Source organism: Aptenodytes patagonicus, chromosome 14 (genome assembly GCF_965638725.1).
Source record: "Aptenodytes patagonicus chromosome 14, bAptPat1.pri.cur, whole genome shotgun sequence".
NCBI lineage: Eukaryota > Metazoa > Chordata > Aves > Sphenisciformes > Spheniscidae > Aptenodytes > Aptenodytes patagonicus.
The window spans coordinates 604,872-747,023 of record NC_134962.1 but is presented as its reverse complement, the minus strand read 5'-3'; the positions used below and the strand labels follow the sequence as shown (position 1 = coordinate 747,023).

The 142,152-nt window shown below is 48.6% G+C and overlaps 5 protein-coding genes across 8 annotated transcripts in view; 2 read left to right on the top strand and 3 right to left on the bottom strand.

Annotated features, from left to right (window-relative positions):
• TGM2 (transglutaminase 2) overlaps positions 1 to 636 on the top strand; it is a 15,497-nt gene extending 14,861 nt beyond the window's left edge. The window contains exon 13 of the mRNA XM_076351888.1: positions 1 to 636. This exon is cut by the window's left edge and continues 284 nt beyond it. The gene's annotated coding sequence lies outside the window, so the exon portion shown is untranslated.
• Positions 637 to 7,342: 6,706 nt separating this feature from the next.
• RPRD1B (regulation of nuclear pre-mRNA domain containing 1B) lies at positions 7,343 to 36,535 on the bottom strand. Of its 4 annotated transcripts, XM_076352254.1 has the most exons (8): positions 36,190 to 36,535; positions 34,295 to 34,424; positions 33,050 to 33,183; positions 25,240 to 25,352; positions 23,341 to 23,467; positions 22,113 to 22,288; positions 11,299 to 11,354; positions 10,734 to 10,811 (listed from the first exon to the last, which is right to left on the bottom strand). In XM_076352254.1, exons 1-7 carry the CDS (start codon positions 36,338 to 36,340, stop codon positions 11,322 to 11,324), a joined length of 864 nt encoding a protein of 287 aa, XP_076208369.1. In that variant the 5' UTR covers positions 36,341 to 36,535; the 3' UTR covers positions 10,734 to 10,811; positions 11,299 to 11,321. The 4 variants fall into 4 exon arrangements, with proteins under 4 accessions (XP_076208367.1, XP_076208370.1, XP_076208368.1 ...); XM_076352252.1 differs by lacking the exons at positions 10,734 to 10,811; positions 11,299 to 11,354 and adding an exon at positions 7,343 to 9,858; XM_076352255.1 differs by lacking the exons at positions 10,734 to 10,811; positions 11,299 to 11,354; positions 36,190 to 36,535 and adding exons at positions 7,343 to 9,858; positions 35,113 to 35,338.
• A 402-nt stretch (positions 36,536 to 36,937) lies between these two features.
• On the top strand, positions 36,938 to 52,064 carry TTI1 (TELO2 interacting protein 1). The gene is made up of 7 exons (XM_076352251.1): positions 36,938 to 39,253; positions 39,740 to 39,928; positions 40,713 to 40,861; positions 41,709 to 41,849; positions 43,279 to 43,483; positions 44,226 to 44,313; positions 50,481 to 52,064. Exons 1-7 carry the CDS (start codon positions 36,958 to 36,960, stop codon positions 50,713 to 50,715), a joined length of 3,303 nt encoding a protein of 1,100 aa, XP_076208366.1. The 5' UTR covers positions 36,938 to 36,957; the 3' UTR covers positions 50,716 to 52,064.
• Positions 52,065 to 56,318: 4,254 nt separating this feature from the next.
• VSTM2L (V-set and transmembrane domain containing 2 like) lies at positions 56,319 to 73,583 on the bottom strand. The gene is made up of 4 exons (XM_076351759.1): positions 73,421 to 73,583; positions 62,503 to 62,672; positions 61,165 to 61,215; positions 56,319 to 57,751 (listed from the first exon to the last, which is right to left on the bottom strand). The coding sequence occupies exons 1-4, from the start codon at positions 73,527 to 73,529 to the stop codon at positions 57,440 to 57,442; spliced, it is 642 nt and encodes a 213-aa protein (XP_076207874.1). The 5' UTR covers positions 73,530 to 73,583; the 3' UTR covers positions 56,319 to 57,439.
• Positions 73,584 to 84,478: 10,895 nt separating this feature from the next.
• Positions 84,479 to 141,655, bottom strand: CTNNBL1 (catenin beta like 1). The gene is made up of 16 exons (XM_076351934.1): positions 141,524 to 141,655; positions 133,191 to 133,379; positions 130,647 to 130,753; positions 129,127 to 129,266; positions 124,912 to 125,009; positions 122,517 to 122,610; positions 121,535 to 121,626; positions 118,198 to 118,270; positions 117,877 to 117,935; positions 116,981 to 117,129; positions 108,986 to 109,167; positions 98,720 to 98,817; positions 97,520 to 97,600; positions 90,919 to 91,056; positions 90,224 to 90,296; positions 84,479 to 84,734 (listed from the first exon to the last, which is right to left on the bottom strand). The coding sequence occupies exons 1-16, from the start codon at positions 141,551 to 141,553 to the stop codon at positions 84,646 to 84,648; spliced, it is 1,692 nt and encodes a 563-aa protein (XP_076208049.1). The 5' UTR covers positions 141,554 to 141,655; the 3' UTR covers positions 84,479 to 84,645.
• Between the last annotated feature and the right edge of the window lie 497 nt (positions 141,656 to 142,152).

Genomic DNA, 142,152 nt, shown 5'->3' with positions numbered 1-142,152 from the left:
CCAGCCTGACCCCCATGCAGTGGCTGCGGTGCCACGCTCCCCCCCGGGAGCACTCAGTGCTGTGGGGAGAGAAGCAACGGGAGCAGGGACAGGAGGGGGGCGTTCAGGGGCTCCCTGTGGCAGCTGCTCGCTTTACCACCTTTCCCTCACCCTGCAGGGTGGAAACGTCCCCGTCCTGCCTGTCCCCCAGCCTGGGTGCAGCAGGAACCCCCAGAGCCCCCCGAGCCCAGCACAGCTGGGCAGCGGCCAGCCCCCTCCTCTTTCTGCAGCACTGACAGCCCTGGGCCGCAGAGCGGATTTCATAAACCAAACAGCAGAACAACCTTCTCCAGCGCTGACTGCACCTCAGCCACGCTCACGCGTGCCGTTACAATTCTCTGAATGCAATTCCGTAGAGGAAAGATTGTATACTGTGAGCGCAAAGCTGTTTATATGCTATATACATATATAACAAATCTACTTGTATCTATATAAATACATACCGCATATAACCCTACTGCATAGGTAAAGCAGGGTATTCGCTTTAATAACTGTTCCTGTCACCGCAAACACTGTGCAATGAGGGATGGAACATTACCTTGACATGAATTAACTATGCAAGCACTGAATAAAAACCTCTTATTTTTCACTTTTAAAGCCATCCCGGCTCTTCTTGAGCATCGTTTCTGAGCAGAGGCACCCAGCAGCTCTTTGACCAGCACCTGAGTGGTTGGGGGGCGAGTTCACCCCCAGCCCAGCACTGAAGCTGTGGGTTTATTGCTGTGGATGGTGTCTGCTGCACTAAAGCCACACTGTCTGTTCCGCTTCAGCCACCTCCCTCCGCCCCAAGCTGCAGAGCAAGCACAGCCTGGCATTCTCAGGGTGCTCTGCAGCTCAGGGGTTGTACCCAGAAAAAGCCGGCCCAGGGCCCCGCAGTGACCCCCGCGGCACCCACAGCATAGGGTAAACCTGCGTCAGCCTCCAAGGCAGCACGGCCCCAGAGGCTAATGCAGATACCACGCATTCCCAGTGCATTTCTCCCATAGCAGGAATGGCATGGTGCTGCGACTGTGCACAAAGAACAGGAGAGAAAACCCGTGCAGGAAATTAAACGAACAGATTTTGCATGCCCAGGCCCTCGCTGGGGCTGCCCGCAGGCAGCTGCCAGCGTGGCCGGAGAAAGCACAAGCCAGCAGCTGAAGCACAAGAAACCCAACTTGGGAGCGAAGGAAAAGGGGTGGCTGAGCGCAGGGATGCAGGAGGAGGATGAGGATTTGTCTCAAGCCTGGAACAGGGGTCAAGGCACCGCTGAAGATAAGCACTTCCCACGCCAGAACACAACCCTCCCACTTTCGCCCCACAAACATTGTGAGAGCCTCCCCGCCCCTGTTAAACAAACACCAGAAAAAACATTACAGAACTGGCCATCTCCTGCTGCAGCCAAGGGTTCCCACACGCACGGCAGCCCCAGGCAGAGGGGACGCACCCGGCTGACACTGCCCACCCAAACTGGGGACAGTCTGTAGCACAAGGGGACCCCGCTCGGTGAGCTCGCACCCAGCCGGTCCCAGTCACCCCGACACTGCCGGCGGCTGTCAGGGTCTCCCATCCCGGCCGTGGTCCGGGGTGGATGGGGAGCCGGGAACATTTCCTACCCAGGACAACCCATCCTCCAGCTTCACTTTCTGTTTATCTTTAAGATCAGATAAAATCTCCATGTGCAGCGTTCTAGACACAGCTGCTCGCCTCTCCTGAGCCTGGTAGGGGGTCCGCGGCCAGATGTCCCAGCGCCCTGGCTCTGCTCACCCCAAGGGAGGACTGGCAGGAGCTGCCCATGCACCATCCCGGCCCGGGGGCAGGCGGCAGCATCGGCTTCTGCTCCAGGCAAGGGGCTGGGGCGGGCACTGCCGGGCTTAGGCTTCGTGCATGGCAGCAGGTTATTTGGCCAACAAAATCTTTCAAGACAACCCTCCAGGATGGCCACACGATCCTTCTCCCCTTACATTGTGGAGGTTTAACCACCATATCTCTCAGTCCTCCTTTTCTCGAATGCAACCAGAAAATGCAGCTGGGACCACTGCAGGGCTGCAGTGGGGATGCCAGAGAGGAGGAAGGGTCCGGCCCACACGGGAGAGCTGAGCAGCTGCCACGAGCAGCTCTCCAGAGGGACAGAAACTGAAAGTGCCCACCCCACGGCGTGCAAACAGGACAGGAGCCCCAGGAGAGATGGGGATGGGGATTCTCTCCTCCTCCTGCAGCCGGGAGGGCAAGCAGTGGGGACCACGCTGGCCCCCAGCTCTGGCAGCATCAACGCCCGAGACACAAGCCCAAGGAGCACAGACAGCCGCAAAGGAGCAGCGGTGCCCGAAGGAGTTAACAGCATGAACCCAGCACTACCTTCCCTCATCAGGAACATTCCTCAGAGCCAGCGATGATGCACAGCCTTACTTTAAAGAGCATTTGTTACACACAGCTCTGCTGAGCCAGGCTTCAAGTTGCTCAATGCCTGGTTTAAAAATAACCAGCAGCTCCTCTGGTTCGAAGCTGGGTCCTGATAAAATAAACATTAGCACAGCTATTTCTGAAGGTCACTCCCATCCATCTGAGGCCTGGCAGACCGAGGCTGCTTTGACAAGAAACGAGCTCGTAAGAGACTCCAAATGCTGCGTTTACGGCTTGGCTCTGGGGTTTGGCTCTCTTTAGGGCTGGATTCTCCCCCACTATCCAGCAACGCCTTCCAGACTGTTTGCAGAGCCGAAGGAGTTACTTAAGGCACCTCTGTCAAGCCCACGGGTTTTTGCCCCTCACCTTCTTAGTCATCCTTCAAGGACTGCGAGAACAGCGCGACTGGTCCTGCAGCTGCTGTGGGGCCTTTCCCTGGGCAGAACGGGCACCGTCAGCTGCTACAGCTTGGGGACAGCTTCCCTGCGCACATCCCCGGATCACCGAACGCTGTACTGTGCTACATCCATGAGATTCTTTGGCACTCTTACCATGCAAGTAATAAATTATAAATTAAATATTTACAGCATCCATTGCACAGGAGAATTTCTAGTTCAGCATTAGCCCAAGTGCCAAAGCAATGCGAGACTGTTTACGTGTAGAGGAGAGGTTATTAATACATCTCAGCTTGCCGGAGATGCTGACTTGCCAAGAAGTGACTGTAAACTCATTTTAGACTTTAGGACCTTTAAATTACCTTCATTGATGGATCGAAACTAGAACAAACTACCATAAATCAGAGTGCACACAAGTACAGTTCTGTGGGATTTTCAAATCCCACCACCCCTCCAAAGCTCTCCCTCCTCCTCCGCAAACACGGATGCGTTTTTACACTCGCTGAACCAAGGGGACACCTGAGGCACTGGCAAGCAGCGAGAGAAAAACACACAATAAAACCCGGATGGCAAGAGCTCCCGCTACACTCCCGCGGGAAGCCATCCCCCTTTTCCACGGCCACAGGAGGGGCAGGAGACACCACAGAGGGACGCTTCTTTCAGCGTGGCCATCAAGTAGAATTACAACTCAAAGAGCCTTTCTGTGCCTGCCTGAACCCTTCATGCAGCCCCCAGGAGGGAAGAGCCCACCAGCCCAGCCCCGCCGTTTCGGTCCCGGCTCTCCTCTGCTCCGCGGGGCAGATCCCCGTCCTGTCCCTAGCACCGCTCCTGCCTGGGCTGGACTTACACAGACAAACCAGTAAGGAGACTGGTGAGAGCCAGCCAGGCGCTTGCAGCAGACGGGCATGCTTTCAGTCAGCTGCTTCTCTCTTCCCAGAAAGAAGAGACAAGACCCTAAATCTGCTTATGATTTATTATCAGCTCTGACACCGATTCATTTCAGCAGCAGCATGACACTTGACCACAGTGACCCAGCCAGGCTGCAATACTACATCAAATCCCTGAGTGGAGGAAAACTCTGACACACATGTACTTGCAACCACTTTCAAGGGTCCAGGCTCGATGGGGTTTGCAAAACGCCTGCCCCTCAGGCGGGTATTTCTGTGCACCAAGCACTCGTTTACCTTAAACATCTCCCTCCCCGGGCTGCACTGCTGGAACCCGCGCTGGCTGGTCCCACGGAGCCTCCCTGCCCGCTCGCCGGCTGGCGTCCTGCCTGCTCGGGGGTGGAAGAGAAGCGGCCCCAGCTGCTTGCTGCCACCGCAGGTGCCACGTCTGGGCAGGGGTATCTGCAGCGCTTCGCCGCCAGGTTCCTCCACAAACCTCAGAACAGCCACAGCCACACAGCCAAAGGGAAACCAAGAGGAGATTTTGGGTTTTCCCCACAGCTGCTGGCAGTGTGGCTGATCAAAACAAAACAGAAGACCTATCTGAAGCTACTCAATCTCCCAAGACAAACATTAAGCTTCCCTCGCCCCAGAGCATCAGAAGAACCGTGAAAAGGCACTTACACAGTTTTAGGTGAAGAAAAATGTTTCATAGTTAACTCTGCCAAAAAAATACATGAGGCAGATGCAGGGAGAACACAACTGGGTATCCTATATTAATACACACTTTAGCCTCCGTTCCCTGGACAGCACACAAAATATCTCACAAACCATATTTGACAAACGGCAGCAGAGTAGATGATTGTCATCTGCCGTGGCAATTAGAGTGGCAGATGTCCCATCATCTCACTGGAACGGCTGCTTCACTGATTCACGTGGCAGAAGCCGGCAGTTTAGTAACAAGAACAAGGGGATGCCAAGCACGGGATTCGGGGCATATTCCCAGTGCTGCCACTCTCTCCCTGGGTGACGCCCGCCTCCACGCCTCGTCTCCCACCCTTCGCGTGGCTGCACTGCCTACCTGCCCAGGGCATTTTACAGCCAAGAGCACCGATTCCCTCTGTAAGGGCCTCGGACGCTCCTGCATTAAAAGCCTCCTGCATTCTGGACCAGCGTAACCATGAAGTTTCATCTGCTCCAGCATATATGGAGGCTTGGCAGGGTATTAGCCCTTACTGAACTTCTTGCTAAATGCTGCCATGTGAAGGCCCTACTGAAAACACAAATAAAAAAACAATTTTCTACCTACTGTTGCCTTCCAGCAGACTTTTCACACAATTGCTGCCAGTGGAAAAAGAGGGGAAGGAAGGAGAAGGGAAAGGCTGCAGCAGCTCTCTAGAAGACACAAAGGCATTTACGTTGTAATTCACACCTATTTCCTTTCAATCCTCTTTCCACAAGACCTTGCTTTTCACAATATAATCCCTTAAAGAAGCTTATTTGCTTCTTGGACTTTCTAGAGAAGCCCTGAGCTGGGCACCTCACCAAGCCTCTCCACGGGCTCAGCGTGCTGACTGGCACGGAGGCCCTCCCCTGCACATCCTAGATCCTCTTGCAGCAAGCGTAAAACCGTGAAATCCAAGCCTGCAGGTACGTAAAACCTCAAACTTTGATTCTTCCTTTCCAAATCAGGTGCCGCTCAACCAAGCCAGCTTCCTCCACCCCCAACCCTCCCCATCGTCCATCAAACAGCCTCCTGCGCTGTGAAACCACCCCTGGTATGTCCTGTACCACGAAGCTTTCAATCTGAGACTCTTTATTTGCCATATTTTAACAGGAATATTTTTATCCTTCTGCTTTATAAACCACCGATTCAAACTTCACTTTCATTTTATTTGGCTATGGAGACAAGAATTTACTTTCTAAGATGGTACAAAAATAATACTTTTAGCGCTAATGCAAAATCCTTTCTTTGTATTGCAGTAATACCGAACCTCCAGGCCTTCCAAAGCTTCCCAGTTTTTCTGGCTCAATTTCCTTGCTTGTTTATCCAAAAATCTCCAAAATACGACTAGCCCTAGGAAACTTGGTGGACCCCAACCTTACAAACCACAGCAAAGTTCACACGTGAAAAAGGCAGCCGATGCCTGCGGCACTTCCCTAACAGCAAGTGAAATCACTGGCAAACGCGTGTCCCAGCCTCACCCCGCAAACAGACCGTCTAGTGTCTGTGGCGACGCTCCATTCAAATGTTTTATACGGTGGGTTTTTTTCAGATGGCATGAGGCGCGTTTTACACTCTTTTAAGACTAGATAGAAAAATAAACATGCATATAGTTTAGAACTGACCAGGGAACGTATCAACGCTTGGCCCGAGTAAATAACTGGACTAAGCCCGTAGCGATCTCGCCCTGGGGCGAGACGTTGGGTGCCAGGCAGCACAACTGCTCACCACCTCCACAGAAAGCCTCCGCCGCTCTGAAGCTATGCCAGCCTTGCTTCCTTATCACCATCATAACCTGTGATCTTACAGACTTACGCGTTAGTTCACTAGGATCGAGTTCTCACCTTCTACAGAGGCGTCAGCCAACGTTAGTTGGTTATACAGCAATACCTGGCGAGTACGCAGGGCGAAGGGAACACACACCAGTGCACTGAAGTAGTTAACTGCATACAGAGCTGCGTAACAGTCAAATATTCTTGGAGGCAGTTGTTTCAGTTCTTAAAAAACGAACAAACAAAAAAAAAAAAAACCCCAACCACAACAAAAAACCCAGGTTCTCAAAGGCACGAAAGGACATCCAGTACGTCACGCTTTATGCCTTTGAAAACCTCACTCTAGTTCCTACAAACACGACACAAAGGTGGCTTTTCACTGGAAGGAAGCACATCGGACTCCCTCCTACTCCCAGAAAGCTGTATATCAAACTTCTGCAAGCCCTTTATGAAAGTAGTACTAAATATAGTCTCTTTAATGGAAGATTTGTAAATTGGTATAAAAATGTAAGCAGCTTTACAGATACTCTCCAAGGCATATGAAACAATTACTGAGTTTGCCCAAAGAGACCATTGCAGAGTAGTTAATTGGAGTGAAGAACCCCTAACCCGCCCCCAAAACCTCCAAGAGAATTAACGCCCAACAAGATGTGAAGACCCCCCTCCTCTAAAGCAGAAATGCTTCGATTACGCAGTATCGCAGATCCTGCTGTAACAGCAGCTCTTGATCCTTGTACAGGAAAGTCAGTTTCCTGGCTTCCAGGTTTGGCTTTTGTTTCTTTGTATTTTTTAAGAGTTATTATTTACACGTCCTCCATATAACCTAAATTAATTTACAAATTAAGAAGCTAGTCTTCTGTATCTTGTGCCCCTCAAATCAGAGGTTAGTGCAGGGGAGCATCTTTTATTTTTGTTCATTGCAGTAATCACCTGAGAAAGTTGCATATTGATTTGGCTTATAAGCTGTCAGAAAGCGTGACTGTAATTTGAAAAACTCAAATGATACTCTACATCTACAAACTCTAATGTAAGGACCATTCAGCTCTCACTGCCTCTGATTTTAGAGGGCAAAAACCCCAAAACAAAACCCATGGTGTGCCAGAGCAACACCTACATTGTGGGAAAAAAGTAAAACCACTACTATTCAATGACACCCTCTTTATTCAAAAATAGATATCTATGAGACATTTCAGAATATACTGCTGTCACAAATGGCAGCCTATATGTCTAAATTAATTCCTAAATCAATTCATATACAGATTTAAGCTTTTGTTAAAAAAAGACACACCTTGGGGAAATCTGTTTAACCTTGAGAGAATGTCACCCAGTTCACCAAATGCCCTTTGCCCAAAAAGTAAAACAAATAAAATTAAAAACCACAAGACTTCATTTAAATTAAGCAAAATAAAACACACACATATATTTGGAAAAAAAAATCAAAACATTTCAATTAAAAAAAAAAAAAAAAAGGACATACAACTCTCTCACAGAAGATCTGCCCAAAACAACAGCGTGAGATGGCAACACATTTGTCTACATAATTTTTTTTGACAGCTTTTTTGTCCTATAATGGATACACATTCAATCAATGGTCAAAATAATTATTGGTTAAAACAGCCTCAGGGTAACTCCATGAGCTGAGACAGGATAGAAATTAGTCTTTCGGTTTGGTGGGGTTTTTTGTTTTGCATTTTTGGTGAAAGCAGAGAGAATGTACAGTGCTTTATCTAAATAATGTTTGGACCATAAAAGGCTGTACAATCAAACCAATTCGTGGAAAGAATAGTTCTGCCACTGGACAATTTCCTGTAAACTAAAGAGAAAAACACATTTCTTGGCTGGGCAGTAAGGGTGCAAGGAGTTTTCAAAAAAGGACAAAATGAAGTGTCAGTAAGAAAAGGACATGAGCTTCTTAAAAACTTAATGACCAAAAAATGCTGTATTATTTGTTTTAACTGAATGCTGAATAGACTACTCAATACCCTGTAAAATAAATTAATGAGGACGCAGAACAAGCTTTGCATTTCTGTAGGTTTCCTCTCATGTCTTTGACAACAGCAGCTTAAGACTATAGGGAGGCACAAACACAGCACATCACTTCAACTAATTTCAGCCTCTGTGTTACAAAACCTGTATTATCAGATCAAGTGTTTCCAGAAACTTAAAATGTTTTATAGTGAGAGGTGCTAAATTTAAACAGAATTGTTACCCAAATCGGAATGGTTTTCAGTGATCAGAGTCCAGCTTGTTAGACCTAACACACAAACTGAAATGTAACTACATCCATGGCAGCTAAAACATTAGCTAGCAACATAATGGAGTTAAGAGTATTTTAAATTTGCCGCCTTCCCCCCCCCCGACTTTTCCCAATTATAAAAATCAACTCACAATAATCTGTGACACAAAATTAAGTACATCCTTCTAATATCTACATGCATGGACATGGTACATGTGCACACAGGACATCTGCATATATATGGGTCTATTTTCTATATAAATAAATATTTATACCACATTTAACTTCTGTTTATCAAATAACTTCACTAAAGCTATGGAGAGAATTTATAGAGTAGCATTTTCAATGTAACCATCCTCAGAGTAGATCAGACAGTGCCTGTCACTGGGGTATCACCAGTTGCAATACACCATTGCAACCTCTCAGTTCACTGAGCCAAAGCTTCTGTGACCATCTAATTTTGTATAATGAAGAGGAAAAATGTGGTATAAATCTAAGGTAGCTAGAACAAAATTTACTTCCATTCTCATTTAGGTAATATCCAGTTCTGCATTGCTCAGCAGAGTGTAAATTATGAAGCTATCTCTAATTCACAAAGAAAAGCTGCTTATTTTCATTGCCTGTGGTGAGTGTCAATTTACGTACATGCCAAATAGGAACTATCTTCATGTCAGTCCCACAACAGAATGAGGAACTGTAGATGTAAGAAAAATACTTCTCTGTACCATTGCTCAGTAGATGCCGCCTTCTTACGCTGACGTAGAAGACGTACGTGACCTGCATACACATACACACACATCCCTACAAAGCCCACTAGCCACTCTACTGCTCTCAGAGATGAGGTTCAGAAACCCAGCTAAAACAGACAAGACTTATTCAGAAATAATACAATACTTTTACAGAGAAAAATGTTGTATGGCCAACCTTTCTTTGAAAACTTTCCAGGTATGTATGTACATGATTCTCATGACTTTTGTGGGGGTAACAAGTGCTAAGAGCAAACAGCAACTAAAGAGTATGGAAAAATATGAGAAAAGTTTGCCTATATGGACTATCCCCACTCCCTTCAGAGCTCACAAAAACTCGCTCTTTTTCCTCCCCTCAACGTGAGCCAGTGTACACAGAGAGAGGGTGAGCATGAGCAGCCAAGAGGTTGAAAGCAGGGTCTGCAAGTTCCTTCCTACTGTAGATCTTGGAAGACTGGATTTCCAGTCAACACCAGAGTCTTCTTACTTCTGCTGGTAATAATGGAAACTGGGGGACACCATTTGTTCTAGTCTGTTGAAAACAGGTCACCAGCAGACGGCAGAGGTGCCAGACCTCCTGTGACATTGGGCAGCAGTGACAGATCTGGAAGGCTCTGGATGTGGGATTTCAGCTCCTTGCGGACCTGGGTTACCCGAGCAAGCTTCTGTTTATATTCCTGAGGGAAAGAGACAAGAGAACGAAGATTAAGCACAGGTTAATTAACAGTGCTTTTAGTTAAGCTAGGAGTATTTTCCAGGTGAGGATTCTGGGAAAAGGTGGCAAGGCACTGGCTCTGAGCAACTGCTGGCATGACTGCAGACCCTGTCATCTGCACCCAAATTCACAGCCTGGTATCAACAGAAAGTCCACAAGCTTCGGCATCCCAAAACCACTAATCCTGGCCTGTGTTACTTTAACAGAAGCTATGTAAAATGCCCCCAAACCTGCACCCACCGGGGCCTGGTAGAGCATTTGAGAGATGTGTCGTTACATAGCTGCTCTGTTCTTGTATTCTTCCCCAGGCTACTGACTCCCACCCGCTGCCGGAGGAGGAACACTGACAGAGCCTTCCTCAGACACACCTCTGCTGACAAAGGCAGCAGGCTGAGGTACACCAGAGGTATTAGTATTACTATGCTGCTAAAACGCTCGGGTTTTTTTTCAAGCTTGATCAATTTTGAATATTTAGATAACCTGGTTTTCCCTTTCAAGTCATTAAATCAAAACCAAGTTTTGGTTGTGAAATAGGGTCTCCTCTGAGTTGTTAGACGACTCAGGATAGCAACCACAGCAGCTGTACCATGAGACTGGCATGTTAGCAAACAACACAGAAATACGTGTACGATCACTAAATGTAAACCAGAGAAAGACACATCCACACTGGATTGAAACCAAGCAAAATACAGACACTAAAATTTTCAGAATTTTATTACAAAGGGAGAAAAAACAGTAAGAGAAAAATCCCTGAAGAGAAAACTTGCAAGCAGTTTTTCCACAAATGAGGTCTGGATTGAACATTAAAACTCCAGTAAGAAATATCTATCCATCTTCAGAAATCTCCACAACCTAAGAGACACCAGATAACAGTGACCAGTATTTCATAATGAGAAGACAGAGGAAGAGCGGACCCTGAAAATGAAAGAAAGAACCATACCTTGTTAAATTATGTTTAGAGGCCATTTAAGAGCAGACCAACACATATCCAAGTTATCTAATACAGAAGCTCAATTAAAGATTGATGTTTATATAATTTTCAGAGTTTTGTGATTCTAAAGATTTGTTTGACAGTCACAGAAGACAGCTATTTAAGTAATAAAAAAACAGTATCACATCATTTCCTTTGGAATGCACCAGTCTTTACCCAACTATGCATGGCATATTTTTCATGGCATCTCCAGAATGCAGGAAACGACGAGCTTAAGAAAAATAGCACACAGAACAGGCTTCCATACAGTCAGCTGTAATATTAACTCATTTTTCATTTCTTAATTACTTAGCAAAGAGAACAGTTTACCAGAGAACAGAAGTTTATCTTTGAAGATCAAATAAAACTAGGCACACATTTAATCAAAATATCTTTCTGAAGAGTTTACAACTTTAATCCAGTTTTTCTAACCTTCTCAATGATGGAAATTCTCTTCACCTTCTCCAAATATCAAAGCAGAGCAGTTCCTGCGGGGTTACAAGCAATGAGTTTACACTCTCTGTGTTTCATTACTTTGAATTAGAATAGTGAGAGCAACAGTCGATTGCAACAACTCAGAACACCCCTACGCCTGGAATGGCTGTATAAATATACTCCATAAATTTCCTGCCAGGACCAAATAAGAATGTCCTTTAACAGCCTGTTTCAAACTTAAATCCTTTTATGAGGCTCAGTGAGTTAACATACCATCATAACCAAACACTTCTGTTAATGTACATAGGATATATACTGAAATAATCAAGTTCAAACAAAGCTCTGCCAGCTTCATAAACTAAAGTGTACTCTTCTCAAGCCTAGAGAACAACAACAACAAAAAAAACCCTCAGGAGAAGGTGTGCCCATTAATTTAGGATTGCGAAGATTTGTTTTGTTTTAATGGAAGACAAAGAATCAGGATCAAAGTAAGAATGCACCCCACATCCCTAGTCATACCATTTTGAGAAATACTTTAATAGGGAAACAAGTCAAGGAAGTCACATTATGAAGACAGAGAACAAAAACAGGAAAACACCCCAGATTTTTAAGCATGAATACAGAACAAAAGCAGATAAAGAGGAAAGTCATGGAAGTACCGCATTCCAACGCTTAGCGTACTTCTCCAAGAGAACGTGGAAGCCAACACTGGGGAAAGAGAGAGATGGTAAAGAGTGCTCTGCTCAAGGCTGGCCCATCACAAATAACACGAGGCAGGGAGGCAGCAGAACACCAGCTCCTGCACTTATGGGATATAGACAGCAAAAGTATTTCTTGTATTACTGTATTCCAAATGCTTACAGATAGAAGGTGGAAGAGGCTGGATTCAGAGACTGCTTTTTGCCGCCCCCAGAAGACTGTCTTTAAATAAATAAACAAACAAACCATAATTCAGGACATTGTCAGGCAGTGATGGATATCAAGCCAGGAAAGAAAGGGCAGCACTTTCCCAAGAATGCTAAACTCTGTCAAGAGTGAGTATCGACAGATGGTTTTTTTGCTGTAGCAATCCTTATTAAGATAGGAAAGAAATCAAGAAGGGCAAGGCAGCTGGCAAGTCCTCCAAGTCTGATAAATGGGTAGAAGGTGCAAATTCCAAGCATAAGCCACGAAGATACCTCAAATACTGCTTGAATTGCCAAGATCCACGCATGAGAATTCTGTAAAAACAGGTACAATGCAATGTCTACCTCCACTGGAAGACTAATGTCTTGCCACTTTCAGGGCAAAACTGACAAGAGGACCAGGATTACTTCTAGTGGACAATTAGGACTAGGACACTACGGTTTTTTAGCTGAAGACAATTTGTGTGACTATTACAATTGTATTAGATCCAAACAATATTTCTTTCCTGATAGAACTATTTAGGGGAGTGAGAATCTTTCCAATGCCTTGCTTGATAGCCCAGCTCTAAGAAAACACGCCAACAAATGAAGAACCACTAAGACGTATGGAAACTGTACTCCTGTTCTGGTTTTTATGCTACAGCAAATATACAGACTTAGGAGCAATTCCTCCACACATTAACAACAGCAATCTGTTCTCAGATTTACAGTTAACAGCTTCAAATGTTTAGGAAAATATTGCTCTTAACATATCCCCATTTTTAGGGATACTCTGCATTGAGAGCTACATGGAATACTGAGCTATCAGAAATACCTTCTCAATTTGAACAGAGACTTTTGTACGTATATGATGACAAAGAAAAAAAAAATCAAATCACCTTGAGAACCACATCCGTTCAATTCTAAGTAATTCTGCCTTACTAGTACGTTTATGCAGGCATTAACTAGTCCACACACAAGTTTTTGTTAAAGCAGTGAGGCCTAAATCCTGTCTGTTAAAAAACAGAGACACAGACAGACAGACTCACAAGGAAAAGGCAGCAACAGCCCCCAAACCATTAAAACCTCTGGTTCAGAAAAATGTCACTACATTCAGGAATGGAAACGATGTTCTAAGGGAGTAATCCAGGAACCAAGATTTCCTAGAAGAGATGAATACTTGCCGGACAGATTTGATACACAACACAGACTACGTTAGAGAACTGTCTCCTGCATGCTTAACACTTTCCATCTGTTCTGGTACCGAAACGTTGTGCTGATTCGTGGCAGAGCTGTAAGGGACTTTGGATGTCAAAGCCGGGTCAAGGAGTGCTGACTGCACTGAAGCACGTGGCAGGCACACCACACCAAGAACAAGGCGATGATCTAAAGACGAGGTATCAAAGACACAGCCTGGAGGTAGCCTGTCACTTTTGGGCAGCTGCTCCTAGAAGTGGAGAATTCTGAAGTCCTGCTGCAACATGGAAGAAGCGCCTACCAGGGAGATGTAATCCTTCATATGAAATGCAAGGCACGTTTATTTGTATTTGCCATTTGTACTATTCAGGAATACACCTCAGCTCCACTCAGGAATATGCATAAGCAGAGACGTGTAACCCTGTTCCAGGCTCAGGGGCTTTTCTTTTTCCACAAACCGCGTTGTGGCCATATTCTGCAACAGAGGACTCTGAAAGCAGATTTTATGGGAAACCACGTTTTTCATGTAGCCCATGACATGCTTTGAAACTGCATCTTGCAGATTTTTGCATAATGTCCCTCCATTCTATAAAACTGAAAAAAATATGAAGTGCACTTAAAAGAAACTGCTGCATTCCGAGGTCTTAGTTTGTACTCCATGTGTCTCGCTAATTGCCTCGCTGCATAGTAGGCTTTCATTAAGATTAATAGTATTTGGATGCTATTTGCTTTTTTTAGACAAAATAATGAGATCTTTGCTGTAAGCAGGAGTTTCAGGATGATACAGAAAAACCTCGCGCTGTGCCACACGAATGCTTTTGCTAATCAACATTCCCTTTCAGTATGCGGCATTCTACATCCACAGTGGCCAAGTGAATTAGATACTTAGTCCTTGAAACAAATGCAAAATCAGAATTAAACACCACTGAACGACTCTGACGGAAGTGTTTCATTCAAAAGAAGCCTTGCTTGAACATTATAAAGCTGACTGTAATCGATATGACAGGAAATTCATTCTGAGGACTGCTGCATGGCTTGGTTCACCTTGTCAAGTTACACAGCACGAACTTCATTTTATTTTAGCTTAGAATTTGCACTGGACACTTCCATTCCTGTGCTGGGTCAAGCAGTAAAACATCCAGTTAAGCATTAATGAGAATTTAGAAAGTGAATAGGAAGAGCAGCCTGTCAGTCTCAGTTTTGATATGCTGTAGCTCGAGCCAGACGTATGAAAGCAAAAGACAACAGAAGTCAGGGAAAAAAATGCACTAGAGGCTCGACCGAAAATTTGAAAAGAGTACACAGCGAAGCGAGAGGTTTGACAGTAATATGTTTATATGGTCATGTAAAATCTCTATTTAAAAACATTAAATATACAACACTAATACAGCAGGTTGATTAGGTATTCCTTAGCTTTTGCCACTTGCCACTTAACCTATGTAAAGTACTTTTAAAAACATACTCATTAAAACATGTTAGAATAAGACTGTCACAATGGCAGCGTATTTATAAGAAGTGACCAATATGAAGGGTGTTGGGAGAAAATTACCAAAAATTAAAAGCTTTCTAAAGTAAGGAGAGTCAAGTTCCTGCTCAGCGAGTATGTGAACAGCACAAGTAAGCTCTCATCTTACATCCTGACAGAACATTTAGACACAGCACATCAAAATTAGAACAGTAAGGGGGTTTTTTGTTTGTTGGTTTTGGGGTCCCCCCTCAGGTTGTTCTTTATTATCTAAGAAATCATGGAATATTATTAATCAGTACTTCCAGTATAGCTATAACTAGAGGACAACCCAACTTTTTTTTTTTTTTAGCATAGATAATTTGTTAGATAACTTTTAAAAAAGCCTACCGTTCGATTTCAGCTTCGTGCTCAAGAACAGCTCTGTACAGAAGATGCCCAGTTTGCATGCTACATATACATACATACGTTCACTCCACCTCCCGCCAGACTATTCCTTTTGGCCTTTTCAAAAACAGTTCAAAATCCCCCTTCTCCAACATAAAGCGTGCCAAGTGTATCAGCACTTTTCTCCTGCCTTCAAACCCATCTCCTTCCACATTCTCTCAAGTGTCACGTTTGAATAAGCCCAGTTTTAAAACCTTATTCTATCCTGTATTTCATACTGTATAAGCATAAATCAATCTTCCCCACATGACGGTGGAAGGCATTGGTCAGCGTGCAAGCAGAATTACTAGCAGTTCAGTTGGCGGAGGGGGGGAAACAGCTTTCTCCACACCAGTTATAACCACCCAAACCTCATCGAAAGCAAATTTTGGAGTCTGTCTGCAAAACAGACACGAATTTGCCTTGCAAAGAAACCCTACAGTCCTAGAAATAAAAGTAGTCTTGGCCAAAAGAAGGCAGCTGACAAACATTCACACAAAAAATCAAGAGAGAAAAGAACCGGAAACAAAACATGAATTATCCATAAACTTGAGTATTTCCATGCAAATTCAACCGAACACAAGTAAGAGATTAGGCACATTTAAGGCCTGATCCAGAACCCAAAGTCCTCTGAAATAGTTTGTCTGGACACTTGCTGGACTAGGACACACATGCCACCTTGAAAAAGGCCAGCATCTGCGCTGGTGCAGTTAGGCAGCTGCACAAGCCTGGCAGCAAGGCCGCCCTGCCCCTCCTCCTTTGCAGGGCTAACCAGCGCAAGCCCAGCGCTGTGCTGAAACGGCCTCTTGGCAAAGCAGCCACAAACCTGCAGAGAAGAGTGTAGAAATGCCTACAGCTGCACAGCACATCGTCTGTGTCCTGACATCCTGACTGCAGGAGCGTGTGTTTTAGTGCCAAGGGGACAGAATATTCTCCAGTACCTGGCAGAACTCAAAAGCAGCGCTGCAGTCAGCATGGCAAATGCCTTGAGGGGTTCTTAACGGCGGCACAGTCAATTTGCCCCTGCAAGAAGTCAGGTAACAGAGAGGGAAACGTCTTCCATTTCACAAGTTCAGTGCAGCAGAACCCGCCTCAAAAGCAAAGTGAAAACAAATGCTAGTGGTGAAGCCAGTTTTCCTTATTTTGCAGCAGCACTAAACCAACAAACCTGAAGTTTTTATGCAACACATCTGAAAGATGCAGTCCAGGAATTAGAGCTTGAATGATATATTTCCTTACAGAGCTACAATTCATTTTTGTACCTTAAATTTGCTCACAGTCTTGCTCTTTTAAATTTGACAAGGCTTCTTTCTTTTGCGGCATCATTCATTACACTTCACCAGAGATGGTGTTTCTGCTCTTGGCACAATTACATGCCCTGAAACCATAACTTGTCTCCTTGCTCTCCTCTTTAATGAGGACAACTTTAAGTTGTCCAATGGAAGTGTCAGCAACAGAAGCCTTTGCAGAGCATTTCTCCAGCTGCTGGAGATGCCTCCTCCTCATTTACTGGCCTTTGCAATGTTTAAAAGCTCTCTTAGAATTAGCCCAGGCTGTCACTATACAATGGCAACGAAACCTGGCTTCATTTGCAACATATCCTTCCCACAATAAACATTGGGAAGGCGCAAATGATGTTCATGACAAAAATCAACATTTAGGGCACAAGCACACAGCTACATATTCACCTCTCTTCAAGCATCTTCATGCTTTTGATTGCTAAGCAAAAGAGTAGTTATATACTGGTTCACTTCAGTAAAATGCATAAAAACATTCTACATTAACATTGGATGATTTTTATTTGCTTTTATTTTTATCATCGTATGATTTCATTTGCAGTACTACTGTAATTATGAATGCCTACAAGTACCTACAAAGTGAAGAAATTCTATCTTTGCATTGTGCAAAGAAACACAGCTGTTGCCTCGAGCCATACACCACACAACAGAACCAGATTCTCCGCAATGTTAGTTTACTGTATCGCTATGAAACAGTCTTCCTTCTTGTCCCACACCCAAAGGCACGACTGGCTCACAGCTGGAAATACTGATGTACAGTTAGTCACTTTTTGCCATGTCAATCAGCAGTTCAGTTTTATAGACCTGAGCATGACACTCTTTGCCTGGGTGCTCCTGTTCAGGAACTTCTTGCCTGCCCACGGTGCAGAGCAGCAGACCTCCCTGCGCTGCCCTAGTTCCCGTAGCTACCTCCTGCTACTTGCATGAGTGTAAAATACTGACATTTTTGTTTCCTGGCTGAAAAACTAAAACTTCATCTCTTGTGCCCTGCCTAAACCACTGAAATGAATATAGCACAACCCAAGAATTCTTGTCTGTGAGGAAAGCAGCAGCCACAAAGGCATGCCAACAGTGACATGCAACAAAAACCTAGGCAGTGGAAGCAACACAGCAATAAATTGCATATTAACCCACTGAACTAAATCATATTTCAAAAAAAATGTGTAGTGCCGGGCAGTCCAGGAAACGTCAAGTGAGATTGTACTTCATCCTCAGAGATGCATTATCGAAGAGGGTTTGCAAATTCATATGAGCACAGCTTTAACACCTTACTAAAGGTGCCTTGAAGCCGTGAATGTTAAAAACCACCAACACCTAAAAACCCCTACAGCTCTCAGCAGGATTCTAAGTCACAATTTTTCAGGTGCAGTCCACAATCAGAAAAATTCCCCTAAACTGGCTCTTAAATACAGTATGTTGTTTATATTTACAAATATATGCACACATACAAACACACACATATTTGTATGTATACACACATACCCCCACATACACACTGTACTTACTGTAGTATATACAGTATGTATATATAGTATGTTCCTCATGTCACCTTTCACAAACGCAGGTACAGAACATATTTGGAGGGCGTGGGGAAGAACTCAGCATCACTGACTGCAAATCAGAACAAAAATTCTGAATGCACATTCTCCTATCTTTTTTTCCTCTCCTCCCCATTAGATTAAAATACACCTCCCCTTCCACTTACTCCAAATTTTCTATTGTCAGTAGTTATTTTAGATACCCATAAAGCTTCCACACAATTTGCCATTTTCTATCACTACTTTCACTTGGTTCTTCTAGTCCCATCTATTTAGTTGACTTCATTTTACAGTCACCTGGTACACCCACATGGAAACGTTCTCCCGGATATCTCCCCCCTACATTTCAGTTTTACGCAAATTGATTCCCTGGATTTTTTCTGCTTGCCTGCCATGCATTCACAAAGAGTACACTGACTTCGAAAGACAATCCTTCCCCTTGAAGTTCTGCAGACTCAGGTGCTGAAGGACAAAAAACCTCCCCAGCTGATTGTACTCTGTAATTGTAACAGAGGCAGTGGTGGCCAAAAATAACACAAATCAGAGAACTTTCATTGGAAGTACTCATGTGAGATATAAAGACACCTTATCTCATTCTTATAGAAATACCAGTTCTTGTTTCTATGCCTGTCTGAAAATAGATTTTATTTCCTGACACCTATTCTGAAAGTCTAGGCTGATTCTGATCCAGTCAGGCCATGGAAAATCATACAGCAGCTGCAGTATCAAGCCCACAACTTCTTACTGAGATGAAACACCATTTAAAAAGAAATTCAGTGTTCAGATGCTGAACAACAAAATCCACCATACCTTTCAGTAAGTTAACCCAAGGAATATTCACCTTTAAAAATATATGCCTTGTTATAGGCTGTTTAGCATCAGCTTTGGTTCGGCTGATTTTGCTCTGCAGCTGATTGCCAGAATTAAAGGAATTCTACCTTATCCTCCTTCTAAGCGCTTTTAGACTACAATAAAATTGTCACAATCTCCTCCTCCCCCCGGATAAAGTAATCCTAATTATTACACTTTCAATTTTTTCAATTGCTACCCTAAAAGCAGAGTTTGTCCATATGTTATGATCTTCAGGCTCTGTGCCAGCTTTCTCCCTTCAAATTACCAGTGCTTCTTAGCACTGTGTTGTTTCAATCCCTGCTCACGCCAGTCTTTATCAATGCTGAAGTGTAATTCACTGTCCAAGACCACCTTTCTCAGCATACTGTCCCTTAATTAAACAGCTTTTCTGCAACTGATGACAAGAGCTCTGCGTCACAGGGTTTTGACATTGGAAAGTATTTTGAGCATTAGCCCACTAGACATAAATACACTGAGTTTATGTGTATGTTTTGAGAATTTGCTGTGTTTCATGAGGGATAGTGTTAATAGGATTAGTAAACAACTGTAGCTCTTTAGACCACAAAAGCTGCTTTTCAAACGATGTAGATTAGCTACTTTCATTACTATCATACTGAAAGACTTTGCTTTGTGAGTAAATAAAAATACAAGAAGTATCCAGAGTGATTTCCAAATCAGACATTTCCATATCTTAAAATAAAGCCCTGAGTCATATTACTACCAGAAGCCCCTTTCCCCAAACTAGCAGCCTTGGCTAGATTAGGATAGTGAAGTAAACAATCCATCTTCTATTTAAAAATGCCATCTCATCTGAGAGTCAGGAAATTTACTGCACAAGAGAAAAAACTTACAGCCAATAGTACCAAAGATTCTGGAAAAGATATCTCGAGACAGCAAAGCATACAATGAGAAGATATGTAAAATTAGGTTGGTTTAGGTTATTTTCTTATTTCAGTCTTTGCTTGAGTAAATGTTTTGGTTTTTAATACATTCTTAATTGCTACAAGAACTTCAGATACTTCTATTAAAATGCTTATTAGCACTACAAAGAGAAATCCAGGCTTATCAATAACGTTACTGTGAGAACATCAAAGACTCAAACAAAACTGATGAGCAGATATGGCCTGCCATATCTGTAACCAACATCTTACACTATTTATTAACCCTCTACAACTCAAGAACAATGGAATGCTTTAATCAGGCAATATCCCTCAGCTAAGATTTGAGATTTGACATGAGTATGAATTGTGCCTTCATGTTAAGTAACTATTAAAGAGTGGCATTTCCTGCAACTCATTTTAGACTTCTACAGTACTAAGGCCACCTTGTTTTGGCAGAATGACAAAGGTGCTAACCTAAACAGGTATTTAATAAGATCATTCTTTAGTTTCCAACGTATTAAAGAATGTGTTTACACTTAACAGTGGGCAAGCAACCTGTCCTGTTGCCATCAACAGGATTATTCCTATTAACAAAGTAGCTGAGCCAGTGAACTGCTTAATTTTCAGGATTACCTTTCTGCTGCTGCCAGAGTTACAATTTTCAAATAACATTCCTTACCAAAAGGATATTTTCCAAAACCAAAACCAACACAATTGTCACAACATTTCAGCTAGTGCATTAGAAATTTTAATTTAAATTGTCATTGTGAATTTCTTAATTTCAGTGTCTCAAACTGACTTGAATTTATGGATTGTTCTGGGCTTTTTAAAAACATTGCTGCGCAGCATTTTGCTACCTATTTTTCGCCTTCTTAAAAAAGTAAACAGCAATGTGTCTATCATTTATATATTTTTATGTATATATACACACACACATATGTTTCTACTAGACAGGTGTCCTTTCTTTCAGCAAGGAAAAAAAATTGACCCAAGACTTCCACTAGTATTCAGCAAATAAATCAGGTGCTAAACAGGATTTGATTTTATGGCATCTTTCATATCCATGTCTGAAAGTGCCTTTTAATGACTCAGTTATAAGACAGACGCTATGCTTGAAGAAATTCAAGCTAAACAAGCTAACAGAATTATTAACTATCCGCTCTAACTCTGAATGCAGCATCAGCACTTGTCTGGCTGATTTGGAAAAAATGTTGCTCTGGAAAAGCAACATGTTCACAGTCACAAGACATTGAGAAACTCTAGTATAAACACACATGACAAAGAAAACATTCAAAATGAAGTTTATCTCAGAACAATGTTGCCTAGCTGTCAGAGGATTAGGTTTGTCATGACAGTAAACAGAGCCCACCATTGCTACAGCAGTGTCTCCTTCCAGAAGGTTTTGTCCTCTACAGCAACTCATGTCCCACCCAGCAACAGCTGTTCGTAATAACCAGCAGCCAACAGTGTAGAGGCAGCCCTTAATGTGCCGCCAAGGGGCAGTTTAACAGATGGCAGAGTGACATACAACCACAATCATTAATTAAACTTCCACACTAGTCCCAAGATGCAGTGCCAAAAGAACTTCCTCCAAGAAAGAACATTTCAGATAAGCGGCTGGCTGCCGCAGCCCCTGCACTCGCTCTAGGACATGCAGCTGGTGCTCAGGTCCAGTCAGCGTAGTCTCATTTTACAGTGTCCTGCCCTCCTTGTTCCAGGGAGCTACGGCAGGAAATGCAAGTCATCATCTTTCCGTGTCAGCCCAATTTACACTCCATCACAGAGGCTGTAGGTAAGAGTGGCTGTTAAAGGATGGATACCAGAAGATCTTGTTTAAACCGCATCCCCTTATCAAGTAGGGGCTGGGAAGGCAGATGAGAGGCACCCAACCATAAGGAAAAGAACAAAAAAACCAACTAATTAAAAAACCCAGCTAATTATGGCAAAGGGAGGTTGACTTTTTGGAAATGGGAATTTCACAAAAAAATAGAGTAAATCTGAAGAAACTTTGTTAGGTGAGCCTATTCTTCTTTAAAAAGTATTGAGTTCTGGGCCTTTCATGTTGCGTGTATTAAAACATACTAGACTGAACATCAGAACAGATTTGTCTTCTCCAGATTTTTTACACCACCTTCTTACCCCTGTTTTATTCCAAATGTAAAGATAACACCTAGAATCATCTCCCTCGAGAGAAACACACAGATTAGGAGTCAAGAGGGAGCATTTGGTGAGACAATCGGCTTGCCGGCACCGGTGTAATCAGTACTCACTTCTAGCTTCTTCTCTTTCTCTGTCAATACATCCTTCTGATTCTGGGTGTACTCGATCAGCATGCGTGCCAGCTGGCGCCGGTCCTCCAGCTCTGCTGCCAGCCGGCCATTGTACTCTGCTAGTAACAGGCATGCTTCGTCCACGGTCTTCGAAAGACGTTCGGCTGCCTCTTTGTCTACATGCAAAAGCGTTGGGCAGTTTAGAGGACAAAGTTTAAAACTTTCTATCTTTGACAGAAGGACTACAATTCACCAGGCACATGTACAGTAACATCTCATTCATAAATACACTTCCAGCTTGACAGAAAAAATAAAGAGTTCTTATCACATGGGATATAAAGGAAATAGGCAGGACTAACAACCCAAGAATGGTGGTTTTTAGACACTGACAGGATTGACTGCATTTTGTCCTTGCAGAGATGTCAATGACTGGGGGGGGGGGGGTTGGTGGAGATATAAATCTATGAAGCTAGACGCTATAAACAGGTTAATTGAACCAAAACTTTAGGCTGTACTTTCAGAATTCAGTTAAACAAATCAGGTGGTTTTCACATTTAAACATGGTGTGCACTTTTAAATTCCTCTTTTCTCTGAGTAACTCCTAATGTATCAATACAAGCAAATACACGAATTGCACGCTAGTCTTCACAGTTGGACGCTGTAAGAGTATATTATAAAGGACTGAATAAGTGACAGTTCATAATGAGTTCTAAATAAAAACTACTTTCAGGAACGAAGAGTCAAACCAGTTCAACCTTTAAACGCTTCTGTTAAGATTACTTTTCAAATATAATTGCAGAAGTCCATTTAAACAAAGACTGACAGACTAATGGGTGTAGCGAACTTCCTTTTCCGTAGCAATCAAGGAGTATGTGTGTACTCAGCACAGTCTGATAAAACTCAAAAATATCTAACAGTCAAGGTGTTCAAAATCAAATACATCCATTTGAGAACTCTGGCCCTATTTCCTTTACATTCGTGCAAAATGCTGTTGATTCTCTCCAAGTACAAAAGCCTTGGTCCAAGCCAAAAAAATGGAAGAAGCTATGTAAGTTTCATCTTCAATTTTACTTCATAGTATTGCTATCTATCAATTACCCAAGAGCTACAAAACAAGGACGCAAAAGCAGGAATTCACTCCACCATACCTGTGATTATTTAAAGAACGAGACCTTTGATTTCTAAGTTATTCTTTGGACCCATGTTCATTCATCTTCCAGTTTCGTACCTGTAATTTTCTCCAGTAATGAAACATCTTGAACTTCCTGAGGCAGGGAGGCAATTTTTTGCCGCACTGTTGCATCTCCTGATGCTGCATTTTCCAGGTCTTGTAGGGCTTTGATCAAATCCTCGGTCTACAAGACAAGGTAGCTAACATTAAAACCAGGTAACTTTTATGCCATTTCCTGCCGATGTGGTCACTGCATCTGAGGTCACCTACCTTTGAAAGCAACCATCTTTGGAGTATTTTCTCCATGTAATTTTTAAACTGTTGTTTCCTAACACAGGGAGTATTCACTAAGTTTACAATATCTCCGTGTTTAGGAACTTATGCATAATTACAGTAGGATCATCTTTTTCAAGACTCTGCAGTGGAAAACTTATTCCAATTAAGAGAAGTGATCATTTAAGACAAAGCTGAAAAGTACATGACCACACCAGTTTGAGAAACAGCCATCAGCCATTTGTGTTCAAATTGGGACCGTATCTTTTAGTGGAGCATCCCTGACACTTTCTCTTAGACTAGCACAAGTGTACGTGCACCTTTGGTCTATTCCAAAGGTGTGTTCTGACACAGGAAAAAAAAAAAAAACAAAACCAAAAGCAAACTTGTATCAGTCCAAACAAAACTGTGTCAGATTTCCATGGATATAAGATTTAGAATTTTGTAACTGGTTACCTACCATAAACTTTGATGACAATGAAAGCTATCCCTGTTAAAGCAAACTTCATATTGTCCTGATTTTGGAAAGCCATTGCCACTTAGCTCAGCTGGCTCTTTGGAAGCACACTGCAATCTGCAATTAAACTGGACTCCACTGTACTCCCTCAACTTCATTTCTCAGATGGTTTTAGTGCATTGGGGAAAAATGTGTCAGTTTAAATGAATACACTCAAAATGTACCCTAGCTTAAAAAGGATGTGGATGAGGACAGCCTTAAGAGGACCTCCTCTGACACACCGTATTTCCTCTCTGATCAAAAAAAATAAAAAAAGGAGAAAGACAGACTCCCTGAACAGGAAGAAAAAAGTGTTGCTGCTTTGTTTTAAAAAAATACTGCAGTTTTAATGGGAGGTTTTTGAAACTGGAACACTAGCCCTGTAAACACCACCACTGATGTCTAAACTACATTTCAATAGTTTGAAAACTAATAAAAACATTGAAAAATTTTAAATAAGTATTTTTTTAAGCTGAAAAACAAAGAAGTCCATTACCTAATATTTACTACTACTTTGCAAACTGCTAATGATTTCCAACAGTAACAAACACAATGTTTATCATCAAAAGAAACCATAAGCTGCAAGGCATCTGGAGGTAAAAACAACAAAAAAATCTCACTTATTTCCTTGACAACTGTTATTTATTTTTATTTGTCAATGTTTACGCTCTACCAGATGGATGGTGTATTTTTTTTTAATCCTTTTCAAATAGGCAATGGTTTAGCATATGTTCATTTTGTAGCCTTAAATGGTCAGAATGATCCTCTATTTCATTCCTACTATTTCCACACCACTAACATGTCAGCCTCAAAATAAAGTATTCAGAACTGGTTTTCCTAACGAACTCCATACAAATCTATCAAAGGTTGAGCTTTTTAATAGCTCATGGAGAGAGATGTCCTATGGAAAAAAAAAAAAAGTTTTAACTGTGTTACAACTTCAGGTTTGAGAGATTACATGCTGATCTTAGAAAGAATTTAAAATATGGTCTGTTCTTCTGAAATCACTCAGAAGTGGCAGTGTTTCAATATGAAAAAAGAATCTGTTCCATTTCACATGGATTTCTCAACCCCCAACGGAATTTCTCCATTAAAAGCATTTTACTTGTTGGCAGCTCCACCTTGTGGCTGTACCACACAGGAGGTAGCTTTCGGAACAACTCCCACTCTCAACCCATCCCACATACCAGCAATGGCCCAGCACTAGGGTCTTGGGGTGAGTAGCTCCCAGGGTAATCATCATCTTCCTCCTCTTGTATTTGCTGAAAAGTCCGCTTTAAAGACTTCTTCTCCTCTGCAACTAAAGACATATATAAGCAACTCATCTGGATGCCAGATCTGCCCACCTTAACTATCTCTACTTCAAAAAAACTGTACGAGATGCTCTGATGATTAAGCCCTCTAAAGAGAAGGATGACCACAGCCAGACTCTAACGTTGGCATCATATTCCAAACACTGAAATGCAAAACAGCAATAAAAGTTTGATTTTGCCCACACATGTATCTCTGTACACGCAAGTACAAGGATACAGTCTTCATATCAGCAGTGTGCACTGTATACTTATTTGTGCCTCCTACACTGAAAGTAGGAAAGGCAAATAAACATCCTATTTGTCAATAAATGGCAGGTCTTCAACCCTGCTCAGATTCTCTGGATAATACCATATATGCAGGTAAGGTTTTCTACCAGTAGAAATGAAGCACTGATGCTAAGATACATACGGACAGAAGAATTTCAAGTTATCTTTTCGCACCAAGTATATGCTCACTGTGGTCCCACAATCAACTAAATGACTGCTAATTATTCAACCTTCCACTCTTCCATCAAAATAAAGACTTCAGGACAGCTCTGTGAAACTAAAACTCTAAGATGTGACAGCAACAAGAACAATGGGCAAAGCATGAACCGATCTCCAAGCAGGTAACCTGTAACACTTCAGAAATAAGGATTTCATAAATCAACAGAGTGTTGGTTAAATGAACCTTAGCATAGCATACCTTATCTTGAAAGGGAAGAGACAGTTTATTTAATGAGTCAGAAGTCTTAATGCAGCCTTTGATCCAGTTACAGAGCCTTCAGAAGAAGACAGATCATTCTTCAGACTTGCCACCAAAATTCGTAAGAGCCAGGGTAATTTGTAAGAAAGCATTGGACAGAGTCCTGAGAACATCTCTTCAATGGAATCAAGTCTTGCCGAGATAATCATGGAGTTCAAGGGGAACATTTTGTATATACTTTGATTCACAGGAAAATCCAAGATGACTCTTGATTTAAAATTGAATCAGTCTGCCCAACTATAATGAGGAAGCAAACAGAAAGGTCTGTCTTTAAATGCAGAAATTTGCCTGCCTTGTCAGGTGGGACATATGTCTGAAAAACTTTATTTTAATGGAGACAAAGTCAGAGGTGCTGTACGTCCTGCTCGTGTGGGAAAAAGCTGAACGACTCTCGTGAGGTAGACACAAACGCATCTCTGTTAGAGAACAGATTTACTCAATGGAAGGCAAAGAAGCACAGAAAACAGTTACACTAAACCAAATGAATTTTTGATGCATGCTAGAGCAAAGCTATTTAGGCTAGAAAAAGGTGCAGTCTAAGTATTGTATGTATACAACTGATGTAATAGAGTGCTTGATAATCTGACTGACAAGCAAGATACCAGATCAACAAGAAAAACGGCTGCTGTCCACTGAAGTCTGCAAAAGAGACCAGCTGAGTTCAACAGGAGATGTGCAGATGACAAAATGGCCAAAGAAAGCATTTAAAATTATAGCCCAATACAATGCGCCATCAATATTTATCACCTGTGTGTACTTATCATAAAGTAATTAACCAACAAAGGATAAACACAAGATAATCAATAGAAGAATGCATGACTGTAGTGCGCACGGAAGTGAAAATGAAAATGAGAATTGGGATTCAAATTGCTGAAGAGCTATCCCTGCTGTGTTGCCAACTGGTCTACCTCAAGACACAGTATTATGCTTGCTTACTACGCTAACACAGAGGATTCAGAATTCGTTGAATTTTCCATCTGAACAAGACCAAGTGAGTCTGACTGGAAACAGTCCGAAGGAGGTAGGTGCGTGAACATCTGCAGTCCTAAGCACCCGTCGCTAGCTGACATACCTGAAGAGAGGCCACTTCCTGACCATATGAACGGCAGCTGATGGGACAAAGTGGCCAGTAGACAAAGGAGCACAGACAAAACAGTCAGGTTTGAATTGGCATTTTGGGCATGAGTAGCATGACATAAATGTGGACTGTTGCACTTTTTTCCTTGGCGTTGGTAAACAGGGGCAGCAGAAGACCTCATTGAAGAATCCTAGAAACACCATCTCCATTTCATCAAAACGGAAGAAAACCTTCACACTTGCTTTCAAACTCAAGAGTATATGGTGGAAAAGGACCGCTGAAAGGGAACAGGAAGCCAGGCATAAATTGTAACACACCCTGCCCGGGTAGCTTTCAAAACCTGCTAGCCAGAAGTAATTTAATCATTGCAGTCTACACTTCTGAAAAAGCCTGTCAAATGCAACAAGAGGAAGAGGAAAGCAAGCATTGAGAGTGTCTAAAACTGATCAGAATTCAACAATGGTATGTAACACACATCATCTGAAACAATCAAGATATCCTTGTAGAATATGGACAGCTTCTTCCAGAAAAATCAAAAGCCCATTCTTGACATGGACATAAAGAAGATAGAGAAGCCACTACTAGAGATGAAGTCAGCCTTCCTGCTTCGTTGGGGTCTTCTTCACAGCTCAGAAATTGAACTACTCCCTAAAAGCCTCTAAAGAGCAAAGCACTTCGTTTCTCCAAAATGACAGACAATTGCTGTCATAACAGCTTTGTAGTGAAACTCCAGGTTGTTATCTTGCTGTCGCAGTGTCCAGAGAGACTTGTAAAGGTACCTCTCCACCAACTTTTCAGTCCTCAAACTATCTCCAGTGGCTTGAGGAAGCTTACAGTGTCAAAGACCTTAGTGGTGAAGTATGAGTTTTTCCTGTAAGCTGGCAACACGGGAGATCTTTCCATCTAGGGTGTTCACCTTTTTGTTCTCATCTCTTGACCACTGGTTTTAGAGGTAAACAGGCTTCTTTGATTTGACTCCAGGCTCATATGCACAGTAAAGAGAAACCAACTGAGGAATCTGTATACACACATTCAAAAGGATAACTGGGAGTTTAAAACTTTGCTCTGTTAAAAAACAGTGGGTTTATGTGGTTTTTTTAATCTCAAGGCAATATAAAATTATTATCTTCTCTCATGAGGACTTGGTTACATTCATCTCCTCATTCAAGAAGCAGCCACACCACATAGTAAGGAACTCCCCATGTAGATAATGCCTTTCACTGGAGAGAACTATGAAAAGGGTTCAGATTTAAAAAAAAAAAAAAACAAAAAAAACCCCAAATAGTCCTTAATTCACATGAGGATTTATCAGTCTCAGCACAGCTACATCATGTGCCTTTTCTGACAGTTAAGCATGCAGTTATATGACAAGTTGCATGAGCAGAAACTTCTGTCTACAGGGAAACATGCAAGGAAACCCCATTTAACAGCTACTGTAGTTCTAGAATAACAGGCAAACCTGTTTCTACTTCCGAAGTTCTATAGGAAACTGTTTACTTGAAAGGTAGACCAGCTGAATTTAAGTGTTTTTTTAATGTGTTGGCAGGGCTATCATCCTCAACCAGCATAACAAAAAATAAGCCTCACAAAACTAAAACTAAATTTCTGCAGGCTTTTGGTTCCAAGCACCAGGGGTTTAGCAACTTATGCAAGATCGAAGTAAACTTATATGAAAGACACTTTTGGAAAGTGATTTAGGACAAAACATTGAATACAACAGAAAATGGACAGCTTTCCTAAAGAAAACAGAAGACCGTCACAGAACACCAGAAGACACAGAAGAACAAAAGAAGAGAAACCCAGTGGTCCAGTCCAACTGTTCTAACCCTTTGTTTCTTTGGGGGTGGATTACTCATGATTGTTTAAGTTCTCATTACAACATACATTTGTTGGTAGCCTCTCCTAGGTCAGGCATAACTGGAGTTGATCTGCTCCAAAAGTATACCTAGTCGTGTCCTCAGGTGCCTTTATTTCAGTTACTCTTGGAAGCACCCCTGCCTGCTCTCCTCTCTGATGTTTTTCTCCATATTTTAATGTGTACTGGCACTCCTGTGCCAGAATTTGCAATACAGACACAATCAGAGCAGACGGGTAGCAGTTCAGTTCTGTGTTACAGTGTGACACTCCTACATCAGACCACATTCAAGGACTTCCTTCAACTGCTTATTACAAAGACAACGAAAAGAAAACATGTCAGCTATATAGGTTATATTACCTAAAGGATTTTACATCAAACCTCTACAGACCTAGTTTTCCCAGGCTTTAAGATAAATGGGTGGTTCTTCTCTTCCCTACTGCTTGTAAAAAGAGACATTCTAATAAAAATGAGATTAAATGTATTCATTAAGCTTACATTTGCTTTCTCATTAGAGTTAAAACAATGTAAGATTATCAATATTCAAAAGCCCGTTTCCATGTATATGCACATTTCCTTAAGGAACCTGAAAGACTAAAATATGGTAATAAGCTGCACCACCGAGGAAGTCAAAACCAGGGAATATAACGCTTAGAAAGGGCCGGTACTCTTTCCCCTCCACCCCTCTGAAGGGAAAGCTTCATTATTTGTGCAATCAATTCTGTTCCACGGCAGGAACTTGGCACATGCTGCCAGCTGAATTGCTATACATTTACCCAAAGCCTTGCTACTAATGAAACAAGAAATGAGCTGCACCATTGAAACAGGCACCGATAAGCTTTAAAGATGTCTTTCCTCCCTGATGCAGGACTCTGCTTTATTTTGGCAAGTTTCACAACTCTAAGTGTAACTGGTGCTCTGCAACACAAGCAGAGCCGTCCTGTTCAGAAAGCAGCACCTACCAGCCCGGGAATTTAAGGCACTGCAATATGAAAAAGCCGTAGAGAACTACCTGCATCGACTCGTTGCCATACCTTGGGCTGAAGAAAAGAATACTCATTGTCACAGCACCAGATACCCTGTCCTGGTTTCGGCAGGGATAGAGTTAATTTCCTTCCTAGTAGCTGGTACAGTGCTGTGGTTTGGATTTAGGGTGAGAACAATGTTGATAACGCACCGATGTTTTAGTTGTTGCTAGGTAGTGTTTACACTAGTCAAGGACTTTTCAGCTTCCCATGCTCTACTGACTGAGAGGGCTGGAGGTGCACAAGAAGCTGGGAGGGGGCACAGCCAGGACAGCTGACCCCAACTGACCCAAGGGATATCCTACACCATATGGCGTCATGCTCAGCATATAAAGCTGGGGGAAGAAGAAGGAGAAAGGGGGGGACGTTTGGAGTGATGGCGTTTGTCTTCCCAAGTCACCGTTAGGCGTGATGGAGCCCTGCTTTCCTGGAGATGGCTGAACACCTGCCTGCCCATGGGAAGCAGTGAATGAATTCCTTGTTTTGCTTTGCTTGCATGCGCGGCTTTTGCTTTACCTGTTAAACTGTCTTTTATCTCAACCCACGAGTTTTCTCACTTTTACCCTTCCAATTCTCTCCCCCATCCCACCGGGGGGGAGTGAGCGAGCGGCTGCGTGGTGCTCAGTTGCCGACTGAGGTTAAACCACGACATACCCGTAAGGAGCTTTAAAATTTTGTTTTAACGGCACAACCTTGTACCAATCTAAAGATACTAATACTACCTATTTCTCAGCTGTGTCTACCTTTGGTGTACACAAAACCAGGAAGTCAGAATGGTTTTGGAGGAGCAATGTACTATGGTTTTCCACTTTTATGATAAACGTTATATCTGTAAAACACGATACATTATTGTCCATCTCATTTATGTTCACCTGTTTGAAAACGGAATAGCGTAACTACAACAAAGCCTTCTGCAACATAGACAGTCGCCCACCAGAAACTGGACAAACACCAATTTATCTTAGAAAGCCATAAAAATCCCTTGTGAAACTAGCTCTTACCATTAAGAAGCTCATTTGAAAACAAGCCAGTCAAAACAAGGAGAAAAACTCAGGACAACTTTGCTGAGTTTTTCAAATTTCTTTTTCTCTTAGTTTAAAAATCTCAATTTCTTTTTTACAATTAATTGATAAGAAGGCAGCAATGTTCACACTCATGAAAAGGCCTGAACTGTTCTCTCAAATAAAAGATACTATTTTAATATCTCCAATTACCCAGACAAAAACTTAGTTTCTCACCAAGTGAAGACGGGCACACAGCAGTTCTTAAAACATTTGTATTTCTTCATTCTGTTTCCCACAGATAAAGGTCTGTTACACTTAGGAAGGGTTTTATTTTGTATAAACATTTTTAAGTTGAGGAAATAACAGTAGCAGGACTGATTGATACCACCAGCCAAAGAGAGGATGACACTGAGCAACAGTTGGTTGCCAATTCCCCAGGAAACCACACCTGTGTTTCTTGGACACACAGTATCATTTTGTTTAGATTAAAAATTAAACACTTGTGAAACACTTATCTAGGTACCTTAATTTAACAGTTTCAAACCCTCAGTTAATCAGTTCAAAAGGAATTCAGGCACCTAAATTCTTTCATGACAAACAGGTGTCTCATGCATTGCACCCAGACAACAGAAAAACCCCAATTTGAGCTATTTCGTGTAGAGACTGTACACCTTCCACCCTTCCCCTCTCCCACCACTCAGAGCAGAGACTCCCTCTGTCCTGATACAGAGGAGACAACCCCTTCGGTCAGGTCAGTTGGTCTCCCAGCATTTGGGGAAAAAATGGCAGTACCTTCTGAATGTCATACTTAAATTACGGCAAGTTGGAAGGCCTCTGTTGTAAGCCGCTAAAGCACCCATCCAGTAATTTCGCCTGAAGAAGCGTGTTAGAACACACAAAACTACAGCCATAGATGTATGTCTTCACATGCGTGTCTCATATTAATGCTCATGTCTTCATATTAATTCTGTATTAACTAACAACTCCAGTAGACATATCTTGCTTGTTTTCACAACCCAAGAATGGCATAAGAGCACTTTACTAATGATGAAGCCAACGCTCTCAAAGTATCGCACCTCTGTGGGGAACAGGGCAAAATCTGGTCAACGCAGCAATGTGATTTTAACTAATTTGAAGACACCGACACTTCCTTTAGCTGCAAAGTGGACAAATATTCCCCTGACCAGAACACTCTGCATTTTTAATGACCCTCACCTTCCATAGGTTACGCATCCTACTGCTCCCCTCTTCTCATTACAGTACTACCAGTTAAATATTTTCAGATGCTACTGAAGAAGAGGCATATCTGCCAAAGCAGTATAAAAGCACAGTAAATGCAAGAAGCTTATACTCAGTTTCTCACATTTGTCTCGTGATAATAAGGTTATAACCATGATGTCCTAACGATGTTAAATGACACAAAGTTATTGTTTTCCCCAAATGACATCAGCTGGTATAAGAAAAAAAGAGACTAGACAAGCTTCTGGGCATATATTCCAGCCCTCAATTATTAAAAATCATAATAAAATATAGTAACTATGCAAAATGGAAAAAAAATTAATATGAGAATAAAAGCACTAACAATATTGAATAACCCAGCTGACCACTCTCAGAGATGTAGACTGGGACAATTTTAACTCTCAAGGTGGACGCAACAGTTCCCTGCACCCTACCTACTTGTCTTCACATCAAAAGGCAGCCCTGGAGTATTCTGTCTGCGTGAGCAGAAGCAGAAGTTACCTCAAGTTTAGCTTACTGCCAGCCGCAAGTCACAAGGCAACACGCTTTCAAACTGGAACCACGAGTTTAACGAAAATCAGACTTCTCGCAAGACAATCCTGAAGAATCTCCATGACCAGCTCTGGCAAAAACTCAACTACAGGAGCCCAGAGCTCAACTCCTCACAGTGCTTTCAGTGAAACGTGTACCAATTTAAAGAACAAAGTAAAGCACACAACAAAAGCAATAAGCATTTACCTTTAGTTTGGGGGCTATTGGAGTCTTCCATAGAAAGTTTCAGTTGCTGTATGAACTCACTGCCATACACACTCCTTTCTTGCCAGATGTTAAGCAATCGTTCCAAGGGCTTTTTGCAGCCCTCATCTGCTTCTCTGTTCAAAGATTAGAAAATAATTATATTTCAACTGAAAAATATTCTTTATGTTTTAAGAGAGCATCTTCCAAACTAGCAGCTGCATCCATTGTAATATTTGCACATTTGGAGAGAATCTTTCTCATATCGTCTGAGACAAACTGTGCAAAATACATTTGTGGCCAATATCCTCTTTTTATTGGGACCAAAGATTGCCTGAAAGTGCCCCACATTCCTGCCCCAAAGTAAAAGCAGGAAAAGTTTTGAAGGAAGAAACTTGCTATCACTCAGAATTTGCAAGAAGAGTTATAAAATACCCCCAAGTTGACATGTTTACAATTCAGAGTATTAACTTTAAACAGTTGTTTCAGTCAATAACATCCCAATTAAAAAACAGGTTGTTTGGATCATTAGGCACTTAAATGTACTCATATAGCGCACTGAAAGTTAGACAGCCATCCAGAACAGCATACCACTAAACACACAGAACACTGAAGTTGTTTAGCTGAGATAATAGGAATTATTACGCTATTTAGAGAAAATCTTAACTAAATGATAGTCCATTTTTGATAGGATGGTAGCTGCATCACTTCTTCCCTTTTATGTATAAAATTCTTTCTTCCCCTAGGAAGGAGACTAATGATCAGATAACCGTTAAAACAAGCAACGCAAAAAGAAACCGTGCTCAAACCAGAAGACTGACAAGAATCCAGTGACCCAAAATATCAGCTCTTTTAAAGTCTTCTGACAATGGGGAAGAGCCATTCATTATGTGGCTTTAATAAACACATGCAACTATTCAATTTCACTACCCATGAACAGATCCACAAGATCTTTTGGTAACGGTTAAAATGAAGTACACAGGAGTTGCATGCAGAGAACAAATGCGTAAAGCTGTGAGGGGCTGATTCATATACAAGCAAGTTTCCCCAAAGAGAAGTATTAACACTAAATGGTTCCTAGCCACAAAGTAGTCAGAATCCAATCTTCACTAGAGAGAGGGTACAAGCACCCCTGAGACAAAAAAAACCCCAAACCACAACAAAATCCAATTGAATTCAACTTTGTATAACAAGAATGTAAATCTCTAGAGAGAAAAGTTGAAGAAATACATTAACGCAGCAACATACCTGGCAACATGAGAAAAAGCATCCACAAGAACAGATTCAAATTCCCTAGTAAATTCAGGACCTTTCCTCTTACTGTTCTGGATGACATCGTTTGCTAAATATAGGAAAGTAAGTTTCCTACTTGATTTTGCTGGGAAAGGGAAAAAAAAGAAGAAAAAAAAAAAGAGTTTGCATTTATTTTTCACTTCTTTTACCTGGAATCATTAACATGGTTTTCAAAGTTGCTTCTAGCTTTTTAGCCTAAAAACAAAGTTCAAAATACTTCCATGTTACCAAGGGAAATCAGAGGCCTTCAAGTCAAGTAGTTCTTGATCTCCTTACTTCTGCTCAGGTTTTTTTTCTAACTAATTTATAAAACAAACATGAGCTTAATACTTTTTGCCCACAGTGACACATCAACTCTGAGGAAAGCTGCATAAGAAATAAACTTTAAACACATGATTAAAACTAGCTGTTCTAACCTACCAGCAAATTAATGTAACAACAGACTTATTTTTCATTAATTAACTTCAGGAAAAAAAACTTGGTATAGAACCACTTAATTCAGAACAGAGTGAAATTGCAGGAGAAAGCCGTTGTGGAGACTCAAATTTTTCCAGACAACGCTGTGCCAAAGCAACATTAAATTTCCTCCGTATACCATAACTTTGCCCATCTTGACACCATCGGTTCCTATTTTACTACATCCAGAATCGGTGGAAGACGCTGTTCTCCAGAGTGCACTGGCCGCAAATAGGCACACACGAGACAGAAAGCAAAAGCGCTTATTTCCACAGCAGGCCAAACCCAGATCTTTCAAATATTCATACTTAACGCACTATAAATGGCAACAACTAGCAATCGCATGAAAGACTCCAGGCTAGGACTTCATCAGCGTCATCCGCTCCAAGGGGCTAACACTGCTGGCTGCCCAGGATGAGGAAGGTGACATTGGCTGAGTTCACAGCTGCCCCTGGGGACAGGGCATCGACACTGACACTGGCAGTCTCCCTGACTTCATTATGAAGCAATCTGAGAAGTTATCAGAGTTTAACTTAAGTTAATCTGCAAGGAAAAAAAGCACAAAGTGTTTCCGGATGATACTACCAAACAGTTTTTATAGATCTCTACACCCACTTTTACTTTGTTTATCTCCTAATCCCTTAGTGCAATTCTATAATGGATAGGCAGTATGAATCCAAAACCGAAGTTTAAAAGCAAAATCTAAAAGCCAAACAGCCAGCAAAGCACTTCACGGTTAACTCGAGCACACCCAGGGGAAAACGCGTAGTACGTCTTTGTTTTACAACCAAGCTGCCTGGCCTAGCAAAGCAGCCTGGCTGAGCATCCTCCCCCCTCCCAACTAATTCTTCACTATTTTAACCAACGTTTCTATCCTCCGTCCTCCTGAACACCGCCTTGAACAACAGCACGCACGGAGCACACACGCCCCACGTACTCGCGCGCGATGTTCCCTACGAGGTTTAATAAATAACCGCAACGGCAGGGGGACGGCGCCCGGCGCCCCCGTTAAGCCGTAACTCCCCGCCTCTCACGCGTTGCAGAGTTTTCGCCGCGCCGACCCGCAGAGTTCGGAGACCGCCGTGAGGAAGAACCGGCCCCCGCCACGGTCCCGCTCACCAGCGGCTCCCCGCCACCCGCTGGAGAACGGGCGGCTGGAGCGGGCTCCCCGCGCAGCCGCTGCGCCCCTCGCCCCCCCCCCCCCCAACCCCCCCGCCGGGGCGCGGCTGCCCGAGGCGGGTCCCCGCCGGCCGGAGCGGCGGGCAGAGCCGGCGACCCCGCGTTCCGCCGGGACGCCGCCCGAGCCCGCGGCGTCGGAGGCCCGGGGAGCGGAAAGGCGGCGGCCGACGGACAAGTCCGCCGGGCCCGCGTCCCGCGCCGGGCGCCCCGCGTACCTTTGCGGAGCTCCCGGTGCCAGACGGAGACGATGGGCCCTGCGTGCTTGCGGTGGTGGATGAGCCACAGCGAGAGCGTCTGCACGCTCTGCTGGGAGTTGCTCAGCTCCGACAGCTTCTTCTCCAGCGCCGACTCCGAGAAGGAGGACATGGCGGCGGGCCGGCCCGCGCCGGGCCTGCTCCGCCCGCGGGGGAGGGCGCGACGCAGCCTCACCGACAACAAGCCGCCGCCGTCGCCGCCGCCACAAGATGGCCGCCCAACCTCTCACCCCGCCGCGGCGGGTCGAAGGGCAGCATCGTACGGATCGCCGGAGGGAGAAGGGGAGAGCCGCTAGGCCCGGCACAGGCGGCGCACGCAGGCTGGATTGGGGCGGGGGGAGGGAGGGAGTACGGCGCATGCGCGGCCGCGTCGCCGGAGCCCGCCGAGGCGCCGCAGGAGACGCATGAGCATTGCGCGCGCTCGGGACTTTTCTCGCAGCGCTGCCCCGCGGCTGCGCTCCGGTGGAGTCTCTTTGTCGCGCTGACAGTCCCGGTTAGCTCAACGTCACTTCCGGCACGTGGCCGCCCCGCTACGGGAGCAGGTAGGCGCGCCGGCCCTGAGGGGCCGCCCCGGGCCCGGCCCCGAGCACGGCGGGCGCAGCCCCGGCTGGGAGCCCGTGAGGCCGCCCCGGGGCGCAGGCCGCGGGCCGCTGCCGCCCGGCCTAGCGCTGTGACAGCCCCCGGCGGCCCGTCCCCCCGCGGCCCCTCAGCTGCTGCCGGCGCCCGAGCATGGCCGTCTTCGACACACCCCAGGAGGCCTTCGGGGCCCTGCGCCCCGTCTGCGTGCAGCTGACGAGGGCACAGACCATGGAGAACGTGGCGCGCCTGCAGGCCCACCTGGCAGCGGTCAGCGCCTCGGCCCTGCAGGAGCTGCAGGAGTACGTCCTCTTCCCCCTGCGCTTCGCCCTGAAGGTGCCGGGGCCCAAGCGGGAGCGCCTGGTGCAGAGCGTGGTGCAGTGCATTTCCTCCGTCCTCGCGGCAACGTGCGTGAAGAAGCAGGAGCTCCTGCAGGAGCTTTTTTCTGAGCTCTGTACGTGCCTCTCTCCCCCTTCCGGCTCGGGCAGACCAGCCTCGCTGTCAGAGGAGCTAAAGCTGGCTGTAATCCAGGCGCTCCACACCCTGATGCATTCAGCGTACGGGGATGTTATCTTGTCCTTGTATCAACCTTCCACCCTTCCTCTCTTAGGATTTGCTGTATCTTTGCTTCTGGGCCTAGCAGAGCACGAAAAAGCAAAGCAAATCAAGATCTCTGCTTTGAAGTGCTTACAGGTCCTAGTTCTGCAGTGTGACTGCCAGGAGCATCGACACCTAGATGAAGACGAGGCACAGCAATGTGGGGATTTGTTTGCTTCTTTTCTGCCTGGGATTTCCATTACGCTGTCTCGGGTTATTACTGGAGACATCAAACAAGGTCACAAAACCACCGTTTCTGCCATCAGACTCTTTTATCTGATTGTTGGCTTGGTAATGGCTGATGCACAGCTAGCCAGAATCCCAAAGAACAAAGAAAAGCTGCCAGCGGAACAAAGCAGAATATCCGAACTAATGGTCCACAGAGGACCTGACTGGAGTAAAAGCACTGCCGAAAAACTCTCTCTCCTCCTGCATAAAATGGTTGAATTTTCTTCAGTTCACCCCCACTGGAAAGTGAGACTGGAGCTGGTGGAACTGGTCCACCACTTACTGAGGAACTGCAGTCAGTCGCTGGTGGACTCGTTCAGTCATCTTTTAAAAGCCTTGGTTGGGCTGGTGAACGATGAAAACAGCGAAGTCCAAAGCAGGTGTAACGAGGTTCTGCAAGGCATTGCAGAGCAGAGGATCGTAGCACAGAACAGGGCTCTTGCTGACGTCCTCTCCGAGAACCTCCATTCCCTTGCCACAGCTCTTCCTCGCCTGATGAACTCTCAGGATGACACGGGTAAGGTTTCCACTTTGAGCTTGTTGCTCGGCTATTTGAAGCTGCTGGGCCCCAAGATTAACATTGTCCTTAACTCCATATCCCACCTCCACCGTCTGTCCAAAGCGCTGATGCAAGTTCTGGAGTTGGACGTGACAGATGTAAAGATAGTGGAAGACAGACGCTGGGGCTGCGAGAGCGCGTGCAGACCTTCGGGCTCCTTGCAGCACGGTGTGCAGAAAGGCAGGTGTCAGAAGAAATACTTCCGCTTCTTCACGGAGGAGAAAGTTTTCCAGCTGCTTCAGCAAGTTTGTCGTGTTCTTGGCTACTACGGGAACCTCTATTTGCTTGTGGATCACTTCATGGGGCTGTACGGTGAATCTGGCATGTACCGAAAGCAGGCAGCGATGGTCCTCAATGAGCTGATTGCAGGAGCTGCTGGAGTGGGAGTGGATGTCCTTCAGGAAAGGGAAGTTTCGCTGAACATGGATGATCTCAAAGGGTCCGTAACGTCCATTCTCGACGAGTACACAGACCAGGCGAACTGGTATTTGATCACTAGCATTGATGCAGAAGAAATCAGCCATGAGCACTCTGTGCAACGTTCAGGACTTACTGCCCGTCCAGGTGCATGCAGCAGCATTCTCCTTCCGTCCCCAGAGCTGCACGTAACGACCCGCACCATGAACAGCAACATCTGGCAGATCTGCATCCAGCTGGAAGGTGTCGGCTGCTTCGCTGCTGTCCTCGGGAAGGAGTTCCGGTTGCTTCTGCTGTCGGCTCTCTACCCTGTGTTGGAGAAGGCTGGTGACAAGACTCTGCTCATCAGCGAGACGGCACTGGGGACACTGGTAGACATATGCGAGGCCTGCAGTTATGACTCCTTGCAGCGTTTGATTAATGAGAATTCTGACTATCTGGTGAATGGGATTTCCCTGAATTTGCGCCAGCTGGCACATCAGCCACATGCTTCCCAGGTCCTGGACACTATGCTGAGGCATTCAGACGCCAGCTTGCTGCCACTGGTAGAAGACGTTATCCAAGATGTCCTGTCTACACTAGATCAGTCTTACAATAACCAGGCTTCCACTTTCCTCGGGGTCCTCCACTCAGTAATGGCAGCTTTAGGTATCTAAATGATGTTTACTTTGCGTAATTCAGTCTTACTGTAACTAGGGGTACTTGTCCTTGACCTTTCGACTTGCCATGGGAGATTTCAAGTAGCTGAGGTACTGCAGCGTGATGGCAACTTTGCTTTGCTTGGTGAGCCAGCTCTCAAGCAAAGATCACCAATAGCTTCCACACTCCACAACCAGTTTCTGTTTGGCCTGTAGACTTGCAGGAACGTGGCCTGTAGTGGTTGAGAAAGGATGGATTTGCCACTTTTATAAATGTTCTGTAGAAGCACATGGAGTATATTCCTTTTTATATCGGGGGTTTTAACATTCTCCTACCATCAGGGAGGTCACGGTGATGTGACAGCAGGTGCCTGATTCTGCAGTCCAGTCCCATGAGACTCGAGAGTCATGTTCGTCTCTCACGGAGTCTGGTACCTTGCTGACTTGCAGGAGGGGATCGTGATTGCTTAGTGACATATCAGTTCCTCTTTTGCAGTCCAGTGGTTTGGATCGTCCTGCGGTGAGAAACACCGACAAAGGCAGACTGCCGAGTGGCAGAGCAGGACTTTGTCCCAGGGGCAGCAGATGGTGACAAGGCAAGAAGTGGAGCGATTCTTCCTCGACTATGTCAGACAGAAGCAGATCGCAGAGGGCAATCTTCCTGACGCAGGGGATGAGGAGGCAGGTCAGTACTGTGCGTGACTGGAGAAGAGTATGTTCAACTTGGAGAAAGACGGCGACCTCTGAGGTTTCCTTTTGTCAGATGGGGGACTCGGGACCAGGCTGAAAGCCTAGCACATTCCTGACAGTCTGCTTTGAGCTGACCTTAGCTCCTGTAAGGTGCTGATGGGTGTTCTTGCTTTGTTCTAGGCATGGGGCGAGGGGGCAGTGAAATGTTTGCAGATCAAGGCTTGTCTAGCTCTAAGACACAAGCACACTATGTTTTTCCTTACCTCATAACCAGCCATTTGGGTTCAGGACCCGAAGTTTCCTCTTTCCAGGATCCTACTGCATTTTCCTCACCCTCCCTTGGGAATCCCTGTACCATTTTCTCCTGGCTAATGATGCCATCACTCCCTTCTCACTTGGCCTTGGCAGGGCCTGCAGACATTCACGTAGGGAACTTTTTAGTCTTTACTGGGCTATGCTGCAATCCTGACCTTTAAATACTCAGGCTTTTCATTTTTAATAAAAATCAATGGGAAATAAGTCCATGGTGAGGAGAGACTGCAAATGTCAGACCAACTGCATTGTCCAGTAAAGAAAGCAAACCTTCCCTAGTCCCACACTCTTAACTGAATCTGACGCTTAACTCGCACAACTCAAGCGCAGACTTGACTATATCTAGATATGTTTAAAAATGCCAAAGGCCTCACTTGGGAATTTGCAGAGTAGTTGTGGGTGGGTATTGTGACCTCCCAGAACTTCCAAGTCATTTTCATGGCTTCAGTAACGGTTTTGTCTTCCAGATGAGATTCCCCCCCTTGCTAAGCTGGAGCCAAACGACTCTGCCACAGAAGGAGAAACTTCACTGCCAAGCCATGCTCAGCTGGCCAAAGATGTGATGGAGAGGTGCATCCACTTGCTGTCCGACAGGAACCTCCGAGTGCGGCTGAAGGTCAGTAAACTCCGGCTTTGAGGGGACAGGGGGTGCCCATGAAGGGGGCTGGTAGCTCATCAACACATGCACGATGCACGTTGGGCTTCCTGCCGTGATGAGGTTAGGGCTGCCATACGCTTATTCAGGACAGACCCTCCAACTCTGGCAAGAGAAAGGGAGACAATTTTCTGGGAGGAGTATGTTTTAGGAATGGCGGCCAGGCTGAAGAGAATCTTAAGGGTGGCTTCATATCAGGCACCTTCCCTTGATGCTCACGATAGTCAAGTCTTGTGCCTCAGCCTTTGGTGGAGGAGGCAGAAGCATCTTTCTCCCATCTAGGCCTCCCATCCCCCTTCCTCAGACTGTAGTGCACCGACTGATGAACACTTCTGGAGTTGCTGGGGTGATGATAAGCAGGGCTAAAAGCCTGGGTTTTTTTTAATTATGAAAATCCTTTGAAGGTGGCCTCCTTTTAAACTGCAAAGCGAGACAGAAAATGCAGCAGTGAGGCATAACCCAGATTCTTACCACGGAGGCCCCAGCCCTACCGGGTGATCCTGCTGCCGTGCCACAGGAGCAGTAGGGTCCTAGTGCACAGCTCAGCCTGCAGGATCAGGCCAGAAGTCACACCCTGCTTCCAGCCCGGCTCTGTTATGTCACTGTGCTACTTGTCCCTTTCTGAACAGGCCTGTGTTCTGTGGACTGTTCTGTTATCCCAGTTCATGCTGAGGTAAAACTGTACCCTTTTGTATTAAAGCCCTTCTTTCTCCTGGCTCCTTGGTGTGACACTGGGGATCCACCTGAATGCCTGGTGCTGCTGGCACTGCAGCACTCTGAAAGTCTGTTACCTACCCCTCCTGCCCAGGTCCTGGACGTGCTGGAGCTCTGTGTAACTGTGCTGCATCCTCACGGAAACCATCTGCTTCCCATGGCTCATCGTGTCTGGCCAGCTCTCGTCACCCGGCTGATTAGTGATGACCCTCTGGCAGTGCTCAGAGCCTTCAAGGTACAACAGCGAATCTCTGCCAACAGCCTTCAAGCTGGTGCTTAGAAGGCAAGTGGCTCAGGCACTGCTGTGGCCCGTGAGAGAAGCACTGAGCTTGTGGAGTGATTTTTAAATGTGGTTCGGAACACAGGGTCACCACCCTGCAGTGGGTAGGCTTGTACCACTCCCACTGCAGCTTGTCCACAGATAAAACCTTGACACTCTTCCTGGGGGAAACGGCAGTATTAGTGGTTATTGCAGGGAAGAGGAAAACAGTTCTTTTACAGCCTAAGCAGCTGTCAGAGGCACTGTGCATAGTGCAACTTGCCCTTGCTGGAGCCACAGTCTCAGCACCCCCTTTTGGAAGTCTTAGACTGAAGAGAAGGGATTGTTTCGCGATTGAGGCATTGGCAGGGGAGAAGAGAGGTTAAGCAAAGACTTAGCCTCATAACAACACTATTAAAGAGCTCCTGACCATGTCCACTGACTGCATTCTCTTCCTGACTCACAAGTTGGACAATAAAGCATGTTTCCAGAGGTTGCCAGTCCCAGGGTTTCACAGAGCTTCCTCTGCTGTGCAGAATGAGATTCATTTTAGAATTCTTCAGTGTGAATAAAAGAAGAGTTTTGATTCCCCAAATTCAAGAAGCCGTACACTGGAATTTCAGAGTAGCCATACCTCACATGTGCCTGCCCTAAAAGAAGGGAGAGATCGCTACATGAAAACTAATTAACTCTTGAAAAGTTCAAGGGATCATTACAATTAGTACTGAGTTTGGATTTTGTTGTAAGACATCCCCTGTGAGCGTCTTCCTTCCTAAATCTCGGGACAGGAAGCGTAGTATCGGTGTAAGCCAAACACAACGTAACCAGCATCTCAGTCCTGCACACTAAGACCACGAGCTCAGTGAAGTTCCAAGAGAGAACCGTGTTCTGGCCACATGGGTTGGCCCCATGGATTCCCCCCTTCATTTTTACATTCTCTAGGCCAGTTTGGTTTTTATCCTGGGCACGCACCAATAGTGCTGGGTGCCCTATGCTGTAGCCAGTTGGCCTTTCTGTTTGCTGGCATGCTTGTAGAGATGGACTGTTTCCACCACAAAGGGGATTTATATTTTAATGGCATTTTCCATTAGAGGCTCCTCCAGCAATTCTGAATAAGACCTCACAAGCTAATCTTACCTTTACTGTGCTAATGAGAGAAGGGCAGTCCCAGGGGGTTAGCCATGTGAAACCGAAGAGCAAGGTGCAGGTCACTCGGCCTCTCCATTGAGCATTCGCCTTCTGCTTATTATGGGAAACTGGCAGGTGTGCTCACATGGCTCTCAACTGCAAAAAAAATTATCAAGGGAGAACAAATGGCTTATCCCCCGAGCTGGTGAGGACTGCTGAGCTCCTCCCAGACCTGTATTGTGCACTTATCCTCCAGTAACTGATGTTTCTCCACTAGGTGCTGTGTACCCTGGCTCAAAAGTGTGGGGACTTTCTGAGGCAGAGATTCTCCAAAGATGTCCTGCCTAAGCTGACCAGTTCCCTCCTCAGCCAGGCCCCTGCAAGTGCCAGAGCCGGGCCCGTGTACAACCACACGCTTGCCTTCAAGTTGCAGCTGGCTGTGTTGCAGGGATTGGGTTCTCTGTGCGAGAAGTTGGACATGGGTGAGTACCAGGGAAAGTACAGGTTGTATGAGATCTCTGCCGGACTTACCTCTTCTCCTTTCATCTCAACTGACCAGGCCTGCACGTGCTTCTTATCCTTCTGCTGCCCCATGGGACTGATCTCCTGATCTTCTCTAGCCTCATCCCATTCAGGTCCTGCTGGGCCTTAATCTGTCCTCTTTGAGAGCTCTCTATGGAGGGGCTGGTCGTGCTTTACTCCCCAAGAGACAAATGGGAGAGAAGATTCCCAGCACCTTGCAGAATCTGACTGCTCATCTTACTCGTGCATGAGAAGTGGGTATAAAGCGGAGTGCCTGGGTTGCTGCAGCTAGGCCTGTTGGGCCATGCTTTGTTCTTAATTGACTGAAGAACTGGAGCCCAGATAAGACTTCTGGCTAACTCGACTGGTTCCATTTTGGGGCAGCTCTCTGGGTGACCCTTTAAATGCAGCACATCACATTCCTCTACTGAATGAAACTCCCTGAAATTCTCTTAGGTTAAATTTCTGGAGCTGACTTTGATGAGGGAGGTTTGCTGGCTAGTTGCTCTTTTCCTCTCTCAATGCCCCTGATTGCTTTCCTAGCTTTGCAGCAAGATGCTTAAGAGGCGAGGTCAGAATAGCTCTGGGTCAGACAGTTCAAAGGCTCGGAAGCCTCTTGCTGCCAATTTAGAGCTGATACTGTTAGGCAGCAGCCACTGAGTAAGTTACCTCCTACCCTTCTCTTCTGTTCCATTTCTGCAGGTGAGAGTGACCTGAATAAAGTGGCAGATGCCTGCCTGATTTACCTCAGTGCCAAGCAACCCATGAAATTGCAAGAAGCTGCCCAGAGGTAATGTCTCTTAAATGCAGGTGTATCAGGTGTACAAATAACCTGGGACAGAGGGAGCAGGGTAACCCCTTTCCTTTTGCACCTTTCCCATTCCTCCCTCTGGCACATTTGAGTCCTGTACAACAGGGTCTCTCGTGGAAGTTAACCCCTTTCTCTGGTGAAGTATCATCTACTACCCAAAATGAGCTAGAGAGGTCAGCTTACCCACAAGTTACAGTTGACTTTCAGATGACCTTGCAATGCATTTGAGGACAGAGCAGGAGGATGTGCTACTTGTTTTATTCTAACCGCCTCCTATGCTAGAATACTTGGGGCTCTTGGCCCACTGGTGGCATAAAACTGCAGAGGGGATGACAGCTATGCAAGAGGATGTGCCAGACATTCCCATGTATTTTATCACTTAATACCTTCTGCAGGCTGGGGGATTTACTTCTGTTATCCGTCATTTTTCCCTGGGCTCCTGTGATCACGTCAACCCAGGCTCTGCCAGGTGGACTGGGGTTTGTTTGGGAAGCTGTCAGTCTTGGCACCAGTCTTGCTCTGAGAAGGCTGGGAGAAGTTAAAAGAGCACAAACAGTTTAGGTGAACACACATCAGCTCTATGAAGTGTTGACAGACATACTTTGCTGCTTGGTGTACAAAATCCTGCTCAGCATGTTCCTGCTGTCAGGATAAGAAATCACTATTGTCATATGTTGTCACGTGGAAACAAGGCCAGAGATCTCAGCAGACAAAATGAGTCCAGTTACAGAACATGGAAAGTGAACAAGAAAGCCGTGCACCTCTGTCTCCGCTGAAGGACAGGGGTAAAAGCCCCCCTCTTTCTGTGTGGCCAACCCTCACCTCCCCTGAGGGGAGAGGAAGCCAGCGGTGAGCCGGTTCAGCAGGCATTGCAGATTTCAGAGGGCAGGCTGTTGAAAAGGGAAAAGCGGCCCATTCCCTTTCACCTGAGTGCAGGCCTCCCAGGGGGTGCAGGGTGTGAAAGGCTTTTGTGTGGCTGGGCAGCAGCTTGGACAGAGAGTGCTCTGTAGCCGTACCTTTGTTTGTATTCCTGCGCTGGTGAGAGCAGGTTTATTTTTACCTTAGTGGCTTTTATTGCATCGCAGCAGGCTTCAGCAGCATTTGTTCTGCAAAGGGGTTCTTTGCTGTAGGCTTGCATACACTTAATACAATAAAGCGTTCATCTGTGTAAGCAATGCTGGAATGGAAAGCAGAATACCAGGATTTATCTAGATACTTGGAATCTTAAGCTTTTAAATCATTAACAAAGCAGTCTGAAAAGCTGTGCAATTTCCCCCCACAGCAGGGGTGGGGGGAAATACTGAATTAGCCCTATGATGTGATAGGGTCATTAGAAGCTATATTGTGAAGCAAGCTCACTGTTATTGGAGAAAAAGGGCAGCAAAGTTCAGGGCAAGTAACGTTCTTCTCCTGTATATTATTTTTAATTCTATTTTAAGGGAAAAATGCCACATATTACACTGCTTGATGCACCATACATTACATATTTCACTGAACAAAGCAAGGTCTTCTGTGAACAGCTATCTCATGTGTAGCTCTGTTGGCTGGACACATATGCACGGAGGCATGGATCGTGTCTGGCCTGATATTAACCGTGCATATGGCAGTACTTGTAATTTTCTGGGGTGTTTTGTTTAGCTTAGTCCTGTCTGATCCCTGGTCCTGGAGCCTGGATGGATCAGAGTTAAACATATCACAATCACTTTTAAATGTAGTACACATGATATGAGGTTTCAGCTTGGAAAAGTCAAAGTTAGTTTGCACCATAACAGTCAGCTCCAGCGCCAAGATAAGAATCACTTCTCAGCCATGCTTCAGCTTCCTTTTTCCAGCTGCTTAACCACCAGATTCCTGTAAGCTCTGGTCCCTTTCCTTGCTCTCCATGTGCCTGAAAGTAATCCTGCAAACTGACACACGTTGTCACATGTAAGGTGAGGGCAATGTTATCAGCCTGCTATATGAAAAAAAATGCATTTTAAATGCTTCTAAAAACAGACAGACCAGAACTAATCTTAGCCACAGCATGAGTGCCAACATACGTCACATAACTCAGCTTTATCACTGCGGAAATCATACAAGGTAAAAAGATGTTTGGAATACTTGCCATACTGATTTATACTAACTGGCCTTTGCTCAGCTTTTTGGATTCTTACTCAGCTCATGAGTTGTGACCTGCCAAGAACAAGGTCAGGCCTTACAAGGTCAGGTCTTACAAAGTCAGGTGTAGCTCCAGTAACTCCCTGTGCTGACTAAGTGAGGATTCTGTAGGTATGCAAAGGGCTAAGCAGGTATTTTTGGCCAAGGTGCTGGAGCCACCAAAAAAGAAAAAAAAAAAAAAAAGAGTTTTGGCTGTCATCCAGAGATGTTATCATGCTCCAAGGAGGCTGCTTAATCCCATTTTTGGGACCCTGTAGTTTTATTAGATGAACCAGTGGGAGTAAGTGAATTTTGTAACTGCAGCTTCATGCAATACTCAACAGGCAAAAATAGACGCTGGGAAAAAAAAATAACACCAGCATGTCTGAGGAAGAGAAAAATGGGACAATAGGCTTTATTATAAGATGACTGCTGGGAATATTCCAGGAGAGGAATATTATCCAAAGCTTGGAAAAAAAGACACCAAAGAGGAGTTTGGGAAGGCTAGGGAACACTAGATACATCTTTGCTTTCATTGAAGATAAGCCAGTGCAGCTGTGGGTAGAGTGTCCAGAAACACTTGAGCAGCTAAGGGGTGGTGGTGTGGGGGCCAAGCATTGGGAACAAGGCAGGGGGGGGAAGATGGTGTAAACTGAAAGCACAGTATGTAAATCTGAGCTTCTCATCAATTTATTAAGTTGCATCTTCCCTGACAAGCTTTTCACTTTGGGGAAGAAAAAAAATAAACAAAACGAACTTTGAAGGAAAAGAAATTTAAGAAGTTGTCATTGGCTTATGTCAACACTTCACAAATAGTTCTGCATTTTTTCAGTTTGAAGTAACTGTTTTGAAATTTACACTTAATTCCTAATAATGTTTACAGCCTATGAAATTTACCATTTGACCTTTCGGTCAACAGTCTGGATAAGAATGGGGTTTTTTCCAGGATGCAGAAATAATTTCCCCAGTTCTTACTGAAGTCTGTGGTGAACTGTTACCTAGATAAACATTCAGTAGAGATGCAAAAGCCAGAAAGACTTGTCCTTTTGCCAGCTTGTTCACTGTGCCGTGGCTTTGCTTAGAGCTTGGGAAAAGACAAGGCAACAGAATAGCCAAACTCTGCTCTGTGCTAGTAGAATAAGTTGTTCAGCACAACTGGAACAAATATGAGCTATTTTTGGACTTTTTTAGATACCAAAGTTGATTACGCAGCGTACCTCTTTTGGTTTGATTGTGTAGTTTATTGGATACTTATTGACAGCTGTCATTCACAAGCTGGGCTGAAGTACCCAAAAACAGCCACCTGCACAAGGCAAAATTCAATAAAATGATATTTAAGTAAAAAAAAAAAAAAGCAACAACGGAAAAACAAACCTGGATTAACCCCAGGATTCTTTGCCATGGAAACAGGTTGCTTAGAAACTACCCCAGAGTTAGTTTGAAAATCTAAAAGTCAAGTTGTTCTTTAAGCTGCACAGCACTCCAGGTTATCAGGAGATAATCACACGCCTCAGGCCATTATGGGCACAAGAGGCAGCGGAGTTCTCCCGGGACCAGCTAATCTCTTGAGGGTTGCTCTCTCCAGAGCAGCTGATTGGGAAGAGGTTGGAGAGCAGGATATCTTTGCTGTGAATATAAGAGGTAAAGCTGTGCATGTGCTGGAGAAGCAGAAGCCAGATGAATAGTATTCCCTGTTCCCATGTTTACTTCACAGCAATTCATCTTTCTTGCCCAGTCCTATCCACCCCAGCCAGAAGGAGCGAGGATTATTTCTATGCAGCTGCCCACCAGCAGCAGCCCATCAAAAGCTAGGGAAAACCACTGGGACCTGCTGTTTGCTGGCAGGCAGGCGGCTGCATGCTCACACTGTCATGGCCAAGCGAGCACCAGGAGAGCCAGGAGAGCACTGGCAGCCAGCAGGGCTTGGAGAGCTGGTGCAGGGATGTCAGCAGGTGCAAGCTCTAGAACCTGCCCCAGCGGGCCTGCCTGCACTTTACTCAGTCTGGCACCCTGGAGGCTGGCACTTGGGTCGGGCCAGTCCTCCCTTTTCCAGTCAGCACAGCTGCAATAACAAAGCCAGGGGAGCGGAGAGCCCCATGAGCCCACCTGCATCTGGCCGTCCCCCAGAGAGAAGGCATGTTGCTGATGCAGTCGTTGCCAAGCACAGCTATCACTTCGGAGCACATTCACGCTGGGTTCCTCTGGAGCGGACAGATAGGCACTGCAAGTACCTTCAGGAGGGGACACTGCCAACAGCTTGCAGTGGCAACGTCTTCCCTCATTGCTGTTCAGAGACCTGCACTGAGAGACAGGCAAGTGGTTAATGGCAGACAGACAAGCAACAACTTTGGCTGCTCATGGAGTAATGAGTCATACAGCCACAAGATTATTGTGAAGAGATGAGGGAACTTTCCCATGCCTCCATCTCGTTTCTGTGCTTTTTCAGGTTACCCATGGCACTGCACTCCCTTTCAGGGGAGAGCTTCTAAAAGGGATTTCTGCCTGCTCTACACAGGAAGCAAGCTCACTTAGGGATAAAAGTTCTTCAGGGAGAAGTTTTGACAGCAATCAGGTCTGGATTTTGTGTAGCTTTTTAGCAGTTGATCTTTGATTTTAGAGAGGGGATTTCTGTCCTGTGCTTCTTGGGGTAACAGAGACAGACCTACCCTCTGATTTCTCTTCACATTACCTCGCCCAGCTGTTTGTTGTTCTCCTCATGGCCCCATGATTTCAGTAGAAACTAGAGACCTGAAGATGTGTGGCTAGGCATTTACTGGGGTCTTGGAAAGCTGACCCGTAAGTTTGGTGAGTGCTGCCTACCCTTGGTGCTCATAGTCTCCATGGGAGCACAGTACTCAGCACCATGCAGGAGGAGGCCTTGCAGTGCTGTCAGGGCAGCCTGCAAATTCTAGTTTAATTTTGTACATGGCACAGCCAGGGAACTTAATACCAGTTAAGCCTAATACGCCTTCCGTGTATCTGACACAGACCTAGCCAAGCCCAAAGGTTACCGACAATGAGACCTGGCAGGAAGAAATGATTAAGTGTAGGTCATGCAAATCAGCCATTTGCTCTTTTGCTCCTAGGAGCTTCCTGCTCTCCAGCAGGACTGTCCCGCACCATCTTTGTTACAGCAGCTCACAGCTGGATTCAGAAGTGTGAAGTGCATACTCAAAAGTCAAATCCCCCATCTTACCTCGGGTATTGAAATTCAAAGTGAAAACCATCAACACAGCAGTAAAGCATTAGAGGAAGTTGTCATTCCTCTCTTCCTCTATTCTATTGTTAATGAAGGTTTGTTGTTGTTGCTTTTTTTTTTAAAAAAGAAAATCCTGCTTTGTAAAAGGTGCTGTGCAGAAGGAAGAAAATTTGGAGGCAGCTAATAAGGACTTGGGATGAGGGGAGACCTCACATAACCAAAAAATACAGCATTCAACTCTACTTGTGGCCCAGCCTGGACAGCTGTCCAGAAATACTCTTGTTTTTACCACCTCTGAAAAGGGAGAGAAGTCCAGATGGGTTGACCCCCCTCACTCCCCAAAAACCAGAGAGGGTGGTGAACAACATATACAACTTCTAAGAGCTCTGCAGGAGCGATTGTCCAAAACACGCCAGGTGTAAGCAGCACGTGCAATACTCTGCGGTCACCTCTCCAGCGCTTGGGACAGGCTGGTTTAGAAAGGCTTTTGCCGGCAGTAGCCCACGATGCTGAGACCAAAGCCTGGGTGGGTTATTCACCAGCTGCTTGTCTGCTGTTGATAACTTACTGTGTAGCATAATAACTATTTTTCTCCCACCTGCCAGTAGATGTGAAGCCACTGAACTGTCCTCTCTTGGGCACGGGAGCCATTTTAATGGCGCTCTCTAATGAGCCTCCAAGTCTGTTCAACTGTCAGAGGTTGCAGACAGCAACAAAGCTTTCCATAGGTCTCTGTTAATGACCCTGTTGGGTGACAAGCAAAAGGCCTTCTCCTTACTCTTCTTCTCTTTCTTCCCACTGTTCTCCAAAGTGTTTTCCTCCACTTAATGCATGTGGACCCTGACAGCACCTGGCTCCTCCTCAATGAGGTCTGCTGCCCTCACCAGTACGAGCCCCCCCACACCAGCCTGCGGCCCGTGAAACTCAGTGGGATGGGGAGGCAGCGGAACGAGTTCACCGACAACGTGCTGCTCCTGCTGGAGAGGCTGCAGCAGCGGGAGAGCATGACGCCACAGGCTGGCACCCAAGAGGCATCTCCTCCTTGACAAACCTACACAGCAGCTGGGAGGGGAAAGAGGAACCACCGGGATAAAGCTCACCTGGGAAAATCCCGTCATTTAGGCCCCAAATCGTTCTGGGGGCAAAGGAAGGATTGCCCAGTCTGGGGCACTGGTCAAGACACCCTGCCCATGGGTAGAAGTTTTGGTTTGTTTGGTTTTTTAAACAGTGTTTGAGGCTGAGGTGGGTACATTGTCCCGATTCCTCCTGACTTGTACTTCTCTGCACATGGTGCTGGAGAGAAATCCAAGGGTCATAGCACATCTATTTCAAGTTCTTCAGTACGAAGAGTCATTTTCCAGAAATGACTTCCCAACACTCGATCCTTGGGTGGTGCCCTTCAGCACCTCCCCACACCCCTCTGACCTCCTCACAACTGTGATATTCCCTCCTGTTCTCAGCTGGACAATGATTGCCAACTCAAAACAAAAGCTTTTTCTGGCCTTAACCCTTCCCAGGGAGAGAATCCAGTTTTGGGGTACATTAAAAACCTTTTCTTTTTAAAACCAGTTAATATCAGCAAAAGTTACAATGCATTTCCAGTAAATTCCTCACCAGTATTACTGGCAAGAACAACATGTCCTCTTAGAAAGATCCAGGCTGTTCTTTATAGTTTGCAGTTCGCTAAGACTGGCTGCTGAGGCCAGCCGAATGTGTTGTGCTCCCCGATTCTCACCACTGAGTGAGAGAGATTCTTCAGAAAAACGGCCAGCCCTGATTTAAGTGATCAGCTTGCAAGTGACTTAAGACTCCTCCTCGTTCCCATATTGCCTGCCATTCTCGCAGGCCTTTTCTTAGACCTCTCGGATTTTTAACATCCACCCCAAGGAGAAGTAGATGAAGTATCTACCTGTGCCCCGGTACAGCCCCCCAGGTGGGTGCGTACATGGTCAGACGATGACATTAGGTGTGAGCTTGGTGGAACCACGGCAGTGCCACGGTTTCCTTGAGCAGGAATAGCGCAATGCAGTGAGCAGAGGGGACAACGAGTCTTTGGGGTCTGCTTGCTGCCCCTGCCAAAGGGCCTCCCCTCCAGAACACGGCACGGGCTCACCGCTCACCTGGAAGCTGCTGTAGCATGCTCCAGCTCCCGAGTGCTCCACGCTCCGTCCCCAGAGACTGCCTGCAGGTGCTGCTTTACTTGGCTGCTCCCAGACCACGCTGTCTCCTGGATTCGTCAGCTTCACCCAGAGCGACTTCTGGCAGCCGGCTGCCTTCCAACAGACGCCTGTGGAAGTTTTATGCTGGTAAAGCAAAGGGACAGATCTTGACTGTAGATTTGGAAGCAAGCTCAGAAATGCAAAAACCAAAGCAATAAACTGATTGTTACATGGAACAGGCTTCGTGCATCGCTGTTGGGGATCCCGGGTGAGTGTCCAAAACATGTCTCAACTGTCGGGACCAAGGGGACTGCTGCTGACACCCATGCTCCCCTCAGCTGAGGTTACCTCTACTTGTCTCCCTGGTTTTGTTCAGACTTTATTCCTGGTTGCTTCTCCAGGAAAAACAGAAGTCAATGGCTTTTTACCAGGTAGGACAGGGCTGCAGTTCAGCTTTTACCCATTTGTGCTTTTTTTAATATATATTCAGTGCTTAACATTGGGTTGGATTTTGTACAAAGGAACCCTTCAGAGTTGATCTGATCTGACAGGGGAAGACAGGAGAGGCAGAAAAGTGAAATATTACCTTTGGTCTCCAAAGCACCCTTGGGGTTGGTGCAGAATTTTCTGGATTGTTGTAGTACTTGATAAAACTCATCCATCAGGTGCACACGCTGTATCCAACCTGTCTCTGCCTTGCCTTCAGCGCTGGCTGGAGCTCACACGTGACAAATCAGCAGCACCGCGATGGTGTTCGGTGCTCCTGCCCAAACCATCTGTTCTGGTCTCTCCACCCACTGCCTCTCCCTGCCCTCTACAGCCAGCAGTACGGGGCTGTCACGGGCTGCACCTCTTGCCAGGGAAGTACAAGTGAAACCTTGCCATGGGAAATCTGTGCCATCTTCCTGCAGCTTTGGTATCGGCCCCCAAACCAGCCTGGCGACAAGCACCCCTCCTATTACCGGCCGTCACCGGCTGCAGACAGACAAGTGATTTATCTGTATATGCTCTGCTCCATTTGAATCGGTCACCATCGGGATGCAGAAGTAGCCCAGCCTTGCTGGATTCACCTCCGCCGAGACAAGGCAAACCAATAACCTTTATGCTAGCTTTTTTTTTTTTTTAGAATAAAGTTATACGTATTTCTGAAAGAAAAAGCATAAAACCAAACAGCGTTTGCAGTATCCACCAGAGCGAAACACCTCCCCAGCTGCCTTCCCAATGCCAGCCCTGTAAACCTGCCCGGGTTTCAGCAGCCAGCCCGTCCCGGCCAGCCGCAGTGACCCTGCGGACCACAGCGGTGGGGTCTCCGAGGACACCAGCCTGCCTGTGCCCACATCAAGGCACACCACCACACACGAGGACAGGCACGAGGCTCAAGGGCAGCACTGTCACATCAGAGTCCTTACTCCCACCCCTGCCGATCCACACACGTCCCCCTCTGGTCATGTCCACACTAGCTCCCACTCCCGGGGTCTTAACAGCCCCGGTGAGGACTGCGCAGCCACGTCTCCTGCAGACAGGGCTGGAAGCAAAGCTGTCTCTGGCAGGTGCAGCATTTCGGGGCTGCAGACCCCCAGCGTGTGCACAGGCACAAGCTGCTGGGATGCGCCCCATGGTCAGAGGTCTCGTGGCACCACACTGGATCCCAGACCAGCCTCCCCTCCCTCCCAACCGTGGGCCAGGCGAGGGAGGTGGCTGCTGTTTCTGAGCGGGACGGTACAGACAGCAGGAGGGCTGTGACAACGAGAGAGGAATTAGAAAAGTTCTCTTAATTACCATCTTCCCCATTTAACAGAGCTGGTGGGAGGGGAGCAACTGGAACCAGGTGCATCCATCGGGAAGGGGGCCTTGGGCTGCTGCTCCAGCGTGGGCTTCCTGGTGACCCCGTAACGCAGCCGTCTGGTTTCGGGGCTGATGGAGCCCTCGCTGCTGAGCCAGGCAGCGGCACTGGCTGTGCAAAGCCAGGCTCCTGGAGAGATGCTGATGGGGATCAGGGGCTGCTGCCACACTTTGCCCTGTGGTTGACGGGGCACATCGCACCAAGACAGCAGGCCACTGCTCCAGCACAGCAGGGACCAGGGTGCTCAGGTCCTTAAGGCAGCAAGGGCACACCCCTGCCATACCCCTCGGGGACAAGGCAGGACCCACCGCTCTGTCCCTCCTGTGACGTCCCTTCCCAGCACAGAGATGCTGCATCCACAGGGGCAAATGCACCTTCCCATGCAGCCCCTTCTCTTGCTGGGCGTTACCAGGCAGGGCAGAGCGCTGCAGGCAGGGAGGGCTGATGCCCACTCCCCCAGGCCACCCTCCTCCCAGTGAGCAGGTCGGTGCATTGGTCACTGCACCGGTGCATGCCCCGGTGCCCAGGAACCAGCCACGTCCCCCCAGGCAGGCCTCTGGCACAACCGGCTGCACCAAGACACCTGCTGAGTCCCAGCACCAGTTTCTCCCAGTGCTCCCCAGGCTTCTCTGCTCTCCCAGAGATTTTCCCTGCGGCTGCCGTCCCCAGCCAGCAGTTCAAGGCGGGTGGCGGAGAGAGGCTGGCCTGTCTCAGTCACACAGCCGCCTGTCACGGCTCTTCTCAGCTTTGTTATCACCCCTGCTTTATTACAGTCAGAGTAAATTGCTTTTGTCTGAAGCAGGATAATGGCCAGAAGAGTGACTGCGTGGAAATGGCATTTTCATGAGGCTGGTTCCTCCCCAGCAGTGACTTGCATATTAAGCTCAGCCAGTTTGCAAGCGACCCCAGGGGCTTCTCTGCTGCCTTGCCCACACCCTCCTCCCCAGCCAGGCTCCTGAGCAGCCCCCAAACCCACTGGGGTCTGGGACCGAGCCGGGAGCAGCACCACGGGATGTGGAAGGGGTGCCCAGCTCCAGCCCGTCGAGCACCCTCACCATCCCGCAGGAGACCCAGCCCCAGCGGGCAGCAGCCCCCCACTCCGCAGAGCCAGCGGGGCTGCACAGGGGGCACAGCCCTTCCCAGGCACAGCGAGCAGGGCTGCCAGCCGGCTCACCCCGCACCAACCCCGCTCCAACCACCCTCCCCAGGGATGGGGAGCCAAGAAACCTGTGCCCAGCCGCCTCCTCCATGCGCAAACCCAGCCAGGAACAGGAGGAGACCCCCACACCCGGGGTCAGGGCCACAGCCCCACATGCAGCCCCTGGGGTCGGGCGCTGCCACAGGGCTGCTGGGTCCTGCACACAGATCCAGCAGGGTCTTCTCCGACTCCCGCTCCCAAGATTTCATATAAACTCAGCAAAATTAATCTCTTCTAATAAAACCTGTTATTTTTAAAGCTTGCCTCTAGGTTTTGCAAATTACACCAACACACAGCAACTTGTTTACTCTCCATCTGAGGTGATTTGCAGCCTTTTACCCTCCCCAAAGCAGCTCCAGCTCTTTGTTTTCCTCCTCTGTAGACTGTTTTTTACTGCACGGTGGCCGATGCCTCCCGCTCCCTCTCCTCCCACCCAGCGATACGGTTCCCTGACAAGGAGCATCTGAGTGCAACACAAGCCCCCATGGCTCCACCGGGGAGAGCTACAGCATGGCGGCTGTTATTGCTTGTGGCAAAGCATAATTTCTAACAACAGCCCCCTTGCCCTGCAGCTGCTTAGTATTTTTCTCCCGACGAAGTACCCTGCGCGTTTACAGGCTCCTGTGCCATTTGCTCCCCTGAGACCGTGGCTCTGCAGGTGAGACCCACAGCAGGCAGCAAAGCAGAGCATGACTCTTGCTGCGTCCCGCAGTCACCAGCCACACTGTGCCCTTTCTCTGCCACGGGCGCTGGCTGACATCAGGCCAGTGGCTTTTGCTTTTGTTACTCTAACACATGACAAATCGTTTCATATCAGCAAAGCGAGAGGTGAGTGCTACCGAGCTCCGGGAATTAATAAGCTGCAAAGCAGCCAGGGGACTCCTGGTAGCTGGGGCCAAGCCAGGCACTGCCGATGCTGGGAGCTCCTCTCCTATGGGTGGGGCAGAGCCCAGCTCTAGGGGGCAGCCAGCACCCCTGCTTTGGGGACCCCAACCTCCCGCCCAGCCAGAGACAAGGCCTTTGCTCCAGGAGCCCAGGCAGGGGTCAGGGCTGGCACCTGGCAGCATGGAGAGGGGCCAGAGCCCCAGCAGCCCACCCAGCCTCCCTGCTGTACCCAGCACCCCACGGCCACAGTGTGGAGTAGCCCCCGCTCACCTGGGACCCGGCTGTATCCTGCACCCACAGGGCAGCACCACCCAGCTCCCAGGCAGGGCAGGGAGCTCCCACCCAGCTCCACAGCTGCAGCTTTTAAATGCTCTGAGCCCTCAGCTGCAGGTGATGATGCCCATCCCCATCCCCGTCCCGGTCCCCATCCCCTCCCCATCCCCACCAGGCCCCAGCCCAGCAGCCCCCAGGGGCAGCCCCAGCTGTGCCCCTTTTCAGCCAAGACAGTGCCAAAGCCACGTCCCCTCACCATGCCAGGGACAGAGACCGCAGACCCGCAGAGGCTTCATTTAAAGAGCTTTATTAGCTGCAGCAGGTCTGGTGGCGGCAGGCGTGGCGGTGTGGGCGAGCGGTGGGCAGGGCAGCAGCGCCTGGCACCTGGATGGGGAGACCCAGGACCCCCCGCTCCCTCCCCGCAGCCCCATCCCCAGCAGCAGTGTTTACCCGCAGGGGCACCAGGGACGGGCTCTGCCATTTGCACTGCGGTGCAGGAGCCCGTGAGCTGGACCCTGCCCGGGGCGGCACGGTGCTGTGGTGCAGGAGGAAGGGGAGCTCGGCCGGGAGTGGCGGGCCGAGAGCTGCACTGGCATGGGCAGCAGGGATGGAGCGATGGCAGCCGGAGCTGACGGCCGAGCCCCCCTTCCTCTGTGAAATGCAAGGGGCTGGGAGGAGCAATGGGTGAAAGCAGGCCAGCTCTGACAGCACGGCTCCCCGGGCACACGCGGGCCATGGGCAGCTGCCTGGCTGGGCGATGCCGCGGCACAGCCCGCAGCACCACAGCTGTGCTGGGGAGCGTGCTGGGAGCGTGCCGTGCTGTGCCGTCCTTCCTCCACTGAGCTCAGGCCTTGACGTGCTGGGGCAGCTTTGGGGCAGGCAGGGGCAGGGAGAGGTGATACACACGGTCTATAAGATGGATGCTGGAACTTATATACGCGCTGCGGGGCTGGAACAGAGCAACTAAACTGGGACTCCTACGGGAATGGACAGTTGGTTCTGCAAAGCACAAGGGAGGGCAGGGACGGTCCTGCGGGCAGGGGTGGCCTCCGCCGGGCACACAAAGCTGGGGCGCAACACGGCCCGTGGCACCGCAGGTGGCAGCAAGCAGCGGGGTACCCACCCGCATGGGGCCAGTGGGGATGGGGACCATCATGTGTGGGTATGTGCCCTGGGCACGGTCCCAGCGATGCCCCCCCAGCGCGGACTCGGTCCTGCTCCCACACCGAGCCCTGGCACTGCTGCGCCACAGGGCTGGGGAAGAAACCGAGCCGGCAGTGGCCAGTGGGAGGAAGGGGTGGTGGGTGAGACAGGGCGGTGGGGCCAGTCTCTGGTGGGGGGCGTGGGACCCTCACCGGCTCCGCTGAGTCCGGGGCAGCGGGGGGCTCCAGCATCCCCCCAGGACCGCCCGCCTACAGCACACAGGAGGTGTCTGCCGAGCGCTTCTTCAGCTCCTTCCCGGCTTTGTGGTGGTGGTGATGGTGATGCACATGGGCTGAGCCTGGCACAGCGGGGTCCAGCAGCGGGGCGCCCCGCAGCTGGGTGTCCTGGGGGTGCCCCACGCCCCCCGCCGCCTCCACCCGCAGGTACGCCTTCACCTTGTGGTGCCGTGCCTTGCCGTCGCTGGAGTCGATCACCCGGCACTCATACGTCCCCTCGTCCGCCGGCTTCACCCGCGACAGCCGCAGCTTGTGGGAGATGTTGCTGCCGACCACCTTCACCACCTGCGGTGGAGTAGACGGGGGGTCAGGCGGCCCCCAGGACCCCCACGGCCCCAGACACCTGGGTCAGTGCCACCCCCGACCGCGTGCCACCACGCCGCACCCCAGCCACGTGCTGGGGAGGACGCGGCGAAGGAGGGCAAAGCCAGGCAGTCGGCGCGGGGAGACCCCGGCCCCAGCCCCGGGCTGTGGGGTGATGGAGTCCCCAGCACACGCCCGGCCGCGTGGGGCTCGGAGATCGATGCAGAACCACGCTGGCTAATTAGCTTTTCTACCAAATTGATTCACTCTCAGTATTTATCACCCAATGAAATTTAAGACTTACTCACTAGCCAGAGCTGTGGCTGCTGTTGGGCTGGGTCAATAAATCAGATTTATAACCCGCCCCAAGGCCCCTGGCTCTGTTCCCTATAATCACGCTGGATGGCAAAGGCCATTTTTCTACTTGCCGCTGCATTTGTTAGCTGAAGATTTTATGGTGTTTAGAAATGGGGCTGGGAGCTGCAATCAAAGAGCTGCAAACTCCCGGCCCAAAAGGCAAAGGAGGCAGCACCAAAACACGGGTGGCAGCGCGGGGATGGGGGCCCCGTCACCGGCCCCTCCGACGGGCTGAGCCACCACAGCCACCGGGGCAGCCAGTGCCTGCACACACACGCACATGTGAGCACATGCAAGCACACGTGAGCACACGCGAGCAGCTGCATCTGGCCACCCTGCACACCGTGGGCTGCTGAGAGGCGGCCGGTGCTGCACGTCGTGGCCGGGGCCACCCCAAAGGGCGGGTCTGGGCTTGCCCAGAGCCCACGTGCAGCTGTGAGCACCGATCCTGCGGTGCCGGGGATGGGGGTCTGGGGGGTCCGGTCCCACGGCAGGGCTGTTTCTCCAAGGACGGGACAAGGCAGGCTCCGAGCTGCGCCCAAGGCGGGGCAGGGGGCAGACAGGGACGGTGGGGGCTGCGGACGGGGGCTGCAGGGTGGGAGGGAGGCGAGCTGCCAGGCCCTGGTGCGAGCGTGCCAGGGTGCCAAGGCCATCACGGGAAAAGAGCTTCAGAACTCCTTTGTGTCAGAAGAACACTTACCGAAATTAATGGTTGGGAAATTGAGAACTAATAAAAGAAACCCCCAATTTGCTGGTGCTGCCGGCGGCCGTGGAGCCGCTGCCCAGCAGGTCACTGAGCCTCAGCCCATGGCTCGGTTATGAGCGGGAGGGATAATTTTATGATCGGTCATAACGCTCACGGCTTCACAGGCTCGGGCAGGGCAGTGACAACCCGCACTGCCCCGCAGACACCGGGGGAGAGACCCTCGCGCGGGCCAGGACGGACAGACGGCCGCGGCGGTGCCCAGCCCCAGCTCGGCACTGCAACGCGCCGCTGCTTGGTGGCAAAACAGTGGGTTTAAAGAATTCGAGGAGGGAAAAAATAAATGCAGACCCGTCGTATTTGCTACCGCACAGCAAAGGGCGCCAGCGGTTTCCCTCTCCACATCTCCGCAAAGCGCAGGTGGCTCCGGGCAGTCGGCGCCGGGGCCTCCAGCACCAAGTGTGTTTTGGTGGAAAAAAAATGGCCAAGGGGGTTCCTGACACAGTGGTTTCTGTGTATGATTTACATCGTCTCGCATTGTTTGACACTGCCGTTTGTTCTCAGTCAATTGCTGCCGTGGCTGTAACGCACATTTTATCAGAACCGCTCGTGGTGGTGTCTCGCCCGTGTTCATTTATCTCCTCCATTCCGTAAACACTTAATAATCAAGGACATTTAAAATAACAAAAAATAAAAGATTTAAAACTCAAGCCTCTCCCTGCTGGCTTGATCTGGAGGAGACGGCAGAAGCGTCGCACCCCAAGCGCTTCAAAATAAATCCTGGTTACACATGCACATACATCGATTACATTCTGGCCTGCAATTAACTGCCTAATTATGCTGAAAAATGCCATGGCTGAGCGGAGCAGGAGCACTGGCCCTGGGAACGGCTCCACAGCCCCGGCACCTGCTTCAGCTCCTCCTGCCGCCCCGGCCGGGCTCCATGTGGCTGCGCTGGCCGTGCCGCAGGACCTGCGTTCCCTTGGCTCTAACATGGCAACAGCTCCCAGCCACGCGTCCCTGCCCGGCGCAGGATTCGGCCCCCAGCCACAAACTGCCTGCAGCCCCCAGTCAGCATTGGGCACCAGGACCCCGACATCCTCACCGCGGGGAGCAAAGCGCTGTGCCCTGGGGGCAGGGCTCGGGTGGCACAGGGGGGGTCCAGCAGCACTCCCGAGCCGTGCAAGCAGTGTTTTGCAAAGCTTCTTGCCAGCTCCTGCTGCCCGCGGTGGGCAAGACCGTCCCCAGGGGCTGGGAGCGCCCAGGCTCTGGCTGCTCCAGCAGCAGTCCCAGCGCTTCGCTGCTTGTGGGGCGGCGAGCTGCAGCACCCCAGCGAGAGACAGATCCTGAAGGCACCTGCTGGGGTTTGGACGTGGATTGTGGGCACATCGTGGTGCCCATCACAGGAATGGTGGCAAACGGGGCTGAAACCTCGGGGAGCCACGATGCAAATAGATCAAAGGGGATACGGTCCCCGGGGGGGATTCATTACCAGCAAGAGAATCTACACGCGCTGATCCCCACAGATGGGAGATGAGAGGCGATGCCCTCCATTGTGAAGCTTTTTGGCATTTCACCTGCCGCAGCACTCTGTCATCCCCCGGGGATGAGAGCTGGGCAGAGGGACCGATCCTGGGCACGGGCGACCCTTGGCCCTGGGGAGCTGTGGGTGCGTGGCGAGCCCCGTCCCCCCTCACTCAGCGAGGGAAAAACGGAAGAGCCAGAAGAGGCTGCCAGGGCAGGGGCAACGGTGGGAAGCACTTTCCAATATTGCTCCATTTCTGTGGCACCCCCAAATGCAGAGTCCCCCAAGGTGAGGAGGGCCAGCGGCAGCGGGGGGGGCACGCGCCCGACAGCAGGAGGCCAAGACCATTTATTTTATTTAACTGATTAGTGTCTCCTCATTCTGTTCACATGAGCCTAAATGGCTTTGGGATGCTAATCCGGTGAGTAAATTAGATTATTTTCTCTTTAGCGTAAACGTGTCCCTCAGATGCCGACAGGAGCCGGACGGGGCTCACGGTCCAGGCTGCGACCCTCAGCTGGGGGGGGGCGACAGGGGAGCCACCCCTCACCCTGGCTGCTCCCCACGCCGAGGCTGGGGCGGATCCAGCCCACCCACGCCAGCATCGCCAGCCCGCAACACGGCAGCACCGGTGGGACAAGCACACCGCCCCCCGCCTCCTGAGATGCCTCGTCCAGGGCACCCGGTCTTGCCCAGGAGACCTTCCCCCCCCCCCCGAGCTCTGTGCAACACTGAGTGTCAGCATCACAGGGAAATGTTCCAGCCGAGCCCTCGACCGGAGCCCCTGCAAGAAGCATTAGCCAAACTCACACTTATTTTTGTTGCGTCCTTCCCAGGCTCCTCCTGCAGCGATGCTTTCAGCTGTTGGGAAGAGCGGGATGGGGAGAGAGACCAGAGAGGGAAGAGAAACCATCAGCTCAGCTGGGAGGAGGCAGCAGCCCACCGGACCCCTGCCCACCCCCAGGAAGGCTGCCCTGAGCGAGGAGGAGGAGGGAGAAGGGGGCTGCTCAGCCCCAGCAAACCCGGGCACCCAGGGCAGATGGGAGCCACGCAGGGCAGCCGGGAAGGGGAGGGAACAGCAGCACCCGAGCACCAGGGAGGATGGGGTGCTCGCCCGCGGGTCCCCGCCACAGCTCAGCTCTGTCAGCGGGTGCTCCCTGCGACCCGGGGCTGGGGGTGGAGACCTGTTCACCGCAGCATCGCCACTGCGGCAGTGATCCCTGTCCCCAGCAACCCCGGCCCCTTCACAGCAAGCACCTGCCCCAATTACCATAAATATTCCCGAATCAGCTAGAGAGACGGGCAGCACCCTGGGTCCCCTTCGGCAGCCACCAGCAGCACCAGGGCCCAGGCGTCCGGGGTCCCCGCTGCACCACGCAGCCTGCTGCCATGCCCGCTCCCCACACCGGGCATCCCCACCACCCCTTGCCCTGCCACCCCTCACCCCTGCAGCCCCCCTGGCCCCCCAGCAGTGCTCCTGAGCGGCAGCACTTCCCCGATGCTTCTCTCAATTTATGGTAATACCAGTAGCAGCTCTGCCAAAGACACAATAATAAAGGCTCATTAAAATACCTAAAGCTGCCTTCCCATTATTTGGCCCTTATCTCTGTGTGAACAGAAAGAGAAATAAAGAGACAGCTGTTTGCTGAGACTGATACACACGGAAATGGGGAAAACAAGGGAGGGCCGGGGGGGGCAGAGGACGCGGGGATGGATGCAAGGGGATGAGTTCGTGATGAGATGGGAGAAGGCACAAGCACAAAGACAAAGCTTCTGCCTGGGCTCAGTCCCAGGGGATGGGCCACGTGGCCCCTCGGCTAATTGGGAAGGGCGACCAGGACAGCCCGGCCTCACCGGCCCCACATGCTGGAGCATCCTCGGTGCAGCCAGATGCCGCGCACCCCATGCATGGTCCTGCACTGTGGGACCCCCAGGCTCCTCTCTGCCCGTGAGCACAAAGCGGAGTGGGGCGAGACCCCGCTGTTTGCAACTTGGGTGAGCGCTGGGGACACTGCTGCAGGATAGGGTCCCCCCTGAGCCCCAACAGCTGCTGCAAGCGAACCCCCCGGGCAAGCATGGGGAAGGGCTCTGCCTGGCGGCGCTGCACCCAGCAGCACGCTGCCAGAGGGGGAGAATGAGGGGTGTTACCTGGTTGGAAGCCCACGTCTGTTTGTCCATCCAGTCCTTGTGGTTGCGGACATACCACCACTGTATCTCAAGGGAGTAGGAGGGGGAGCCGCTGCCTCGGAAGGAGCACGCCATCTCCACATCCTCACCCGCCTGGGCTGTCATGTCATGGGGGGTCTCGGTGAAGAGGGCTGCAGGAGACAGAGCGAGGGCTGCGGGCGCCTGCAGGGATGCGCCACCGCCGCCACCACCACGGCGAGGGACAGTGCCGCCAGCCACACGAGCAGGGTCACCAGGAGCACCCAGACCCTTCCCCGGCCAAACAGACCTGGCACCCTCGGCGGAGAAGACAGGTCCCTGCCACGCAGGTGGACCCCTCCCATCCCCAGCTGCCCACCCACCCACCCCAGTGCCCCCTCCCCAGCCCGGCAGAGCCGCCCGGCCCCCCCCCCCGGCACTTTGCAAAAGCAGCAGGAGGAAAGGCAGGGAGCAGGAGACTTTGGCCCCCCCGCTCCCACACCGCCCTCCGGGACCCCCCGCCCCAGAGTGGGCATGGGACCCCCACGCGCCTCCAAGATGTAATAAATAAATAAATAAATAAAGCATGATCACATCTCGGCTTAGATCAGAGCATAAATGAAAAACAAATCCTTGTTTAATGCGGCCCCAAACAGTCTCCCACATGCCATATGGTTTGCTTTCCTTGCTCAAAACAAATATTATTCGGAGATGTAATTAGAATTCTTTTCATCTCCTCTGGAGAGATTATTGTTCCTCTGTAAAGACAGCCCCGGCATGCAGGTCACCAGCAAATGTTATTGTCACAATCTGCGGTGGCTTCTCCCTGGCACGGCACGGCACGGGGACGGGGGGCTGAGCCCCTCCATGCCAGCATGGCCAGGCCCAGGGCTGCCAGCCTCCCCACGCTCCCCTGCCACTGTTTTCGGCACAGAGGCGGGCAGGGGCTGCAGGCAGGGGCAGGGGCTGCGGGGGCCACCTGCCCTGTCCCCACTGCATTGCTTCGGGGCTGGCGGCGGCACTGGGATGAACCTGGTCCAGCTGGAATCTGCGCCAGCGTGGGGCTGGCCAGCCCTGCCCGTCCCTGCCCTGCCATGAGCCACAGTGGCTGGTGCCCGGCCCGGACGGGTCACGGAGGCCAGATCAGGGTCCCACTGTATCTGCGCCAGATGCCCTTCCTCTTTGCCAGCCACCTCATGCTGCCGGTGCTGCCGGCTCAAAGTCGCCGTGCGGGTCCCTCTGGTGCCACCGGAGCCCCCTGGGACACGCGTCCCATCGGGAGCAGCGTGCAGCTCCCCAGGGCTTGTCACCGAGCCCTGATCCCCTCTGAAAGCGAATGATTATCAGCCCAGACAGAAAAGTTAATACCTTTAATATCTCCCCGTCCCTCTGGACGCATGGAAATCCCATATACTTATCACTTTCCTTTAATCCATCTTAGCAGGGGAACTGAGGGAAATGCAAGGGGTTTAACAAGCCCTGCTCTCCCGGCAGTGTTCCCAGCACGGCTCCCACATCCCCATTCACCCGGGACCCCGGCACCGGCAGCCACGTGGGCTCCGTGCCAGAGAGCAGAGGGAATCCCGGGCCAGGGAACAGCTCCGACGGTTGAAGGTTGCGGGAAGAGCAGGAGGTTCCGGCGCTGCCCGGCGCCAGCTGCTCCTCAGCACATGGCAAAGGGCTCATCCGTGCTCCTGCCGCAGCGGCACCAGGGCCATCACGTCCAGCCGTTAACCAACACTCGCCCACCCATTCCCCGACTGCGGCCCAGGATCGGGGTTTTGCTCCGCAGGACTCCTGATGGCAGGAGCGATGGCCAAAGCCAGAGGGTTCTGGCAGACCCCGCACCAGCCCCCTGGGACCTGCAGTCCTGGCTGGGCGTGCGGAGCAGAGGCAACAGCCTGAGGGCTCCAGCCATGTCCAAATTACTCTGAACACAATTAAAATCCGCTCCCACAGATGGGAATTTGGCAGATGAGTGGAGAAAAGGCTTGATTGAATCAAGCGCCTTCTTTCTTTCAGATTTTAATTGGGAAGCGTATGTATTAATTAACCCCAGGGCTTGACTGCCTCAAAGTGCATCCAAAGGAGGGCAGGTCCTGCTGGGGACCCGCCAGCCCCACAGCGTCCGGCCCCACCGTGAGGCAGCCCCTGTCCTGGGAGCCCCATCCCACGGCCTCCGTGAGGACCGCAGATCCCACTGCATCCCCCCACATCCCTCTCCACGCATCCCAGCCCTTCATCCCCTCCTCTGCCTCACTGCCCTCCCCCTCCATCCCAGCTTCCCACCCCCAGTCCCTATGCGGGGAGGGGGCTCCAGGACCCCAGTGCCAGGGGATGCCCGTGCAGCTCGTGTCCACAGGGTGCTGGGCTGTGCTGACCCCCCCGGCCCCAACAGTCACCCTGGGACACCCCGGCCAAGGGGCAGCCGGGCCACCACCAGCGCAGTCCCCAGCCCCAGAGTCGCGGCAGGACAGTCCCGCCTGGCACCATGAGAGCAGGACGTGGTGGATGGCCCAGGAGAGGTGCCAGGAGAGCGGGCTCAGGCCAGGCCAGCTCATCACCCGGCTGCTGGGGGATTTCCACTTCCCGAATACGGATGAGTTTCAGGCGAGCAGGGCAGCCTGGGGCTGGAAGCACATGGGTCACCTCCTCGCTGCTTTTCAGCTGGGAAAGACCATTTGAAGTATTACAGGGAAAAGCAATAAAGGCTCCTAATAACTGCAGGTCACCACGTCCTGGGCAGAGCACCCAGAGCCTGGGGGGAGGTGCAGCGAGATAGGGACGGATGCTTCTGCAAAGGAGAAAGCGGCATGGCAGAGCAGATAGATGAGAGACAGACGGATGGACAGAGAAACTCCAGGTGACAGGTCAGTGAGAGAAAGGAGATACCTGGGGACGGTTCATCTCTCCTGCCCCTGTCGAAAAATGAGCGGGGTCTGACGGAGGGGGCCGGCAGCTCCCAGGGGGCAATGAAGCCCTTTCGCTGCAAGAGCTGCCCGGGAGAGCCGGGGCTGAGCCATCGGGGAAGGAGTGCCTTGGTGAGGTGAGGAGGAGGCAGAGGCATCTCAGGGCTCCGTGTTTGCGGGACCAAGTGACCAGTGTCACCAAGTCACTCCTTTGCTGGGAGCAGATGTCTCTTGGTCTATCCGGTCCACGGCCACCTGCGCAGCCTTTGCACAGGACGGTACGTGGTCAGTATCGGGGTGGGCTGTGGAGCCAGTCCCCACCTGGGAAGCCGAGAGCTCAGATTTTCGCAGAGCGGCTGAACTCCAGTGGGAGCATTTAACTGTGCTTTTGCAGGGCGTGCTAAAAATCACCCTCGCGCTGAGCTGACACGCAGCTCCGTGGCCAGCTCAGCCATGGCTCGGCCCGGTGCAAGCTGCAGCCGGAGCCCCGGCACAGCCGTGTCTGCCGGGCACCCTCCCTCCCACGCACCGGTCCACAACCGGGCTCCCGAGCAACAGCTGGCCCGACCCTGCCGCCCCGAGCAGCGGCAGATGCCAAAGCAAAGGGCAGGAGCGTCAGACCCGCAGCTGCTGGCAAAGGTAAAATAAAGAATTGCTTTAATGAGGGCTGTTACGGCCCTGCCTCTGCTCGGGCAGTGCACTGGCAGCTGGCGCCGGCACTTCAGAACGGCCTCTGGAAGTGATGGGCAGTTTGGGGACCCTCTGGAGGCCAGTTGGAAGGGGGCTGTGGCAGTGGGGCAGAAGGGCAGTGTGTGTCCGCAGAGCCCCCCCTGCCCCCCCCCAGCCCACTGCCACCGCAGGGCTGCCGGGAGGGGACACCTTTGGGGAGGGACAGAGGGGCCGGTCCCCATCCCTCCAGCAGCACCACGCGTCCTCCCCAGTGGATGCCGTGGACCCCGGCCATCCGGGCAGAGGTGACGTGCTGGGGATGGGCCTCACTGCACCCCCCAGCCCCAGCCCTGCCCTTCTGCAGGGACCCGGGCAGAGGAGATCCGGGCCCCCCCTCGGGCAGCCCCCAGCCATGAGCAGCCCCACGGCCAGGCACGGACCCTGCACCAGGGTGGCTGAGCTGCCCGGACCCCACTCCCACTGACGCCACCGGCAGGGACAGGGGACAGCCGAGCCGCCAGAGCCGATCAGCGCCCCGGCCCCCTGCCCACCTCGGCCCCCCCCATTGCCCAGCACCATCCCTCTCCCTGCCGCTGACATTGGTGCTGCGTCCTCCCAGCAGAAGGGAGGGAGCCGGTGACGGGCTGGCTGCTCCGCGTGCTTTATGGCCTGCTACCTGTCATAAACTGAGAAAATCAGGATCAATAAATCTTCCAGGAAACAAAAATCAGGGGAAATAAAATGAACTCAATGGGGAAACACAGATAAACGGAATTGAAAACGCCTGCTGGGACAGCTTGGTGCTCTCATAAACCGGAGATATACAGGCTGCCACGCTCCCTCCTCACGGCGGGCAGGATTCATTACCGCGGCCCCCGCTCAGCATGGGCAGGAGGGCTGCCAGCAGCCAACGGGGAAGGGGGGGCCCCCCACCCGCCCCGTGCCAGGGGCAAGGCCAGGTTGTGCATTGCCCCCGGGGCGCCAGAAAATGACCCGCCGTCTCCCAGCATCCCCCCCCCCCCCCCCCGAGCCCCTGCCCTGTGGAGCACCTGAGGCCACGCACCCCCCGGGAGCCTGGCCAGGACCCTGCCCGCTGCCCGCAGTTTTGGTGGAGCCCTGCAAGGAGCCGTGCTGGCTTTCCCAGCCCCCCCCCCCCCCCCCCCGCCACGGCCCACACAAGGCACCAACCACCAGCTGCTGGGACGGCCACGGCTTAAACAGCGATGTGGGCATGCAGATAGGTTAATGTTTGTGTAAACATACATTGGAAGGCGATTAAATATGTATTGGACATTTGCAAATGCATGTTAATCACCTAGTTAGTGCTCGCGCTTGCTCTGTGAGTTATTTACCCCACTGAACCATTACAGCACTGGTCAATCAGACGCTCCTTTCTCTGCCTAACCGAGCAGGAGCCCCTCACCAGAGCCGCAGCTGGGCTGGAGGGGCGGCACGTGGTGACGGGGGCTAGCCCCGTCCTGCACGGGGCAGGGACAGGGGCTGGGGGAGGCTGGGAAGCCCCTGGCCTCAGGGGAGCAGGAGGCCCTGGGGCAGGCAGGTGCAGGACCATGTTGCCGGAGCAGCCTCTGCCGCCCCAGCAGCCTCTGCCGCCCCTCGTCCCTCCCTCCGGCTGCCGCTGTTATGCCGTGGGCTGTGATCGAGTGTGGCTTATTCTTCCTTTCACAAAGCTCCCAGTCATAATTCATGGTTTATTATGGTTCGGTGAGTCAAGACACTCGGAGGACTAATTGCCAGCTCAGCCTCGCGCTCCCATCATCCGCTCCCTCGGCAGCCCCCTCCCCGCGCCTCGGCAGCAGGAGTGTGCCATGAGACATGGCGGGAAGGGAACCGGCTCTGGCCATGGCCACTGCAGCCCTGGGTCCGCGCTGGGGCGAGAAGCACCCCAGCCCCAGCATGCCCCCGGCAGCTCCAATGGAGCCTGGCCCGAAGCAGTGTAAGCAGCTGCGTCCCACCAACAGCTTGGCCCCCCAGGCCACGTCCAGGCAAGCTGGTCCCCACCAGCACCCAGACCTGCCAAGGGCACCGGCAGGTCGGTGCTGCCATCACCACCCACCTGCCCTGGGGGCTGCACCGCTCTCACACCGGCTCCCCACCGCCGGCAGCTCCCAGCACAGATGCCGCCAGGGCCCCCCCGCCACCATGGGGCAAAATGAGAGGCAGGAGAAAGCAGCCGGCGCTGCCAGGAGAGCCGAGCCACTCCCTCCTCGCCGGCTGCAGAGCGGGTGCATGGAGATCCCACAGAGGGGACCCTGCAGAGCTGCCGAGACAGCCGTCCCTGCCCCGTCCCCACACTCTCCAGCTCGGCGCCAGGGCTGTTGGCAGTGCCCAGACCTCCCTAGGGACAGCTGCTGAGGGCCTGCTCCTGCCCGCTGGCGAGTCCACGCAAACCCTGCCCTGCGTCCCCAGCACAGGGCTGGCTCCCTGACCCGCTGGGTTTGTGCCACCCCATGCGCCTGCACCATTGCAGGAAAAGCAAACGCATCTGACAGCAACCGCAGCCGACGGCGCCTTCCCCTCCCCGGGTACCCAGGTCCCCCCCGGGCTGATGGACAGGGATAGTCTCGGCTGCAGAGGCACCGATGTCCAGCCTGCAGCAAAGGTGCCTGTGGCTCATCCCAGCACATGCACCAGGCAGTAACCCGGGGAGGGACAGACCGTCCTCAGTGCCACGGGGCCCCTCCACCCCTCTGCACAGGCTGCCCACGCAGGAGTCACCCTAGGAGATCAGCAGGCACAGGAGGCATCCCCCTAGATGGACCTGGGAGCAGAAGCCCGGGTACTGCTCCAGCACGCTGGCTGTGCCGGGCCCACGCTGTCCCCACAGCGGGGACACGAGGGTTGCTGGCGTCTGCTATACAGGTTGGGCTAAAACCTCCCTCCTCTTCCCATCTGCCCATTAACATCTGTGAATGAATCTCCTCCTGACAAGCCTGCAATCAGGGATGCTGACCCCGGGTCACCAAAAACACATCGCGGCCACAAACCAATGCATAAACACAGCGGCATGACAGCCGGCGTCAGTGGTGAGAGCAGGGCAGGCAGCTCTGACTCCAGCAGCTGTGCCGGGGCGAAGGGCTTCGGCAGCGAGCGGCTGGCAGGGATGGGACAAGGGCCAGGGCTGGAGCCCGGGATGGATCCGGCCACAGACCCACTCAGGCAGCTCCTGGCTCTGCTGGCGGGTGCCGGCTCAGTGAGCACCCAGCCAGTGCCAAGCCGCTCGCAGCCTGGCCCTGGTGCCGCAGGAGCGCTGCTCTCTGCCAGCAATCCTGCAATTGCCCTTTCCAAGGGAAGCCCCAGGCTGGAGTGCCGCAAACGCCAGCCGGGGACGGGAGGGCTCCCACCGGCACGCTGGGGACAGGAGTGCCATTTCTCTGCTACTATTTACTATCATATTAGCAGCAGACTTAGCTCAAATTTGCAGCATAAATTAAAAACAAAAAAAAAAATTCCACCTAATTCAGTGATTGTGATCAGGCCAGAGCTCACCTTGCCAGGGAGCTGGAATTAACCTTGAAACCTGCCAGTATTTCTAACAGTGAACCATTACGGCTGGGCTGCCCCCCAGCTCCTGCCCTCCCAGCAGCCTCCCCGCTGCCCAGGTTTTACCGCCACGGCAGAAGAGATGCCTGCGGTGAGAATGCTCCCCCAGTCCGGCCCCGGCTACGAGGAGCTTTCCACAAGCAAGAGGACTCACTTTGCTCCCAGCTGGCTCCCAGGGAGTTGTGGTTCTCAGACAATTCCCTCCTGAGGGGAACGAGGAGGAGCAGTTATTTGATAGTATAAGTAGCAAAAACCTAAAATGGCCTGTTATGACGGCTCCCAGTGGGACCCTCGGCAGCGCTGTGCAGCCATCCTTCAGCCGCCACGCGCTTTGGTGCTGGTGTCTGCCAGGGGATGATTCCCAGTAGGCAGGGCACCTGGCAGCAGGCAGGAACCGGGATGAGGCAGACAGGAGCTTCACTTTGCTGGAGATCAGCCCCCCCGGTCTCACGCCCAGCACCCAAAACACCAGCAGCCGCTGCAGAGAGAGCTGCCCACGCCGTGCACGGTGCCGGCGCCTGTCCTACAGAGCCATTAGCACCCAGTGCTCACGGGCGCAGTGCCCTCCTGCCCAGCTCTGCCTGCCCCACAACCGGTGGGCTCGTCCCGGAGCAGCTCCGTGCGGAGCACATGATGCGAGGCACCAACGCATCCGGCATGGCCGAGCCCAGCCGATGGCCCCGGTGCCCAGCCGCACGCCGAGGGGGCAGCCAGGTGGGAGATAAACCTGCAGCCAGGGGAAACAGCCACAAAGAGGAGCCCGGACACAGGAAGAGCTGTTGGCAGATGGGGCCAGGAAGGGCTGTCCGTCCTGAGGCACACGAGTCCTTCTCGCACTGCGAACCAAAATCCCAGAGCACCCACAGTGGGAAGAGCACCCGACCAGGTCCCCGCCTGGGCGCCCGCCTGGCCCTGGCAGCAGCATCTGCTGAAGGGGGGGAGCGAAGTGGAGCCGCCAGCTCCCTGGCCCCCTCTGGGTCCCCGCTCCCCGCCCCGGCACCGCCGCACTGCCCACGGCTCCCGGACTGCGCGCAGCCGCACCGGCTGTTCGTTTGACTTGCTGCCTCGCTCACAGGGAACGTTATGATTAAAATTAGCTGTCACTGTCCTAACGTAATAATTCCCAGTGTCTGGCCCGTCGTCTGTCAGCTTCTTCAAGGGAAAAGAAAGCACAGACATTTGATGAGGAGAGGTGTCAGAAGTAATTGTGTTGAATGACTGCACGAACAGCAGCAGGAAAAACACATCGGGTGGAGAATTCCCATCAGGAAGCATGAAAAAATCTGGTAGAATGCAAAGTGTTTATGAAAGTAATTGATAGAATAATCATTGGGGTGTGTGAGAGAGGAGAAGGGCAGCACCCTGGGGAGCCGGGGCACCGCTCCCTTCAGCCTTCAGCCTTTCAACAGCAGCTTTATTGACGGTGAGACACTAACGCTTGCAAACGATGCAGGGAAGGAGCCAGGCTTCTCCTCCTCGGGAATGCAAGCTGCTCACCGAATGGCTCTCCCTGCCCTGCTCCGGGAGCCAGCAGGCTGGGAAGGCGGCTGGAGCTTCCCAGCTAGTGCTGGTTTGAAAGACGATGGCACCAGCCCAGCGTGCACAGGCTGTCTGCAACGGGGGGCATGAATAATTGAAGGCGCCAGCCTGAGGAGAGGAGGGGAGAGGCGAGAGGCAGCGCTGTGGGTAGGGGAAGGATGGCGAGGAGGGATCCTGTGGCTCGGGTGCTCTCCTGGGGGCAGAGGGGCAGACAGAGCCGATCCTCGCTCCATCCTCGCTGGAGACAGAGCCTTTGTTGTGGGGGCAGGGAAAGGACTTTCTTTCACTGAGACTTTTTCCCTCCCCGAGCAGCCCTGGCTGCCATGTGAGTGGAGGCACATTGCTCACGCCTGCAGGGAGGCAGGGTGGGGGAGCCACCCTCACCCGAGAGGTGTTCACAGCCACCTGCCGACGCCTGCGGAGTGTGCCCTGCTCCCGTCCAACTCCCTCACTGCATCCGCTGCAGACAAGTTAAAGATAACAGCGAACGCGCTCCAGGGCTGTGCCAGACCCTCGTGGCACAGCAGAGGCTCCTCCAGGCCGCCTGCACCGGGCAGAGATGGCGGCGAGCTCCGGACACTGCCTGCTATGGGCAGAGCCTGGCAGGACCTGCCCACCCTGCTGGCCACGGCCAAATCCATCCCGTCAGCCCTGGTCCCTCTCCTGCTCCACTCCCCCGACCCGCCAGGCTCTTGCGGTGCGGAGGGAAAGCAGTACCAGCGAGTAATGAAATGATCAATCTCCGATCTGCTAAACAGCAATTTATACAGGTTTTCAGCACACACAGCTTTTATCAAATTGGTATTCACCTGAACACAAATGGCTTATTATACATGACCCACTTATTCACTGCTTTTCAGTAGCGTTAATAAAGGTTTCTGTTGTGATTAAGTGAGTTGCTGCAGAACTGCTCGCCGTAGCAAGCTGTAATGTGGCTCCGAAGTGCACTCGCCCTCCCAGAATATTTCTTCTCCTTGGCTCCCTGCTCCCTCACAGCGACCATTTCACTATTTATTTGCCTATTGCTGAATTTCTGAGGGGAGCAGCAGCGGCTAATGGAGGCTCTTCGCCCACATCTCCTTCCGGCACGCCAGGCTGGCAAGTCCGGAAACCTTCCTGCCTTTATCCCCCCAACGCAAAGGCAGATCATCCCTTCCTCGTGCAGGCGGGTACCCGCTGGCCCACGCACCGCATCGCTGCAGGATGCCACGCGCCTCCCCGGCACTGGCATGGCCCCGAGCCTTCCCGTGCCTGGAGGCTCCTCGGGGCAGAGAGCAGCTCCCCTCCACACGCCGGGAGCTCCGGCGCCATCCGAGGTGGACGGCTGCGATCCAGGCACCGGGCACCCAGCCGGCACCCCGCGGTCACTCCTTGGGCTCAGGTTTAAACCCGCCCGTGTCACCCCGCAGAGAGCAAGGAGGGTCTCGGCGCTCTCCTCCGAGGGGGCTCTGTCTCCCGTCACCTGCTCGGCACCCCGCGGGCGGGAACGGTCCCCCATGCTAGGAGAGACTTTTTCGCAGGGGTTTGCAGAAAGAGGTTCCCCTTTCCCAGCCCCCGGCCGGACCCCGGCCGGGCTTGGCAGCACCGCCAACCCACCAACCCGCGGCGCACCGGAGCCGGCAGAGGAGCCACGGCAGGCGGGGAACGGGAGACGGAGAGGAGCCTCGCTGCGCTCGCTGGGAGAGTCGCTCCCGCTGCCAGCGGTGTGTGGCAGCACACAACGGTGCGCGGCGCCGTGCACGGGCATGCACACTTGCACGGGGACGCACACTTCCACGCTTGCACGGGGGTGCGCACGGGGACGCACCGTGCAAAGCCCCCCCGGGCTCGGCAGCCCAGGCCGGCCCCAGGGACGGGAGCGGCGGAGCCCAGCCCCGGCTCGGCCGGGCCGCCCCCCGCTCCCAGCTCCCCGGAGCCGCCGGCCTGACGGACCGCGACGCGGTGCTGCCCGCGGCGGCGGAGCCCAGCGCCGCCGCGGGCACCGGGATCCCCCCCCCCGCCACCCGTCCCGCTGCCCGGGCAGGGCCCGCCCCGACCCGCCGCCAGCCCCGGGCGGCCGAGACGGCCGGGGACCGGCGCCCACGGGGACCGGCAGCGCCGTGGACCGGCACCGCGGGGGACCGAGCACCGGGAGCGCTCCGAGCGCAGCCGGCCCCCCCCCGGGGCAGCCGCCGCCGGAGCCCCCGGATCCCGCGCCGCCGCCCCGGCCGCCGCCCGCCGCCCGCCCCGCTGCCCGCGCTCACCGCTGCCCGCCGCCGGGGCGTCCCACGGGGGGTGCCGGGAGGCGGCGCCGAGCTGCAGGTAGAGCCCCAGGTAGTGGAAAATCCCCAGGGCCAGGGCCAGGGCGCCCATCTTGCCGCGGGCGCGTCCGTCCCGGGGGCGGCGGCGCCGCCGGGCCGAGCCCTGTCCCCGGGGCTGCGCCGCGGTCCCGGCGCCGCCGCGCTGCGGAGCTCTTCCCTCGCGCGGAGGGCGCCGCGCGCCGAGGCGGTGCCGCGGCTCGCCCGGAGCCTCCCCCGCCCGGCGGAGGGATCCCGGCCCCGCGCACACCCCCAAAGTTTTTCCCACGGTTCATTCCTAAACTGCGCGGGGCGGGGCCGGGCCCGCCGCGCCCACGCGGGGCCCCCCCGAACCGCCGCGCCCACGCAGGGCCCCGCGCACCGCCCTGCCGGGACCCCCCCCGAACCGCCGCGCCCACGCGGGGCCCCGCGCACCGCCCTGCCGGGACCCCCCCGAACCGCCGCGCCCACGCGGGGCCCCCCCGAACCGCCGCGCCCACGCGGGGCCCCGCGCACCGCCCTGCCGGGACCCCCCCGAACCGCCGCGCCCACGCGGGGCCCCCCCGAACCGCCGCGCCCACGCGGGGCCCCGCGCACCGCCCTGCCGGGACCCCCCCGAACCGCCGCGCCCACGCGGGGCCCCGCGCACCACCCTGCCCGCGCCCACGGGGCCCACGCGCGGAAGGGTCTCTCCGCCGGGGTCCCGCCCCCCCCCGGCGGAGGCGGCTTCAGCACCCGGGACAGCGCCCGCCGCCGCGCGCGGCTCCGCCCGGACGGGCCCGGTACGGTGCCCGGGGGGGGGGCGTGGAAGCGGTGCCCGGGGGAGCGGTGCCCGGAGCAGCGCCCGCCACCCCCCGTTTCACCCCCCGGGCGGCGCGGGAAGCGAGGCCGGTGGATGCACCTCGCCCCTCCCGCCAGGGAAAATAAATGATTTATAGGGAAAGAAGAGGATCGGATAATTAGGGAGCGGTACTCGGGCTCTTGCACCCTTGGCCGGCTCCCCCCGGGGCTCCTGCTGCAGCCCTGGGAGGGGGGGACAGGAGCTGCGCCCCCCGCCCCCCCCGCTGCACAGACGAGCAAAATGGCGTGTCCGGGGGTGGTTTGCTCCTTCTTTTTAAACATTAAGGGATCGCTGCCCCAGACCGCGCAAGATTCGCCTCAAAATGAAAAAGCCGGAGCCTGGGCAGGTGTGGGCTCAAACCCGCCCTCGGGGCCTGGCCGGGGCGTTGCTGGTCGCAGCACAGCCAGGCAGGGAGCTCCCAAAATCAGCCCTCCCGGCGGGGGAAAGGCTGTTCCGTGCAACCACCCTGCCAGGCTGGGAACAGCAAACCTGCTCCTGCCACAAAAAGCGTTTAATACAGGGGGCAAGATCCTGATCTCCCTTCAGCTGTACAAATCTAGAGGCCAAATCCAGCGACATCACCAGTGTTTCCCCAGACCTGCGCCTCGCAGCAGATCAGAACCATGGCACCGTGACCTATACCGTTTACACGGCTATTTTGAAAAGTCTAAAAATGTGAAAAGGAGCCCGAAGGCAGTATATCTCCACCCTAAACACCAAGCTTCGTCGCTGGAGGGAAGGCACAGATGCAGACTTCACTCGCACGGTATTATCTGTGTGCTACATCGCAATCTGCTCTCTAGCTAAACAGTAAAAATCAGATTATTTCAGGTGTTTTCTGCCATGAGATGACAGACGCTTGCTACAAAGAGATTCTTTAAATTGGACTTGAAAATACAATCTGTATTTCTTCGCCCTTCCCTCAGCAGGGTTCCTCCAGCAGAAAGAGCAGGAGTATTTTTCACATTACCGCCCTGCGAGGCAGGGTCCCCCGGCTCGGCCGGGAAGAGCCCCGCGCACGACTGCAGGAGCTGCACTGTCTCGTACCTGCGTTACAAATCAATAGTTTTAAAAAAGTTCTACCTGCTGCAGTGTTTTCCTCATGTCAGAATAAAGCCCAGATCAGAGCAGAGCAGAGAGCATTGATCTCTGCCCAAGTTCATTACTCCCTCTAGAGTTAAGAGCTGGGGGAAGGAGGGAGCAGCGGTAATGGAAGAGCCGGGCGCCCGGCAGCCGTGGCTGGTTGGGTTCAGAGGGTCCCGCTTTGGGACAGCGAAAGAGCAGCAGCAGCGAAGGGCTCTGGGCTTCCCAAGGGAAAGCTCCCAGGAGCCGGCGGCAGCCGCTTGGCACTGGGAAGGAGCGGGAGGAGGATGCTGGAGGAGCTCGGGAGTCACCAGCCCCCGTGCCCAACCGTCACGGCGGGGTCCCAGGGACGGACTCTGTGCTCTGAGCAGAGAGACCCTGCCCTTGGGCCAGCACCGGGCTCCAGCAACACCCCCCCCCCGGGATGGTGGAACACAGCCCCCCTGGCCAGGAACTGGCAAGCAACTACGGCTGCCTCTGGGGAGCGGCTCCGGGCTGGATCCTGAGCAAAGCAAGAGCATCAGATCACCCAGAGTCACATGTGGAGGCAAAACACCCGTGCACCAAAATACGGGGTTCACGTACAGGGTCAAGTGCAACAGGAAAAAGCAGCAAAGGCCAAGCATGAGTGAGCCCCGCGGTTCGGGCAGTCCAGTCTTGTGGCTGCTGCATGGCCCGGGGTCCCTCCTCTGCCACCAGCCAGCGAGGGGACCTGAATGAACCCACGCTGAAACAGCATCTACAAATGGTGCCCCCTCAGACCTGACAGCCCCACTTTGCAAAGCACCCACCCACGGGCGCAGCCGGAGCAGGAGCCAGGGATGTCACCCAGCAGGGACCGCGCATCCCAGGCGTGGGCAGGGGTCCCTGTCCCAGGCCCAGCTCCTGCACCCCCAGCACGAGGGGCGGCACAGCCCCCACCAGCCAGCCAGGACGGCGGGTGCTGAGGCTGCGTGACTGCACCTCAGGGGCTGAAACCTGCCCGGGTCTTCCAGTGTATCATCAGAGATATTTAAATCATGCCACGAGGAAGCAAAGACAGCATAAATTCCTCTTGGAGCTGGGAACACCTCCAGGTGCAGAGCCTGAATTAAGTCCCATTTTCAGCTGATTTTCTGCCGCCACAGCAGGATGACAAACGGACACCGGGTCTGTGCAGGGGCCCAGCACTGGGGGAACGGGAAGAGCCAAGTGTCCGTGCGTCTCGGATGCACTTGGAAGGTTTCATTTTCCTCCTCAATTTTAATTCATCAGTGAAAAGGCCCAGAGCAGATGCTGTCTGCTGTTGCAGCCACACAGCCCTGATGAACCCCTGTGTGTCTGACAGGGATAGGAGGGAAGGTCGCTCGCACACAGAAGCGAGAGCAGAGCCAGCGGCTCCCAGACCAGATAGGGGCCAGCGCTCGCTGTGTAACAAGGTCCCTTATCTGCACACTCACTATTGCTCTGAAATAGCTGGCACCTCCCTTGCAGGGCTCCTGTTCCAGCCGAACATGCCCAGGGACGCACTGTCAAGGATGAAACGTTCCTTATCTCCGTTAGCACCAGGTTTTCTGACTAACATTTAATTTTGCGTGTGCCATCGGTTCTGCTCAGGGTGGGCATCTGCAAGATGGGGGAATCCAGTGGCCGTTTCCACGCAGCAACACCACAAAAACCCCAGTGGCACCACGTCCACCGCGATCACAGCTCGTGCGCCCATGAGGTTTGCGTGCGCGTTTTCCCTGGGATGCCCATCTGTTGGGCAGCAAAGTCGAGCCTGCGGAGCTGGAGGTTGCAGTGACGAGCTGGATGAGAGGTTCAAAGGGGGGGGGGGGGGGGGGGGGGGCCAGCCACATCAGCGGCAGCTCCTGGGGGATCACCCTGACCAGGGCCCTGGGAGGACCCAGACCCCACCGGGCAGCTGGGAGGATCCCCCTGGGAGGATCCACTTGCCGTGGCCGAGGTGCAGGGACTGTCCCCCGGTGACACAGCCCCGGCCCAGCACTCCCCAAGGACACCCAGAACCAAAGCAAGACAGGGTCAGTCCTTCCTGCTGGCAACCAAGCGCCGCTCACGTTCGTCCAGACGCAATCCAAACCCCGTGTTTTCTTTCGATAGCAGAGCTACCCAGCAACTGCATCTTCAGCTTCCAGGGAAGAACAAAAAACCCAAGCAAAAAAACCCCACAGCTACTGAAGCGCTGAGGGTTGCCTCATGCATTATTTTGAAATTCACCCTTTTAAGGGTGCGTGCAGGGGCACCCTGAGGCTCAGCACCCCCTGCTTTGGGGCACGGCGGGATGTTTGCTCTCCGGTCCCCGCTGCCTGCCCACCCTGCCTGCAGCTGCTCTCGCCCCCAACGCTCCCCCAAGGGCGGCTGGTCCGGCACCCCCATGAGCTGCAGGGCCAGGCATGGAGTTCTCCCGAGGTCCATGAGCCAACGCTCAAATCCACGGCTGCCTGGGAGAGTGGATTGGGTTGTTCATCTCTCCGACGGGCAGAATAAACACCCTCCACATTGATACGAACTCATTTCTGATACTTGTTTAGAGACTTGACAATCCCTGTATAAAAGGATTTCCTTCCACAGCTGAAGTTTGACATTCCTGCATTATTAGATTATTTGCAAAGGTCTGCGTGCGCTGCAGGAAAACAACACTACTGACATCCAGCACTACAACATTCTCCTCCACAAATCATCCCAGGCGCAATAAGCCACGGAGACAGCGCCCATTTGAAAACCCCCGATGTAGAGAAGCAGCCAGGGGAGGCGGCGGGGTGGGAGCTCAGATGAGCGAACACAACCCAACCACGCCATAACAACAAAAAAATAATTAAAAAGAATAAATCAAGCAGGGAGGCAGGCCCGGGAGAGGGTTTTGGGTACGGAGGGAACCCTGCCCCAGACACACCAGCCGCTGGGTTCAGACTCCAGCACCACTGCAGGCTCCTCGTGCCGCTACCGGCACAGCCCTTCCCGGCGGCACGACCCGGCTGGGAGAGCACCGGGGCCCCATGGATGGAGAGAGCATCCCTGGGGCACAGAAACGTGGTGGCTCCGTCCCCCTGCCTGGCTCGGGGATGGCCCAGGGGTCCCGGCACAGTGCGGGGGAAGGCAGTGGGAACCTCCATCCACTGTGTGAGGGCTTCGGGAGTCACAGGTCTCTGCCCAGAGCAGCCCCCGCACAGGGCAAGGTTATCCAAAGCATAAAATTGAGAAGAAAATTACTTGAAAAGAATTATTTCTTCAGAGAACAATTCATGCCCATTTCCAGTCCATTAACTCCTTCCTCCTCTGCAGAACCCACCATCAGGTTCCCAATGGAGAGAACCGCTGTCACAGGTGTCAATCATTTCGGCAACAGTTCCCTCTTTCCAAACCATTGTTTTAAGGACAAAAAAAAAAAAAATCAAATATAAAAAAAACCCCAACAAAACCAACAAACAACAAGAACCCAAACTAACCACCCCCTCCAGGTTATTTACTGCCGTATGAGAAAAGCCTTCCCTGAAACCCAGATCTTAAAAGAAAAAAATATTAGAAAAAAATCAATAGTTTAAGTGACTTATTTGTGCTGCTGAAGGTTTGCTTCCCAATTTTGACAGTGTCTCTTCGTATTTAGTGCAGCCTGGGTGTCTCTACTGGGATGCCAAGAGAGATTCCTCAGTCATGATTTTCACTCATTTCTCCCCGTTTAGAGAGGCTTAGCCAGGAGCGGAGCTGAAGATGGATTCAGACACGCGGCGAGGACGGCGCCAGTCTCCTGCGGCCGCGGGGAAGTGCCGCCAGCTCCTGCTGCTCCCGGCAGGAGGAAACCAGCTCTTCTGCAGCTGAGATCTGACACCTTCCCTGGTGCCGTCACCTGCCTGCACCGGGGCTCCCACCCCATTACCCACCACTGGGCTGGTGTAACCATCCCTCTGCCTCCTCTTTCCTGCACCAACTTCCCCAGGACTCGCCCCAGCCCCAGCAGAGCCCAGACTGTCCCGGAGAAGACCTGGCCCGGGCAAACCCCGCTGGCGCGAGAGCCCGCATGGAGCACAGAGGAAGCCGATGGCCCTGCAAACTGGAGACAGCATCTCCCCTGTGCCTTGCTGCTCTCAAGCTTCCCAAATCCTCTGCTAGTGCTCAGCAGCCTTGTGCGCCCAGTACCCGACCCGGATCGGTGCCCTCGCAGAGCCCAGATGCCGAGGTGATGGGCTCATATCCCCTCCTGCAGCAGCTGCTCCCCGCAGCCGGCCTCAGCCCAGGGCAGCCTTGGGCTTCCCTGGGGGAGCAGAGCCCCCGACACTGCGTCCCAGGGCCCCGCTGCAGAGGGAAGGGGGAGCATGGGGGAGCGTGGGGGCGAAGGGTGACACTCCTGCTGCAGAACACCCTCCCCTCTCCTTTCTCTCAGAGCTTCCTACCTCCCCATCACCAGAGTGCCTCATCAATCATGTTCCCTCTAATTAACTTCTAATTTACCTCTTTAGTCAAACCTGTTTACAATCAGAGACAAGAAAACATGACCCAACGAGAGGCGCGATGAAGATTGGTCTCTCCCTGCACGCTCCACTGCCTCCGTGCCGCAGCCTGGCCCGGCACCCAGAGCACAGGCAGCTCTGCCTGTCCCTGCAGAGCAGGCAGAGCACGGGCAGCAGTGGGTGCATCAGCCCTGCGTCCTGCCCAAAACATCGGGGCTCTTCCCAGCCGTGCTCCGGCCTGTGCTCCTGCTCCCCGTCGCGGCGCTGCTCCGGCCATCCCTGCCTTGGGAAGGTTTCAACATCTCCCTGTACGCGAGATCTCCCACCACTCCCGAGCCCCTGGGGCCGCCTCGTGTCCCATGCGGCACCGCTGGCACACGGCCACCTCGGGGCGGGCAGGGGGAATGAACGCGTAGCTTGACCTGCCGAGGGCTCACAGATGAACCAGACAAAGCCACCCAGCTCCCGTCACCTTGTGAGATGCCCCCGCCATCGCCTCCAGCAGCTCGGAGCCCGACGGGTGCTGCCTGGGGTCTGCGCCGCTCTCGTCCCACTCCCAAAAAACATTTAGCCCAAAAGCCAACAGTAATGCTGCCGCCCCTGAACTTTAACCCACGGTCAAAAAAATCAGAAGGGGTTAAACCAGGGAACAAACCCCACTGTCCATAACCTACAAATGCTTCATTAAGAAAACGCATTGCTATTAGCTCAACCCTCTAATCTCCCCCCCAATTACAATGACATTCTCCACAGCTGCTAAGACTCATGGCACCCATCCTCGTACCTCCAAGGCTTTTCTGTGCTGCTCAGCATTACAGCAAAAATGAGCTGGCCTGCAGCAGCACATTAAGCTGAATAATTATCTTAAATTAATAACAGCAGGCCCAGGTGGGCATCCAGCCCATCCCAAGGACCAAGGCAGAGGATCCGGTGTCTCCCAGCAGCACGGCTCACGGTTGGGGCGCAGGTGCGCGGCAGTGCCAGGTGCCAAAGGCTCCCCCGATCGCAGGAGAGGCACGAAGCAACCTCCCTGCCCCAGGCACCCCACAGATAAAATCTGCTTTTGAGAGAGCAGCTCAGCTCCCGCAGGCCCAAACCAAGATCACGATTTATTAGTCATCACCCTCTTTCAGTGCATCTCCCTCTCCTCACCAAATTTCATTATTTATCTGCTGAAAATATTTATGGAGCGGAGATTTCTCCAGGCACAAGCATTAGGAGTGGCAATGCAAGCCCAGAGCCCAAGCCATGGATAGGGATGGCCCCAGGAGCAGGGGGAGCGCAGGCAGGAGCGGGGGGGCTCCGATCTCCTGTCCACGCTGGGCTGGCGCCGAGATGCTGGAGAGCCAGACCCCGATGCAGCACCCCAGCTCACCAACACCCATCAGGCCTCCGGGATGCTAAAGGTTTATTTTGTGCTTTACCAGGGTTTTGTACAAGGTAACGGGTTTCCTACGTCCCAGACAGGGCAGGGAGCTGCTTTCAGTCCCTCTTGTACACCAGGACTGCCAGGCAGAGGATCCTAACTTTTGTGCAGTGGGGTTCCTCCCTCTGAGGGAGTTCGGAAATTAGGAGGAGAGAATAATTCATCATCCGTCTTGTAACAGCCCGACTTGCAATAACAAGCTCTGTGCTAATTCCTCAGCAACATCTGGAGCATCCTTACCTATCACAGACAGACGTGATGCTTGGGTTGTGCTCAGGTAGGCATGGGCATTTTGGCTTTTTGTAACCCCCACAAGTATCTCCGTTCTCAGGAAGAAAAAAAGTAAGTGAAAGCACTCATCCAAGGCATTCCTTCTCCCAAGGCTGGCCCGTCCCACTGGCACGGGAGCTGCCGCTGCCATCAGGCCGCTCAGCAGCGGGTTCCTGTGCCATCCCCTGGGGAGGCTGCGGCTGCAGCACGGCGTGGTGCAGCATCACGGCAGGGCCCCCGCTGGCCATGGGAACCGCGAGGGGCAGGGCAGGGGGTGGCACCATGCCCCCAGCCCTGCGGCCCCCGGGGAAAGCTGTGCTCTCCCAGTGCTGCCTCCAACTCACGCTGCGGCACGGGCACCAGGGTCCTCCTGCGGCCGCCCAGGCTAGAGAGCAGGCAGCGGCTCCGGCAGCGGCTGTCCCACGCCCCAGCCGCCCCTTTGCAGCCCGTACTGCCAGGCACAGAGAGCACCAGCTCGCAGGACAATGCTGAGCCCCAGTCCCCATCACCAGTTGTCCCCATTCCAGGTGGGAAAGTTGTGACCCTTCTCCTGAGCCGGGACAGCACTGACCGCTGGCACCCGGCGCAACGCCGGGGCCCTTCTCTGCTGCGAGTCCAGCGAACCTGCACGCCACGGCACCGCCACAGCACAAAGCCTTTGGTTCCTTCACCCACTGCCCCTTGACACGAACACTCACAGCAAGTGTTCGCTGGCACAACCCACTGTGGCAGCCACTGACATTGAGCAAATGAAAAAGCCCAGAAGAAAACCACCCTGAAACAACCCAGTGAGAGTCGTTAAAGCTCGGGCTCGTTTCTAGCACAAAATACCCGCGAAGAGCAGCTCTCATCCCAGCAGAAGCAGCAGTACCCAACGCAATCGCAGGGTACACACCACGTTAAATCACCACTGCTTCAATACCAATTCTTTCCGTGAACTATCCAGAGACTTAAAGGATTTGGTGAAGCGCTTTGAAGAGCTAACAAATTACAAAAGGGAAAAAAAACAATCAAAGAAAAGCTGTCGTATACAAGAGGAACATTCATTACGAGCAGCCTGAGCTCCCTCCAGCAGCACCGCTCCTGTAAAGGGAGCCGGCCAGCCATTAGAGCACAGAATGATTTTCAGCCCAGTCTCTCCGTATTTAGTAATCCAGCTAACGCATCTAGAATGGAAATGGTAAAGGAGGAGAAATTTACTTTCTGAAAGCAAAACTCCAGCCAAAGCAGCAACACGGGAGAGGGGTTTTCACTCCCGCCAGACGCCACTGGAGGTTTTACCCATCTGAGAGGAGCCGACTCAGAGCAGCGATCGTGCACCGCACACCCGCACTGGCTCACTAACCGTGCACCGAAATGATCACACGTATGCGCACATGTGCAGCAAATCGAGTGAAATCAGATTAAAGACAGTACATTTAGATTTTAAAAAAACTTACCTTGTGCTCAAGCAGTTTATAGTACTGTTTTCAAGATCCTCCCTGCCCTTTTCCCCCCCCAGATACGTGGCCCCTACTTTTCAGTCGAAGCTGTTTCATGGTCATTAAGTTCCCCTTCTGTTCTGCCTCAAACCTCCTTCCTCGCACCCTCTCCCTTTCTCCTCGTCTTTTCAAGCACAAGAGTACTGTGAGACAGGGAACAACAGATCACCTTCCAGGAGGAAAACCAGAGACCAGCTTTGACCACAAATCCACTGTCTGTGGTGTGGAAAGGGAACAATTCCCAGACTCAAGTAAAGTAAAAAAACTAAACGCATCTGCAAGATGAAGGAAAAAACACCTTTAAGGAAGCGGGTTGAAAATAGAAGAAAGAAATGAGGACTTCAAACAAGTTCTGCACCAAAACTGTATTTTTGCAGCTTTTTGTGGCTGCTGAAACCATGACTTCCACATTGATCCCCGGAATAACAGCGTTTGATAGCACCCAGGCCAGCAGTGCCTACGCAGTCATGATTGAAGGAAGCCTTTAAGCTTCCCTGACAATGCATTTTTCTTGGAGATAAAAAATGAATGCTGCCAGCATGCAAATCTCTCTAAATTAGGCAAGGCCCAGCTTGCTGGAGCTGCGATGTTTTGTGATGAGAGTCATTAACTGTAGCAGAAGAAAAGAGGCTGCAGGAAAATATTCTCAGCTACTTCTTGTCCCAGTTGGGAGTCACCGCTCGGTGAAGCAGTGGGGTTTGGCACGCTGACATCTGAAATTATGCTGCAAGTGCAGAAGGGTAACAGAAAAATGAGCCGTGGTCTGTTCCACTGCAATCAGCAAGTTGGTCAGAGGCAAATCACTTGGTCTTTCTGCAGCTCCCACAGCGCACCTGCAAAAGGCTGCAGGAGTGGGATTTTCCCTCTTCTATTGGTGAACTTATTGCTGCTATAAAAAGCCAGGCTCCCAGTTCAAGAATCAGAATACTGATTTTCTACAGAACAAGCACAGCCAAGACCTAAAGCCGACTGCAAAAGGAAGTCAATGGAATTCGGGCATTTTATTGATTACTTACCTTCCCCCCTAGTTTTGAGTGTAACCTGGACAGACTCACTCCGACATCCCCTTCAGGAGGGGTGACGGCTGACTGGCCTGTGCCAAAACCTGCCTTTGATTCTGACTCACCTTTGGGAAGATTTAGCAGGAACGGCTAATGTGGTCGATTCCTGGTTTCCCTCTGCCACTGAAGAACAGTTGAACTGGACACATAGCGATGCCTCAGCCTCCCCGGTTTACGTCAGGACATTTGGGTTGTACATTTCCATTAATGTATCAGGCTGGAATAACTTGCTAACAATCTCTTGAGCTATCTGGGCTTCCTCTTTACCCTCCCTCTAATGCCTATGCTGTTGTATTGTTTCACACTGATCACTGAAGTTTGACTTGGGGGGGGAAGGAAAAAATCTTGAGCTGCCCTACTGCAAGGTATGCAGCTGCAATCCCGCTCACAGCAGACTACTTAAATAACAAACAAGGAATTAAAAAAAAGCAAACTATCTTTAATATCTCCAAAATCCCATTTAGAAGCAGTTTCATAGAAACATCACTTTTATCGTGCAATCAAGGCTGGAGGAGGGCAACAGAAGGAGGGAGAACCAGACGCCGCGTCCTCGTGGGCAGACATGGAATTCAGCCCCCCGAGTCCTCAGAAATTCTCCAGCAGATCCAGGATCCGCTTCTGCTCACTCTCCCGAAACTCCTGGTTCTTCCCATCCCCGATGTTCTCCGCGTACTCTGTGGGGGAAAAAGCAGACAGACAACAGGCTTTGAGCGAGATACTCATGAACGATGGGCAACTTCTCTTGCAGATACCACAGCAGAATCTAAATCTGCATCCACTGCAAACAACTGAATGGGAATTTATGCAAGAAGCATTGATGGTTTTTCTCCCCATCCCCACGGTTAAAGCTTTGCATAATAAGCATCTACTGACCCCTCATTAAAAGCTTTTGTAGCAAACAGGGACCGCAGCAGGAACATCCCGCTCTCGTCACTACGCAGCACAACAAGCCCAAGCAGACACTAGCGCCCAGAGGCAGTACCCGCTCCCCACCGTCTAACCATTTAGGAAGGTGACGGTCCAAGTGCTCCTCCCAACTCCCGTTATCCCAACGGAGCAGCCCACTGGCAGCTGTCTGAACTGGACAGTTGTATCGCTGGCCTCTCTCAGCCCAAGAAATTCAAGACAGTCCTGGACGACACTGGCTTTCCAGGTCCCTTTTAACGCTGAGCATCATCAGGGAAGATCAGGCAGGGGCTGTTACACAATTGCTAAACATTCCTAACCCTGGGTTTAACCTGTCTGTTGTCCAAGCATCCTTGGATGAGGATTTTTGTCAAGTGGAGACCAATTCCCTAATCTACAAGTGCTTTTAACCCATACGGAAGAAAACACACTAGTTCAGATTTAACTACAAACAAACTCCTTGTCTTCAGGCAGAGGATACCAGACACTGATCAAGGTCTTGCCCATCCATGCACGCAGCCAAACACCGTGGAACCAAAAACTTCCTCTGCAGCCCTCCTTCCTGACATTCATTTAAAGCTGGCAGCTCTCATCCCCGTACCAGCTCCCTCCTTCCCGCCACCAGAACCTGCACATTCAAAGATGGTTTAAAAAGAAAAAAAAATGAAAAGCAGGTTTTGAGCTGCGAAAGCAAGGAGCTGAACAAATCTTAGTAAATCAGGAGCAGACTGCCTGGCTAGACAGTGTTTTCCAGCCTCCACCTTCTCGCATTCTTTCCCTTCTTCCTAAACAAACAGAACAGCTTGTATTCAGCATCTGAATGGTAAGTTGCTGTAGAAAGTTTGCTTTAATATTTATATGTTCAGCACTGCTACATGCTTCTGAGCTCCATCAAAGCCTTTATTATAAGAGCACTGAAAAGAGTGAGGACAGGGAGAAGTTAGCTGATGTGGGAGTCTTCCCTCCTGCGTGCACTCTCTCTCCCCATGTACAAGAAGCAGAGTTCTTTGCCAGGGCCTCTGGGAGAAATACTTTTAATATTTATAAACTGCTACAGTACCTGTAACAAGAGCAGGTGGGTAACACTGAGGTTTGCTGCAAGTGAACCTGACCTCCTCGCTGTCCTGGAGAAGGGGGACCAGCACACAGAACTCTTCCCTCAGACGGAGGAGAAACTCTCCATCGCACTTAACGAAGACAGCAGCAAGCTAATAGATTTGTTGTAGCTACCTATGTATTGGCTAATTGCATAAGAGCAAGGTCCCAGCAGCCCGGCGTCAGCTCTCCTGCGGTTTGCACACTTTAGCAAAGGGCTGCACCAGAGCGCCTGGGGACCAAAACCTGCCACCCACTTCTGGCAGGAGATAAACCCCACTGCGGCAGAGACGGGGTTACCTTCCCAGGAGAAAGCGCCAGCTAAGGCCAGCGCTTAGCTCGGGTTCTCCTGTCCCTTTTGGGCAGTACCAGAGCTTTCTGTCAGGAGCTGGGCCCCCGCGGGGAGCTAGCGGAGGAGCGGGCTCTGTCCCCAACGAGCCCTTTCTGTGCTTTGTCAGAGTAAGTGCCTCTGAAACCGATGCAGCGGCTGCAATTGCCTGTGTTTATTGCAGCCCAAGGGCAACGCTTCCCTGCCTGCCGCTACCTCTCGACAGCTCAGGATACCCACGTGAGGGACAGACGTGGTCTCTGAGCCTGGCACAGCACTGGGGCAGCCCGGGTCAGCCCCGGCTGCAGGCAGCGCTCTGCGCTCAAAGCATCCGCACCGCAGGCGGCGGGCTCGTGGCCCAGCTCCAGTTTTAGCTTTAAGGACTGCCAGAGTACTTGAACATACAACTCAAGCAGGGAAACTGCCGAGTGCCACTAATGACGCTGCCCTTCTATTGTCCCACTGAGATCACTCAGACAAAAGCAAGCCACAAATTCCTCTAATCTTGTCCAAAAGCTCAGCGTTTTTCCTTCTAAATATTTAGGCTTCGTGAGACTAAAATCCCAGTGACTCCCAAGGCAGACTGTTTACTGGGTTACCAACAGTTGCAAATGCTAATTTGAAGAGACCAGATAAAACCCCCACAACCAGGCTTTAAAAAAAAAAAATATTCCACCGAGGTTTTATGTATTTACTTTTTATTTAAAATTCCACCACTTCAGTGAGACAGCAAAAAAATCAAATGTAAGCTCCCCCTGCCAACAGTTAAACAGAGCTTACAACATTGCTGTAGCTACACAAAGGGAAAGGACCCAAGATTGGTTTCTGCTTCATTAGACAAAATACAATGGTTACAGAACAGTAAAAATCAATAGGGAAATATTGAAGCTTGTAATGGATATTGGAAGCTATAAAGCCTGCACATACTGAGGGACCACAGGCCAAATTTAGCACAGTCCTCCTAATGTACCTATCTTTTCTTTTTGATTACCCATGCTAACAGGTTTGGTTTATAACATTCAATAGGCATTCCACCTTCCCGGCTCCCTGATGTGCCCATTACCTTCACTGAAACCAGACGTCTAACCAGGCACCACCTGTCAGTACCTCTGGGGAGGGACCTCTGCACCTCAGTTCCTGCAGGGCTCCTCTGACAGCAGCTCCCCAGCAAAGGGAGCCGGTGCCAAAGGCTGGTCTCTCCGCATCGGTAAGGAACTGCATGCTTTCCCGTTCCAGGGCTGAGTATGGCTATTTAGGGAGGTCTGTGCCTCACTCCATTCCCGATGAGAAAGATGGGAGACCAGGAATCGCCCCAAGATACAGACACCACTTGCTGTCATAAAGACCAGTCTCGATCCCAAAAACATCCTCTCAGCCAAGGCACACACCGTTCAGTCGTTCTCTTCCAAAGGATAAACTAACTGTCCCGTTGCAAGTAACGTTTGATCTTCAAGAAAGAGGAACTGTGGGAGGACTGGTCAGCCTGCAGAAATGCATTTAATGAGCTTTCAGTTATTCTCTGCCCACTCCTCCCCCTTGAAAGCCCTACCATAAGAAAACAGTCTTGCTTCCTTGCTTGCATCGTAAGTAATTCTGAGCAACCCCAAGGGATCCATCAGCTGTCAGGTTGCCAGAGAAACATGGAGAATATGTAGGCCATAAAAATCAAACTAAAAACCAAGTGCCTAATTAGTATGCAAAAATAGAAAATAAAAACTGAACAAGAGCAAAACACTGAACGAAAAGTAAAAATAAACCAGCCCTCATCTGTCCTGAGAGCAAGTTGGAAAGTGGCCTGGAAACGTTTCAGCCCAGGCTCAAGGCTCCCAACCTCTCAGTCATTTGGGATAGAGAGTCCTACAGTTCAGACACCAATTAAATTTTGGAAATCCCCCACTGGCCCCCCAGCCCCCCTGGGAGGCACACTTCCAGGGTCCACAACCAACCCACTACTCCAACAGGCAAGCTGTGTTCAACAAACCAACTCCTCTGGAGAGGCAGGTACTTGTCCGTGGTGTCACTTCTGTTAAAAGACAGTGAATCTACACTGACAACGTATTTGGACATCGGTGTGTAACTACTGAAAAACTTAAATTTCACCAGCACAGACTTCAGATAAGCTCAGTGCTGCTCCTACCTGGCAGGAATGTTCTGGGCCCCATTGCAGTATTTCACAAGGGCCCACGAACAAATTTATTTCTAAGGTCATTAACAATTGTGATGGCAAAAGTCTCTAACAATGGCATAAGAGTTGGGGAGAGCTGAAGACAGAGCCCCAAATACTGTATCCATCACCCGTATTCTTAACATGCCATGTGTGGCCTCTTCAGGCAGAGAACGCATTACTGCTGAGAGCACCGAACCTGCTGTACAATCCACAGCTTGCAAGACATGATAAAACCACTGAAAAAGTTTCACAATGCAAGTCACTGTTTGTGAAAGAAAGAATCAGATGAAATTTTAATGCAGCTGCCCTCCAATTCAGCTTTGTATGTAAATCAACAAACCAAAGACATGAACGTGAGGTGTGTAAATACAGTGAGATGTGCAGACAAATCCCTCGGGCACCTGTGGCCCAGGTCAAGCGTGGGAATCTCAAAGTGGATGTGAGCCATGCCCTAAGTTGGAAATGGACAGTCTGGAAGCAGGAATTGTCAAGTATCACAATTAAAAGCAGAAAGGACATCCTATCCAGTCCCCCTTGTTCATCAGCATGCCTTAACTTGCACTTGCTGGCAAAGGACAAGGGCCAAAGAGATTTCCTATAGCTGCAGGTAATCTCACACTGTCAGAAAATCACTCTTAATTTCATCATACCAGCCATCCTTCTGATCCCCTTCTTTCCTGCATATGGGAAGGGAGAAAAACAACAGGATCTGCAAGAAAAAAGCTGCCTGTACCTGCCAGTGTTGGGGAGGGGACGGACAGAGAAAAGGCCAGAACATCAGTGTTATTCCCAAAGAAAGCAGAGACATCAAAACAACACAACCCACAGCCCAGTACCCCCAGAGATGCTGCCAACCTTCCTTTCTCTCCAGAAGAGAGACTCCTCACCCCTCACCGAAAACAACACAGCCCCTCAGGAATAGACACATCCCACACAACCCTCTGCTAAATAAGGAGGCACCTCCTGTGGGCAGCAGATTACCAGCTCTCTAGCTAAGCCTCGCAGTTCAGAGGGGGCTGTGGGGAGAGTCTGAGTCCTGTCCTCTTCTTCCCCTGTTCAGTTGGCTGCTTCTGCTGAAGGACAGCAGGCTACGGATGAGAGCCACAGCTCAAATAAGCATTGCTCTAATTCAACATAAGCATTAAAAATAACAAGCAGCACTTTAAAACTGGGATTGCAAATCACAACAGCTACATTTTAAAGCTACAGAGGATACTTTAATGCTATAATCCATATTAATCTGACACTAAGAACAAGACAAATACACCACGGATACTAATATGGTGCAGATGGTAAAGTGCAGGGCCATGTTAATGAAAGATGAGACTCCCCTCTTCTTCCCTCTAGCATGCATATACGCTTCCCTTAAATATTTACTCTAGCGTTAATGTCAGCAGCAAGTTCCAGCCAGTCTGTAGCTGATGGCAGCATGAAGTGATGTGCTGTTCCATGACAGTAGACAACAGCAAGTGTCCTAACTCCACGGTAAAGCATGCCTCTTATCAGGGTGATTCCAGCCCTGCCCAGATCTCAGAACGCTACTCAACTGCTGCCTGAAGATGCTCATGAAGTCAAGGAGAATTACATGTGAAGGCTTATCCTACAAAGCGATGACCAAGCTGTCCCTGGTAGAGATGAGACACATGCATAGGAATCTCTCAACTCACCCTTTAGGATGTGTCGAACAATTTTAATGGAGCTGCCTCTCATGTTCAGAATCTGATGGACTCTCTGACGAATCTGATCGGGGACAGGAAAGACGACAGTAATATGCGGTGCAACACAAAACCATGCACAACCCCTTTTTCCCCACTTTCTTTGAGGGAACCACAGGAAACGCTGAGCGCCACAAAATCCAGCTCAGCCTTGCTCGTCCACAGTTCCAGAGCACATACTCAGAAAGATTCAGGAAGGCATGCGGCACAGGTACAAGTAACCACATAACATATTCACAAACCCCAATGTATTCACGCCAGCAGAGATGCAGTATTTTGCACGGATCAAGAAAAGTCACCTGCTGTAGTCTGTGCCTTTTTGAGACCTTCTGAGAGAACGCCCCCTTCCACTACTCTCTCAGCAGTGGCATAAACAGGGCCTTTCCATTTCAAACTGTGACCTCGCTCATGGTAGATTGTACAAATTCAGTGACAATGATCAGCTTCTGTACCCACTAATGCCCTCCTAACTGCTATAACTTGATGAAACTGTATGGACACAACTGCAATAAGCAGGAGGTTTTCTCCCCAAAAAAAGGAATTAAAGAGGAGATTATTCAATGAGGCAATATTTGCAAAGATCTAGAGTCTTGTTTGTATCACGGATGGAAACACAGGTGATCTGCCAACCTCATATATAGCTTTACCTGGGGAACATTGGCATTACAGATCTCTGCCATGATGTAACAAATGAGCTGCAGAACAAAGAGACCAGCATCCAGGCGACGGAGATAGAATTCATCTTCCATGTCATCGTCTATTATCTCTCCCCGACGCACCATGTCCTGTAAAGCAACACAAAGAAAAGATGCGATGACTGTCTCTCAAAGTACTTCCCATTAGTAGTGGCAAAATGTTGGTGATACTTGCGGTTTCTTAAGAAACGCTTTGTTCCCCAAAACATTAACATCCATATATTTCTCGCCAAAGAAGTACTTCTTTTAATAATTCATTTAAATTCACAAAACATTTCATTCCATTTTGAACAAGGTTCAGCCTTTGCTGGTTGTGAAGTGTGTCCATCTGCAAATTAAAATTTTAATTTAAACATACAAATTATGTTTCTAAATTGAGCGATTAGAGACTCTGAATATGGAACAAACCAGGGTATCTATTATTTATAACTTCTTTGTCAAAATGGAACAAAAAACCTGCTCTTCTACTGGCCATTTGAGGGTGCTGTTAAGCAGTGCAGAACATGACTCCAGCAGACTCAAAGACCTATCAGGCTTCCAACTTCATTATCGACTGATGAATGAGAAAACAGGTCTGAAAATTCTGTGCAAGCACAGCTTTACCATGCCCAGCGTTGTGCTTCCAGCTTCATTTGTTAGGAATACTGACAGGGCCAAACCCCAGCTGGGGTCTGTTAGCAGAAGACCACTGGCTTCCGCGGGAATGCCGACGGACGGTTCATTCTTTCTCTGCACATACGGTGCTTCGCTAGCGAGACCTGCCCAAACGGAGGCCAAAGGCAGAAGGCAAGAGGCCATTCCATTTGCCTTGTTCAGACAGAGCATCTTCTTCAAAACACTGGCAAAAGCAGCCGGGCAAAAAGCTCAGAGCAGCTTCCCCCTGAGAAAGGCCGGCCACGTCCACCAGCTGAACCTGCCATCCATTTTCATGGAGACCAACAGGCCAAAATAACTGATGTCACGTGTGACCTTTTGCATTTTGGGGTTTGTTTTTTTGGTTTTGTTCTTAAATAAAGGAAGCAGCTTGTCAGACCCTGCTAGCTTGCTGCAGCTTGTGTGATTTATTATGCAGCCGGCTGGCAGGTGGGCACACACCAGCGGAGCAATATTTTCTCATTAGAGCCATCACCAGCGAGAGCACTGTACCTGTAATGCTCAAGAAGAATTGCTTCCTCGGGGTGCCCATACTCCAGGCAAACACACGCAAGGTCACCAGTATCAAAGCTGATTTAGGCTACCAAATCTTACTGTTTTGTCAAGCCAAGTCCTCACGTCTAATTGTAGGTAGAGTCTTTTAGGCACAAGAAGGAAAATTAACCCTGTGCACTTCTCACTGGGGAGAGTGCAATGGATGCTCACCATGCAGAAATCTGATTAAGTGACTTGGAAGTACAGCTGTTTACCACTGCCTCCCAAAAGTGAGAGAGGAAAGCACAGGTAACAAAACACTTTTCCTCTCCTCCTGGAAATGTAGCTTGACAGTGAAAGAACAAGTTAAGTTTAAAAAACAATGCCCAGTTACCAATGCCATAAAGTCAACTGCTTTGGCTATGCTACAGGATGCTTTAGTGTCAGATCCTGTAGACTCCAGCATTTGCACAACTGTAATTTACTCCAGGTTCTCAAAATCACGGGCACAGGCATGACTGGGCAAAACTTGCACGCAAGCTCTTGCCAGTAAAAAGAAAAATCCAATTTTGTGCAAGGAGTGACTTTCCTCACCCTACATCCATGCCAAATTGCTTGAATCTGATCAAATCTGGTCTCTAAAGCTAAACAATGTTGAGTCTGGGTAGCAAGAGATCGGAAGCCATTGACTGAAATATCAAAAAAACCCATTCCAGAAAGACGACAATTCCCGAACTACTGCTTACCCTCCTCACTGCACACAGGCTTATTGCCTACTCTTCTCAACAGTGCTAAATTCCTGAACAGAAAAACATCAACAGGCCAGGATTTTGAATCTCCAGAGCAGGAAACAAAGACCGTGTCTGTTCTGTATTCTGATCCAAGCACAGCGATCACAGGAGCCGAATCCAGGCAACTGCTGTCTTGATTACACAGAGAAGGCAGCAGTTATAACAGCCCCTCTCGACAGAGAAGCAAGATTATTTTGTGCCAGTAAATTAAGCAGATATGAATTAGAAGACAAGTACAGTTTTAAGGTGCCTTTTCGCAGTCTTTCTTTTTTTTTTTTTTAAACCACAACCACCCTTTAAATACTAATCTGCCTCCTACTACAGTACCAAATAGCCACCTTTCCACTTTGTCTCTCTTTCAAAGCTGTCAAGTCGCTAACCTCCAAATGAGCACTCAGATGCCATTTCTAATCTGCCAACAATATGTACTGAGATGCCCCTTGCTGATGGGAGAAGACAGCAATAAGATGGGCTTCTGTGAAGCTAAAATGAGCTTCTCTCACACTAATGAGGCAGGACTGACAGGCCTCAAGGTGTCAAGTAGAGACTCAAAACCTAAAGATACAATGGATCTGCCAATGCTATACAAAAGATCATATCTGCTCCACACAGTCACTGGAGTAGGGCCCAAAAGATTCTCCGCATCCTCCTCCTTCCTTACCTACCATTCACCTTCCCCAGCAGACGCAGCAAGGCTGGGCAGAGCAGAAGGGACGTGCGCTGGTCGAGAACAAAGAACACCTCCAGGATCCTGGTTTTACTTCCTCACCGGGTGGGATAGCGAGGCCACTCCAGGTCAGAGACGAGGCTCCAAATGGCCATGCACGAAAACAACTATCATCACTTGTCTCCTTTACCAAGTACAGATTCTCTCCCCTTACTACCTTCTGTCTGTATTACTGGGGAGGGGCAAGTGATGCAAGCCATGCTCAGGAGGTGCTTTCAGACCACAGGCTAATAGCTAAACTCAAGGTCATCGGGAAGCCCTTGGTCAAAAAGGATATGCAGGAGACAGGGACCAACACTCGCAACAGCAGAGGAGCAAGCAGAAGCCTCAGGTGAAATCAGACCAACGTAACAAGGACTGCCCAGGACCATCTGCTTTCAGCTCTCAGATGTGACAACGATTTCCCCAGGAGCCTCTTTCACATGCAGAGGCTGCAGACCACGTGGTCCCTTCCGCAGACTGACCACCGTTTTCTTTGAAACACAGAACGGTTAGGACTGAGCCCTAGTCAGGTCAGGGACTCTACTGCGGCCAGGAGAGCAGGCAGGCATCCCAGTCACACCAAGGTGACTAAGAAGCTCTCAGAACCACACAAGACACCATCAGAGCCCTCTGCTGTGGGAAGGACTTTCTTCATTTCTGTCTTACAAGCAGAAACACTCTTGAATTTCTGTAAATTGAGCCACCAATCTGCAAGAGCTGAAAAGCTCACTGCGATTGCTACAAAGCATACCATCACTTCCAAGTCAGGAGAAACCGAGCAGCAGCTCCTGCAAAAGTGTGAGCTCAACTTCAGCAGCAAGAAACGGGAACCACGTCAGGGCAGTCATCTAAAAAGACCCACCAGTCTCAGCAAGAAAGTTCAAAGCTTACCTCAGCTTGCTGGCCATTTGCTGGAAAAGCTTGCGGTACAGACAGCGTGAATTCAGCCACACTCCAGAAGGCGCACGCCCTCCCGGGAACACAGTTGTGTTCTTTTCACTTGCACTGACACAGCCCCTGCCAGGACGCTACGTCCTGCCCTCAGTACAACTCCAGGCAATTCGGTCTTTATAAACTGAACTGAAATGATGGGCTAATACAAATTCCTATGTCAGTTATCCCAATCTGTGGACATTGCTCTCATGCTAGGAGTTCCACCTCTCCCTTTCAAGGATGGAATGACTTAACTGTAACACAATTAGCATGTAATTTGTAAGTCATTATAGCGCAAAGTGTCTGGTGAGAATATTTTATTGAATAAACCTGCTGAGCATAATTTTCTGTGGAACTATAAAAATATTAAACCATCTCCTGTCTTTTCCTACCATTTTTAGAGATCACTAAGGCTACTGCTACCGCCTGTAATTATGCCTCATTTTAAAGGGAGTTAAAAGGCATAGGGTTTTGCACCATTTCCTACAGAAAGAATTAAAGAATTTGAGAGGGGGGCAAGATATTTTCTAACTAAAAACTTTGAGAAAAGTGCTAAGACAGGCATCAGGTGTTGGAGACAAATGCTCACGTGGACTTTGCTCCTGGGTTTCACATGGCAATTAGGATGATCACTATGTTATCACCTCCGATCACTTCTGAATAGATTCCACAGAAGCAAAAAAGTGGGTAACACTGAGAAGAAGGGAAGCTCTCCCTCTGGACCTCATCCTGTTTCATTGTCCAGATTAAGGGGGCAGTTTCATTACAACTGATCTTCCTCAGAAACAGCTGGCTTCCGAAATTCCTCCCCTCCCTTCTACCCTCAACTACTCCCACACCTTCACCACCACAGGCTGAAGAGCTGGGCTATAAACCAGATCACTAAAATAAGCCAAGCTAAAAGAAAGAAAAAGGAAGAGAACTGCAAGAGCAGGAGCTTCTTATGCCAGCTGCACTGCTAAAGATAAAACATCAGGTATGATACACTCAGTCATTCCTTGTATAATCAGGTTTTAACTTCTTGTAATGCAAGACTTACACCAGGATACTCTGTCCATCAGACCTGAATCTCGCTCTCATCAGTATAAGCTGAACCTGTAAAATCTCATCAGGTATCTTTTTTCTTTGGGGCAGGGAGAAAGGTGAGGATCTATATTCCAGATTTTTGGGGTACTATGTCCTCTACTGCAAGAGAAAGGTCAAAAGCCCTCAAGTGACATAGCACAGTTTCTAAAGGACCAAGTGTTCATACCATCCACTTCAACGATTCACGTGCCACAACTAGAAACATTGAAGTGCTCCATAAATCCTGTCACAGCCAGACAATGCCATGATTTGACGGACAGAATGATGGCTTTTGCCTACTTCTGCGTGGGGAAACCGCTTGAGCCACTTCCGATCTCAACAGACCGTTTCCCACTGACTATTTGAGGATGCTACAAAACAAAGCAAATGGTAATTCCAAGAGTGTTCCAAGCTAGGAATGAACCTCAACATCATATTTCATACATGTTGTACCAAATACATTGCACATATGAGATGTTTCTGCCAAATCCTATTATTAGCTCTAATAGGAGTGAAGAATTGAGACCCATTTATTCTAGCCATTCCAGCCTACAGAGCCCTGCAGTGGGGCAAAAGCACAGTGGCCTTCTGGATACAGGAGGAAAACCCGACGTTCTTTGGTTTCTCTTCTCTTGTACATCAGTAAACATGAATGGGTTAATATTATTAATTAAAGAGCTTCTACACAAGCTTCTTCACACTCAAATTTCCTTCACTCCAGCTTTGTGCTGGCTGCTTGCTACAGGTGTTAACATTTGCAGACTGCCTCAGGATCCTTTTGGATAAAGGGCACATACACTAGCTCTGCATGTTGCATTTAAGGGCTCCGTCTAGCAGCTGCCCATACACCGCAAGACTTCAGTCAGAAAAATCCATTCTGTTTTTTGAGTTCTAAAACCCACACACCAACAATGAAATGTAGAGAATAAATAATTTCTTGCTCTGTTCCGAGGAGGGTGAATGGAGCGCGGAGGGATAGCAGGAAAGGGTAAAGGCTGTTTTTCTTCAGGCCAACGTTCATTTGTGAAGCTGCAGCTGTCCATATGGAGCCTGAATGCTGGCAGCAAAAGCAACTCCATTCATCACTCACCCCCGTGCCTTTTTGAGCAGCAGCAGCGCTGCTGAGCTCAGATGCCCTCAGAATGTTTGCCAGTGCCCAGAGAAGTGGCCTTGGCCGTGGGCAGACAGCTGTTTGTCGGAGCCTGGCGGGGGGCTACAGCCCGTGGCACACTGAGCTCGCCCGCGTGCGGGGACAGCGTCTGCAGTGATTACTCTCCGTCAGCACTAATCAATCTCACACCCTCTTCAGTGCTGATACAGATAATCTTGTGGGAAGCTGGCCAAGCTCGCTAACAGCTATGCAAGCTGCTTCCTGACTCCAACAGCTCGTTCTCTTTCAAAAAGTCTGTTCCAGCTTCAGTTCCAAGAAAGTACTGTGTGGTACCAAGGCTCATGTCACTCAAAACGATTCACCGCTGGTGTGCAGAGAGCACACCAGCCTTTGGCTGCAGCCTCACCTAACTAATCAAAATAGACGCTTTCTCGCAGCTGATCAGAACTCTAAAGACCAGGGTAGGAGGCCTCGCACATTATCATGTAATTGTCTCTCTGCATTTCACTTACTCTCCATCTGTTAAACCAAGCAAGATTTCAGCCAAGTAAAAGCAAAGGCAAATTGAAGCATAGACTTAGGCCCTCCTAGTAAAATTCACTCTAAGAAAAGGCCAGAAGCACTTGATGTGGAGAAGTTCTCAGCCCATTTTATCTGAGGTTAACTGGAAACTGGAGAGCAGGACAACAAGAATTAAGACATAACAGCACAGGTATGAGGGCACGGCTCAGAAGAGTGACCTGGCTGAGCCAGAAGTCAACATGCCTGGGCAGAGGTATTGTAGACATGAGCGGGCAAAACTTAAGCAATACATACATGTTTCTCTCCATCAATCTTCTTATCAGCTGCCTGCATTGCATCCAGGTACTTAAAATACAGTTCCATCAGCCTATCAACCTGCAAGGGCAGAAGAGAGAGACCTAAGCAAGAAAAAAGAACAATGCAATCATCTTTAATCCTTCATGCTATGTTGTTTTCCTCCCAGCTGCAGTCTTCACAAAGTAACAGGCAATTCTGTCACTCACAGGAAAGAATACATTACAGAAGGACGGTACAAGTGTTGGTCGGATGAGCACGCTGAGTCTGCAGGCATTTGAATGTAATCCCGTACCACAATATGGTCTCGTCAGCTCCAGCTAAAAGGCAGCAAATAGACACGTATCCCTAGCTCGCTCGGTCTCCTGTGCTGTGGTTCTCCAGTTCTCCTGGTTTCTCCAACAGACCTTTCTGTCCATGCTGTATGCAGCCAAGCTTATGTTAAATGTATCAGACACATTACGGCTCTCCTGCTCTCCTCTGAACTGTATTAGGCAACTGAAAGCCTATCTAGTAATGGGAAATTTTCTGCAATTGGTAGAACAGGTTATGAAAAACACCTTTAAAACACACTAATGAGGAATACTAAGGAACCAGTATTTCCCCAGTAGCAGAATTTACAAATCCCTTGGGAATTACTGGTTTGCAAAAGCTGCTGTTTCTGTTTCACAGCTGTTTGATCTATCCACCACCACGTAAATATTTTGGAAAGAATTTCCCAGAGTAAACACCACTAAAGTGACACACTCCAGGAGAGGAATGGGGAATATTAAATGTGTACTATAGCAATTCCTAAACTCTATGCAAAAGAGCTTCACTAGAAAAGACTGGCACCTTTCCACACTGCCCTGGTCTCACAGAGCCAACACAATGTAATACCACACAACACGTGTTACATGATCAGGCTTCAGCAGGGACACACAACCCAGGACTGAGAATCACTGCTACCATGTGCAAGGGCACCAGAAAACAAGAGCACACGCGATGTGGGAGGCCAAGCACTAAAGGCATTTCCAGTTCTCCAGTTTGTAGATAACAACATGAATGAGAGAACGATGGCCTGTGAGAGTACAAGTCTCTATAGGCAGGTACAATAACGGCTGTTCAGTAACTTAGCGAGTGTACACAGGCACCCTGCCATTATCAAGTATCCTCCCAGCCTGGTAGCCCAGAGACTGCAGACACGTATTCAGCACTCACCTTCTCACTGTCATTCTCTGTGAATTTATTCAGTAACCGTGTCCTCTGCTGCCCTCTCAGATTTCGCAAAAGGGAGGCCAGGATGGAACAGACATGTTCTGGAGATACAAAATGAAAATTGCATGCTGAGATCAGGAACAGGAGCTTATTTTCTCTGTAACATGCCATTAAATTTACTACTAGCACTTCCACGTGTAGCCATTGATAAGTGGAACCCTGGTTCCTTCCCATCACCGGTGAGCGGAGGCAGAGCGGTGGTGAGAGCAGCAAGCCGCGTTTGTGGGGAGCACAGGCAGCTCCTCACCCATCACAGCCCAGCCAGCGAGGTCTCCTCTGTCTCTGCTGCACTACTCCTGCTAACACTGATCCTGCTCTTCCTCAGTGACCTGAAAAAAGCACCTTACGTAAAGCACAAATTCTGCTCCAGTTCACCTCCCCAGGCTGGCACGCCTGCCTAGCAGCACACACTCTTCTTGGCACCCTCCATGACAGCTAAAGGCACAGCACGCTGCCTCCTCCCTTGGGGCTAAAAGGAATCCTGGCCCCAAAGCAGCCTGACCTGGCACCGTCACTCACATGACCCTTAGGTTACCAAAGAGGGGACGGTTATTGAAACAGGAGAGCTTGAGGAACGAATAACTGTGCCAGCGTGCAGCACCTGCAGAGACTTAACTGGTACTAGCTAGAGGAAAAAATCCTTGAACAAACCACTTTTATTTACAGAAAATCCCATGGATTGAATATGAGTATGCCACAACAAACCAGAAACGACCAAATAAACGCGTTCTATGGCCTTCTCAGTCGCACTTGGGGGTCATACTTGACAGCACAAACCTTGGAGCCAAGTAAAAAGTCAATGTTGCAAGCACACAAGAGAACATCTGTGTTAATGTCCAACCACAGCTTCACTCTGAAAGGTGACTGAACCAAGTGCCTCAAACCCCCAGCAATGCTGGTCTCCTCCTGAGGAGTAGGACTGAGCTCTGAGGAGTTCCTTCTGCAGGAACACAGATGTCCCTCAGTGGGGGACCACTAAAGGAGGTACTGAAGGGCCGCGTGGCATTTCTGCTTCTGTGCCTTGCACACCTTTCCGAAGCTCCTCCTGAGCACCAACGCGGTGCACTCCCTCACTGCAGCCAGCTGCTGCAAAGCACCAGGTTCAAGTGATGTTCAAAAACACAGCATTTCTGAACGGGGCCTTGAGATCTTTGCTCCTTGAGGGACAGAAAGCAACATGATCTTCTCCAAAAGCATACTTTTTCACATAGGGTGTCTTACGCTTCTTTAACCACTAGTATTTGGCTGTACCAGACTTCAGTGAGGTACAAAAGCAAGTGCTTCTCTGTGTCCTTGTTTCTTCAGAAGGATTCACCAATTTTATGTGCAATTTATATAAATATACACATAAAATCATACTTGGTTTGAAACATTTCAAGTCAAGCTCTCATTACAACTCTCGTGCTCTGGCTCTTCATCATTTTGCCCATGAACACTTTCCAGGGTGGAGGAACCAGCTCACCCCTGGGAGCCAGTTCGAGGCGAGGGAAGGAGCCCAGGGAATGCGTCCTCCTTCCTTTTCTTGTGAAAGGGAAGCAGAGCAGCCAGACACCACACTTCTGCACCCCCGGTATCACAGGGGATGCAGAGATGCAAATCATTCGCAAAATGTATGCCAACACGAGAAATGATGTTGGCAATATCAAGGAGTATATGGTTTTAATATGGGGAAATAAAACCAAGCACAAAGGCGCAAAGCAAATGAGAGAGGCATGAGTTTCTCTCCCTTGCCAAATCATTTGGTATTGCTTCCTGCCTACAGGTCTGCATTAAGCACAGACCTTATGTTTTAGACATCTCAATGTATTCAAAACTGTAACTTCTCCAAGATGTCCTCACTTTAATCTTGCTGATTAAGACTGATGAAAAATAATGGCCATAAACGTTTCCTCACCCACGGTGGTGGGGAGAGGAGAAGGGGTGTCAAGATTTGTTATTTTCAGAGAGGAAAATGCAATGCGCAGAGGAAAGAGATCATCATCTTATTGCCATCAAACCATTTTAACACGCATTTCCACAGCGCTGCCTAGCCTGGAGCCACGAGAAGCCTTGATCGATTGCACCAGCGTACAAAGAACAAGCGACACCGACGTGTTGGCAGGGAGCTTCTGCACTAACTGCCGGCTTACGCGTCCGCAGAAAGGCGAAGTCACACAGGCCACTTGTCCGAGTTGTGTCTGCCCTCCCTGCAGCACGGATTATCTGCATACGACATAAGGGCAGCAAACAGAAGAGGCTGTACACACTCATGCACACACCCCATTTCATTAGCTACTTATAAATGTAGCTTCCTTAGAAACAGATTTCTGCCTGAGGTGGTGTCAATTTTTCATGTACCAAAGAGATTGGGAGCGCTTCTGGCAGGAGGAGCAGAAGAGATAACAGGTTTATCGGGTGGCCAGCACCGTGTGGCTGCTCTGTCATTTTGACAGGATAACATGGGGGTGAAGGATGGCTCTGGGTATGTCAGTGCATGCTCTTGCTGCAGAGAAACAGTTATTCCACAAAAAGAGACACCAAATTAAGGGTCTACATTAAAAATACTGTAAAAGCCTCCAAAGATTGCAAGATCCTATTTTCTTAAGGTGAAAAAAAATACAACAAAATGAAGACTTTTTTTTTTAATACATCCCAACAGATGCTCTGCTGTTTTAGAAAGAAGCCAGCATTCTGTATTTCACACTATTTTTTCCCAAACCTTTTTTTGGAAGTGTTTAGAAGTGTTGACACAGTATTTTAGTAGTAATATTCTCACCAACGATATATCTTCACTTGGTTTTTTTCAGTACTCCTTTACTAGGAAATGTATTTTAGCCATGATTTTTGCTTTGGTGCTCATACGCAGATATTTATCCATTTTATCAATAAAATCTTTAAAACTACTGAGAAGTCTAAAGAAGCTGACACAGGTTTTTTAAGAATGAGGTTATTCTTTCAACATATCACTCCAGAAAAGCCAGGAAATATATAGTTGCCTGGTCAAAATGTTAAAAAAAATATTGTACAGAAATATTTCTGAATATTTTTAATATTTATTCTAAACCTTTTTTTATCAGCTTCCTGAAAAAAAAATGCACTAGTGTGTTTCACACTCCCCTGCAAAAAAATCACGGTTATGCCATAAAGCAGCTCCTGGCCCATCCGAAGCTGCACATCGCCCTCGGGCAACGCCTCGGGCAGCCTGCCTGCCTCTGAATATTTTGGAAACTTCTAAATAATCATGCCAGCACTCAGCCAAAGTCCACATCACCTGCACAAAAAGAGTTCTTTTTAAGGAGGGCAACAGACAAGGCCAGAGGCAGAAGTTGCTGCCCAGCCCCCATTTCTAAGAACGACGAAATATTTCCTTTGAAAAGCAAACACCAAAACGAGCCATGCTCAGCACCACCAAAGATTCCTTTAAAGGAATAACAGTTATCAGCTGGCAGCTAGTATGCATCAAGAACAACTTTTTTCATATAAACATCCCAAAAATCTCACAAATTCATGGATATGGGAAGACAGAGGCTTGCTTCTTATTAGCAGATAACCCTGTTTTCTGCCCCATCGGCTGGTTCACCTACACGTACCCACTGCTCTCCACGATGCCGACGCTGCAGTGCAGCGCACCGTGCCAGCCGCATCCCTGGTTCTAGGCAGGTCATATCGCATGTGGTCACCCAGCTGCACCAGAGTCCTGCTTAGACCAGGATCACCTCGAGCTCTTGGGAGCCTTTCCCTCTCCAGACAGGCACGAAGACTTCAGAATGCAAGCAGTGTTTAAAACACCCTAATTAGATCGATCTTGACTTCAGCTGCGGCGTGTTGGAATACAGATTAATCTATTCCAGGGCTGGCACTGGCAGCTGCAACAGCAGGAGGTCCTGTCAAATCAAGCCATAACATTACACTCCTCTGCCTTTATTATCCCCCCCCCTTTTTTTTTTACATTTCATTATAACGGACATCTGCCTAGCAGGGGAGGAAGCTCAAGCATGCTCCCTTGCAATACTGACGCAGATGAGGCAAGCATCCTCCCGGAGGAAGGGGAAGGCATGAGCTCCTGGGTGCAAGGGGACAGCAGCCATTAGGTGGACAAGCAGGATATTCTAGTGAACCCAGCAGAATACATTTAAGAGCCTTCTGTCTTGTAAAGAACTCTTAAGATAAATTGTGGTTTCTAATTAGGAGCAGGAAAATACCGGGGGGGGGGGTGGGGGGGGGGTGGTGGTGGTGTGTGGAAGCTCTCTCTCTCAGAAACTTCTACCCTTCCTATGCACAAAACTCTGCGGCTTCATGTCTGTTTTCTGGGAAACCTAGATGAAGCCCCTGGCACACCCTAAGGACCAGCAGCTCCCCAGCTCCAGGAGGGAGGATGCTCGCACTGAGGCCACACTGCCAAAACGCCCCGAGACCAAGTGTGCAGCCGACCCAGCGTAAATCTGCAGCAGTGCCGAGAGGTGACTTCTGGAGTTTCTCCTCTGCACAGCTTTCAGATGCATATGAAATGCATTCAGACGGAGGTTTTGCAATGCAGCTTGTAAAGTCACAGAAGACTGACCGCTCCCACACTCCACTAGTGTTTTGGTTCATTACAGGACTACAGGTGGAACCAGGGACATGCTATTCCAATGGTGTAGCATCTAATAAGCTTACCTGTTTTCACAGGCATTAATAATCTGCATTTTAAAAGAGTAACCCACTCAAGTATCACAGTATTTTGCCAAGAAAAATCTTATCTTAAAATACTGACAACAGTAAGAAATACTGATTTTACTGATGGGTAAAGTGTGGCCTGGAAAGGGTGAAAGAGCTCCACACACAATGCCCCTGGTGCGCTGGAATCCAACCATCATGCTGAATGTAAAACAGAATTCTTTCTATCGACTGAGAAAGTTTATTTTTGTGATGTTCTTGTAACAGAGAATGCTAACTTTAATTGAGATAAATTTAACTCTGTACTCAGCATCATGGTTCATTCAAATAACAGATTCCTGTTGCATTCTAGAGGGTTGATGGTAAAATAACAAATTGGCATAATAAAGTTCTGTTTAAACAGACTGATGCCTTCCCTAGGTATTCACTTCAGAAGACCACCAAATGAAAAACATTTTCTGCTGGCTGGCAGAGGGTGTTCAGTTAATAAAGATAACTCTTTATCAGGCCATTTTTCTGTTGCTGCCTTTTCACTTTTCCATGCCCAGGGAACTTAGTTCTGCAGCAGGTATTCATCCCAAGGGCTTTGCTGCCTTTCCGTGTACGTTACAAAGGAGTAAGAGCATATTTACTAAGAAATGGGTTTTGCTGCTGTTGTTTTTTAAACAAAGTGTATACCTGAGCATCTCCAAAAGAGGCTTCCTTATCGTTAGAGGGCAAACAGGCAAAAAACCACAATGACAGGAATTCTCATTTGGAAATTGGCTGAACTAATTCTCAGGTTATCAAATCAAGCATTCCTAAGTAAAACTGACATCTAAGTCAAGAGAAAGCATTTAAATGAAGATGAATTGGACAAACATCCTTTTATAGTTCATTAGACTCTCCAAGTGAGCAAAACTAGACTGCAAATAACTGTCGTGAGAAAGAGCAGGAGAATACACAGCCTATCAAGCAAGTTATGATTGCTTCACTACAGACTCTCTAATTCAGAAGGAATTTGTATTTTCTCCATTTTTAGCTCACTGAGACTGTTCAAGAATTTCAAGTCAGCATCCAACGCTTCGATTTGACTGTTGCTCCAGGAAGTCCAGTACCAAGAGCCATTGCACCCTTATGGACGGTGAAGACAAGTCGATCCTCAGCTCTGCAACAGAAGATATTTTGGAACAGATGCTCGTACAGCATCCCCCGCATTTCAAAATTCACAATACAGAAGCATTATTTCAAATCTTACCCTATACTTATGCCAAGGACCACCCAGAGCCAAATTCCCATTCATTCCCTGCAATCACACACACTAGACGCTCGCCTCTCTGCCCTTCCAGCTCAGTTCCACTGAAGCCACGAGGCAGCCAGGCTCCCCTCAGGGTGCCCTGTCAGAACACACGAACACGGCAGATCTCACCATTTTCTATGTATAGTGTAGCCCCCAGTCTCAGACTGACCAAGAGCACATTTTCTCCACAATTTGGCCTTTACCTTTCTACCAATGCTCACTATAGGTAGGCTATATTATACTACCATTACTTACCATATAGATAAGCCACAACAAAAGGCTATGGCCAAGCTATGCTGTATCGTACCTTGTATGCTGACTCGACACCCGTCTGGATGACACTACCAGCGGGATCACAACCCTTAATCAGGAAGATTGCGGGGAGCAGTCAATCACAAAAACAAACACTGAGCATCTAGTGGAATTAAATGCATTGCTGCAGTAATACTTGTCATTAATTCTCCGCCTCCTACAACCTGCCTCATCCACCTTTCCATCCGCTCCACACAATGCCAAGCAGCATCTAAGGGGGACCCTGCTAATGCCATTCAACAACCTCACAACAAAACCCGACCCAAGACACACCACTTTCTACAATGACAGGCTATTTCTCTTTAAGGCTGGCCAACCCGGCTGGATACTTACAGGTATTTTGACCCCACAGACATAGGAAAACTCTAAGCCATTTCTGTCTTCAGCTGCAAAATATTTCTGTTTTGAGTTGCTTTACTGCCTCAGAAAAAGGGAAATTGCTTCAAATGAGATTTTTCTCACAAACCTAATACCCTCAGATGTATATCATGATCTGTACAAAGTCAGGCAAAATTCAAGTATAGATAACGTGTAGTCAGTTACACACCACCAGCCAAATCTTCCGGCTCAGATCATCCATAAAGATGGTTAAGAAACTTTCCCTTTCTTTTTTCCTAATTACACAGTGTATATAAAGCATAAATACATGCAGTTTGGATTTAAATTGTTCACAGGCTCCCTAGAGTAAAATAATTTTTAAGCACTGACAGTGTTTAAGATGTAGCTAACCAGCACTGACACCTTTATGCTAGCTTTTTTTAAAAAAAAAAGAGAGAAATACATTAGAGAAGTTATTTTTATCAAATTTAATTTGGATTATAAATTTCTGTAATAAATAAAAGCTCGCCAAGTCACACTGAGTTTTTTTCACTAGCGTATTTATTATTTTGTCACATTCAGAACATTGCCTTCAAGACAATAAAATAAACATTATTTTATGGACTATCTCCTATGTAAAAAGCAACATTACTATAAAACAAAGACAAGTGGAGTATTTTCCTACCACCACCAGACACATATGAAAGATTTTGTGCTCTAAAGATGGAGCATCGGATGCCCAATGAGAAGAGTGTCTCTGTCGCTAGCTACAGCTAAAGCATCCTCGAGCCCCAGCCGCTGCTGGTACCTGCAGCCTGGCGGCACTTCTGCAGCTGCAGACAAAGGGACGCCCAGGACAGGCGGAGGAGGTAGAGTCTCGGTGGACAAAAACTGCTGGCAGAGCTGTTTGGTACCTCACCCAATGCAGAAGCATTTTAACAGGGTTGTCCTTTCAGCAGTTGTAATTAGGCTCCAGACTTAATAGCCCATTAAGAATTTCATATTTTGCAGCATAACCACGAGCGTCTGTCCCAACAGAGTCTCAATGGCATTACAGTGAATGCGTTCACAGAGCAGCTCCTTAAAACTGCTTTTTAATAAATACTGATGCCCCTGTTACAAAGCCATTCTAGTTAATCCTTTAAAGGAAAATGTTCCTCCATTTGACATATACATGAACGCTCTCCTAGTAGAAAAGGATCATTCTAATTAATTTTTAATATTTTTTTTTTAAATAGTTTGAAAACAGGATAAAGTTTTAACAAGAAAAGATGACAAGAGAAGACTGAACATTAGCATTCCTTTTGATAAATAAACAAAGAGATATGCAGAAAGCAGCGTGTTCCTAGGATCAACGCAACACAGAGGGCATTGATTCTCAGTCACGCTAGACCTGCACCGTTTCCTTTAAAACCAGCAGGCACCAAGGACTCTTTGCAGTATTCCTGTTCAGCCAGTGGCTCACAGGAGCCGACCATCAAACAGCAGTGCCCTCGAGCACAGAGTAATTAATGTATTGCTGGTGCAACATTTGGCAAAGTAAAAACATATACTATGCTGCTTATACACGTGTCAGGACAATGGCTGCGACAGGCTCCAGGGGCACCCTGTTAAACATCTCAATTAACTCCCATCGTTAGAAATTCAGTAACTCACCTGCCCAGTGATGCAAAACAAAGAAAATTGGACTTACTACCACAGCGTTTTAGGGAGAGCTTATTTTAATAAAACTGATTTCTGGACTCATCTTAATGTCCTCCATTTCTTCTGAATACTAATGAGATGGAGGTATGTTACGAAGACTGTTTGCACGGATCACTCCATTTTCCTGAGGGCAGATTTGCTTTTCTTTTTTTCCCCCTATCACAGAAATAGTTAGGAACTGACCCTGTTAGGGCTTTCCAGACTGCTACCAAATCCTCACAGTAGCCAAGATTGCACATAGATGTCATCTGCAGTCTCAAGACAAAGCAGATGAGACAGAGATTAACTCACTTTCCCAAACTGAAAAATTAAGTCAGTGACATGAGCCACAGACCCAGATCTCTGTACTCAAAAGCTCGTATTCTAGCTCGAGCTTCCTCTCAGTAAGAAGAATTAAACAACCTTATTTTCATACTGCAAATGAAGATTTCAAAACATCCGCTAAATCCATTGTCTAAGCACAACTGCACTCTCCACAATTTTGTTACATAAACGCCAGAACACACGACAGCATTTCTTCCTCACCATTATCTATCCAAGACAAGCAACACAATACAAGACAGATAAGGCAGCCGGAATTGGCAGCCTGTGTGCGAATCGTTACTACAGCTGGCGCTGGGCTGCAGGTAAGCCCCTTCTCTCCGCCCGTGCTAGGAAAGCAGCCGCTGCCGCCACGTGTGCGCACACAGCCCACGGCACTGCCAATTCCAGCTTCGACCCACCATCCCGCCTCAGCCCCGCCGTCTCCAAGGCGCAGAGCTCACCTCTGCAGCTACCGCAGCCTAACCGTGCCTCGCCAAGCCGCTGCCTTCGTTAACAGAGCGTTATCATCTTTTAATGTTGGTGCTCTAGAACAAATGTAGTTAGCAGCTCACCACTGGCACAGTTTTCAAGAAGAAAACAGCTGCTTGATGGATCTGCCCCTCCTCTTCCTCACCACCCTGTCCTCAGGAAGGACGAGAACAAGCAGATGCCCACCGAGCTGCCCCCAGCTCTGCAGCTCTTCCAGAGAAAGGGGCTGCTCAGTCCCAGCCAGCGCCTCAGCCCAGCGCCCGGCGAGGTCTGCAGGAGGCAGCACCTCCCTGCCTTTGCTTTGGAGAACATCAGGACATCTGGTTCCACCTGAGTTGCAAGGACAGTACCAAAGCAGGGTATTTGGGTTTAGAGCTCCCATTTTGTTGCTGTTTCCTTCCATTTTCCCTTGGTTTGCTGCAAGAGTTAAGGATGGATACTAGGCAAGCCTGAGACCCACTCACACCTCTTCAGCTATTGACAATAATCACCCTTTATAGAACTGAGATGAGTAATGAACTGGCACAAAACCTCAAGCATCACTGGCAGTATTTAAAGTTTCTTCCAAAACATAGTCAATTATCAACAAAATGGAAAAGGTAATGTTACCAGAAGCAGGAGGGACTGACCCTAGATTCAGTTCAGCATAAGGTCCTGCAGTAATACTCCACAGTAGATTTCTGTTAAAGCAGAGTTTTCCAGGGGAGAGAGGAAAAAAAAATAGAAAAAGAAAAAAAAAACCAACTTCAAAAGCATGCAGTTTATTTCTGCAATGCCTGATGTTCATCGAGTCACACTTCAGTGCCCAGAGCCATGAAAACACTGCTTTTGAGGTGACATTTGTAGTTGCCTCATTACTCTTTTCAAAAGAGTTTTGCATCAAAGAGTCAGAGCTTCAAACAACAGACCCTACAGGAGTAAAATAACTTATTAACAACACATGAAATGGAATCGCCAGGAACTGCCGATACCAAAACAAGCAGGGCAAGTGCGTCATCAACAGCTAGCCTGCGACAGGGAACGGGCAGGCTGCCTGGACCTGAAAGCTGCAGGAGGAACCCTGAAAAGATGGTGATGTGCCATCCCCTCCTCATTGCAGGTACTTTTCAGACACCTGCCTTCCATTTACCTCCTCCATGGCCATAAGAAGGATCTGGAAGCACGCCTACCTTCATGTTCTTTTTCAGTTGTTCCAACTTTCTTTATCTTTTTGGGTGATTTCATGAAGAGTGGAAATATGGTCCTCAGACCAAGAATGTCAACAAACTTGTGACAGTTGTCTGTGCCCTCCGGTCCAATCATGGCGTGGTCCAGTACCTTCAGGGCACTGCTGCGGGAAATCTTCTTCTCTCTGTGAAAAGAAAGCTGCAAGTTAAACTTTTCAGGGACATGAGGAGCTTTGGACCACACTACTTTAAAGAGACAGCATGAAAAGGGAAATTAATGTGACAAAGAAAGTATGAAGGGTCTGAGCAAAAGCTCTGAGCAAGATTTTCTTCAAGAAGCCAAAACATTCTATCGACAAATACTCTTTTCAAAACTGTGGTTGGGAATATTCTCTTGGTTATTTATTTTTAAATACCTTTTATTTCTTTTTATGTTCTGTTTTCTTTTTATTTCATTTTATATATTTTGTTATGGTTTTATTTTTTATTTCTTGGCTATTGAAGAAGTTATTTCTTCACCACCTTACAAACACTAGCACAAAACGGCAGGGGAGACTGGGTTGGATACACAAGGCAAATACTGTCACCCTCAAAAGATCAGGATTTAGATCTAGCAATAATTCAGTTTAATAAGGGAGTAAGTTTGGTAAGCATAGCTTGGTGGTCAGCTGTAATGAAGAAAAAACCATCTCCAGAAACCACATTTGGAAGAAAGCAGATAGATTCTGGGCTATTCTGTTTTAATGCGAGTTCAGAATGCCGATGCTGGTAACTCATACCGATAGCACACAGATGGTCTGAAAATGATCTCCAAAAGTCCTGTACCTCTCAAACCAGAAACAGGGGAATTTATAATTCATCCAGGGGAAAATTTAAAATATCTTGTGAAACATGAACTGAAAAAGCAGTCGCAAATACAGCCCATAAAACCAACAGACCTGGTCAACGTCAGCAGGAGCTAACGTGAGCTGAAGAACAAGAGCCCCCAGCATCCCCAAAGGCCAGGCCAGGAGGACATTCCCCCCAGGGCAGGACAGTCGCAAGCCCCACCACCTTCCTCTTCACGTGCATGGCAATCTCCTCTGATTTTCTCTTCTCTAAGAGAATTTGTTCTCTAACAAATATATAGCTACACGCACATATAAAAATAAATCCTCCCAGAAACAAGCTGTGCTCTTCCCCTGGAGAGACGACGAGAGAACAATTCTCCTCAGACACAGACTAGTTGCTCTGCATGACTGTAAGGTGCTCAGGTATTATTGTGGACCTGGAATAAGGATCTATAAAGAGCAAACCACTCAAAAAGTTCAGCCCCCTCCTCTTTCCCCCCGTGGAGGTGGCAGCACCCAGGCTGCCCTTGCACATACCTGCCAAACCCAGCACTGCAGGACCAGCCTGCCCAACTGCAAACAGCACACGCTGAGCGGCCCAGCAGCTGGCCACCCGGACTTCACGTCCATCAGCAGGGTCTTCTCGTCCAGGGCTTCCTGAAGCCCAGGCTCCAGAGAACCATGGAAAATGCCTTCCCTTTAGAGATCTACCTTTGTGAACCCCTAACCACATGCAGACTAAAAAACACCCTAGCCTAAAAGAAAGTTACTTTGCCCAGTGCAGCTGCAGGTGCTTCCGATGGACACGAAGCGGTTGTTGAAAGCACCATGTGCAGCTGGATCTGGTGCAGCAGCGAGTTCTACCCATGAGCGAGGAGCAGTGCAGGAGGGTGGCTCAACACTCCCACCTCCCCTCTACAGGGAGCTAAAAATAAAGTACTACTTAGGCCAGACAATATAAGAAATGTTTTTAGGGGAAGTAATTGCATATTGATCAGCATTTAGGAAGGTTGCACAGAACTGATCTCTGGAATATTCATTGGGTTTAAGTTCAGGCTTTTAGAGATCAATAGCTGCTTGACTGGACTGTCTAGAGTTGATTTTATTTGAAATATTTATTCTGCTGGAGGGCAAGCAGTTTATCTTAGTCTCATCTGTGCTTACTGAGGTAACTTTTAGCTGAACACTAATTCAAAGACAAGCATACATGAGTATCACCAAATAGGGAGTGACCTCAGTCTTCATAGGGAACTCTGAATTACAACTTCATTTGCTAACCAGTTTTCCTCCTTTTCATACCTTTACATCTGAGAGAACTCTTTTGGTACATTTATTATTTCAAAAATAAGAGCATCATAGAATCATAGAATGGTTTGGGTTGGAAGGGACCTTAGAAGATCATCTAGTTCCAACCCCCCTGCCATGGGCAGGGACACCTTCCACTAGACCAGGTTGCTCAAAGCCCCATCCAACCTGGCCTTGAACACTTCCAGGGATGGGGCATCCACAACTTCTCTGGGCAACCTGTTCCAGTGCCTCACCACCCTCATGGTGAAGAATTTCTTCCTTATATCTAAGCTAAATCTACCCTCTTTCAGTTTAAAGCCATCACCCCTTGTCCTATCACTACATGCCCTTGTAAAAAGTCCCTCTCCAGCTTTCTTGTAGGCCCCCTGGAAGTACTGGATGGCTGCTATAAGGTCTCCCCGGAGCCTTCTCTTCTCCAGGCTGAACAACCCCAACTCTCTCAGCCTGTCTTCATTGGAGAGGTGCTCCAGCCCTCTGATCGTCTTTGTGGCCCTCCTCTGGACTCGCTCCAACAGGTCCATGTACTTCTTATGGTGGGGGCCCCAGAGCTGGACGCAGTACTCCAGGTGGGAGAGCAGAGCAGAGGGGCAGCATCACCTCCCTCAACCTGCTGGCCACGCTTCTTTTGATGTGGCCCAGGATACAGTTGGCCTTCTGGGCTGCAAGCACACATTGCCGGGTCATGTTGAGCTTCTCATCCACCAACACCCCCAAGTCCTTCTCCTCAGAGCTGCTCTCAATCCACTCCCCACCCACTCTGTATTTGTGCTTGGGATTGCCCCGACCCATGTGCAGGACTTTGCACTTGGCCTTGTTGAACTTCCTGAGGTTCACACGGGCCCACCTCTCAAACCTGTCAAGGATCACATCCCTTCCCTCCAGGGTGTCGACCGCACCACACAGCTTGGTGTCGTCGGCAAACTTGCTGAGGGTGGCACTCAATCCCACTGTCCATGTCGCCGACAAAGATGTTAAACAGCGCCGGTCCCAATACCGGTCCCTGAGGAACGCCACTCATCACTGGTCTCCACTTGGATATCGAGCCGTTGACCGCAACTCTTTGAGTGTGACCATCCAGCCAATTCCTTATCCACCAAGAGGTCCATCTGTCAAATCCATGGAGGTTATGTTTCCCCTTTTCCAGCCAGTGGGAACTTCACCGGACTGCCACGACTTCTCAAATACGATGGATACTGGTTTAGCAACTTCATCCACCAGTTCCCTCAGAACCTGCAGATGCATCTCATCAGGTCCTATGGACTTGTGCACCTTCACGTTCCTTAAATGGTCTCAAACCTGATCTTCTCCTACAGTGAGTGGTGCTTCATTCTCCCAGTCCCTGCCTTTGCCTTCTGCAACTTGGGCGGTGTGGCTTGAGCACTTGCCAGTGAAGACTGAGGCAAAAATGTCATTGAGTACCTCTGCCTTCTCCATATCCCGGGTAACCAGGTCTCCCGTTTCCTTCTGGAGAGGGCCCACATCTTCCCTAGTCTTCCTTTTATCACCGACATACCTATAGAAGCTTTTCTTGTTGCCCTTGACATCCCTGGCCAGATTTAATTCTATCAGGGCTTTAGCCTTCCTAACCTGATGGACTGAGGTTCCCCTCCCCTGACAACTTTAGTTTAAAGCCCTCTTCAGGGCTAACATTACAGAGGTGCTAACATTATTTGGGCTTTCCACATTAGCATAACACAATCTCTCACTTTCCAAAATACTAGCAAAAGCAGAATACTAGATTTCCTGGAAAAGTGCTGCATAAAATGGTTCCGTTTAATTAACCAGAAGATTTAGTAAAGAGACAGTCTAAGTTTCCATGGGGTCATTAGGAACAGCAGGACAAGAAAACATAAAAGGATTTTAATAATTATAAAAAATATACCCTGAAATAGCTATAGTCAAGCTTTGGGGAGCCGTACAGAGTTGTCCATTTCCTGGTTTTGCTGTACAGGAGAAAATGCTTTTCTGAGGGTCAAGAAAAGCCACTCAATAGCTGCAGAATAGAAGATCATGTTGCCCAAGTGATGCACGTTTCCGAAAGCTCCCTTTGCTGCATTTGTCTACGTGCATACACACACACCTTCAGTTAATAACTGGGAAAGCCACATGTCATTTTTCCTATGCAACAGAGAATCTTCTTGACATATCCCCTGGGAACTGAGTGGCTGCATCTCCTCCAAACCTTAACACAATTTTACAGCAAAAGCAATAAGCTTCCTGTCAGGGTGCGCAAGGGAACTGACATTACAAGCCTGTTTTTCCTCTCTTTTGGCTTTGTAAGGTAAACTGCATTTAGGTTACCAAGGCAAGGCTGAGGGACTGTGTACTAAAAAGTGCTTCCTGATCTAAAAAAAAAAATTGACTTTAATTCTATGTGACATTTATAAACTTTCCACTGGTGGCTACCACCTTGATAAACCATCTTATTTTTGATAAAGACACTCCATAAAATAAACGAGCCTCCATTGCTGCAGAGATGCAAATCAAATAATTATATATACCCATGCTCTCATCCTACTTCAAAATTTCCTACTTCATTTCTGCTGTCACAGGCTCCATCCTTGTCAATATGGTCTTCTCCCAGACCCCTCTGCTCACCTCCCACATACCTGCTCGGTGAAGCTCCACTCCCAGTGGCCAACTGCAAGTCCCCCTCAACACTGCAAGTCCGAGACCACAACACCATGTCCAGGACACGGCTTGCTATGGACATGCACGTAAAGCGCATCAGCCACATTGTGCTCATCTTCAGGTGTTACCACTGTCTCCCCATAAACTACTAGAAGTTCACACAACACAACATCATCTTTCGCTGTTGGCCAGCATAATAGAAAGTAGTCGTGTCTTCATTATTGTCTATAGGACTCTCTCGAGCATGGTAAATGCTCAGCTGAAAGATGCTATACTTCTCTGCAGGTCTGTGTGCATGGCCATTATTAACAGAACAACTTGGCTAGATGTATTGGGTAGGACTAGATACAGAATGCGATGTTCTCCAAGACAGTAATGGAGATTCAAGCCTGATATCTTTATTCTCACACAGCTTATCTATCTCACATCTTGTCAATAAACTTTCAACTTTGTTTATTTGTCCTTTCATCTGCACAGACTACGGTACAATGATTAACCGCCTTCAAAGTAAAAACAAAAAATAACAGATCTCTCCCCCCAGTCTTCAGAGGATACCGACAGGAGAGAAAAATATTCTGCCTTGTTTGTAGGCGAGGTGGTCAATCACAATTGAATGGCATTTCTATTCTTTGTTGCTTATCGTGAAGGTATCAAGAAGATACAGAAGGTTAATACTCCTGTGCAGCTCTCTAGATCACAACTATCAAGGTTCACTCCCTATTTACAATGCTAGTCTGCAGTTACCAAAGCAGTACTGTCCAAGAAAAACTGAGCACCTGTAAGAGCTTTTAAGCATACACCAAGAGAACTCCCAATGATAACACAGGATAACAGAATTAATAACCATTTAATATCTCCTGGGTATTAAAATATGTAAAAAACCCACAAGCAAACACACACCAAAACCTTGCAGCGTCAGTTCTCAGACACTTTGCTTTGTTTGGTGCTTTGAAAGCTACAGAAACGTGCTTTATTTTCCTCACTAAAATGCTAAGTCCAGCAGAGCTTTCTACCTTCAATCACACCATGACCTGCAAAAGCAAGTACCCCCCCCATGGCAGCAGCTGAGCATGCCCAAAGCTGCTCCTCCTAATGTAGCTGCCTTCTCCCAGTATCCATTCCCTAATTTTCATCACCACAAACAGTGCTTTTACCTTAATCATCTCCTATGCTCTCCATAGAGCACTTGACTCTAACGTCATTCATTCTCTTACTACTTACTACTGACAAAGCACCAAAACTTAGAACCAGAAAGTTGGTTTTCAAGAGATGCCAAGGGATAGCACAGCTTAGCAGCACGTTCCTGAAGTTCTGAAGATCTGAGTTAACTACTTAAATAACACATATACAGTCACGTCTGTGTCATGCCTACCAGAAGCAAGCTTACAACACTGATAAGGAAATACCACACCTTCCAAAAGTAAAAGCTTCAGGACAGCATCGCAGCTCTGACCCAGCCAGTCTGAAGAATGGAAGTAGCTTTAAGCATATGCTGAGTATCACTGATTTCACATGTTTTAGGTTACATGCATGATTACCTGTGTCAGAATCCTGAAGTTTCATTCATTAGGAGTATTAAGACAAAAAAAGAAAATTGTCTATAGGAATGAACTGACATGTCAACAACACGGATAGTGTGAAATACTAAGAAAAGCGGTTGGCAGCTCTTCAAAAGAGGAAAAACATGAATCAGCAATAAAAGTACCAGCTTAACACTTTCAACTCTAGTCTGAAAGACATCATTAGAAGCAAGAAATTTACTCTCTCTGTCTAACTAGGTGCTGCTCTCTCTAAATGAGATTTGCAGCGTAGGACAAGTCAGGGCCAAAAGGGAGCTGGTTTGGGGATAAGACTCAGTCAAATGTCAACTCACATTATTTGCTCAAACAGCCAGTTAAGAACTTCAACTTTTCTACTTACCTGAACTAGATTAGAAGAGTTTAAAAAAAAAAATCAGCTGTCAGTATAGTCCATGCTTATGGACAGTAGTGATATAAGCTTCTAGAAAATATTCCATGAATTGTTACTTTTTTTCCATTGTCACTTTACCAATCCCATTCAGACTGCAGAATAAATTAGGTTCCTAAGCATCAAAAGATTGAGGTCTTGGAAACTCCTTCCATTAGACACAGCTGCTGGTGGCAGTTAAGTCATGCTTTGTCCCTCTTAACCCCTTCACAGCTACTAGTGGGGGGGGAATGCATCCAGGGAGAAATTTTCCTCGTCATAATTTTCCAGCTGGGATCCTGGTACAGAGAGCGGTAAACAGCAGAGTCCAAAAATGGGGAAAAAGCTATTAAAAATCCAAACACTGAGTCCCACCCACATGGCACAAGAACTCCAAGTAATTAGTTCTGCAAGGCTAGCTTAGCAGCTTAGTACTTGAGGCACAGGGAGGCTTCCCTCTCGTTCTTAAGTTTTGGAGCTTTTCTTTAATTAGCCTCAAGAAAACCCAGTATTCCTATTTGAATAATCCACGTTTGGTTATTTATTCAGTTCCCTGCTGCTGCACATTACCCAGCCATGCGCTGCAGGAATACATCATTTCTTGTTGGCATTTGCTAACCAGCCACTGCACGCAGCCGAGCCCACCAGGGAAAGCCAGACAGAGCCCCGCTGCGCCCAGTCCTGAGGTCTGGAGGAAGCCAGTCAGCGCAGAAGACACAATTCAGTACCAGGCAAGGAAGTAAAAGTGAAGAGAGAACAGAGAAGCCCTGGAGATTCACGGTGTGACAAAACACGTCACAAGAAGAAATGCCTACTTATGCCCATTTCACAAAAGCAATTTTTGTATCAACATCCACAAAAATTCACCAGCTCAGAGGATACACAACACAGTGAAGCTTGAACTGGCGAACAAAAGGAGAAATGTTTTCCCTAGAGACGTCCAAAGGTTCTCTCTTACCCTCATAAGGGTCTTTTAAATCCTTAGAGGATTAGCGGCCTGACCTACAGCATTCTTTCATCTGGGTGTCTGCCACACAGATCTGCACTGTTACTTTCCAGCAGATATTGCAGTAACCCCAGTTCTTAGGAAACAAAGCTAAAGACAAAGAGTGGAGCTTATATGTTTGAGAAGGTCCAACTTACATGCTGGGAAAAAAGGAACAGAAGACAGACAAATATGCTAACACAGAAATTTTATAAACAGAAAAAGACAAATATCTAGCCAGAATGTGTGTCGGTATGTCAAAAGCAGGCAAGAAAAATCACAAAGTTAGCTGGGTACCTAAGCATGAGATTCATCAGCTGTAGACCCTCGCCCTTCAGGAAGCGATCGCGATTGGAACTGAGCATTAGGCAGGAGCAAAGGGAGTCAAACAGGTTCTCCATCATTTCCTGTTCTTCTGCTGTACTAGGGTTGTGTCGTTTAAACACCTGCATGACAAAGAAAGCAAAATTACCCCAAAATGGAGGGCCCAATTTGGTCCACACTGTTGTAGAGTATACATGAACATTCTACATCACAAGCCTTCAGCATCTGATATGCATAAGCCAGCAATCACACACGTCACCGATGCATTCTCTCTTGTAACTCTGCTGCCCTTTTTACTGCCCTGACTGTATACCAACAAATGTGCAGCAGTCTAATGCACGACTTAAAGACAATACAGGGCCTCCAAAGGGAAAGGCAAATTCACCGATTGTGCAGTTCACAAAAGTATGTGGATAAGCTTCTTACCAGAGAACTCCTAGGCACAACACATACCTGAGGGTGCTGCAGACAGTACCACCTCAAGAAACGTAAGTGAACTATGAACACATTACCTTCAGCTAGCTCAAATGTAGGCACAATGCAGCCCAGTGCTTGGAGTGGAGAATGCTGAAGATGGCCGAATTCCAACCCTGCCTATCTCCAACTTGCCATGCAATTATAACAAAATAATTTAACTTCTGTGTACCTCAACATTAACATCTTTAAAACAGGGATTAACCTCACTTACCATGGATGACACACCTGCATGGAAGTTATTCAGGGACTATGCCACCACTAAATATAAAGCACTGCTGTGCTTCAGTATCTACAGGTTGCTAGGACAGCGCTACACCCAGAATCCGTTCCACCTCCTCACACCCAGCCTGCGAGTCTCCTGACAGTAGAGAGGGCATACGTGAATTACTCACAGATAACTGCTGAAGCAGCACATCGATCCCATCCAGCTCCCCAAGCAATTCTCTGTTGTCTAGACGGAGGTGGGGGGAAGGGGGAAAAGAGAGAGAAAAATGAAGCTAACTGTCAGATTTTACAGCCATCTAACACTGATACATCAGCGAACAAAATCAATACGGCTTGACAGAGTATAAAAGCTGCAGAGAAAGAGAGGACGCATGCGTATGTGAGAGAGCACAAGCGAAGGGAAGCCAAAGGCAGAAGAGTGCTGCTGTGATCTGAAAGAAGCCTGTATCCTACCCTAACAGAGTATCGATACCAGAGGCATGTCTCACCATCGTTATTCTGGAGCAAAATAGCCAGCACCTCACTGCAGTACAGCTTGTTGGCATCAAAAGGCATCTTAGCCTGTTGGTGAAGAAGGAACAAGAGGCTCATCAGGCCACAGCTCTGTGTTTCATTGATCTGAAGCACACATTAATCAAATCACCGAACATATGAGCAACACTTAAAACCAAAATACAACAGCGGTAATTTTGCAGTATGCCTCAATGACAAAACAGTAATAATTCTCTCTGATTCAGGGGTGACGGGGTGTGGGCAGGGGGTGTGTGTGTCTGTGTGTGCTCGTGCACGCCTGTGTAGAAACTCAGCTCTGATCCTTCACCCTGTCCTACATAAGTATTTTTGACCAAGTTGGCTCAAAACCCCCAAGAACAGTCTCCAGTTGTTTGCAAAACGGAATCTTTTCCTGTGATAGATTTTCCATGATGTTAATATAAGCGCATGGGCATATCCCTATTCTGAAAGTCTGAACCTGCCACCAAAAACAGAACTTCAGAAAACACATCACAGTAACATTAAAGAGTAACTGCCGGAGTTTTGTATGAGGATCACAATGTCACAATCAGAACAACGTGAGATCGGTTTAGCCTGTGCAGTCACATAACTTTCATTTCATACATTCACTCCATATTCAAATATGTTAAAAAAAAAAACCAAACATCATAACAAAACCAAAATGCTGATTTCCCCCCCCCCCCCAGAAGAAAAAAAAAAATTCCTGAAGTGGGATTCTGAACTGGATCCTATGTTTTTGCATGCTGCCAAAGCTGCTTCATCTACAGAAACAGACCAAACATTAACCCATTAGATAATAATGCAAACTGGCTTGCTGAAGGAATTTATAAACAAAACAATTTTAAAAATCATCAGTTACCAGCTATTTGTATTCCACTGTTCGAGAAGAAAAAAAAAAGGCAAGCAATAAGTACTAGGCTTAAAACATACCATTTGTCACCCACAATTTTTCCCCCAAATGCACGACTACCTGCAGCTTGACTGAGTGAACCTGCCTGCACAAGGCTACACGTAGGCCAATTATCCCGACCTGCTACCAAAGAAAAGGTCACAATACGCAAGCAGCATGCAACACAAAAACATGAAAAGCAGGAAGATCCCAAATGCCACAAAGTATTGACTTTAAATAAAGCTTTTCATTCCAAACAATCCCCAACCACTCTGTAGATGATGGTATTTATAGCAACCACGTAACACTTCCAAGCAATCAGTGGCACGAAAGGGGGAAGGTGGCAGGCGCTCGGTGCTGTACAGCTCTGCTGGCTCCTATCACGGTGTGTACCAACTGCCGTCCTACAGCAGGAGTTAGGAGACAACACCCTGTTCTCTCAAGGCTGCACACAACATCAAACCCCACTTTTGTTTGGAGAAGTGAGCTATTAAGCTCTCCATCCGAGCATTCCGAGGCAGTTCTGACAGTCAGAATACAATTATGCAACCTGAAATGTAGTCAGAAAACAGAAATTCACACTCTGCTGTGTGCCAGATATCCTTATCGACGCCTAGACAGAACCCTGATTTTAAAACTCATCCCACAGACATTCTTCAGCAGCACAACGCTCCACCCAGATGCTGAGATCCTGGTTTAATCCTAACCACATCTGTCAGGTGAGAGATTCAAGACCAAGCACTGCCAACAGCGAAGGTGCCTGGGCGAGGGTTTCATTAGTGTGCGGCTCCCCACAACGACAGCATGTAAGCAAGAAAAAGCACTGCCTGATCACACATCCCCAAACCAAAGTTAACACATGCCAGGGCAAAGGAAAGACACATTCAGCACCAAGTTTTGAACGTCGTGAATGTTCATTTTCTGTGACACCACGCAGGGGAATCCAAGTTGTGATTATTTTGCTTTCCCAAATTTCTACGTCTTTCAGCTGCCAGAGTAATTACAAGGCAGGCAGCAGTACACACCTGCCTGCAATAAAATTAACTTCACTTTTGTTTTTAAGCAAAAGGAATATGTTACTACCTGTAGTGAGAAATTATAGATTACTTCTGCTAACAAGTATATGAGGGGCACAGAGGGGTATCTGCACACTTACAAAGCTGATAGAGTATTTCTGTGTTTCAGAGGCCTTCTAACCATAAAGACATTTAACTATGGAAGTGCTAATGCCTTACTAACAGGGTTAGGAAAAAGCCAGAATCTGCTAAATTTCCTTCACTAGCTCTGTAAGAGAGCTGAACTATCCATTCCTTTCCTACAGTATTTTCCAGAGAATGTTTAGGCATCTTTTCACACAAGACAGAGTTAAACTGTGTAACTCACTGCCACAGGATGCTGAGTATCAAAATATAATTTTGAATTCAAAAGATAATTAGATGAGTTCAAAGAAAAAGCCACCACAGGCAGCAGTTAAACAAAGACATCACTAGAAACTCAAAAAAGTGTTAGAAATGTAGGAAGCAAAGGCATAAAGTGGTCTTCATTAGTTTCCCCGCTCACTGGTCAGCTTTTGTATTCCTACAGGTCTCAGCCATGGACCAGAAATCCACCATACAGGAATCATACGAACAGAAAAAAGACACCTTCTACTGTAAGACATTTACAATATAAAGACAAGACAGAAGTATATCCATTTAAACTAAAAGCGCAGAGGATACAAACCCTGAATTCTAACTTTTTGTCTCTAACCTGGCTTCTCCAACACAAACACATGCAAAACCGGCTTATTTTAAGCGATGTTTTAAGTTCATACTAACTGGTCTATAGAAGTAAGGTGGGCACTGGTAGAGCTCTAGCACTACTGATGCTTGAGCTAGGAACGCAGTGGTATTGCAGCTACTGGGGACAACCACATCAGTGGTTGGAGCCCGAGTGCTGTTTTGTAGCACTGTGAAGGGTCCAACTCTGCAGGAAAGACCATAGTTCTCACGGCAGGATCAGGGACATGTTACCGAAGAGAACTCCCACAGAAACAAGTAAAACCTAAAAGACATTCAAGAAGACTCAACCTTACAGCTACTCTTCCAGGCAAACACTACGAAAATGAGAGTCTTCTACTCACAGACTTGCATCGCATTGTGTAGAGTTTCTTACACATGAAGCCAACTCCTTCAATTTTGCTAGTTTATAATAAGTTAAAAGGGACATACTTCCCAGTTTGAGGCAAGTTTTGAATTCACTGTATTCGCAAATGTAAGAACTTGTGACAAAGATACCTATGCAAATGGAAAGAGCCAATAATAAACAGCCTTGGGCCTTTAATATTGTGCCAAACGCTGTCTCAAGCACACCAGCTTCCAGACCAGTGGCCTGTCCATTTTTATTGTCGTATCTCCCAAATGACAACAGGAAAACAAGCTCACCTTCAGCCTCTTGAGCAACCACTGCATGAGGCCCTGCTGCGCAGCTTCTGTGCACATCTCAGGTCGGAACTCTGCCATGTTCTCAACGATTGCTAAGAAAGGTGCAGAAAACAGTCATTTTGTCAAGTCACCCAGGCCCATATCACCACTGCTTTGCCAGGTCCTTCCTAAGGCTGCACTGCTCTTCTCGAAGTTACATCTTATTTGCAAAACTACCTTTTTTTTTGAGTGAGACTTAAGCTCAGGTCTATGATACTCTCCTGGTTTTTACATTGCCCACACAGTCCATCCTCAGTGTGACACCAGCTCCTGCTGGAAGAAGCCTAAGATACCTTCCCTTTACTCCAGCAGCAATTCTCACTGCACAAAACTAAACTAAACTAACAACAACAGCGGCAGTAAAAATTTCAAAACTCTTTTTTCCAGTCTCTCTCATTCTTCCAGCCCTCAGAGAATTACAATCTCAAATGACTGAACGGAGTGGATGATGATCTAAATGCTAGTAACAGCGACACACTGCAAAGCAGTTACTGTGCTGTGCAAAGACTGGGGAACAGAGAGGTAATGATGTACTTATATGAAATACAAATGTTTTACTACCTGAAAGTTAAATATATTGCTAAGACATAAACAGCTCTCATAACAGAGTAAGTGGAGCTCACAGATAAGTACACAGTAAATACACAGGTAGTAGAGCACACCCTCTGGTGCAGTGCACAGTTTCATCCGTGTACCAGCACCTCCCTACATAACCGCTTTGGGAAGAGGCACCCTACCAGCAGTCATGCAACAAACGCTTGCTCAAGGGACTAGGCTTTACTGTGAGTTAAAGTGCTTGAACGAAAGCTGCACTAGGTCCTCTACCCTAATGTCGGCAGTTCAAGGGGAAAGGAGGTAGGGAGGAAAGAAAGGGGAGGGATAACCCACCCCCCCTTTGTACAAAATACAGCAAGAAGCGAGAGGCTGTGCAACAGCTGCTTACCCAGTGTGTTGTGGACACCATCAGCTTCCTCTTTCACACTTTCATCCAGGCGCTCTAAATTCTGGACCAACAAAGCCACGACCTGGCCCTCCACCTACATCACCGGGGTCATGGGAAAGATAAAAAGATAAGAAAGAAGACTGAAAAAAGGAAGATAAAGGAGAAGAACGTACCTCTGTGTGTGTGTGTGTAATAGATAATACAAATCAATAAGCCCTACTGAAACATCCTGCCAGACATGATCAGAAGACATTAACAATCTTGCCCTAAAATCTCAGAGGAAGCGAGGGATTCACCAAGTAAGTCTGCCACTATGTTTGTCCTAATTAATTAAACAACTTTTGTGTTTCAGATTAAACAGAAAAACATCTGGAGGAAAACATGCACCTTGTCACAGTCTTATTTCCTGAACCAGCCTGACTGATTTATAATCCCTCAGAATTCTTAAGTGCGAGGCACCACAAACCACCATGGATGGGCTAGCTGTCAGCTCTGCAAGCAGCTCCACTTCCAACCGTTTACTGCTGGTCTGCCTACATTTTTGTTATATCGTCCACCTTAATAGGTGCAAAAAGCTGAACGAATAATGCTCACACACGCGGATTCAAATCCAAAAGCTGAAGCCTTACATTTAAATCCTAGCAAGACAAATTTACCAAGTTGATTTCAGCAAGCTAACAAAACCCAGACAAATCAACAGCAGGAGCAGGAACCCACATCTGCAGGTGGAGCCTCCTAATCAAAAAGCTAACACAAGTATGCTTTTAAAGCTGCAATTGGACAGAGTCCAGTTTGACTTTGGCTAACTTTCCATTGCGGACATGAGCTTGGAAAAGTTAAACAAAATAACATTTCCAATTCAAACACTGTTAACTAGCTTTGGGCCCAGTGAACACATGGGAAAAAATACAAGTATCAGCTGCTGTGGAAGGTAGTGCAACAATCTTCACAGATACCCTACATTATACCTACTTTCTTTTAAAAAAAAAAAGGTAATCTAAAAAGCAGATATCTCCCAAGATATGCCCGACCTGTTTCTTTCAAAGAGAACAATAAAGCCTCTAAAATGTAGCTATTATCAGTGGGCTGGTGACAAGGCAAACAGAGAAAAAACTTCACCTAATTTACTACCTCTCTGCACATTTTATAGAAAACATCTTCTCTAGCAGTTCCTCTCTACCACTTCATTCATCCAGCAATCCTTCCACGAAGGCAGAGTAATTAAGAACAGCCCAGAGGCCAGCTGGAGGAACTCAGCTCTGGGCCACTGTCATTAACCTTTGGAAGGTAACATTATAGTGACTGGACAAGAAGGATTGTAGGAGAAAACAGAGCAGCCAAACAAAGCAAACAGAAGAAAACCTGTAATTCCCTATCTTTCAATTTCAACATAATAGTTACAGAACAAGACACAGCCACAGTGATTCGCAAATGCAGCAATTCACTAGCAGAAGCTGCCCAAAGGTAGGACAGACATGTAAATCTCAAGTTTTGCTGGGCATCGGAGGGCTTCTGCTCGGTTCCGCATCCTCCTCCCGAAGCCAAGGAGCGGGAGGCATCCAGCGTGAACGCCAGGGAAAGGGGAAGTCCACCACCACAGAGGCCAAGAGGCACTCAAGAGAGTTAACCAGGCAGGGAGCACTTAAGACCGAGCAATGCATCTTCTACCGCACATAGATAATTTTCTGGGGTTGTTTAATCTCTACGCCAAAAAGGATCATTACCTCTAAACCCTCCTCTACCCTTAAAACGCATTAGCTCTGGTACACAGAAACTTTCACACTTTTACTTCTTGTTAAGAAAAATGCGTACCCTCACTATAACAACAGATGTCCCAGTTCAAGCACAGATTTTTGGTTTTGAAACAAGAGTTACTGGGTAGAAGACTACTGGTCTCCCATGCAAGAGGTCAGAGTGAAAGATCACAATGGCCCCACTGTCCTTCAGATAACAATCTGAGCCCTGCCACAAACTTCAATTTTTCACAGGTGAACAGAGGTCACCCTTTTCCACAAGAAGGAAGAAAAATGCAAATCAAGCTCCTATTTTCAATAGGACACTGTCCAAGTCACAAATATTACTTCCTTCTCCCTCCCTGCACAAAAAAATCTCCCAGCCTACACAAATTTTGCAATATGAACGTGTTCCTTCCAAAAAAGAAGTGGTAGACAAGGTGCAAGAAGAACCTACTCACCAAACTCTGGCATTCCATTAAAAACACCCATCGTGGCCCTCAATACAGCATTTCAGCTACCAGAGAGCAGGCTAACTTCATCGTGGTGTTGGCAATATGGATAACCACAGCTGCAGAAAGCGCGGCAGTTCAGAGTATTCGCTGCTGTGCTGTATAAAGCAGACGTTCAGGCATTAAAATAATCTGGAGTTTACTACTTACTAGAGCATCTATGAGGACTTCAGCTCCTTCTTCACTCTCATGGAGAGTATCTATATCAGTCAGTTCTTGAAGCAAGTCTACCACAGCTATGGAAACATGTGCTAGGTGTTAAGGACAACCAACACAGAGGCAGACACATTTAATATCAAAAGCAGATTGCTCTTAGGCCAGCGTGCTCATGACATGATCCAAAACAACTGGTAATACATTACAGCAGTGGGGCAGAGGAAGACCAGAGCACAGAGACTACTTCAGCAGACAGTCCTCATAAGCACCAAAATCAGGGAATCCTAACAATTAGGAATGATAAAAACAAATGTGATTGTGTGCTTACTGTATCAGGCAATTTTACTGTTTCTTGATAATACTTTTTTTTTTCCAAATAAAAATTGCTAGAGTTGGTATAACTAGGCACCATCTTGCATCGTCAAGATTGAATGTAAGCAAAGAGAAATGAGTTACAGTAATCTGATTTGGGTATTCTGCTCTCAGTGACACCCGGGCTAACCTGATACGGCACGCACCTAACAAGGCCACTGCAGGCAGCAGGAGCGATCACCCGCTTCTGCCTGGCCCAATTAGGACAGCATGCTCCTCTAACCGCGGACCTCGCAGGAACAGCATAGCTTCTGCCAGCCCAATTTTCACTCATTAACTCTAGGCTGCATAACACATGGTTCCCCCGACTGCTGCACAGCTCTCTTGTGCGACGAGACGTATTCCACCTCATTAGACCCACTTTCCTATTCTCTCAGACACGCTGATCAATCTTGCCCGAGTCCCACTGGGCTAGAACAGGATATGCAGTTTTCTGCATGTCCTATATAACAACTTTGTGAAGAATCTCTTTAAAATGCACAGGCTAACAATCCAGCCTCCCAGTTCTCCTATTTGTGCATTTGCTTAGACACACAACCAGCAGTAGGAAACGTATTTTCATGTATCTTTTCTTAGCAAGGTTTCAGTCATGACTTATCTAGTCTCAGGAAAGACTGTAAGACAGCTGCCTGTCCCAGTCGAGTTAACCTACGTCTAGGCGCTGCAGAAGATGTGTATCAGTAAGACTACTGCTTCCTTTATACTCTACAGCACTCCTTAACCAAGCCAAAGCTATCTGTACATTTTCTTGATGGGTTGCAGTTGCAACTGCCATCAGGAACCAAACAGAAGGGTGATTACTCCTCACTGGGCAGACAGTCACTCGTGCTTATACAAAAACATGGTTAAAGGTGCCAGGGTACAATTTTTAAAAGCAAGTTGGAGTGCGACTCAATAAGCCAGTTAAGAGAAAATAACCTGCCTTACATTTATTCTGCAAGGAATCAACTATTAATTGACAAAAGCTGGAGGAACGGGCCAATAGGAACCTCGTGAAGTTCAACAAATGCAAGGTCCTGTACCTGGGAGGGAACAAGCCCATGCGCTGGGGCTGACTGGAGAGGTAAGCTCTGCAGAAGAGAATCTGGAAGTTCCGGTGGACAAGTTGAAGGCGAGTCAGCAGCGTGCCACTGCAGTGACGAAGGCTAATCACAGACTGCACTGCATTAGCAAGAGCAAAACCAGCAGGTCCAGAGAAGGAATTCTTACCTGCTGCTTGGCACTCATGAGGCAACACGTAGAATATTCTGTCCAGTTGCGGGCACTCCCAATAAGAGAGAGACCTTGACACACTGGACTCAGGAGAGTGGAGGACCACTGAGGTGGTCGGGGGCTAGCACATGATGTATGAGGAAAGACTGAGGGAATGGGGTTTGATCAGCCCATGGAAGAGAAGGCTAAGGGAGGAACTAACTGAAGACTACTGCTACCTACTGGGTGCTATAAAGACAACTGAGCTAGATTTTCCTGAGAGTGCACAGCAAAGAACTCTAGCAGTCAGAGGAGTTCATCTTGCAGGGCATTCCTGTCTAGGGAACTTTTGTTGAGGCTTCCAGTGAGAGTATCAGTTGCCCTATAAAATTTAGGAGATAGAAAAGCAAAACCTAACTTGAAGCTTTCCTGTCTTTCATTCATAAAATCTTGTCTGTGATCATCTTTCATTCACATGTTTTGTGTAAAACTGCATGAATCATTCAGCAGATTATTTGCTCCCCCTGGACATCGCTTTTGTCTCCTTGCATTAGTCCCTCAAGACACTACATTTAAATCACATCTGAAGAGCCATTTGTTTAGTTCTCTCCTCGAAGAACTCATTTTTAAAATCTTTTCCCATTTGTTTTAACAAAAAGTCATTAGATAAAACTAAATTGATACAGCTCAAGTTATGTCTAGATGCTTCACTCTAATAGTGTTTCTATCCTGTACATAAGCAGCAGCAGCAGCACAGTGAAGAGGCATTACTACAGCCTGTGTCCTGCTTCCAATGGATCTGAAAACACTTCAGCAGTTTATAACATGAAATATACTCTTCCCAAACTTGCAATTCACAGGCCAAATTTCTACCCGTAAACTAACTGACAGGCAAGTTGCAAACCAATTAAAGAGTTCACAGTGGAAACACTGACAAGTCTTTGACAGCAGCAGTGACCCTAGGACACAGCTTTTCATGGCTGAAAGGACAAAGCAAGCTGTATTCCCGTGCACTCCAGCTATGAATCAGCTCTGCTACCCCAGTCAAAATCCCCATAGTTTATATTTTCCCTGTGAATGAGAAATTCAGTATAAGCTTTTAATGCCATGCACATAGTACACAATAAGCCTGCGGTGTCTGGCGAAAAAATAAGTAATGAAACTATGGTAGCCATGAAACTGGTTATGCATGGTAGGTGTTTCCCACTGTACAAGAGAAAATTGTTAACAAACGTTTACTTGAAAGTAATATCCACTACAGATAACAGATAAGGAAAGCTGTGGTGTTTGCTGTTTTGCAGGGACCAGCATTCACCACATCGAGGTTCAGCTAGATACAAGTCAAAATAGAAACCACTGCTTATGTGTTTGGGTAACATAAATTGGCATGCAATAAAATATTTACGTTTTGTTTTTATCTTCTGATCACTGCACCCACTTAGAAAGAATGAATTATGAATTCTTAATACATAGTACTATAAGGAAAAGTGCTAAAAAAGAAAAGCAAGATCTGCGCATTGGACCACAACATTTAGCGCTAACAGTCCTTTTAACATTGCATATTCCAAAACACCTCAGAAAAGCTGGTAAGTGTCATCTACTTCTTTACACAAAAAGAAAAGAAGTAACAAATAAATTACTTTCCTAAGGTCATGAATCAATAAAAAGGAAAAAAGAAAAGCCTGCTGTAGTCCCAATTCCAGTGCCCTTTCCACTGGGCTTCACTGCTCTCTCCATTCACTAACGTCTGTCAGGACACAGATACACGATCTCTCAATCATGTCACAATTTTTCAGCTTAATCTACTGTAGAATATTTCACAAGCAATGCAGGCTGAGCTCTACTTTTAAAGACTGCACAATGGTAAGCCAGGCACAGTTCTATTTACCAGCTGAGGGCTAAGCATCAAGGCACCAGGATATTCAAAAAATGACACTGTTTTTGTTCAAAACTACTAAAATCTTTAACAATATAAACAGAAAACTCTCTCTGAGATGTCCTCAGATCTTCAGCGAAACAAGAGACAGGTGCACATAGGGATCGGGTTCAGTGATCGGGTTCAGTGACACAAGAACTAACTGAGCATGGAAATGTCTCTGGATATTTACGTAACCAGAGGGGCTACCCAGAACCTCAAGCTCTGAGCACATCAAATTAAAGGTACGGACACATGAAGAATTTATCACATTTACAGACTAAGGTGTAGCACTGCAGTGAGCTAGTCCGTGGCAAACAGCTGAAAGCGTGACAGCTCAGCTCTCAACAAAAAGGGGTAAATCGGTTTCATTTTTACTGGGGGCTATTCCAGACAAAGTTTGCGCACAGTTAAAGGCTATACGCTGCTAAGCCCATACCTTAGTTTTTCCTATATTGTTCATCTGCTCACACTCTAACGCAGCCACTCAAATCTAGATGAAAGGGTCATAAAACAAGAAAGGAGAATTACAACACTGAAAAAATTCAGAATCAATATTACTCAAACAAAGAAGGCTTTCACTTGGAAAAAAAAAAAGAGACATAAATTCAGTGCGATGGGAAAGAAGAGAAAAACATATACAGGAGCCTGTGAAAGCAGGGTATAAGAGATTACAGAAAAGTCTGTAGAAAGCCTCTCACATGAGAGCTACTTTAACAGCTGAAGGATATCTGTGTTGTCATGTCCCAGCAGCCCGAGGAGAGACTGCACAGCGTTCAGCTCCACCAGCAGGTGATACAGGTCTGGCATCGTCGCGATCACGTGCATTTCCTGAATGATGTCATTTAAATCCAGTTCGGACTCCATGAACCTGAGGCAAGACAAAAATGGTTAATGAAAAGGCAAAAAGTACATCAGTTGTGTTCAATGCACAGCCCTTTTCAAAACAGAGACCATCACCTTCCAGGAGATACCAGGTGCACATGGCCCCGGCATTTCTGATCTTCTGTGGTCACGTCAACATCACTGAGTCCAGAACTCCTAGAGGCAGTTTGTGCCTCATCCTGCCCTATGCCTGCCTCTTGAGGTTTAATCACGCAGTAGGACAAGCCTTCCTACTATATAATTTACATAGAGTAAATAAGCAGATTTGTTCCAATTCTGTAAATCAGTTCTAGAACTTAAAAAAAAAATTAAAAAATGAAGAGGTTGTAGCTACACATGAAAAAAACCCTGCATATAAAATAAATTCTCCACAGCGATGCACCTTCCCTAGCTACCACATATTAGTACGCGGGTTGTATTAGTCGGAAGTAAAGTCCATAAAAAGAATTTGGGTTAGGGAAAGAACAGCGAACTGGACAAAATATAATGGCACTCAAGTGTAGGAAGAAATTCATTTAACGTGAATAACAAAACTCCATGAAAGGAGGAAGAGGCTCACTAGAACCACACGTGTGGAAAGAAACACACACAAAGTCTGCCTTTCAGACCCCATCCAGCCATTTTGCTCACCACAGCATCTGAAAGCTCAATAATATGAAATTAAATTTCTTCCCACACAGACCGCTGACTGCACAGGCAAGCACAACACCTTCACACAAAATGATGGCATGAAATCTTTAATTCTTTGGAAAGCAAAACTCACCAGTCCAGGATCTCTATCTTTCAGCCCACCCCCCAAACACCCACCACCTGCCTATCAGTGAGGAGGAGACCACTGCTCAGAAACAGTGCAAAGGAGGAGCCCCCTGAAAAAGGAGAGAACTGCAGCGTGGCTGATGACCCTCCGATGCCAACTGCCAAGAGCACTGATGTTGGGAGAGCTCGTCAGTGCTCACTTTTGAGAACTAAGCCACTTATTAGATACCTTAACCGAAACTAACGAAACCTTATTGAATTTGTGCGCTCCCAAAATAAAAACAACATAAACTCGAATTTTAGTACTGAAGTTTCACGATCTATAATATTAACAGCAGCAAGAATTTAATAAACTAGAATTTTTCCCTTCGTTGTCAATTATTCTCTTCATGCTGCCAGCCATATACCAGCCACCACCAGTCTCAATAATGCCATTTTTAATTAACAAAGTTAGTTTCAAATACAGTTTAGAAGAACTACATGGCAATAACTGCTGTAACGTGAGCCTTATGTAACTGAAAACGTCTGTATATTCAAGAAATTGATTTAGGGCTGAAACGTAAAATCAAAGGAAAAAAGGGTAATAGAGAGGGGCCGAGCATAATCTTACTTCTCTGGATTGTCAGGAAACTTGATCCGCAGCTCCTGGTTTTTATAAGATCTCTTCTCAAAGGTGAGAATCATCTTCTTCACCGAACTTTCATCCAAAGGTTCCTCCTAACCAAATCGTAAAGGGCAGAAAACAGAGCTTTGGATGGTTGGAACAATTACCCGGCAAAACGCAAAAGAGTGACTGCAGCGACATGGTGAGACCGCAGTCGTGCCCAGACGCTTCAGGAACCCCTGGAAGTCTGACTGCAGAAAGCTGCCAGAAAACCCATACACCATTGCTACTCATTTATTGATTTACTCAAACTCTGACCTGAGCAAGCTCCCCGGAGCAAAACCTTGTAAGTCGGGTTTTTATGAACCAGGGGTTTACCAATGGAAGGTTCTTTGGAAAAGAACCAGAAGAGCTTCCCTACACTTTCTGAAACCTAGTATCAATGAACAAAAAAACCCCGGTTTAGCAATGGCTCATCTTCCTTAGCTGTTCTTTTACACCTGTTACTACCTGGCACCATCAGCGCGTATTGACGGTTTTTGCTTCTGACATATTAGAGTAAATCTGCATTAGCAGTTTACACCCATGGATAGCTTCTTTTCAGAAGTCCATTGTGCTGTTTCTTTTGTAGGTCTACATTTAACTGCCCTGAGTTTATGTTCTTTTGTATTTTCCTCACTTGGATAAGCTTTCACTTCTATTTTAAAGTCTTTTTCTAAAGACAAAAACCAAAAAACCCCAATATTTTACTCTAGTACTTTATTTTTATTTTTTAAATTCTTCTAAGTTGTTTCTCAGTTGGCATTATACACTTACTGTACAGCAGTAATATAACTTTAGCTACCTCCCTGACACCTACAAACACAATTCTGTTATTTTCCTTGTTTCACGATTTTAATGTACTTCTTTTAATAAAACATTGATGATATAGATTTTCTTGTGTAACCTCTTCCCTCTCCTCTATTTGACTGTTATAATCTCTATTAAAGAGAAGTTCTCAAAACAAAAAACAAACCAGACCCCTTCACATCTTAAGCCAAGTTTTGTGTCCCATCTCCTGTTCAGGATTAAATCAAGAGTTGCTTCTGGTGTTGAAGATTCTTTGGTCAGTGACTCTTAAGCAGCAATCTTGTACGAGAGAGAAATTTTCTGTTTCTTCAGCAAAATCCATTACAATAATAACACCAGTCCAATTCTTCCATTATTATTGGATTTCCTATGTTCTCAAGCCCAACCTGTCTTAGCACCATTCCACTCATGTTACCATCCCATTCAGGTAATCAATACTACAGTGCCCAAACCATATTCTTCCTCCAATGGGATTTCAATCCACAAAGATAGTGTCACACATGCTGACACTGCTTCCCTCTATTTCATGTGATTCTTTGCTTTCTCTAACATATATCACTACAATATCTCCATTAGGATCAGCTTTGTATCTTGTATTTAATTTGCATTCAGTATTACAGTGTCCTACAGATTAGCTTCCTTCCATCAAATTTACTGGTACAAAGCGCATTTTGATGGCACTTACATTAACTGCATTCCAAGATAATAAACAAGAGATTTTGGTTCTAAAGAAACCTTGGACTTCCAGCCCTTAAAATGTCTGGATGGGAGAACTCCACTTGACCAAGACGAGGGACTTGTACACTGCAGGAATCCACAAGACTCTAGCCAGCCAAGGGGACATTTGGCTACGTCCATTCATCCTCACTGGAGCTCAAATGCTACAGAAATCCTGCATTATCTCTCTTCACTATCAGCAACAACCGTAATGGCAATAGCTCAATATCAAAAAAACGAGGGAGATTTTCAGAAATGAATGCTAGCAATGCCGTATACAAAGGACAATGATATTTTACAAACCTACATGATTCTGCAGTGGTGAATATCACTTGTTTTTTTATCAAACAGGACACAGGCAGCAGGAAGCAAATATCTTCTAGATTTATACCAATCCATGTGTCACATTTATAAAGTGATCTTTTCTCTGGCCCTTGGCAGAAAGGCCAATGCTGCATTGGATTTCTGTCTCCAAGGCTTGAAATCATTTACCCTCGACAGCTGCTACCCCCCTCCTCTGACCCAAGACCTTTCTTGTACAGAAGAATGTTTGCTTATTTGCTGCTGCACAGCTACAAAGAGGGGGAGAGTGGGAGAAGCTGCATGGCTGGGGGTACTGAGGAGAATAATAGAGTTAGGAAACCAGTTAGAATACAGAAAATATTTCTTAAAGATATATTTTAGACGGTGATTTAGGTATTCTCAGCCTAAAACAGAGATTAGACTTGAAAGCTTTCCCTTCCCTCTCCCTTTTGCCCCCCCTCTTTAAACCTTCAGAGGATATCTTTGAGAAGCCCGTCTGAAATTAACGAATACCCTGCAGGGCAGGAAAGTGAAACCATAACCTTAAGATGTATGAGGCATGTGAAAATCACCAGTTAGTCTCATCATCTACATGGTAAGAAATGGAAATCACAGAGAAGTGATTTGGTGTTTGCTTCTTTCCCACTGCCTCCCCCTTCCCACAGGACACTAGTGATTTACTTCCTCCTCCTCTTCTTCTCCATCCCTCTCAATTATCTGAAGAAGCTTCTTCTTATCATCATCAGTTTCTTCTAGCGCAACAGACTCCTCTTCCCTGTGACGACTGTGCTCTCGTGCACTAGCTTGTTTCCGACGTGCTTTGATTTCTTCTTCCTCTTCATCACGGGGTCTTTTTGTCCCTCTGTTAGGCTAAAGTCAGAGAAATAAGATGAATGAATACAAGTCTTTTGTGACACTTGCAAACCAGAACACCAATATTACAAGACATACTGAGGAAATTCTTACAGGTTGTTTAAAACACTTGCTTACACAACGCTTAACAACTCTGAAAACTGGAAAGGAAATTAATTTAGTGAAGTGGAACATCACATGAGTAGATGAATGGCTCTGCCAAGAGCTATGTCAACAACCTACCTTGTTTGATCTATGAACACGATTCACGGGAAAATATCTTCATAGGCAGCAAAGACTAGTATTTCAAAGACAAGAAGTGGCCAAACTGAACTGCTCAGGGGCTGTACAGCTGACCATCTTAAGGATCTGGAATCAGCTAAGTCAGCTGAGACAACCTCACGTTTTACAGACAGAAAGCCAATATGCTCAAGCAGATAGCAGTGAAAGATAATTTTTACCCACCTAGTATATGAGATTATATTGAATTCTTGTGTGCATCCTAACTCACATTGACTTCCCCCATCCTTCTGTCTAGTTTGCTGACACTTGAATGCAGAATCAAAGCCTAATTTAGAGTATGCAGGACCGGAGTATTGTTGCTTGCTGCAGTTCCGCAGGGGCTTGGCACCAGATTAAGCAGTGCTTGTACCTTTACGGTGTGCTTGGAACAACTTATTTTATTCTACATTTTCTATTTAATCGTCAAAATTAAAGGTAAGTTGCCAGGGACAAGAAAAAGTCCATTAACCTTAATCCCATGTTTTAACTTAGGCAAAAAGGGACGAAAGCATTTGCAATAAAAGGAAAAACTCTCTCCCTTCAAAAACTACAAGGATATTAAATTTGGTCTCTCATATTTTTTTGAAGGATAACCAAGCTGGAACAGGAGTACTCCATGCTCTATAACTACAGGAAAAAAAAGCTTAATTCTTCACTATTTAAAAGGAGCCTGTGTGCTAAGAACAATGAAAACAGTAAGAAAAATATTTTTACTTTCTATCAGCTGCTCAAGTTGCCTGGTAGAGGATTTCATAACCCCGTTAGGTCTAGCATTTGTCCAGCCTATTTCATAAAACATTATCTGGCAGGAAGACCCCACTGTTCTGCTTTGTGGGACCCTTTGTCTAAAATCATAAAAGTCACATCATGCTTTCACAAACATAAGATCTGCTTTTCAACTGAGATTTGGATTCTCCTTGGTTTTGATTCAAAGAAAGAAAGAAAGAAAGAAAGACGCAGAGGGAACAGGCAACAGTGTCATTCTCCTGCCAGGTCCAGCACAAGTGTGGGTGTCAAGGTGGGAATTACCAGCTCCCCAGCAGGTTGCGAACTTTTGATCCCCTAAGGGCAATAAATCTTTCAGGCTCATAAGGCGATCCCGCTGTGATTCAATTACGATGCGCATGCTGCAGACCAGCTACGGCTGCTTCTCTGCACAACCCAGAGAGCATTTACATATTTATTTCAATATAAAGGAAAAACTATCAAATGCAAACTCTGCTCTCAAGAAAACTGCTTTCAGGAGAGATGTAAAAAAAAAATCCAAACCAAAAAAAGACACACCCCCCCCCACACCCCCCCACCCCTGGGAAAGCACTTGAAGCGTTAATTACAATGAGAGGCAAACTGGACAGCAGACTGACCACGATCACGTTGTGTTTTCAGGGTTACCATGTTGTCACCACTTTGAGGAAGGTGTAGAATCAAGTTTCCCAGACAACATATTAGCACAAATCAAAGCTCTAGATGCCTGCTCCCAGCTAGACCTATTCAAACTCCGTTATCTATCTCCTTTCTGCCTACCTCTTCTCCGCTGTTTCCATTACAGATGGTATGTTCCGGATTTAAAACTCTTCTAAAGTGTTCCCATGCACTTTTAAAGCAGTTGCTCAGCTCATAATTCAATAGCCATGAAGCAGAAGCATACCTGGAGATTCTTTGAAATGAAAAATTTACTTGCTTGGAGGGTTTTGTGGGTTGTTTTTTGGGGAGGTTGTTTTTTTTTTTTTTAAAGCAGATTCCTATTACTTATCTTCTAGGTACATTAAAATATAATTTCACATAGATCCATTCGGAAACAAATGTGTCATTGTCAACAACGAGTAATTCAAACCCTCCCCAAGTAATCAGCAACTCAATAAAGAAAAGAAAAAGAAAAAAGGTGCTCTTCTAAATGACATCATCTAAGGAAAACAACTTCGGTAAATACATATTCCTTACTCAGCACCCTTAATGGCGCACAGGTCTCTGTCCTTCCTATGTCCTTCCACTTACTCCTCAATAATACCCAATTCATCCTAAACCACCTTTGACAGATTAATGTTACAAACACAGATACAGAAATTAGTGACATTAAGTCCTGAAATTTACAGTGAAAAGCCCTACAAGATCTGCCTTCGATGTTCCTAATTTAAGGAGTCAGAATCTCATTCCTCACTCTCATTTCTAAACATTAAAAAAGGAACAAAAACCTCAGTGAGACTGCAGCTGTAATGAGGGACCGAGGGAGCTGGTGGTTTGTCAGATGCAAAGTAATGTACTATGGGAAGGGACTATATCACCAGAACAAAATCTAAATTAAAACTCCATCATGAAACCAACCCCATTTCCTCTGAGTACACAATCCTTAGTATCAGAATTTACACTCTGTTTCAATCTCAATTATTTTATCCTTTTTTGTATTTATGCATTGTTGGGGGGGGGGGGAGGAATATTCTATAATACATAACAGGAATCATTATGATAAATTATGGAAGTGCCCAGCGTGCAATTATTAATGCTGCCAACATATTGGCAATAGACAGTAATTGAATTCCCGGGCAAACGCTATTAAGCAGGCATTAAGGTTTTTCCTCTCGTTATTGATGTTATGCAAAACCTTGCTAAGAATATTGCAGTTTTCCAACCAGCACTATTAAAACTAAGAAATCAAGGCATAAGTGAAACACCTGGGTTTCTGCTCATTTCACAAGAGATGCACAGTCACGAACAACTGATTTAAGGCAAGCATTATCTTCTGTTCATTGATTTTTCATCTTTGGTTTGCATTTCTATTTTCTAAAGGACTGTTACCAACCAACAAGAATTAAGCACGTACATTGTTGCACTGAGACTGCTGCATTTTGCCAAGCAAACACATATATTGTGTCTAAACACATTTATTTAAATAGTTTCATAGCTTCACACACATCTACACAAGTTTTGCTTGCTGGTAGAAAAGGTAAAGTTAATCATTTGATAAATAAAATGTGGGGTTTTTTACTCAGTTGTGCTAAGGTGCATTTGGCAAGAAGATGGAATTCATTAGAAAACGCACAAGAAAAGCATTTTTAAATTGTTGTTTTGTTAGTTAAGCTTAATTTTGTTCCTGTTGAATGCAGTGCATTCACGGTAATTTATTCAGAAGACATTTTCATTTAAATCTAACACCGATATCACCACACAAAAAACAACGAATGCAGAAGGGTTTAAAAAAAGCTGACATTTATAAAATACAACAAAGTAAACAAAAGCTGGTGATTGGTAAGGGAAGAATTATCTTTCTGTTTCTCTTCTAGCCTTCAGCTGTATTTGCTCTGGATGTTAACCGACATCCCAAGCTGTTACAGCCTGGGTCCCAGGCTTCAGGTGGCAGATGGCAGACCTCCTTGAGAAATACAGACCGGACACGGGTCTTCATCTGCGCGCGGACACACGACACGGAGCCTGCCCTGGGCAGCAGAAACAACAGCACCCGCCTTGCGTGCGGTGAAGGCGAGAGACGTTACGTCCTAAATCAAAGAACAATGACCTGCCCAGGGCCCCTGCCTGGTCTCCCTCAAAGCAGTGACTGCACATTAGTATCAGGATTAAGTATCCCATAGAATCTGAAGACATATTGTTTAGGCCCCTGATTGCTTCCAGCCTTCTCCGAACATCAGGAAGGTTTAAAGAAGTCTCAGTAATGGAGTTTCATATTACTAAGACATCTGCTTTGTAAGTAACCTTGTTACTGTGAAGCTCAGAAATTATTTGTTAATAAAATCTGAAATAAATCTTCATAAGTGATGCAGCTTCTTCGGTGACCACATCTCAGCCGGCTGCAGCCTGCTCAGAAGAGCCACTGCAGAAAGCTCCGCGTTAGCTGTCAATTTAGGACTCCTGAAAGCAAGCCCCAAATCTCCAGAGGTATCTTCACTAACTTCTTAATTTTGTTTCCAACATTTGTGATAAACCAGGCTACTATCAATCTTACTTTTCGTTTTTTTCTTCCTGAAGCATGACACTTCTAGATGGTGCAGGATCTGAGCGCTAAAAACTGGAACTACCAGGAAAATCCAGAAATCTCAGGAAGTCCCAAGAGCTCCAAAATCACACAAACTGAGGCAAATTAAATGAAAGATGCGCACTGCATCTACATGGATACAGACCACTACTTTCAGAGAGAATGAACCCCTATCCTCTCCAGACTCGCCCGTGAGGCTCCAAACTGCCCCGAGGAGCACGGCCGTCGGCACCCCTGCGGGGAGGTCCGCAGGGCAGGGGTCTGCCTCGACAGACTTTTACACACACTCCGGTTCGGTGGCCAAAGATAACACATCAAAAAGTAAACTAAAGACTCACTTGCAACCCCGTTAGTGTACCAACACAGGTTCTGTAGCGTGGGGCCTGCACTCCCCAGGAGCCAAGCCGAGCCGAGCGCTGCGGGCCAGTGGCTGAGCCGGTGACAGCTCCTCGTTTTAACCCACAGGCAGGACAAGAGCTACCAGGGTAATAAGGCTGTAAGTAGTCAACAACCTGCTCGGCTGAGCTGCCTCTGCCATCAGGTGCATCCATTACATTGCAGATTTACAGTAAATTATCTATACCAGCAGCAGCAGTTGTTATGCGCCTCCACTGATATGCGGAGATCCATCCCACTACAAACTGCAAGGAGATGGCCCAGCTTGGCGAAGTCAGACCTAATCCCATTATTTACTGCTCCTTTTGTTATTTGATTTTACTAATATTCCATTAAAAAATTAGCAATTTGTAATGATCACTCACAGTGGTGAAATCTGCATTTAATGAGAATGAAAATAATCTCCCTTATTCCCTCCCAAGACAACTGAAAGAGATCTCTGAAAATAACCGGAGTTGGCTTTGTCCCCTTAATTACCCTCCGTAATCGGAGGCCGGACACAGAGGATCTGGGCACAGTCTTTCTGGGCAGAACAGCAGCAGTATTTAATCATCAGTTTAGACCATCTGCAACTGTTTTGCAACAACACATAAAGTTTATGGATTCCTGAGCTTTCTGTAAACCGCCAGGTGCTGTTTAATTGTATTTTTTGTTGCAAGAAGTTCCTTTTCCCACTCTGACAGACACTTGGTGCTGAATTGGTGGCACAGTGCCTGAAATCTTCCATGTCAAGTTTGGCACTGAGGGAGAACATCTTCTTGATTAAGCAAGGGCACAGATTAGGCATTTAGAGGAGACAAATTCAAAACAACGTAAGAGAAAAGCAATTGTTTTGGGTTGCGCTGAGGGAAGCTGAGAAGACCGACTCATTTGCAGCAAGAGATTAAAATCAGACAGCGGAGGTGCACACCACCCATCATCCAGCCCACCTGTCTGACAGCCGGTGCCACCCCTGCACCGAGGATGAATGAGGAGACCTTGAGCCAGCCCGCTCCTCAGCCCAAAGCAGGAAAGCACCCAGACCTGCGCCGAAGTTAACCTTACAACACCAGGCAGAAAACTGGAGCAGGTCAGGAGCTGTTCTATGAGCCACCGAGCCACCCTCCTCCCAGGAGCAGCAGCCCGTCAGCTGGGTACAGCAGGCAGCCTGGAGCAACGCTCACTTAATTTATCTGCCACGCACAAGTCAGCATCCTCTCTGTGGCACAGGCGCGACAGAAGTCTGATTATTCTGAATTTTACACAAGGATGGACAAGAATGTACATTTCTAAAAATGATACAGGAGGGCACTTCCCTGACAGAGCCATGGCAGACGCCTGACCCGCACAGGATGGGAGGCAGCAAAACCTGCTGTTTCCAACCTTTGTTTCTCTCTTTCAGCCAGAAGCGCCCTCACAGAAGGGAATCTCATTTTCTCAGAATCAGAGCTATTTATCTGCCTTCTGCTCCTCCACTCCTTTCACCTGTATTCACCGTTTCACCCAATTCTGGAGGTCTGAATTCACTGACACCGAAATCCAACACTTACTCTGCAGCGCTATCTCATCTGCTGACACAGGAACCACCCGTGTTCAGGTGAGAGACCAGAAGAGCACAGAGGGAGGACAACACCTTCAGGAACAATTTCAGCAGTTGGTTGAAAGCTGCAGAATGTTTTGTCCCGCAGCTAAGAATAATTTCAGCAGCAAGGAAAGAAATTAAAATTGTAATACCCAGCAGCTAAGCAGCATTTTCTTTACCTCTAGCCTCATCCAACGGAAAGCTGCGCAGAAATCAAAGTGACCAAAGCAAAGCGGATGCGTGCTTTCCTCCAGAGCAGAAGGGAATCCTGTGGACTTCACATTTTCAGAGCAAGAGAAAAAACAACGAACAAAAGCCAAGCTAGAGCCTGTTTGTTGTAATTTTTTAACCAGAAGTTCAACACAGGTTTACCTTTCTGCGCCTTAGGTGTAAATTGCATCACAGAACAAGTAACGGACAGCATCATTAACCGTAACTGAGGCAGAGAAGACCAAAGAATTAAAGGAACGTGACAAACGACCATTCTAATTTGATATTGAAAAATCACTAGAAAAAACGGCAGGTAGAGAAATACAGAAGTAGAGCAGATCTCAGAACGGCAGGACTCTGCTGTCGGCACCGCACAAACGGATGAAGGACGTTAGAGACAGACAGAGCCACCCACGGAAGAAAACGTCCTGGCGCTGAATCGAGGAGGAGCCTAGTGGCGTTCCCAAAGAAAGACTGTTCTTACAGCCGTACTCCAGAGTATTGTGATAGCACTGGGAAAAGATTACGAGACGCTTCTGAAACCCAAAGGTAACTTTTCCTCTTTCCCTGTGCATCTCAAAATAGCACATTCTGAAAGTACGAACATGTCCCGAACAGTAGGACGCTCTTTTCGCCTCTGAACAGGTGCGGTGCCCCCACAGAATAACGCGTACCAGGATGGCACGTAGGAAGGTGTTCCACAAAGAATCCCGTATTCCGAATTAAAATGTAGTAATTAAGAAGTCACGTAACTCCCCTACTCAATTACTTACAGGGTAGGTAATGTCTTACAGTGCTTTTCTTACCCACTGATTCAGCAGGGAAAGGCCACTGCCGCAGTTTGTCTAAGAACTAAAGTACAAGCCAACACTATCGGGTGCACAAATCACAGCAAAGTATCGAAACGCTATTGCAAAGCGGTGCGCTCGTCCCCCGACCCACAGGGGAACGGGCTAAACACACTCCTCTGACAATAAACAGACCTATAAACTGACCTCCAAACAACGAATAATCAACAAACACATGCCGAGAGAAAAGAAACGCTCGCGAGATGAAAGGAAACTTTATAAGAAGGAAAACTTTTTCACAATACTTTGGTAAAAATCAAATTAAATGGGTTTTGTCATAAAACAGGTAGGGGAAAAAAAAAAAAAGAACGAGAACGCAAGCCACGAAACAAGCACAGGCTTTACTTCAGGAACAGGCGCACGCCAGCAAAGACACCAAACCGTGCCCGTCTGTGGAAGAAACGGCAACGGCAGAGCCATGCTCCCGCAGAGCCGCCGGTAACCGGGTCCCACCGAGGCACCGCTCCTCCGGAGCGGGGGCAGAGGCCCCCAGAGGTTCGCGACACCCTAACCGGGTCCCGTGAGAGCGCACCGAGAGCGGCTGGGCGAGCTCCGCACAGCGGCCCGCCCCAGGCCCGCGCCCGCGCCCGGAGCTGGAGCGGCGCCGGGCCGGGAGCCACCGCGGGGCTACGGGCGAGGGGCCGGGGCGCTGGGGCACCGCGGCCTCCGCGCTCGTCACTCCCCGGCGGGGCGGCAGGAGGGGCCGGGGCCGGCCCGGGGCTGTTCCCCGCGCACCGAGCGCTCCCACCGGCGCGGGGGGCCGGGCAGGGCCGTCGCCGGCCCGGGCCCCGCGGGAGCAGCCGGGCCCTGACGGGCCCCGCCGCCGCCGGCCCCGCTCGGCGCCCCCCAGCGCCCCGGCAGCCGCCGCGGGGCCGCTCACCTGGTAGCTGAGCAGCTCCCCCACGTCCATGGCACCGACCGGGCCCCGCCACCGGGAAACTGTCGCCAACGTCCGGAGCCGCGCGACACCGTGCCGTAAGGCAGGGAGCGCAGGCGAGCCGGGAGGGCGCCACTCTGCCGGAAAGCGAGGCGGGGGAGCCGCTGCCGGAAAGCGAGAGGCGGGGCGGCGTCGCAAAGCAGCCCCGGCGTGCTTGCGGCCGGGGGAGGGCCGAGGGGCGGGCAGCGGGGGGGGGGGGGGGGGAGCGGGCCGCAGCCGCCTCCCACGGGCCGTGCCCACCCCGGGGGCCACCCCGCAGCCGCGGCAGCGGCGCAGGGCTCCCGTGGGCCGGCCCCGGGGCCTCCCGCGCGGGCTCGGCCTGGTCAGGGGGGCCGCCGGTCCGGAGCTAAACGTGACTGACCGATACCGGGGGGGGGCGGGGGGCAGACGGTGCTGCCTGCTGCGGAACAGGGAGAGGGCGAGTCCCCCCCCGGGTGACGGGGGCAGCTCCAGCCCTCGGCCCTCCCCGCCCCGGAGGGGGCAGCGCCGCGTGGGTGAAGCGGGGACCGCGGGCCCCGCCCGCAGCTGCGCCGCCGGCGCCGGGCGCTGCCGTGGCCCGAGGCGGGGGAGCG

Excerpts from the sequence above, each read along its gene's own strand:
- RPRD1B (XM_076352252.1), bottom strand. The coding sequence starts at position 36,340 with ATGTCCTCCTTCTCGGAGTCGGCGCTGGAGAAGAAGCTGTCGGAGCTG. Across the intron at positions 33,184-34,294 it reads GCTTTTTCTCATGTTGCCAG|AGAAGCAGATGAGGGCTGCA; the intron begins GTATGTTGCTGC and ends ATCTTTGAACAG. Across the intron at positions 9,859-22,112 it reads AGAAAGAGAAGAAGCTAGAA|GAATATAAACAGAAGCTTGC; the intron begins GTGAGTACTGAT and ends TCTTTCCCTCAG.
- TTI1 (XM_076352251.1), top strand. The coding sequence starts at position 36,958 with ATGGCCGTCTTCGACACACCCCAGGAGGCCTTCGGGGCCCTGCGCCCC. Across the intron at positions 39,254-39,739 it reads CTCAGTAATGGCAGCTTTAG|TCCAGTGGTTTGGATCGTCC; the intron begins GTATCTAAATGA and ends CCTCTTTTGCAG. Across the intron at positions 41,850-43,278 it reads CAGTGCTCAGAGCCTTCAAG|GTGCTGTGTACCCTGGCTCA; the intron begins GTACAACAGCGA and ends TTTCTCCACTAG.
- VSTM2L (XM_076351759.1), bottom strand. The coding sequence starts at position 73,529 with ATGGGCGCCCTGGCCCTGGCCCTGGGGATTTTCCACTACCTGGGGCTC. Across the intron at positions 62,673-73,420 it reads CGCCCCGGCGGCGGGCAGCG|CCCTCTTCACCGAGACCCCC; the intron begins GTGAGCGCGGGC and ends TGTCTCCTGCAG. Across the intron at positions 57,752-61,164 it reads AGGACGCAACAAAAATAAGT|GTGGTGAAGGTGGTCGGCAG; the intron begins GTGAGTTTGGCT and ends ACTCCACCGCAG.
- CTNNBL1 (XM_076351934.1), bottom strand. The coding sequence starts at position 141,553 with ATGGACGTGGGGGAGCTGCTCAGCTACCAG. Across the intron at positions 98,818-108,985 it reads AACTGAAAAAGAACATGAAG|AACATGTCTGTTCCATCCTG; the intron begins GTAGGCGTGCTT and ends TTGTATCTCCAG. Across the intron at positions 84,735-90,223 it reads TGTTCGACACATCCTAAAGG|AGTACGCGGAGAACATCGGG; the intron begins GTGAGTTGAGAG and ends TTTCCCCCACAG.